We start from the raw sequence: 143,633 nt of genomic DNA on the forward strand, positions 1-143,633 counted from the left end.
GTCTTCCCCACCCACCCCAAAAAGGGGGCACACACAAAGCTTCTGTGTTCAAGAATCAAAGATTTTACAAAAGGCTGTGAAGCCACAAGTCTGGGTCTGTAAAAAACCTACTTCCACAAATGTTACATCGAGCAACTAGCAAAGTGCTTCAGTTTCTTCACCTATAAAATGGCAAAGCAATAAAGGTATGCATGTTGTGGTATTAGAACTCAGAGATGACTGGAGGAACTAATTACAGCAGTGCCTGGAACCATACCTATTATGATGTGTTTAACTTGGGTCCATTAACACAAGCCATGACACCTTTTCTTACCCAGTATTGTCCATTTAACCACAAAGCTTTGTGTCACGTACGTTCTCTCCTCATAGCTAAAAGCTCACTAGTGGGATATGAAGATGGCTGTTAAGTTAATGCCATACATGACCAGGATGGATCCCTGACCACCTTCCTCCTGCTTCTTCAGCTGGCAAACAAGCAGCAGAGCATCTCTGGATCCATAAAGTTGTTACTTACTTCAATATGGCAGAACTTCTAAAAAGCTACTGAAAAAGTCTTTTTTTAGTCCTGCTATGCAGTTCAGACTGGCCTCAAATTCAGAATCCTCTCATTACACATGTGAGCTGCTATGCTCACCTTCAGGGGTCCCTGCTAACATTTACATCATTACTAACATCAACAGCCTACTGTACCTATCACATAACTTCAGATAAACACTCCACAAAGAAAAATAAATAAATAACAGGCTAACAAATGGGGGAAGGTCAAGATCCAGTTTGAAACAGTATTTTATTTCAGCATACTTAGGAATATTATCTACATATCTTTAAGCAGAAAGCCCCTTTATCTTCTTAGATTATTTTTCTTTATATTGTCTTTAGTGAGGGAAAAAAACAATATTTTGGTGTAGAAATGATACTGATTATTAAAAAATTGTGAAGGCTATATTTTTACTATCTGTGGAACTCCAAAGTCTAAAAGCACAGGACACAATTTTCAGAAGAGCAATTTCACCTATTTATGCTAATATTTTCACATTAGAATATAATTGGGTCATGTGTAGTCAGAGTACAAAAGAAACAGATCTTCAGTAAAGCACTCACACCATGGAAACTGTATGAAAGGAGAGCACACTTGGACTAAGAACCGTGCAAAGTTCCAATTTAAGATTATGTGATGAATTTGTTAAGGGCTTTAAACGCATGCTCTGTTCAAATACAGCTTTTTCTTACATGTAACAAGATGCATCTGTGCCCGCTGTATGCAGCAGTTAAACCTGCACAGACATACGATTTCAGATATATGCTATTTGAAATATGCACTTTGTGGGTTTATCATTTTCTTTATCCTGCGGCAGGAGAGAAAACAAGGCATTAAATACATCGAGATATTTAAGAGCTAAAAGGGACAAATGAACCTTTTACCAAATATAAACAACTTAGACTCTTCCAAGTACAAAGATGTATACTTCACATAAACTCTTAACATTGCAATTGTTTCTCAATTTCATAAGCATAGCTAAAACCAAAGGAAATCCTTCCTTCAAATGACTGTGGACAGAGGTCACAAGGGTAAGTTTAATATTTAAACAAGCAACCCCATGGCCAAGTAAGATACCAGCATTTGAGGTATGACCCTACAATTACTGTATATATTATATATGAAACTAAACTAGCAATGAATCTGCTTCCACAATTATGCTGTGAGTGACAGAAGTGATGATGGTACTGAAAACACTACCTGTAGCTCAAGAAGATTCAGAGGGTGACAAGCAGACAGGGCATTTTCTAATAGGAAAGGTCATTTCTGACAAAAACAGAAAGCACTCTTTTTCTCTATGTGGGAATGCTACAGAACATTTATTTGAAACAATGGACAACAGCAGAGCTATGTAATCTAGGGGAAGCTGTAACACTTAAAAAAAAAAAAAAAAAAAAAAACGACACCAAAGCAGTTTTAAAGATTTAAATGCAGCCTACACAGGTCAAACAAAACCTGGGACTGCTGCTGCTCTGCCCAATACTTTAGTCCTACCAAGGTCAGATCCAAATACTGGTGGTCCCAAGAGATTTACTGAAATAGATCATTTTGAAATAAAACATTAAAAAAAAAAAAACACAAATCAAGATACTTCAGGAACCGTATGTCCAACTCAATCAACTTAATGTGTTTTATTTGCTTCCCACTAACAAATCTTTATTTCATTCATGAAATCATTAAGTCATCCACTCACCTCCCTGCCCAGTAATTCAAAAGGAAAAGCCCAAGTTAGTAAAGAAAAATGGAGGAATTGACTCCCCTAAGTTTTTACAAAATATGTTAAAGGTTGAAAAATGTTTTAAGTTTGTAATTCCTAGTAAGAAAACATTATCTGAATGAACACGCTAATGGCAAACCACTGTAAAATGCCTCAGCCGCATTTGATGTAGAGGGTAGGGATTATCTTCGAAGCGCCCCAGCTCTCCCGGTGAGGTCAGAGGTACACTGGTTTGTATTATTGCAACATCCAGGAAGTGAGCTAAGCTGTTCTTCATTCAGCAAGGGCTTTGACATTACGATTGGCCTCCAAACTTGGCTGACAATTTACTGATGAGATTCATAACCTTCGGGTTGCTCTGATATTTTGACATATTTGATGGGTTCTGGGCCACATCCTGGAAAGCCACCATGACTTCTGGATCCTGACGGAAAAAAGAGGAGAGGTTTGAATTTTTAGCTTCATCTGGGTTTTACAACTTATTTTTTAAAAGTGGCCAATGGATGAACTTTAGGATTTAGAATACTAAATACTCTACTGACAAATCACTGTAAAATGCTTCAGCCAATCTGACACACCAGGGTAGGATTGCCTTTGAAGCACCCCAGCTCATCAAGTTTAATTCTGTAACATGAACTAAAGATAATAAAAAAGAAAGCACATAGAACATGGATACAAAGTTCAAACTACTATTTCCTAAAATGAATCGTTAAAAACTTGACCTTTAAGCTGGAACTCAACAGTAAGGAGCACACAGCTCACAACCAATAGCTTCTAACTCCAACTCCAGGGCACCCTGAAGCATATATTGGCACCTGCACATATCTCATATATGTAAATGCAAGCACAAGCACATATACAACAATAAAATAGGGGCCAGAGAGATGGTTGTGCCTGCAAAGGAGGAGGCTTAGGTTCCCAGCATACACAAAAAGCTTCAATTCCAGTCTCGGGAAATCTGATACCTTCTAATCTCCAAGGGTGCTGCATGCATGTCATGCAAATGAATGTTCATACACATAAACTAAAACGAAATAAATCTTTAAAAAATTAATCTCAATTTAGAAAGAAAATGCCACACTGCAAAATTAGCTAGTTGATAACTAAGAGAAAAAAAAATAGTGAAGTGTGCTGACCTCATACCAAAGTAGAAAAGAAATGCTTTGATGGTGTTTGTTCTTCCAAATCTTACCTGCATGGCTGCAAGAACCTCTGGATCACTGAGGATTTCGTTGAGTCCAGGCATCCCTGCCATCCCTGCCATTCCTGGCATGGCCCCTCCCATTCCAGGCATTCCTCCAGGAAAATTACCAGGCATTCCCCCAGGAAAACCACCTGTAAGAATAAACGAAATAATGATGGACACCAGCAAGTGTCTATTGACCCTCTCCAATACTCAAGTGCACACGCAAAAACAAAGGACACCACTGTCGTCATTCCTGAACACAGCAGCCATGAAGCTTTAACTTCTAAGTTTTCCTAAAAAAATTAAAGCTATAAATCAGATTTCACTACACACTGGATTTGTTTTTATTACTTGTGCTCAACAAATTAACCTTGCCTTAAAAATAAAGGATCACTCAGTGTGGCAGCGCAGGGAGCACAGCGCACCCTTTAGTCCCAGCACTCAGGAGGCAGGGGCAGGCTAGTATCTGTGTGTTCAAGGCCAGCCTGGTCTACAGAGTGAGTTCCAGTACAGTCATGGCTACACAGAGAAACCCTGTCTCAAAAAAGAAACAATAAATAAATAATCAATCAATCAATCAACATATGCTGTCCTCCCAACCATCAATACCAGGTGTGTCAATCACGGTTTTTTCCTTTTTGGGAGGAGAGAGGGATGAGGTGTTTGATTCAGGGTTGCTGGCCTCTGCATCCACAATGCTAGAATCACAGGTGCTCATCACCATGCTGGCTCAGCCACCTCTGGATTTCTCATTCTTGAGTATTATTTGTCTGTCTGTTTCAATTTAAAGTTAATTTCTATCAACCTAGGTTTGTTTTATTTAAAAATGTTGTGACATGTACCTGAAGCAGTTATTCCTCAAGCCTTACCTAAAATAGGGATGTCAAAAATGTATTGATTTCTTTCTCTCTTCAGTTTGTTCCGGTAGCCTTGCAGAGCCACAGCTGGCTCAGAACTGGCTTAGAAACTCTTGAGTTTCCTGCATCTATCTCCTAAAGTCTGTGTCCTACTCAGGGCTTCTATTGCTGTGATGAAACTCCACAACCAAAAGCAAGCTGAGAGGAGACAGTATTTGGCTTACATTTCCATACCACTGTTCATCATCAAACGAAGTCAGGACAGGAACTCAAGGCAGGAACTTGGAGGCAGAAGCTGATACATGGGCCATGGAAGAGTGTTCCTCATGGCTCAGCCTGCTTTCTTACAGGACCCAGGACCACCAGCCCAGAGATGGGATCACCCACAGAGGGCTGGGCCCTCCCCATCAGTCACTAATTTAAAAATGCTCTGTATCACAATCTTTTGGAGGCATTTTCTCAATTGAGGTTCCCTCCTTTCAGATGACTGTAGCTTATGTCAAGTTGACATAAAACTAGACAGAACAGTCTAAGGTGACAGGTATGACTGGTGTGCTTCACCGGGCCTGGTGAGTCTATGTATTTGAGTCCCATTCTAAACAATTAAAAGCTCTAAAAAGAATAGTATATAACTATTTAAAACAAAAACAAACAAAAAAACTTGGGGTTTTTGTTCTGTTTAGCTGAAATCTTACCTATGTAGCCCAGACTAGTCTGAAATTCATGGCAGTTCTCTTAATCTCTAAGGTAGGATTAAAGGTATTTATCACTACATTTAGCAGAATTTGCACATTTAGTAAGCATTCCTAGAGATTGTTTCTAGAGTGACTATCTAGGAAAAGAAAATGACTTCATTCATTCTAAGCACACTATTAGATTATAAACCCACATTATTTTGTACATGTTGTAAGTAAATGAATGTGTGGGTATGCATGCCTGTACATGGACACCAGAGGAGGGCATTAGATCCCTCAAAACTGGAGTCCTGGATATGTGGGCCTGGCTTGCTATCTCAGTGCATGAGCCAGGATTGCTAGATTAGATAACAAAATGCACAGAGAGGAGCTCTGTCTAGCATTAGTTCACAGTACTGAAGCTGCCTCAGGGACAAAGGGAACTGACAACCACATTTATATTTTAAGGTAGAACTAAGCTATGAGCTAGAATTTTTCTCTCTTAAAGTTGATGAACACGTAACATTTTCTAGCCTTGGTCTAAATGGTTCTACCCAATGGCATATACATACTAACAGGTGCCCAAATTCTCCTTAAGAGAAACTACCACAAAGTAGAAGACAGCCAAAAAAAAAAAACAAAACAAAACAAAACAAAACACAAAACCCGGAACCTGTCTTTTAGAAGTACATTTCCAGATAAGCTTCACAGTGCCTCATTCAGGCAGCAAAACTTATTCTCTCAGTGTCTCTGCATCCTCACCTATCTGAACATCAGATGTGAACCCTCAAAAGCTTTGTTTTACTAATAATTTCTCATTATAAAACATTTTCCAGAATGAAAAGATGGCTCAACAGTTAAACTTCGAAAAGACCAGAGTTCAGTTCCCAGTATCCAATTTGCAAGGCTCAGAACTGCCTGTTAAATATTAACTCCAGTTCTCCTCTCAGACTGGACTCAAATATTTTTATGCACAGTAATAACCTGACTTTTAAAATATTTTTGCAGTATTTTGCCTGCATGTATGTCTATATGTGACATCCATTCCTGATGCCTGTGAAGGCCAGAAGATGACAATGGATTCCACTGGAACTAGGATTACAGCCAGCTGTAAGCTACTATGTGGGTGCTGGGACTGAACCCTGGTCTTCTGGAAGAGCAGCCCATGCTCTTAACCACTGAGCCACCACTCCAGCTCTATGTATGATTTTAGCCAGTATCCTCATGAATATAAACATTATCACATGTAACAGGACATAATCTTATCTTGGCAAATTAGACACAGATTACATTATAATAAATTGTTTGAATTATAATACTCAGCCCTCAAAAACTATTTATTTTTCTTAAAGTTGTAACTCAAACTATGTACAGGAGAAACAATGCTGTTTGAGAATGAACTTTATTCTCTGGAGTTCTAAGAACTCTCTCTTCCCCATATGCAGACACAGCCCAGTTCCCAAAACGAGATATATCTTAAATTATTTATCCCACTGACAGGTTTTCCTTTAAAAAAAAATACCTGGAAAAGAGCCATACTGAGATCCGGATTGTCTTCTGGCTTCTTCTTCCTTGAAAACAAAATGAAAACAAATTATATAACAGAAGAAGAAAAACAACAGCAGCAGCAACAAAAAGAAAGTTTTCTTCCCATACCTAACCTGTCCAAGGAAATCAAAAAGTAAGCGAGAAGACAGTAAGAATGGTAAGGATCAAGATGAATTCACTTCCCATCAAAATCGATTTCCAATTTTAACAGGACATTACTTTTACTAATGATTTCTAGCAGTCTTATTACTCTGGGAAGTTAAAGCACAAATGCAACTTACAGTGTTCGTATGCTTTTACTTATACAAGCTATAAATCCTCATTTGTTTTGAAACTTCAAAATGAAAGGGTAAGACACTGGGTTTGCAAGGTGTGGTGGCACAAAGCTCTGATCCCAGCTCTGGGGAGGGTGGCAGATACATCTCTGAGTTCGAGGCCAGCCTGCTTTACATAGTGAGTTCTAGAACAGCCAGGGCTACACAGAACAACCCTGTCTCAAAAAAAAAAAAAAAATTGTTTTAAAAGAAAAAAAAAAAATGAAAGGGCATACTTAAATTACTTCTTAGGTTCATCTCCTCTACATTCTCCCAGCAAAATGTAAAACAGCACAGAAGGAGGCTTCCTGCGCTGGTTTTAAGAATAAAGGCCGACTAGAACTTTCTCTCATACTGTTAGAAACACTCTTGGAGGTGGACTGTGTCCCAGTACACAGCACTGACATAGTGTGTGTGAGGCCCCAGTTCAATCCCCAGGACACATATGCATATTTTTTAAACGGTAATAAGACACACACACACACACACACACACACATATATATATAAATAAAATGATGCTTATTAAATGACCTCCAAATTATGACTTACTATTTAATTATGTAGCTGTATGTCCTTTCTTTCAACAAAGGTTGGAAACAAATAGGTTACAATGTGTAGGTTTCCTCCAGAATTGAAACAATCCAACCTGCACTAAAACTCTTTCAAGAAAGCAAACAACTCAAAATAGCTTTAGGAAGTCCCTGAAACTGACCAAATTAGCTTGGTCCCCTCCCTAAGAGCTAAGCTGCAAACAATGAGACCAGTAGAGCTGCCTAGAAAAGGCAGGAAACAGCTAAACTGCCTGGAAAAGGTCACTGGAAAGGTCACTCTAACTGCTAAGCTGCCTGTAGGCAGTGGAGAGAGCTCCAGGCTCCCAGCTTTGTGAGCTGTACATAATCCATGCTGGGTGGGCTTTGGTGATGCAGCTGCCTGCGTCATTCCTGCTCCTATAAATAATCCCTCACCCCTATTCCTGTAAACAACCCTGATAAAACTCATGGCTCACCAAGATGGATTTTGTATTGTACTGTCAATCTGGGGAGAGTAAATGTGTATCGTGTCTCCCCAGGAGAAGTCTTGTCATACAACACCAATATATAAGATACATGGGGACAAAACCAGGAAAAACAAGGAGACTATTAAGAATCCTGGAACAAACTATCAGGAATCGCTACATTTCTATAATACTAGGGTATAATTAAAAACAGGTAGAATTTTTCCCTTAAGACTATGTAACCAATTTTGGAGTTTTGCTTTGCTTTGGTTTTTGTTTTTGTTTTAACTTTTTAATATAAGGTAAAAGTCCTCCCACTTCAGCCTCCTGAATGTAGGGATTACAGACGTATCCACAATGCACAGCTAGAACTTTTTCAATAGTCATGAATTTGCTGTTGGGAAGAAGAATCCTACAGGGATTCTAATACACAACACAGTACTATCGCTGTAATAAGTCTGGCCAGAGTCTGGGCGTGGATGGAGGAGGAGTCTGCACTGCTAGGGAAGCAGTCTATAAATTACACTCTTAGCCCAAATTCGCAAATTTTAAATGAACAAACATTTAAATTAGTGAAATATAAGCTCATGTAAGATGAAAAGCAAAAAGAACAAAATAAAAGTTAAAAGAAATAAATAAAAATAAAATAAAAGTAAATAAAACAAAAGACTCCCCTGCAGCCATCAGGCAAAGAAAAACACCCTCAAGTTGATTCTACAGGAATTTACCCTTTGGGCTCTCTCATGCTCTTCTCGAGCCTTCTTCACCCTTTCTATCCGTTCTTTTATCTCTCGCTCTTCACGTTTTCGCTCATACTTTCTCCGATGTTCAGCAATTTTTTGAGCCTGAAAAAAAAAGCAAAGGAAGTAAGTTTACCTGCAATGTTTGATAAAGTAAACTGAAGTTTTGTTAAGAATTACTTCATGAGGCCAGGCAGTGGTGGCGCACGCCTTTAATCCCAATATTTAGGAGGCAGAGGCAGGTGGATCTCTGAGTTGGAGGCCACCCTGGTCTTACAAAGTTCCAGGACAGCCAGGGCTAAACGGAGAAACCCTGTCTTGAAAAAGAAAAGAAAGAAAGAAAAGAAAAAAAGAAAAAAAAAGAATTACTTCATGGCCTTCATGGTGGTGAATGCCTTTGATCCTAGCACTCAAGCAGCAGAGACAGGCAGATCTTGAATTCAAGGCCAGCCTGGTCTACAAAATGAGTTCCAGGACAGCCAGGGCTACACAGAGAAATCCCACTTCAAACAAACAAACAACGACTTGTTTAATATATATCTCTAAGAAATGGCAGATTCATCTTAACAGAAAAATAAAAACCAAACTCATGGAAACTGGAGAGAGAGACTAACTACTCTAATTTGAGAAGCTATAGGTAACTGACAGCTGATGGTAGAATGGTGGTTTTAGGCACCGTGTAAAGACTGTCTCTGTATTATACAAACGCTAATTTCTGAATCAGCAGACATCTGATTACAGACCAGATTTTGGTATTGCTAAGCATCATCGGTCTCTGTTTCATAAACACTTCCTCTCTTACCTTCGGATTGGTAAAATAAAAAGCTGATGGCCTACAGTAAAGGCAGGAAGGAGAAGGTGGGGCTTCCAGGAAGAGATAGGAACTCTGGGAAAGAAGAGTGGGAGGACTGATGAAGGAAAAAGCAGGCAGGTACTAAAGAGGAGAGGTAACTAATGAGCTAGGTGGCAGAAGGCAGAATTCAGAATAAAATAAATGGCTTAAGTTACGAGCTAGTTGAGAACAAGCCTAGCTAATTAGGCCTAGATATTCATAGTAAGTCTCCCTGTCATTATTGGGTAGCTGGCATTCTCTTTAGTTGTGTAGTCACTGGGAAGGTGCCCACGCACGCTCCTGTAAATATCCCCATCCACACTCCTGTAAAGAAACCCTAATGAAACTCAATGGGTCAAAAAAAAAAAAAGGTAATGGGAAGTAAGAATGGATAAAATACATTCTGTACATGTAAATGAAAACCATGATTTCATGTAAACATAAGCTAATGAACTCATTAAAAAAGACCTAACATAAAGCCAGCTTCAAGAGCAATGTCAAATATATTAGAATATGAAACAAGAAGAGTCCAGGACTTGCAGTTTAAGCAAAATCTTCTAATCTCAAACAGATGACAAAGCTCAAGGATAAGTAAATGAAAAGTTTTAGTACAATTTACTACATATGGATTCACAAGTCACAGATTAGTTCAGCAGAAAAACTATCATCAGAGATATCTGACACAGGAAGGCAGATACTCCATGCACGCACCACGTGCCATAGTCTGCCTTGACCTAGAGTTTCTTCCTCTATTAAACGGGGGAAGAGGTGGTGCTGGGGAGAGACGGATCAATGGTTACTAGCACTCACTGCTCTTACAAAAGACCTGGGTTTGTCTTTTAGGACCCACACAACAGCTTATAATTACCTTTAGGTCCAGTTCTAGATGATCAAATATCCCTTGTGGGCATCACAGGAACATGGTACTCAGACACACATACAACCAAAATGCCCATATACATAAATACTTTTTTAAAAGAATGGTAGCCGGGTGGTGGTGGCGCAAGTCTTTAATCCCAGCACTTGGGAGGCAGAGGCAGTCGAATTTCTGAGTTCCAGGTCAGCTTGGTCTACAGAGTGAGTTCCAGGACAGCCAGGGCTACACAGAGAAACCCTTGTCTCGAAACAAGCAAACAAACAAAAATGGTGACAAGGCCAGAAACATTTAGTTTTGTGTTAAGTATATGATTAACACACACAAGGCCCTGAGTTTGACACCCCCCCCCCACCAAAACCACCCAAACGGGCGAGGGGGAGGCAGGAAGAAAAGTCTTTTCAAATTGCTTTTGGAGGTGAACAGTTGATATTCAAGTGTTACTTTAGTGTCTGTACAAATATTTCTAAGAACTTTATAATCTAAACTATGTTCAACTACTAGTTTGCTAAGATTTCTGGGGCTTTAAAAAAAAAGGGGGGGCAGTGAGAGGGTTCAAAGTTAAAGTAATTGCTAAAAAATATTGATGACTTGAGTTCAATCACCAAAACCCAATTCAAGAGAAAAATGACTCCAACTTTTACACACACCATTATACATACATATATTCAGAAACATAATATATAAAAGAAAAAAGCTCTATTAATCAAATTAAGTCTGATAAGTTACACCTAATAAAACCTGTGTTAAAACATTTAACGATAAAGTCACTGATATGCTAGTTATATCTTTTTCTTCCATCTCTCATTCATTTGAATGGGGACTGAACTGAGAACTTTGTAAATATTACATAAGCACTCCCAAGCTGAGCTATATATACCCCCAGTCCATATTTCTAAAGTTTAAAAAAGAAAAAAAAAAAAAGCTAATAACACATTCTTTTAATCCCAACAATTGGGAGGCAGAGGCAGGTGATCTCTGAGTTTGAGGCCAGCCTGACCTACAATCTAAATTCCAGGTCAGCCAGGACTACACAGTGAGACTCTGTCCCAGGATAAAACAAATAAAAACCCCATATATAAAGGTTCTATAGTTTTTAGATTAAACATTTTCATTTAAAAAAAAACAAAACCAGTGGGGGTGTACACCTTTAGTCTCAATACTGGGGAGGCAGAGGCAGGTGATTTCTGAGTTCAAGGTCAGCCTGATCTACAGAGTGAGTTCCAGGACAGCCAGGGCTACAGAGAGAAATACTGTCTCAAAAAATAAAAATAAACTGAAATTAAACTCAGAAAGGCCATATCTTTGTACACACCATACCTATTACATAAGGTCAGAGTAGATATGAAATATAGCCCTTCCCTTCTTCCCTCTTCTTTTCTTTTTGAAGACAGGTCTCTTTATAACCCGAACTCAGGTCGACCTGCTTCTGCTTCCCAAGTGCTGGAATTAAAGGTCTGTGTGCACGCCACCTTTCTGACTCTCTGTATAAGCCCACTGACGACTTGGAGAAGTCATAAAATCTGCTCTCTAACACAGCATCCAACTGGAAACATGACAAACTAGCGACGCTTCCTCATCGGTCTCGGCAAGCACAAGGCCAGGGTCTTAGGTCACGAGCGACATACCCGAGGTTGGACTTCTCTCAGCATTGCACTGGCATCCTCGTCATAATCCAGTTTACAGGCAAGGGCAAGGTCATGAGCTGCTTCCTCCCAGTGACCCAAGAGTCTGAAATAGATGCAAACGCTCACAAAATGTATAGTACCAGGAAAGTTCTCAGATATTATTAACTATAAATTTTTATCAACCAATTCAACAACTATGTAAGAGTCAGGCCATGGTGGTACACGCCTTTGATCCCAGACCATGAAAGGCAAAGACAGGCAGATGTTAAGAGGCTAGCCTGGACTACAGAGCAAATTCCAGGACAGCTGAAGCTACATAGAGAAACTCTAACTAAAAATGACTAACAAAATAAAAAAATTTAAAATAAACCTGTGCTACAGTGATCACTAACTTTCTAAAAACTTGAAGAAACTGGAATTCTCACAATGAAAATTCTAAGCCTGTTCTACCACTATTCTTAATTGAGAGTACTGATGTATTTAGAAGAAGGTCAAGCAGTTATTTTCTTTTCTAAAGATTTATTTATTATATATAAGTACACTGTAGCTGTCTTCAAACGCACCACAAGAGGGAATCAGATCTCATTACAGATGGTTGTGAGCCACCATGTGGTTGCTGGGATTTGAACTCAGGACCTTCGGAAGAGCAGTCAGTGCTCTTACCCGCTGAGCCATCTCGCCAGCCCAAGCAGTTATTTTCTAACATGAAAGATACTTCATAATAATTTCTATGTAGGACTGAAGGAAAAGCCATGGAACATGGGCCTGCTTTACTGAGAAAACAAAACGTAACAAAATCTAGTACTCAGAACTAACAGACTGGGGGGTGGGGGGAGTATAAGCGTTTAATTCCAGCCCTCACAGACAGAGGAAGGCAAAGGTGAGTTCGAGGCCAGCCTGGTCTACAAAGTGAGTTCCAGGACAGCCAGGGCTACACAGAGAAACCCTGTCTCGGAAACCCTCTCCCACCCCCCACCCAAAACAAAAGAAAAAACACAGGATGGAGAACGCACACATCAGGGCAAGGAGTCCTGTCCCCACCCAGAGTGAGTGTGATAACCATGGCAACACAAATCCTAAACCTAAAATGAGCAAAATGAGACCATCACACTTACACAACATACACAAAAAGTGAAATTATATTTCTAATATTTTGTTTTAGCCAAACACTTTAAATGGGATATAGTCTCAGGGACAATCCTGACAGCAAGAAAACTTTCACAGTTTACTTGGCGAGTATGCTGTACTAACTGAAACACTATCACTTAAATGTTATGTTTACAAAATTAAATAGGTATACAGATTTAAAAAAACAAACTTTTTTTAATTGAAAATCTCAGCATACTCAATTTATAAATTGTTCCTTCAAATCATGAATTTATACATGAATTTATTGTTTCTCGGTTATGTTTGCTAATGTGAAAGTAAAGACAATAACAGAAGCAGTAAGTTTACCCAACCAAACACATTTTAGTGTCCACAAAATGAACTATGGTTTCTTAGAAAAATAGCTTATTTGAAATCTGTAATCAGAAAGCAAAATGCCATTTTGAGGACTACTGACTGATTTCAAAGCAACAGCAATGTATGAGCTTTCCCTATACCACACAGCAACACATTTGATTTGACTCCTTTCCCTTTCCGACATGCCTTCATAAAAATCTCTACTGTGAGTCACTCACCTACTACAGTTTTGTAACAACACCCATTCTTATTTCCACTCAAACTTCACCACATCAACTTCTCCATCCAACTCAGCCACTGGATCTCACTCAGACAAACATCAAACAGTAAGTTCCAAACTATAAATGATTGTTAGACTAGCTGAAATTGATTCTTTATCCAGATTTTCTTTGTTTTTTAAGGTCAGGCATGTTCTTTTTTTTTTTTAAACATTTTTTTTAAAAGATGTATTTATTTATTATATGTAAGTACACTGTTGCTGTCTTCAGACACTCCAGAAGAGGGAGTCAGATCTCATTACGGATGGTTGTGAGCCACCATGTGGTTGCTGGGATTTGAACTCAGGACCTTCGGAAGAGCAGTCAGTGCTCTTAACCACTGAGCCATCTCTCCAGCCCTTTATCCAGATTTTTTAAACGTCCCAGTAATGAATAAAGAATAATGAATAAAGACATTTCAGACTAGGGTATTCAATATCTCTTTTTGTGTTCTTGCAGGTAAAGGAAACCAGGCTGCCTTGTATGTGCCTGTGTGACTCAATAATGTTGAGTGATTTTACGTGGAAGGAGTGAAATCTTTTTTTTTTTTTGGTTTTCGAGACAGGGTTTCTCTGTGTAGCCCTGGCTGTCCTGGAACTCACTCTGTAGACCAGGCTGACCTCGAACTCAGAAATCCGACTGCCTCTGCCTCCCAAGTGCTGGGATTAAAGGCGTGAGCCATCACTGCCCAGCTTCTCATTCCTTTTCTTAATTCTTCATTCTGAACACATTACTTTGAAATAAAAGCACTAAGCCTTGAAAATTGCTTAAACGTGACTTCTTTGTGCCTGTGTGTGTATGTCTCAAGAACAATTTCTCAGGCTCAGTCAACTTCTGCTTCTGGATGCTGCCCTACAATTCACCATGTGTGCATGCTAGGCTGCCAGCAGGGAATCCTAGAGACTCACTGACCTGTTTCTAGCCTCCATAGCACCACGCCCAGCATTTGGGGATTGGGGCAATATATCTGTAGCCCTGGTTGTCCTGAGCTCTCTAGATTCCATGCTGGTCTCAAACTCACAGAGATCCACCTGCCTCTGCCTGTCTAGTGCTGCTGGGATTAAAGGTGTGTGCCATCACTACCTGACCACACCCACCTTTTTAGCTCATGGGTTCTACCGGTCAAACTCAGCTCTCTAAGCAGTATTTATTTGCTCATTTACCTGTGTGCTTTCCCTCGCCATTTGTATGGCTGAGCGGAATCAGGGTTTATTTCAATGGCTCTGTCACAGTCTCGGATGGCAGCATTTGGCTTCTGTAGTTTGACAAAGACACTTAAAAAAAAAAGGTATTATTAAGAGAAACTTCATTTTAAACAATAAAACGTTTGAGATTTCTACAAAATTGAGTTAAGAAGTCTATGAAAGGACTTTGTGCTCCAGTGTTCTTACCTGGCTCTCTTGGCGTACAGAATAGCCAAGCGAGGATTTAGCTTGATGGCGTCTGTGAACAAGTCAATGGCTTTCTGGAGCTCACCTGAAGTGAAAATAAAATTACCAAGAAAATGTCCAGAAGACAAAGATGTTAATAAAATAGTCTGACTTCTTATCTAATTAAGAATTATACATCATTTCTCAGTCTACTCTTCTAAAAAGAGAACAGGCTAGTATACAGATTGGAGATGTGAAAGAAAATGTCCAGAAGACAAAGATGTTAATAAAATAGTCTGACTTCTTATCTAATTAAGAATTATACATCATTTCTCAGTCTACTCTTCTAAAAAGAGAACAGGCTAGTATACAGATTGGAGATGTGGCTCAGTAACAGTGCCTTCCACCAAGCATGTTTAGTAGCCAGCACTTTAACATTTTAAAATAAGAGGCTAGAGAGACACCTTGATGGTTAAGAGCAATAATTGTTATTCCAGAAGTCCCAAGTCCAACTTCCAGCAACCATATAATGGGCTTACAACCACCAATCTATAACCCAAGTTCCAGGAGATCTGATGCCTTCTTCTCACCTCCATGGCACTAGGCATACAACGAGTGCAAACGTTGGCAAAACACCCATACACATAAAAAAATTTTAAAATACTTATAAGAAAAAAAGACAAAGCAAGGTGATGCACATCTGTAACTCCAGCATCCAAGCAGCAGAAATCAGAGAACTGAAAATTAGAGGCAAGCCTAGGCTACATACACAATTAGTCCCAGCAAATCTGGACAGAGAGTGAACTTCTGAAAGCTGTCCACTGACCCAATGACCTCTACATATGCACTGCGCACGTGTACCCTACCATCAAGCAAAAAGTAAATAAGCAAGAGCTGCATCAATGGCTAGGAATCTTCTTACTCTTGCAGAAGACCCAGGTTCGGTTTCCAGAACCCACAAGGTGACTTACAACCATTTGTAACTTCAGTTCCAGGGGATCCGATGTTCTGTTCTGACCTCCAAGGATGATACATGCATGCAGGCAAAAACACTCACACACTGAAAAAGTTTATCTTTTAAAAATCTAAAGCATAGCTGCCTGGGGAGTAGGGGCACATGGTGTTAATCCTAGCACTTGATAGACAGGGGCAGATGCATCTCTAAGTTTAAGGCCAGCCTGGTCTCGTCTACAGAGCAAGTTCCAAGACAACCAGACCTACATAGACAAACCCTGCCTTGGGAAACTTATAAACAAACAAACAAATGCAGATTGAATTTATGGGACTCAGTCTTGAACTAAGCTTAAAGAGGATAGAGTGTTGAGACTAATTTCACAGGATATGAAAACTAGTTTTCTCTTTCTGAGAAATACTGTTTAAATGAACAAAAAAGACATTTAAGCCATTAAATTAACCTTTATTCACAGTTATCATTATTTATATGTCTGTGTGTTTATATAAATGTATGTGAACATGTTGGCAAATGCCCACAAAGGCCAGAGGATGGCATTTGATCCCTTAGAGCTGGACTTACGGGCTTCTGCATGCCATCCAACATGGGAGTTAGGATCTTATTTCCAGGCCTTGTAACAGAGTGGGTAGCAATCAGTCTTAATCACTGAGCCATCACTCCAGCCCCACATTCTTAGCTTTTATACAAGGAATCCCATTCATTTATTCTTATTTGTATATGCAACATGTGGGGATCAGGACAACGTTAAGAAGTTATCTCCTTCCATCCTACGAGTCCCAGGGATTGAACTCAGTTTGTCAGGTTTGGTAGCAAGCACTGTTACCTGCTAAGCAATCTAGTTGGCCCAAAAGTTTTTTAAAAACAAAAAAATAAAACTAGTCCTTTTAAGAGACATTAAACAAAAACAACAAAAAGGTTCATTGCATGTCCCAGTTAAATTTTCAAGGGGAAGACAGCTATAGAATTTTAAAATAAATGTCAAATTTTGTTTTTACCAATGAATGTAAGCTTTCAACAGAATTTAAAAAAAAAAGTCTTATTAATAATCCCAACATTTGAAAAGTTCAGAGCCAGCCTGGTCTACATAATGAGTTCTAGGATAGACAGGACCTCATAAGAAAACGGTTTCAAAAGTCCCCAAAAAAGCCTTATTAATGCTACTACATAAATATGTTACACAAGTAATTATTTCTGGTAACAAATATATACAATGTTCAAAACCAAAATTTTACCCTCAGTACCAGGATTCAAACTTAGGGCTTTGCATTAATTCCACACAAATGCTCCAACACCCAGATAGTTAATTCCCACTCCATATCCAAATCTATTCTCAACAAACTACACAACTAATATTAGGGAGGTTGTTCATTTTATTTCTGAGGAGGCGGGGCACAATAACAGAGGTCAAGGAACAACTTGAGTGAGTGGGGTTTTTTCTACTTTGTGGATTCAGGTCATTAGGACTAGTGGCAACCCTATGGCCCATACCCATTCTCACTCACTGGCTGCTAGTAAAGGGTTAATGAAGTAGCTGTATGTGTGTGTGTGTGTGTGCTTACACATATACATATACACACACACACATTACAATACTGCTAGCATGTGTAACTTCAACACATACATATATACATATATATATAACTTACACACATACATATGATATACACACACACACATTACAAGACTGCTGGCATGTATAACTTCAAACAGGCAAACAGTCACTTAAGTAGCAGGACAATTAATATGAAAAAGGACTAAGACAGTGGCTGTGAAATGACTTTGAATTTAAGGTGTAATTGATGAACAACTTTACGGGAAGCTGTAAAGCACAAGTAAAAAACAGTCTAAGGCAGTGAAAATACTACTAGAATTAAAAAAAAAAAAAAAAAGTTTCCAGGGCAACCTGGCAAGATGATAAAAGCAGTTTGCTTAACACCTGAAAGAGAGAACCAACTACACAAAGCTTGCCTAGGCATTCATGTAAAGATGTGGGCTCAATTACAGTCGTTCACCTTAACCACCCTAAGACTATGAACTCTATCCCGCACGTGGAGGGAACAAGATAATAACAAGGCTGTGTATGGTAGGACACACCATATACACTATTACAATCCCAGTAATGAAGAAACTGAGAGGCAACAGGATCACAACTGGAGGCTTGCCTAAACTAAGTTTTGTCTCTGAAAGACAAAAACTAAGTCTAAAATATAGATATTTATAGAGTCTGACCACAATAGGTAGGGACATCATGATTAATCTTCAAATGTTATCTAAAATACTGGGCGTTAAAGAAAACAGTAGTAACCAGAGTTCTTGGGCATGAAGGGAAGGTAGTACATGACTTTAATACCAGCACTTAGGAGTCAGAGGAAGGTGGATCTCTGTAAGTTCTAGGCCAGCATGGTCTACATAGTGAGTTCCAGGACAACTAGAACTACATAGTAAGACCCTGTCTCAAAAAAAAAAAAAAGGTCATTTTAATAAAGGCCAAAAAAGCAATCAAACCTTCAAAACATGAAGGCAACTATAGAATACAAAGAATAAGCAGGCAACAAGGACCCACCTCCACCCCCAACACACAAAAGGTACAATGAGCTAGGGGAGGTGCCAAAGCCTAAAACCCTCAGCATTATGGGGCCTCCAGGGGAAGATCTTGAGTTCAAAGCCAGCCTTGGCTTCATACTAGAAGTTCTAAGCCAGCTTTACTACATACAGAGACTACAACTTTCCACCCCCACCCTCAAAAAGTTAAGTAGCCCATACGGAACAACACTGCCAAACACACCCTCAAATAAAACTAGTCATCTTCTAAATCAAGTGCAAGTGTGCATCAGCATATGACATATCAGCTATGAGTGACAGTCATCCAAGTTACGAAGCAGTCTACACCAAATGTTATACATAATAGTCACAAAAGTCCTAAGTTTAGGATCACCTGTTCTAATTGTAATTAACATGTTTTAAAAAATTACATTCTTAGGGGCTTAATGGTTGGCTCAGTGGTTATAAGTACTTGTTGCTTTTCTTAAAAACAACAACAACGGGGGCTGGAGAGATGGCTCAGTGGTTAAGAGCATTGACTGCTCTTCTGAAGGTCCTGAGTTCAATTCCCAGCAACCACATGGTGGCTCACAACCACCCAAAATGAGATCATGAGATCTGGTGCCCGCTTCTGGAGTGTCTGAAAAACAGCAACAGTGTACTTACATATAATAAATAAATCTTAAAAAAAAAAGAAAAGAGCACTGACTGCTCTTCCAGAGGTCCTGAGTTCAATTCCCAGCAACCACGTGATGGCTCACAACCATCTGTAATAGGATCTGATGCCCTCTTCTGGTGTGTCTGAAGATAGCTACAGTGTACTTGTCATATATATAAAATAAATAAAATCTTTTAGAAAAACAACAACAACAACAAAAACACCCAAGTTTCATTCTCAGCACCCACACAGCAGCACCTTAATTCACCTGTAACTCCAGTTCCAGGCAATCAGACACACTCTCTCTGGCTTCTACAGGCACCAGGCACACACATGGTACATATACAACATACATGTAGACACAACACTCAAACATAAAAAATTTAATTGAATTTTTGGCAAGGGTGGGAGGCAGCATGCCAAGGAACAGATGGGGGTCAGAGGACAACTGGTAGAAGTTGGTTTTTGCCTTTCACCATGGGAGATCAAACTCAGGCCAACTAGGCTTGGTATGAGTCCTTTTATGTGCTAAGTTATCTTTCTGCCACCAACAGCAAGTTTTGAAGGCCTAAGATGTAGGGACTCTATTCCCATTCTAACAAGTGTTTGGCCTACAAACACCACTTATCAAAGCATCAATATGTCAAAAGTTAAGGATTACCAGGATATTTCTTTAAAAAAACAAAACAAAACTCCTTTCATCTTTTTAAGGGTGCTTCCAAGCAGAGAAAGATCATGACAGATGCAGGAAGAGGCCGAGTCAGACTTGTTCATGCTAAGGCAACATCACTGAAGCCATGAGGGATCCTAACATCTTCAGTGTGGTTAAGATAACAAACTCAATCCCGTCATGTTTCACTGCTAACAGTCACTGCAGTAGGGACAAAAATACAGTACAGAGAATGCTACTCACCATCATTTAGGGCTTCAATGGCAGCCCCCTTCTTCTCATTTGCTTCATCCATCATCTCCTCGGTTATCTAACAGGAAACGAAAGGTTAGCTCAGAAGTAGTGAAGAGATAAAAAGTAATACGGACTGTCTTAGAGGTGACAGTCACTATCCATATCTCATGCACTTACCTCGCTAGGAGTGAAAACCTACATAGAATGGCTTTGCTTCCTTCTAAGAATCTTTCCCCGTTCATGGGAACTACCCATAAAAATTAAATCTAGTCTCTTCATAAAAAGTAAACTAATGCCTTTCATATTTCAATCAAAGAAGATTGAGGTCTTATTCCTTTATTCCCACAAAAATCTTGTGAAATCCTACTTAAAAGCACAAACAGAAAGACCAATGCTGACAGCACAAAGATTAGCAAGAATATGTTAAACATTCTATCTGAAGTCAAATGTTTGGCAGTAACTTTAACCACATCCCTTTTATTAACACCTCTACTGTGTGAAATAATACCTGCAAGTGCTGATTAAAAAAATGATCTCTGAGCCAGGCGTGGTGGTGCACGCCTTTAATCCCAGCACTCGGGAGGCAGAGGCAGGCGGGATTTCTGAGTTCGAGGCCAGCCTGGTCTACAGAGTGAGTTCCAGGACAGCCAGGGCTACACAGAGAAACCCTGTCTCGAAAAAAAGAAAAGAAATGAAAAGAAAAGAAAAGAAAAGAAAAGGGAAAAGGAAAAGAAAAAGAAAAAGATCTCTGCCAAATATTAAAAGCACACCTTTAATCCCAGTACTCAGAAGGCAGAAGCAGGAGAATCTTTGAGTTCAAGGCCAACGTAGTCTACATGATGAGTTCTAGGACTAATAGAGCTATAGATAACACAGTAAGACCCTGTATTGGTGGCAGTGGTAGAGCAGAGGGAGAGACAGAAATTAATTGCTACATCTAAGAACAGAAAGAAAAGCTAGTTATCTCTATTATCTAACTAGAAAATTCAAAGAACTGACAAGTTACTAAATCTGTAAAACAAGAATTCGAAAACACTAAGCATTCCTGTTAGGGTAGCACACGCTACATTCATACCAGTATTTAGGAGGTAGAGGTAGAGGCAGAGGCAAAAGGATTGTTCATCATTCTAAGTACAGCCTGGTTTACTGAGTAAGACCCATATGATACAAAGACAACAAGCCAAGTCAGTTCTGGCACACCACAAAAAACTGCATGAAACAGAAAGAGCCTATAACACAATTTCTAAGACCACACAAGACTTCCACAAACATAAAAAGGCTTCCAAGAGGGGGCTGGTGAGATGGCTCAGTGGGTAAGAGCACCCGACTGCTCTTCCGAAGGTCTGGAGTTCAAATCCCAGCAACCACATGGTGGCTCACAACCATCTGTAACAAGATCTGACACCTTCTTCTGGAGTGTCTGAAGACAGCTACAGTGTACTTACATGTAATAAATAAAAAAAAAAAAAAAAAGGCTTCCAAGAAAATTTTATGTCACATATATAAAAATGGCTATGTATGTACAGGACTGGACACACAAATCAAAGAAAATGTGTTATTTGCCTCTGAGTGTGGCATATTTCACTTACTAGGATTTTCAAGTGGACCTATTTTCCAGTAAACAATACAATTTCATGCTTCTTTTTAGTTTAGCAGAAATCCACTGTGTACATACACACTATTTCTTTTATCTGCACGATGGTTTGGACGAGCGTGGCTCCTATAGGCTCGTTTCTTTGCATGCCTAGACTAAGTTTACAGACCGGGAAGAATTAGGAGGGATGTCTACGTTGGAGTTGATGCATCCCTGTTGGAGGCGTGTTGCTGGGGTGGCCTTTGAAATTTCAAAGCCCATGTCAGGTCCAGGGCCTCTCTCTGCTTGCTCCCTTGGCTCAGAATATAAAGCAATCAGCTTGAGCTACAGGAGCCTGTCCCTGCCATGAGAGTAATGAACTAACCCTCTAAAACTAGAAGCTACACCCCAACTAAATGCTTTCTCTTCTAAGAGTTGCCTTGGTCATGGTGTCTCTTCACATCAATAGAACATTCTATTCATCTGCTGCAGGCAACTTGTCAAGTTGTCCCTAAGTTGTCTATTGTGAACAGTGCTGCAATAGACAAGGCTATCCAAGTGTGCCTGTTAAATGCTACTTACATGTCTGTATTCAAGAGGGGAATGGAGAAGGGAGTCAAAAAACATGATATATGTCAATCTGCTTTTATTAGGAAATAAATGAAAAAGGACAAATTCTCTGACTTGATTAGTACACAGTATACAACTAAGCTGGGAGTTGGTGGCCCACGCCTTTAATCCCAGCAGAGAGAGGCAGATGGATCTTTGTGAGTTCCAGGCCAACCCGGTCTACAGACTGAGTTCCAGGCCAGCCAGGGCTACAGAGAGAAACCCTGTCTCAGAAAACAAAAACCAAAAATCAAAACCAAAAACAACAACAAAAAAACAAAACAAACAAACAGTAAATGAAGGTTACAGTTCAGGGTAGCCAAGTATTCAATCTACATTCACCTTTGTAGCAGAGGCCAGGCCTGATATCCTGGTATCTTGTTTTTGAAGATAATGCAGAACACCACCCACAAAGGATACACTCAGAGGAAGACAATATAGATGGGTTAACAAGACACGACTTCAAAGGAACTTCAAACTTGAAAAGTCTACAACTGGCAAGACCATAGGAAGCAAAACCTCAATCCCCTTCACCCGGGGACAGTTAAGTAGAGGAGGAGAAGGGAAAGCACTCCTGAAAATCCACACTGGGCTGGGGATGTCTCAGCAGCCAAAGGTGCTGCCTAGCCAGACAGGAGTGATCTTCAGGACACGGGTTCTGGAAAAGGGCTCGCACAAGTCTGACCTCCAAGTACACACATACAAAATAAAATAAATATTAAAAAGAACGTTTTAAAAAGAAAAAACAAAACAAAACAAAACCATAAAGCCATTGCTCTCTTGAATTCCCTATTCACAATGTCAACAAAAGCTATCCTGAGACTTAGCTGACAGCCTCAACTTAGAGCTTTGCTGAAGCAAATACATTCCTTCTGGGAACAACACACCATCTACTAAGACCTTGAAAACTGTCCACAGGAAAAATTCCAAAAAACTTGTGGTCAAAATACTACACAGAAGCAAGGCACAGCATGCACTTTTCAATCCTAACACACCAGGAGGCTTTCCTGAGTTTGGATCCACCATGGATCAAAAAGGAAGACCTTACTGCACAAAAATAAATCTTAAAATTAATATATGTATTAAGACATAACCGAGGAATTCTGAAAGATAATCAACATGAAAGTGTGGCAGCTCACAACTCTCTGTAATTTTGGTTCCGGGGAATCCAGCGCCTTCACAGAGATATACATGTAAGCAAAACACCAATGCAAATAAATAAATCATTAAAAAGCTTTTTTCATTAAAAAAAAAAAAGCTATTTGAGGGGGCTGGAGAGATTGGTCGGAGGTTAAGAGCACTGGCTGCTCTCTCAGAGGTCCTGAATTCAATTCCCAGCAACTGCATGGTGGCTCACAGCCACCTGTAATAAGATTTGGTGCCCTCTTCTGGTATGCAGGCACACCTGCAACCAGAATACTACATACACAACACACACACAAAATAAATCTTTTAAAAAAAATTATTGGGCCGGGCGTGGTGGCACACCCCTTTAATCCCAGCACTCGGGAGGCAGAGGCAGGCGGATTTCTGAGTTCAAGGCCAGCCTGGTCTACAGAGTGAGTTCCAGGACAGCCAGGGTTACACAGAGAAACCCTGTCTCGAAAAACCAAAAAAAAAAAAAAAATTAAAAGGCATTTTAAAAAGCCTAAAATTACATGCTATATTCATGAATAGCCTCAATAATAGGTATTCTTATTCTTCCCCCAATTTTACTTAAATTTAATTGCAACTCTCATCAAATCTCCCTACCCCATCCCTTTCTCGCCCCCAAACTGTGAGGGAGATGGAAAGGGAGGGGAAAAGAGACTGGAGACTGTGAATGAGAAAAACTATGCTGGGACACTGACAATCTAATTCTAAAATTTATTTGAAAAACAGAACATCAAGAACAGCTAAAATATTCATCGTTTTATAGGTCCTTGTCCTGGCAGATGACAAACAAGACTTAATATACATTTTCATAAGTAAATGTGGTATTAGTACAAAGAAAGCAATCAAGACACACAGAACAAGAGAGTCCCCAGAGGGTCAAACACGGTAACCAGTATGTCAGCATTGATGGAACAAAACTTCAATAAAGGTTCTGTTGAGTAAATTAATAAAAGGCAAGTAAAGCTTTGGAATCAGACATGGTGGTACACGCCATAACACCAGCACCTGGGAGCCTGAAGCTATAGGATGACCTTGTTTGAGGACAGTGTGGACTACATGAGACACACACAATCAGAAGGAAGGGGCTCAGATATAGGTGGTCTGAGTACAACTAAGCCCTAGATTTCATCCCATAAAATTGGGCATAGTGGCAAGACCTATATTTGCAGCATTTGAAGAGCTAAGGCAAAAAATTTCAAGTCAGCCTGAGCTAAGGAGACCCTATCATAAAAAAAGGTGGAGAAAGGGTAGAGACATAAAAAAGGAAGACAACTTAAGAAAAAATTGAGAAAAGGTCTGAACAGGATTGTGCAAAAGCCCACTGATAACCAAGAGATCATAATATAGTCAGCTATATTAGAAGTCAGGAAAAATAGGAGCCCCAAATACAAACTCCCTTACACAAGACCACCAAAGCTGCTGAAGGTCCAAGACTTAAGCTGTAACCATTAACACTGCTGTGTATAAACAGCCACTGTGAGACTTTTTAAGACACACTGTGATCCTCTGGAAGGCCACTACTCATTGCTAATTCACACTGTACTCTACACTTCCTTCCCAAGTACCAGCTTTCACCTCTTTGAGGAGAGGTTCCTTGTGACAAAAACATTTGGAAAATAATGTGCCACAATTCTAAGCCGGGGGTACAGTGGCACATGCCTTTAATCTCAGCATTTGGAAAGCAAAGGCAGGCGGATCTCTGAGTTCAAGAACAGTCTTGAAAAAAAGACAAAATCATCTCAAAAAAAAAAAAAAAAGAACAATTCTAATTGTAGGTATCTATTTTAGAGAAATAATTTTACAGGTTAGTCAAAATGAAGTAAATTGATAGAACAAGTAAAACAAAATACAAGACGTCAGAGATAATAGTTAAAAACAACATGGGAATTTTTGAATCTTTTAGTGAAATTATAAAGTATGTCATCAGTCAAAGGAAGATTTATCATACACATCTTGGGAGTTATATTATAAAATAATCCAACCCCGGGGAACTTCACTTTTCCTAAAATGTCACTTACTTACCTCTGCATTTTCATCTCCCATTTCCTGAGGGGCATCAGTGTCTGGTTCAATTACACCTTCATTGTCAATTTCTGCAAAAGGTGAAAACCATGAGATTGAAACCTAAATTACGAGTGTGGTACAGTTAACAGCCACTGGCTTGAAACTGTAAAATGAGATGAACTGATTTGTGTGGAGCTCAGGGCTAAGTACTATCCAATAGGATGAAGGTTAAAGGTATATCCCTTCCTCAAAATGAACTACTTGCTAGTAGAACTATAAGCTAGTTTCACCTAAACCCTGATACATTATTAACTACTTCCCTGCTAGAAATAACTACTACTAGCTATTACTAGGTAAGCTGGAGAGATGGCAACTCCAGTACCAGGGGATCTGGCTTCTGAAAGTACCACATACATGTATGTGTTGTATAGGTACACGTGCACATACCTGTACACATCCAATACAAATTTAAAAAACAAAACTACTACTTAAAACTGTTGGTCTGAGCCAGGCATGGTGGTGCACGCCTTTAATCCCAGCACTTGGGAGGCAGAGGCAGGCAGATTTCTGAGTTCGAGGCAGCCTGGTCTACAGAGTGAGTTCCAGGACAGCCAGGGCTATACAGAGAAACCCTGTCTCAAAAAACCAAACCAAACCAAACCAAAACAAAACAAAACAAAAAAACCCAAAAAAACTGTTGGTCAAAAATCAGATAGCTATTGTAGTGATAATGATGGTTATATGCACATTTTACATAAAACACACCATTGAATTTGGTCAGTCTCCAAAATTTACTCGGGAAAGATTTGGGGGTCAGAGAGATGACTCAGTGGGTAGAGTGCTTGCTCCAAAGCCTGAACTTGAGTTCCTGCCCTAAAACTGTACAAGGTAGGAGAAAACTAACTCCCAGGAGTTGTCCTTTTGACTTCTACAAAACCTTCCCCATAAACTTCTCTAATAATTTTTCCAGATATACCACAACAGTAAAAATTTTAGAGATTAAATGTAACTGACAAAATACTATTTCACTTTAATATAATTTACTTTAAAAACCAAGTGAGGACAATTTCTATAAAACACAGGCATACCATTGATACAGGAAAAAGTCTGTAGTTCAGTATTATAACCAAACCAGTAAATTAAAACCAGCCACCTGGCATTCAGGAGGCTGAGGCAAGAGGACTGCCTCAAATTCAAGGCTACCTGTGCCACAGTTCCAGACCATCCTAGGCTACAAACTGAGACACCATATCAAATCAAGCTGCTAAACAAAAATCCCAACCACACAGGACTGAGTCACCAAGAGTACCTACTGCACACTATAGTACCACGCGCTCACCTAGATCGCTCTCCTCGCTTGATAGCTCCTCTGTCTTTATGTTTTCCTCTGTCGTCTTGTCTCTTTTTTCTTCCTGGCAGAAGAAAATTAGTGTTGTCAGTACTTAAACATGTAATACATTTTATGTGTTTGTGTCTGTACATACAACATAAACACACAATGTCTACCTTACTTGAATACACTAAATTTCAGCTATTAATTGTAGCATGAAATATAAAAAACGAGGCACTATCTCACGTTATCGCCAGCTACTCTCTGACCCCAGCGGTCTTGCCACCTCGTGGGTTTACAAGAAGTACACCCCAAAAGACCATAGAAAATCTAAAGAGTGGGGCTGGCATGGTAGCAACCCGTTGATGGGAACTTAGTGAGCTGGGTAGAGAGATTTCAGAACTCTGGGTCAGAGTCTGCCAAGATATAAACAAGGCCCGCCGGTGCCTTGCCGTGCCTTTTTTTTTTTTTTTTTTACTTTTCCCACTAGTTACTACCCTTCTTTTACTTCTCATTTCTAATAATAGTTCTGGCACCATACAAACCTATAAGAATTTAAACTGTCAGAGTGTTCTTTTATTTTAAAGCAAATACAATTTCTATACTACACACTACAGAACATTCTTCATAGGCATTGTACCCTATGACCCTCCATGATCTCACATCTTGGCTGTGCATGGAAATTCCTGCCTAGAATAGAGGCACTGAGGACCAGGGGCTCATGCGGTCAGATTATCTTGCATCAGACCGTTTCAGAAAACTAACACACAAATAGGAAAATAATATTTCATGCAAAATAAGTCAGACTACTCCTGACTTATGTTTAAGAAAACCGTCAAGACAGTACCTAGGAGTCTGAGGTCAGTCTGGGCAACAACATGAGACTTATATGGAAGGGTGAACTTTTTCAGATTGTGAGAGGTTTTTTTTGGTTTTGGTGGATTTTTTGTTTGTTATTGTTTTCTCTTGAGTTAAGCTCTCACTATGTAGAGTCAGCTGGCCTTGACCTCAGAAATCTGTCTGGCCCTGCCTCCAGTGGTAGGATTAAAGGCAAGTGCCACTACAATCAGTATGGCGAGTTTTAATGCCAAATGTCCTGAACACTTCCGTTTTCAAGGGTTGCTCAGTGTAAAGAAAGCATGGAATTGTAGCACACAAAGCAATTACAAAGAGCACATAATGAAGAGCAAACTTTCTTCCCACCCTTTAGAACCTCGCAGTGTCTCATCTATTCTGATACATTATGGGTAAAATAAATTGGCACTGCCTTCTCTAGTTAACTAGGCTATGTATCTTAGAAAAAGTATCTACTCATCCAACTGTTAGGGAATCAGATGTAGCTACATCTTAGGTTCCTTCCCCTGTTCAATCTTAAAAAAAACACAGTCAGGCCAGGGGTGGTAGGCATATGCATTTAATCTCAGCGATCAGTAGATCTCTTGATTTAAGAGCCAACCTGGTCTACAAATATTCCAGGTCAGCCAGGGCTACATATAAGACCCTGTCTTTAAAAAAACAAGGCAAGATAACTCACAGGTAAAGAGGCATTTGCCACCAAATCTTAGGACCTAAATTCAATCCCTGGGACTCATGTAGTCAAAGGAGAGAACCAATGTTTGCAAATTGTCCCTGTGACCTCCACACAGACATTGTGGCACATTCACTACCATCACTCTCCTACCGTCTCACAAACTTAAAAAGTACAATTTCAAGCCAGGGGTAGTGGCAAAAGCCTTTAGTCCCAGTACTTGGGAGACAGAGAGAGGCAGCTCTCCGTGAGTTCGAGGCCAGTCTGGTCTTGCAGATGAAGTTCTAGGACAGCCAGAGTTATACAGAGAAACCCTGTCTTGAAAAAACAAACACCAACACCCCACCCCCCAAAAAGGCAAAATTTCTCATAAAAAAATAAATGCCGGGCTGGTGAGATGGCTCAGTGGGTAAGAGCACCCGACTGCTCTTCCAAAGGTCCGGAGTTCAAATCTCAGCAACCACATGGCGGCTCACAACCATCCATAACAAGATCTGATGCCCTCTTCTGGAGTGTCTGAAGACAGCTACAGTGTACTTACATATAATAAATAAATAAATAAATCTTAAAAAAAAAGAAGAGTTTAAAAAAAAAAATAAATAAATGCCTACGTTTCCACCTTAATTCTAAAATATTTGTTAAGTCCTTAGCAAATATGCAAATTGTTGATATGTTAGCATATACTTTTAGAATGCACCCCCATAGTCTCACATATTTGAATGGTTAGGCACCAGGGAACGGCACTATTTGAAAGGATTAAGAGTGTGGCCTTGATGGAGGAGCTGTGTCACTGGGAGTGTAGTCGGCTTTGAGGCTTCAAAAGCCCAATCCAAGCCCAATGTCTCTGTCTACACATCAGGATGTAGTTCTCGGCTACTGTTTGTGCCTGCCACCATGCTTCCTCCCACAGTAATAATAATGGACTAAACCTCTGAAATTAAAAGTAAGCCCTCAATTAAATGCTCTAAAAATTGCCTAGGTAATGGTGCCCCTTCACAGCAACAGGACAGTGACTAATAGTCTCTGCATGTAACCCACACAGGTCTCAAAAATACAGTATCTTATCTTAAACAAACAAAAGAAATCTGAACTTACCTTGGTGTTTTCTTCTGACTTAGCTTTATGAGTAGCAGGTGGTACTTTCCCCCCCATGCTTAAAATAAGAAAAGAGATAGTTGTTTAGAATAGTCACTATAGGTTCACTAAAAAGCAATGAACCTAGAAAGGCTAAATGTTTCCAATAACCTTTCAAAGCTTAGACGAGTATAATCTCAATTAATATGAATGCTTTGTTATGAGTAAGTTTTTTGTCAACTTCAAATTGTTTTTTAGCACACTAGTTAATAAAACCTTTATAAGCCTAATAAATTGCCTCTTTTAAGCCTAATAAACTTGTATTAAAAGGCAAAACAAAAGGCAGAGAAACCAATAAATAACAAAATGATAAATCATTCTCTAAGACATTAGCTTAGAAAATTGGGGGGTAGGACTTATCTGAAAGGCAGAATTTGGGGTTGACATTTAACAAGAGTATGTCAGAGCCTCGTGGTAAAGTAATTCTCTAGCAGGCAGAAGCCACTGAAGTCTTTGCAAAACCCTGCTTCCCAAGTAATCCAAGACAACATGAAAATAGCAAAACTTAAAGGGGAGAAGCCTACAAAAAGAATAAACTTACATGCCTATAGCAGAACATGTAAGTGGCTGATGGATAAAAACAAACCAGCAAAAACAAATGATTTAAAGAAAAGTGTCAGCAGGGCAGTGGTGGCGCACGCCTTTGATCCCAGCACTCGGGAGCAGAGGCAGGCAGATTTCTGAGTTCGAGGCCAGCTTGGTCTACAGAGTGAGTTCCAGGACAACCAGGGCTACACAGAGAAACCCTGTCTCAAAAAAAAAACAAAACAAAAAAAAGTCAACCTTTCATTCTGTTGTTATTTGTGAATTGAAAGTGCAAAAAGTGCCAGCACTTCCTCCCACCCAGCAGGCCATGCTTCTGTCAGCCAGCACTTCCTCCACCCAGCAGGCCATGCTTCTGTCAGCCAGCACTTCCTCCCACCCAGCAGGCCATGCTTCTTTTATGACTAGAGCTCTACTACCCACTTGCCATTGGCAGAATCTGGATGGAGGGTGTACATCTAAGTTGAATTTAGATGGGCATCAGTTTCCAAGTTCTTTTCACCAATTTATGCTACCTATCACAGTGTAGTTATTCCATCCTAGACTTCCAGCCTTCCTGGGTTATATGACATGTCATTGTATTAAGTCCCTTTTCATAGAATCTTAGGCATCGAAAGAGCGGCTTTTGGAATGTTCAACTAACTCTCATCTAGGTTTTCATCACATTGTCTTATTCCCTGGTCTGTCCATGAGCCTGTGTCAGTCACATGTGTTGTAAATGTCTTCTCATCTGTGGCATGACTAAACATTCTTCAATAAACCCAAAGTGAAACAGAAGTTCAAACGCAAAGTAGCAAGTAGAAAAAAACAAAAAACGAAACGTCTTTTGCCTTTGTGGAGATTCTGGGTGGTGGATTGCTTTTAGGGGCTGGAAAATGATTCAGCAGTTAAGAGCTTTCACTGTCCTGACAAGGGCTCTGGCTCAGCTCTCAGCACAGACATAGAAGTTCACAACTGTCTGTAACTAGAGAAAAAGATGTATTTTTATTTTGTGTGTTTGTCTATATGTACATATATATGTATTTGTGTGTTTATATATACATACGTACATGTGTATATATACATATATGTGTACACACACACACACACACCAAGTGAATGCCTAATACCCCTGGAAGCCAGAAGAGGGTGTCAGATCCCTAGGGACTAGAATGACACAAGGTTTTGACCACCACCAAGGATGTTGGAAATCATACCTAGGTACTTTGGAAAGCAGCCAACCTCTCAAGCCCCTCATTTTACTTAAGACAGTCTGACTAAAAAGCCTAAGATGACCTTCAAGTTTTGATCTTCCTACATCCTCTAAAATTACAAGTGTGCATGTCACCAATTCAACCAAATTTGAAGTTTCTTAAAGATCATTCATACGAGAAAAACTGTGCAGTTTACTTGTTCTACTTACACACACGCTTTCCATTACAACATATTAATAGATAATGGTTCCGACACGACAAAAGATTGTGTCATGCAAAATGTCTTAGTAAGTGTTCAGTAAAGAACACAAAATTTCTACACTTAGGAAAAAAGGGAGGGGACAAGAGATGGTTCAGCAGTTAAGAACACTGGCTGCTCTTTCAGGTCAAGGGTTCGTCCCAGCACCCACAGGGCAGCTCAGCACTGTCTGTAACTCCAGCTCCAGAAGTTGTGACATCTTCACAGACACACATGCAGGCAAAACACCAATGCACATTTTAAAAAAAAGGTTGTTTTGTTTTTTTTTTTTTTTTTTTTTAAAAAGAAAGAAAGAAAAGAAACACCTTTCAAAGGTGTGCAGTAAGCAAACACTGGCTCGTAAGTTAAAGTTTAATGAAGGGCTTCTTAAGCTGTGTTTTTCCCAAGTTTCAAACTACAGAGTCAGCAACGTCGGGTGACATCCAAACACAGTTACAACAGTTTAGCTCTGTGAAGTGACAGCCCTGCCAAGAAATGTCATTCTAAGAAAAGCTCAAGACAAATTCAAATAGAAGGAATTGCTAAAATAACTGGCTTGTAATACTAAAATCACCAAAATCATGAAAGCCAAGGTAAAACTGACAACTTTTAGAAGGAAAATGAGAGCTGGCAACAGAAGACAAACTGTAATTCTAAGGGCTGGACTGTATTAACTCATTGGTGCCTAACTTGGACGGCCGCATTGTAGAGACTGTCCTTACTAATAGGAAACACACACTCAATGGGATGGATTGAGCATGTTGGCAGCCTATTACCAGTAACCAATTTTGGACCAAAAATTGTTCCAAAATAAAATAATTAAATATAGAAAACTATTTTCATGAGCTCTAACTCATGTCTCTCACATTCTGATTTGTAGTTCAGTACTCCCAAGTCCAAACCAACGTAGATTATTTTGACCTAAGTTTTCTCTCAATGTTTCAAAAAAAGAAGCTAAGCTTCATTCATAATTCTCTTGAGAGTTAAAACCTCAATCTTTTTTTGCTATTGTTATTTAGGCACGTGTACAAACACTGGGGTGTTATAGTCTAAATTCTGTACTGAGGGTAGAAATGCATTCTACTCACTTCAGATAGTTCCTAAAAGCCATGTTCCATCAACTACTGCAAAATCTGTTTGTTGAAAAGGACAGTTTATCTAGATTCACATTTGCTACTGTGAATTCAGATCTGGTTCTATTTCTTAATTTTTTTGGAGGGTGCCAGGGTTTCCCTAGCCTCGGCCGGTCCTATCGCTACTTCCATCACTGTGCTATCTTTATTTGGATCTAAATTGAAACTATCACTTTTGGGTGGGCGTGTGGCATAACTGGTAGAGTACTTGCCTATTATGCTCTACGATCAGTCCCCCAGCACTGAAAACTTTCATTTTTATATATGTGGTCATTTTAATAGCTTTCTCCTCTGCATCTTGTCAGAAGAGATGCAGGTTGAGCTGCATATAGAGACTTCTAGATCTAGGAATACTCACGTTATTAACATTCCTAGAGTTGAAACCTTGAGTTCTCCTTTTTTTTTAATAGTCACACTGTCCACCCAAGGTTAAAATATTGAAAACAGTTTGCTCTAAATGTTGCCATTGTTCATAGACTAACTTTATATTTGATCTATCTTTTAAAATTGCACAAAGAGCCAAAGATGGTGTCATATACCTTTAATCCTACCACCCGAGATGTGGAGACAAGACATATCTCTGAGGTGAGGCCAGCCTGGTCTATGGAGCAAGTTCCAGGCCAGCCAAGGCTACAAAGTAAGACCCTATCTAAAGAGAAAAAAGGCATACAGCTAGTTTATATTAATATCTTACTTTAAGTTTTGAAGACTCTTAAGCATTCCAAGATTCTTCACCTCACACTGAAGTATGCCACACCAAAACACTGCAGACACAATACTTGGATTAGCCATGAGAATCAACACAAGATACTATGCCTAACAAGAATTCTACTAAATGTAATCTGGAATTCACTACATAGGCACATTTCTCCAGGATAAATGTTAACATTCTTAAGAATGACTTTTAACTCTTCCTTTGGTATGTCTATTACATACCAGAAAATTTTTTGTCGTTGTTTTGGCTTTTTGGAATAGGGTTTCTCTGTGTAGACCAGAGGCTGACCTCAGAGATCCTCCTGCCTCTATCACACAAGTGCTGGGATTAAAGGAGGCATGTGCCACTGACACTCACGTTCATTTAACAAGATATGAGTGGTTGAAAGAACACAAATATCCTAAGTTTTTGGGTTAGCAGGCTGTTCATTAGGAAAAGCCACTAAAAGCTAGTCCTCAACTCCTAGTCCTAACAAATATCTAATGGCAACTTATGCATCTTTTGTTTTTGAGAAAGCAAAGGCTTCAAAACATAGGATTATTAAAGGGTATGTACCAGAACTCAAAGCCATATTATACAAGCATACCTAGGGTTCTCCTCCATTGTTTTAATAGTTACTATAGTTATTTTGTAAGTTCTTAACATGAGTAAAAGTCCTACAACAGCTATAAAAGTGAGAAAGGAAAAGAAAAAAAAAAGCTCAACAGGCTTTGAAGAATGCCAGCACACATCACTGACTTCTTTTATTCCTGAGAATATGCTTGTTAAAATATTTTGCATTTTTAGTAATCACCAGGTCCATTTACCCCAAAGAAAACTACCCCACCAGCTTTTGCTCATGTCTTAAGGAGTGCCTATCCACACTCTTGAAACACAGCTTTAATGTGTGGGGTTTTGTTTTATTCTTTATTCTGGAGGGGAGGGACCAGTTTTTAATTGGGTCCTGCTATGTTTGGCCAGGCTGGTCTGAAACTCCTAGAATCATGGCTGCTGCAGCCTCAACCTCCAGAGTAACTAGGAACTCAGGCACATGTTGACCCACTTTTCCTCCTTAACAATCCCAGCTAGCAGGCTGCTTTCCTGGGCAGGGAAGGGTATGCTGGAACCAACGCTAAGCCTCCCCCTTAAACCCCCTTAGGGTTTTTTCTTTTTGGTTTTTCAAGACAGGGTTTCTCTGTGTGGCTTTGACTGTTTTTGAACTCCCTGGCCTTAAACCCAGAGATCCTCCTGCCTCTGCCAACAAAGTCCTGAGATTAAAAGCATTGTGACACTACCACTACCACCTGACTAGAAGTACTTTCCCAAAAAAATCCCTTCCTAGGCAACATTTGTGGCCCTCCTTTTAACCCCGAGGAGTCTCCTCCAATATGTAAACTGTTAAACTATTAAAACATAATTATAAAAACAAACTTTGTATCATTTCTCTGTGCCCTGAAACAGTATTTAGGCAGCTGTACTGACATGAGACGGACCTCTTCCCTCACAATCAGCCTTAGACTTGAGAAAGCAGCATTAGCTTTGCCATCTGATGCGATTTAAATACTGTGAGAGTTAAGGAGATTACATCTCATCAACTAAGAGTATCTGCTGTTCTTCAGAGACCCCAAGTTCATTTCCCAGCACCTATATGATGGTTCACAACTGTCTGTGACAACAGTTCCAAAGGATCAGATTCCCCACCCTGGCTTATTAAAGTGCAAGCAAATACACGAAATAAATACATCTTAAAAAAAATTAAACATATAAAAGGGTCCTTTCTAGGTGAAGAGTATCAGGGGTTGAGCTTCATTAAAGTTAAGCCACTTCCTCTTAGTCCACCTTTCCCTGAGAAGACTGTATTCTAAACCACCCAAAACGTTACATACTGGGGCTGTTGAGATAACTAAGTGATTAAGAATAATTGTTGCTCCTCCAGGAGACCCAGGGTACAATTCTCAGCACCCACAGTAATAGCTTGCAACCACCAGTTCCAAGGAACTGAATACTCTTTTCTTACAACCCTGGGCATCAGGCATACATATACATGCAAAACACCCACTACACATAAACTAGCTTGAAAAATAAAATAGCTGGTGTGTTGGCAAATGTCTTTAATCCCAATAGTTGACAGAGACAGGGGCAATCTCTGTGAACCTGAGGCCAGTCAGGGCTACATAGCAAGTTCTCAACCAGCAAAAAAAAAAAAAAAAAAAAAAAAAATTTAAAAAAAAAAAAACAAACTTACACATTATTTATTAGCTCCTTCCCTTAATCTATCTGGACTTGCAATCACCTGGCCAGAAAACAACCTCTCAGAAAGGCTGATTTACCAGAAGATATGCAAAAAGCTTGGAATAATTATCTTTAAAGAAGTAAAGTGCTTATACAGTCCCTGAGTCCTTCACTCCACACAGTTGCTTTCAGACCTTCATGGCTCAGCCTGCTTGTTTTTTCTAAGTTCTAATTGAAAAATATATAAAACTTTACTTTTCCCCATCTCTTTTTTTTTTATATTAACCAAAGACCCTAAACATGCACTTTCTCTGAAGACCGACCCTCCCCCATTTCTACAAGTGCTGGTGAGCTTCCATTGCTGACCCTAATTCAGAAAGCATGACTTAACATCCTCCCTCCCCTTGGCAGCTGTAGAGATTTAGTTTGTTTGTACTGTTGCGTTTTTCACCCTCAAATTCTAATGGTGCCTAAGCTTTCTTCTAATTCTGTCTTTAAAATCTTTTATCAACGAGACTAAAACAACAAAAAGGAGAAACCAATTCCCCAGTAATACTGTTTCCCAGCAGCTGGCACAACAATCATAGTACGCAGGCGAAATACTCTCCAGTTAGTCCTGCAAGCACACTGGTCTTTGAAGGAAAAAAAAAAATTCCTAAAGTAGCTGAAGTGACAGCGCTACAACTAACGTGGGTATAAATAATTCCCAACAAAATTCCATGCAATTAAAATCGTTGTAAGGCCAAGTACAGATAACTGAAGTTATAGAATAAATAAGTTACCACTATTAATATTTTAAACGACACATGGGTCAATGCGACTTAAACAAGACGCCAGGTTCAAGAAAAACAATCCCTTAGTAAAAGCTTTGTCTTCGTTCGCGCATTATTTCCACTGCTCAAATATTCACAACCCAAACACACCCCCATAAAGACTTAACTGCGGGGGGTGGGGGGGAACCAACTCTAACCTCTGCTTTTCCACCCCTAAGTTGCCCAACGCTCCAGATCCCTCCGAGAACCTCTCGAAGCCACTAAGAGCCACGAAGGGGCCTAGAACCGCTCCCCTCCTCCCTACGCCAGCTCGGGGCCCACTCCCCAACCCCCAACTTTCCGTCCCCAACGGTCCACGGGGCCCAGGGCTCTCACCTCTCCACCCACTCCCTCAGGAAGCGCATTTCCTCGGTGTGCAGGACGCTCGGGTCCTGCCTACACATCTTCACGAAGGCCCGAAGCTCGCTCACTTTGCGGGGATCCATGGTGGGAGGCTGGAAGCTGAAGGCGGTGGGCGGCTGCGGAGGCACGATGCCAGGCCCGGGAGCGGCTCAACGTGACCAAGTGGAAGGGGGCGGCTGCCGCGAGGCAGAACAGACTAGAACCTCCCCGGCCGCTGGCTCCTCCCCCCCAACGGCCTCGTGACCCCGGGCCTTCGCTCGCTCATTCCCACTCCTACCTCTGGACCTGTGCTCCGCCTAGAACCTTCTAGAAGTGTAGCTGCCCGTGACAATGCCTGCTTCGATCGGCGAACAGTCTCACTCGGATTCTTTCCTCTGACCTAATTCCCCGGGATGGATGAAGGACCTTGTGTCTGTGCGCTTTCAAGCGGGACATAGGGAGACATTTGGAATAAGATATTTCTTCTGTGAAGATGGGCATTAAGCAGAACGAGACGCCGCATGGAGGAGGGGGGAAAATAAATAAATGCCCGTGGGGCCGGCGCGCCCAAAACCTAGCCGAGTGACGTCACTGCTCTGCGCCGCCCCGGGAAGAAAGCCCGCGAGCCGCGCCTGCCGGAAGGGGCCGAGCAGTTGACTGGTTTCCTGGCGACGCGGCTGTGCTAGTGGCTTTCCCCAGAGTTTGTACTTTTCCTGACCAGTGGTTACAGGCCATGCCGTCTCTGCTCTCAACCCCCAAGCTGGCTCCCGTTCTAGCAAGGCTCCGCGGCCTCTCAGGTTAGAGTCTTTCCTGCCGGCGTCCCCTTCAGGTTCTTCCTTTGGAGAAAGCCTAAAGCAGCCCAAAGAGCTACAAGTTGATGATCCGTGGTTCTTCACCAATCGGCACCTGATCCCCCCTCACCACCCACGGATTTTTCTTTTGATCGATTGCTCTGGGAAAGAGTGGGCTTTAGGTTCTGTTATTCTGGGAAAGCTGGAGTGACTGAAGAGGAGGGAACTCCAAGGGATTGTCTTCAAAGTTACTCGAATTCTAAATTGGTAGCTTTTATCATCACACTTGACTAAATTGTTTAATGTCAAGTAGCGTGTGTGTGTGTGTTAGGTCAGGGTAAATCTTTCGCCTTTTCATAGGTTTCATCGGAGAGCTAGCTCAAAAGATAGAGCCGGGCTGTGGTGGCGCACGCCTTTAATCCCAGCACTTGGGAGGCAGAGGCAGGCGGATTTCTGAGTTCGAGGCCAGCCTGATCCAAATACAGAGTGAGTTCCAGGACAGCCAGGACTATACAGAGAAACCCTGTCTCGAAAAGAGAGAGAGAGAGAGAGAGAGAGAGAGAAAGAGAGAGAAGAAACACGTCTAGAAACAAATGCTTTGTGCAATTCAGTTTGTAAAGAACTAAGCGAGGGACGTGCCTAAGTCTTACATAAACAGTCAAGGTGATAGAGCACGGAGAATGTGAACCCTCCGTGTACAATATGGTGAGCAATTAACCTAACATAAAATTTTATACTGGAGAGTGAGTCACCTACTTTGTAAGGAGACCTAATGTTGGATTATACTTCAGACGAGGTGTGCAAAATCTGAACCAGAAAATAGGGTATTTGACATTAAAATTGATCTTGATATTTGCATGTGATACTTGGATTCGCTATTTAAAACTGCACCATTGCACGGAGCCTATTCTGTAATCCTGGTAGTTAAGATGTGCCTTTAACGGAAATGAATGAAAATGTGGCAGGCCACAGACTGTGACTAGACTAGAACCAGCTTTTTGTTTCGGATCGTTGACTTTCTTGTAGCTTCGTGTAAATCCTGACTTGATCCAGCTTTAGGACTAAAACACATTAAAAAAATCTAGTAAATATATTATAGTTTGTTTCTGAGGAAAAGTAAGTTCAGCATCTTGTTATATTACCACTAAATGGTTTGCGGTTTTTTTAGCTTCAATGAAGGAGTGACATTGAATCTTTACCACTGAGGGACTGAGGGACTGAAACACAGTTAAGCCAGATGTTTGTTATGTGATTGTGTCCAGTCTTTTATACCAATTCTTTGTCTTAATTCTGCTCGGTAGAATCCTTTTGCAACTTCTCATTTCATGAGCCGGAAAGTGCAGTTTCACCCAGGAACTTTTTGAGTTAGCTATTGAGGGTGCATCTCTACTTCACCCCAGTTGCTTACAGTCAAAGGGGAGGCAGACAAGCCACCAATGACATTACAGCTGAGTGGTTATAGTCTCAATCCAGCTGATAAGAGAACACAGCAAAGAAGAGAGGAATGCATTTTTTTTTAATTTTTTTTACATTTTAGTTATTGTTATCCTTGGAGTTTAGGTTTTGAGTCTCATAAATAGGACTTGAAATATGTGGTTTTTGGTTACTCCTTTCTTTAAAAAATATATACTTTTTTTTTTATTGAGACTTCCATACAATGTAGTTTAATCATTCACTCCTCTCAGAACTTACCTAGCCAACTACATGTAGTTGCCTTTCTTTAGAAAGCCTCTAGAGCAGTGGTTCTCAACCTTCCTAACCTGCAGCCCCTTAATACAGCTCATGCTGTGGTGACCCCAGCCATAAAATTACTTTCTTTTCTACTTCATAACTGTAATTTTGTTACTATTGTGAATTGTAATATAAATAGCCAGTGTACAGGATTTAAAGATCCTGGCCTGCTGTGAAAGGGTTGTTCAACCCCCACTGGGGGGGGGGGGTGTTGTGACCCACAGGTTGACAGGTGCTGCTCTAACTACCATAAGAAATCAGGTATGGTGGTGAACACTTTTAAAGCCCAACACTAGGGAGGTGTCTTAGTCAGGGTTTGTATTCCTGCACAAAACATCGAGAAGCAAGTTTGGGAGGAAAGGGTTTATTCAGCTTACATTTCCACATTGCTGTTTATCACCAAAGGAAGTCAGGACAGGAACTCACACAGGGCAGAAACTTGGAGGCAGGAGCTGATGCAGAGGCCATGGAAGGGTATTGCTTACTGGCTTGCTTCCCCTGGCTTGTTCAGCTTGCTTTCTTATAGAACCCAGGACCACCAGCCCAGGGTTGGCACCACCCACAATGGACCCAGCTTGATCACTAATTGAGAAAATGCCTTACAGCTGGATCTCATGGAGGTATTTCAAGGGAGTCTCTGTGGTAACTCCAACTTGTGTCAAGTTGGCACACAAAACCAGCCAGTGTGGAGGCAAGTGGATCTCTGAATTTGAGCCCAACAGGTGTACATAATGAGTTCCAGGATAGCCAGAGCTACATAATTGAGACTGTGTCTCAAAAAGAAAAAAAGAGAGAGAAACTTTCTCACCTGAGGAAGGCATGCAAACCTGAAGTGTGAGTAGGTGCAGGAGGCAGGATCTTTTTGTGCTTTGAAGTTTTTGGGTTTTGGTGGTTGTGTTTGGTTAGTTGATTGTAGGTGATGGGGATTGAACCTGGAGTTGTCACGAAGTTTAGCACTGATTTATACACCCCCACCTCTGCAAAGACAGGGAGATCTCTGGTGAGTTCCAGGACAGCCAAGACTGTCATACAGAGAAACCCTGTCTCTAAAAAAAAGTTGTATTTTCGGGCTGGAGAGATGGCTCAGCGGTTAAGAGCACTCTGGCTGCTCTTCCAGAGGTCCTGAGTTCAATTCCCAGCAACCACATGGTGGCTCACAACCATCTGTAATGGGGTCCGATGCCCTCTTCTGGTGTGTCTGAAGATAGAGACTGTACTCACATGCATAAAGTAAATAAATAAATCTAAAAAAAAAAAAGTTGTATTTTCAAATTAAGGCATTTAAGATGCATATTAAATCTGACATAGGAGCTGGGCGTGGTGGTGCACGCCTTTAATCCCAGCACTTGGGAGGCAGAGGCAGTCGAATTTCTGGGTTCGAGGCCAGCCTGGTCTACAGAGTGAGTTCCAGGGCAGCCAGGACTACACAGAAACTCTGTCTCCAAAAAAATTAAAAAAATAAAAAAATCTGACATAGGAAAGGAAATTAACTTCCTTCAACAAAATTTGGGCACCAAATTTGAACACTAGAAAGTTTCTCTCCTTATGATAGGCAGATAAAAAGGTAAAAATTACTGTGATGTAGCATGCTGAATATGCTAATGAAATAAAGGTTCCATGTTGTGGCAAAGGAGAATGTAATAAACAGAGATAGAGGAAATCAGGTACACCTTTAGAAGTTCGATTTTAAGGCTTGAGGGTCTAACAAATATTGTAAGAGTTGTCCTGACAACAGGTGTCATCAGAACCACAGAACACGAAGAACAGTGGTGGGACTAAACATTTCCATTTGAGAGGGATGGGGGACTTTTTTTAAAAAAAAATTATGATCATGAGCATTTTATGGTATTATACCAAAATGATTATTTGGTTAGATGCATAAAATGCAATCCACACACTCACGATTAGACTTAAATTCTCAATGAGAAAGAGGATGTATTTAACAGTGATTGGCAAAATGTACTTGTCCATTGAGCTCTCTTTCCTGTGGTAAGCCTTCAGACTGGTATTCCTGAACATAATTTGGAAAAGCTGGGCTTTGGTTCTGTGAAAAGAAACAATGTGAGATTCAGGGATAAGGGGAGTAAGGAAAGAAAAAGAAAAAAACACACACACACACACACAAACGAGGTTTTTCTTCTAGACAGTGAAAGGGGTTTTTATTTTGTTCTTTTAAGTTTAAGCTATTGGGAAAAACAATTAAATCTGAACTTTCAGTTAAAGGTGGATAACTGGCCAGATATGATCGCACACTCCTTAGTTCCAGCACTTAGGCACTAGAGGCAGTAAGATCGCAGGTCATGTTCATCCTTGGCTAACATCCTTGGCTAGCCTGGGTTATATGAAATCCAACTCAAAGAAGAATGGAAAGATGAATTGGGGGACATTAAATTCTTACTGTTTATGAGATGTTGGGGTTTGATACTGGAAGGAGTTTTGTTTTCAACTTTAATCCTGCATGGAGACAGGTAAACCTTACTAAATGACACATTTTATGTAAATATTATTTAAAATACCTTAAGCTTTTATGAGTTTATTTTCTGAAAATAACTTTGGATACTGAGTATTCCCAGTTTCTCCTAAAGAATAAATGACCTTTCCTCCCTACATATCTACCCACTGAGATAATACAAAACAAAAGCTCACATTTGCTATTTAAAAATGGCACTCTAATTGTTTCTGACTTTCAATTAGTATTTGTTTGGACAAAAGTATCGTTTCAGTGCTGTTGGATGACTTGCTTGCACCTTTTAATATAGTAATTTACAAGAATTTGAGACTGATAGCTTAATGCCTAGAATGATGCCTAGAATTTACAATAATTACTTTTTTAAAATACAAATAAAAAGGTATGACCAGTAGATTGAATGCCAATGTGTAAGCACGAGTCATGCTGCAATTTGTTCTTAGTGTTTAATAAAGTCAAACGCCTCTCATGTAGCATATTCAGGACGTGGTGCTCCTTTCTCTCAGACACTTCTATTCTTCTAATCCCTATGTTCCAAAACCTGCTGGCTTCAAGTCCTGTCACACCCTGTCCACATACCCTAGGGCAGTGTATCCTACTGCCACCACCTTGGACCTAATGAATATAATCTCCTAAATGGACTGTGGCAATAGTGTGATTTCCCGCGTCCTAACCTTGCTTGCTTGAGTCTTGGCAACAACAGTAGAGCTCAATAGGTGACTCCTCCTCCTGTCTTAGTCTCTCCCGTTTAACAGTTAACAGGCATGTAGTGATCAGTCAATCCCTGCAGAATCCTTTCAATGTTTGGTTTAATCCATTTGCTCTCCTTAATCTGTGGCACTGATCTCTGTGCTCCCCAGACTCCTCCCATGCAGCCTACATCAGGAATATTGCACCTTGCTAGTTCAAGTGTCTGGATATCTTACCAAATATTCACTTGACCTATCTTTTTAATCAAGCAACTAAAAAACCTAGCAGATCCTGTTTTACTTCATTTAATATGTGCCTCCAGTTGTAGGCTCTGTGGCTTTTGTTTAGTGCTGTGTATGCCTCAAATACCACTTAGTGGTAGCATAAGCATTTTGGAGGACAGAGGGAAGCAGATCTCTGAGTTCTAGGTCAGCCTGGTCTAGAGATCGATTTCTAGGACAGCCAGGGCTACACAGAGAGACCCTGTCCTCACCCCCTACCATTCCAAAACACCTAATACTGCTCAGCAAGTAGTAGGCCCTCAAATGGTAATGTTAAGTGAATGGAAGGATGAATGAAAGGGTGAGAATCAGTGTATAATGAACATATTTAGTTTAAACCATTTGTTTGGTATCTAATGTATTTGTGACTCACTGTATTTTCTCCCAACACGATCCTTAAATAAAATATCTATGCTATTTTACAATAATGCATTTTTAGATCCTGTACACAGATAAGATGAAACAAAAAAGTTCCAAAGAGAGTGACCAGTGCCCTGCAGCACATGATATAACCAGGTTGTTCCAAGGAATCTTGGCTAATACTGGCTTTTTAAAAAAACTGTGGTATAATATATACTAAATTTAGTTTACCTACATACTAAATTTAGTTTATCATATTAGACCTTTTTTTTTAATGTGTAGTTCAATGGCATTAGTATATTCACATTGTTGAGAACTGGGTTTCCAGAAAATGTCTTTGTTTTGTAGGTCTGAAGCTCTTTGCCCATAAACAACCTCTTTTCTACTCCTGTCTCTCACTTTGGACTGCTTTAGATACCATGTCAACATTAATTATTCAGTATTTGTCTATGAATGACTGGCTTAATCCACTTAGCATCTTAAGATTTTAGTAATCCAAGTATTCTAAAAGCTCATCCATGTTGAAGCAAATGACAAGATTTTTCAGTTACAGCTGCCTTCTTCAAATAGCTGAGGCACAGAGGCAGACTGTATGGCAGGTTTTGTTGGGTTTTTTTTTTTTTGAGACTGAATATTTGTGTGTGTGTGTGTGTACACATGTGCACACAGCTATGGCTATTCATCAATTTTTGTTAATATATTGGTCTCTTGATTGTTTGGTTTGCTTCTACCTCTTAGATATTAAGAACAGAACTGCTGGTGAACATCTGTGCAAATGTCTGGCTCCTTCAAACTTAAAATACTCGTTATAGTCTGAACCTGTGTTTCTTAATAGATCTATCTTCTAATGCTATGTATATTTCCAAGAAATTTATTTTAGTATTAATTCAAGGTTTAAATAAGTCATAAACTCCACTGGGGGTGGTGGGGATTCTGTGCTCAAACTGCTCAGAAAGAAAACATTAAAAAAAAAAAAAAAACCTTTGCTGTTTTCCATAGTTTTAAAATCAGTTACCACAAATTCATCTTTTTCTAACATAACTTATCTATACACTGCTAACCAAATATCCACAATATTGTTAAAAGTGTTTTAAAAAAATAAAAAAGCCAGTCATGGTAGTGTACACCTTCAATCCCAGCAACAGAGAGGCAGAGATAAGCAGATCTTTGTGAGTTTAAGGGAAAGCCTTGTCTCCTTAGCAAGACCCACCCCAGCTAGGGCTACAAAGTTGAAACCATATTTCAAAAGCAAGACAAAGAAACAAAAAACCCCACCTACTCTTACATAGTATTAAACAAATATCATCTAAAAACTCTGTCATTAACCAAAACACAGGAAAGTGGTGTTCAAATGTTGTATGATCATAATGAGTCTAGACAGTCAATTAGTGATTCCTTTTGTTGGACTTCTTCTTCTTCTGCCCCTCTTTGTGCTTCTTCTTTTTCCTCCTACCACCTTCTTTAAATCCTGCTGAGAAAATGGAAGGTTCCTTCTTGTTGGTGACCCAAGATGTTCCTTGTTCATTGTTGTCCACCAGAGTATATTGAGTTGTATTTGAGGAGCTGTAGGAATTTGGTGAGTAATTGTTGAACGACTGTCTTCTCCAGTTACATTTGTCTGTAAAATGCTCTTCATTTGCCACACTATTTACAAGAAAGGATATCAACTCACTGTCATCTTCAGCTTCTCTTTCTTGACGGTTCTCAAAAGCTTTCTTTGTATTAATATTTCTTCCATTAATAACTTTGCCTGAAGGTGTAATGGGTATATAGTTGCCCATTCCAGAATCATCAAGTGCCAGGGAAGAGAATGACGTAAGGCCCTCATGCCCCAATGAAACATAAGATGAATACCCTGTGTCGTAAGAGGAGAGCCCGGAAAGCGCTGGGTGGTCATAGGCGCGGGAGACGTGGGACCCTGCGCCTCTGCCTCTGCTTCCACTGGGGCTTCTTGAACTGTTTAAAAGGCCCTCGAGGGAGTCCTCAAAGAGGTGGAATGAAAACGGATCCCTTTCACCAAAAATTTCCTTAAAGACATCGTCTGCCTTCCGGAATGTGAAGCGGTACTCACGCTCATCGTCGAGATGGCTTGCACCTCTGCCGTCTAATCCTTCCTTGCCGTATTTGTCATAAATGTCCCGTTTCTCAACATTTGATAACACTTCATATGCCTCGGCGACTTCTTTGAATTTTCGCTCCGCTTCCTCTTTATTTTCTGGATTTTTATCAGGATGCCATTTAAGTGCTACTTTACGATAAGCTCTTTTAATGTCTTCTGGTGACGCATATCTCTGCACTCCTAGAACTTCATAATAGTCCACCATAGCTTGACAGTTTTAAAAACAAACACCCTTGATCGTGAGCACTGTGTTTTCGTTGCAACTCAGGCTCTGTTGCTGGTGGCAGTGGCAGAAGTGACTGCAAATAGGCATATTTTTACATTGAAGGTAATGTTAGTACTGTGGGTGAGCCACTGCTAAAAGACTTGAGGGTTCAGATTGTGTGGCAAGCAGAGGAACAAGCATATGTCAGAGCTGCATTATGGTGTCATACTGGGCTAGAGCTAGGGATTGGATCTTCTAAATGCAACTTCTCCCAAGTCATTCTGTGCGATCTATAGCTAATGGCCACAACAGTTTTTTTTATCTAATCTGACCTCCAGATTACTGAGCCTTAGTTACTGCATAGTTCTATGGTTTTGTTTGGCTGGTTGGTTGGTTGGCTTGGGTTTTTTCACTATGAAGCCCCAGCTGTCCTGGAACTTGCTTTGTAAACCAGGATGCCCTCAAACTCAGAGATCTGCCAGCCTCTGCCTCCTGGGTGCTAGAATTAAAGGTGTGCACCACTATTACCTGGCTTCTATGTTTTTATTTAGAAAAATTGAAACTTAGGAAGCTTTGCTGGGGGGCTGGAAGGATGGCTCAGAGCTTAAGAGCGCTGGCTGGTCTTCTAGAAGTCCTGAGTTCAATTCCCAGCCACCTCATAACCATCAATAATGAGATCGGATGCCCTCTTCTGACCTGCTGCCATATTTTGCAGGCAGAATGCTGTATATAATAAATAAATAAACCCTTTTTTAAATGGGGTGGGGGGCTGGAGAGATGGCTCAGTGGTTAAAAGCACTGACTGCTCTTCTAGAGGTCCTGAGTTCAATTCCCAGCAACCACATCATGGCTCACAACCATCTGTAATGGGATCCAATGCCCTCTTCTAGATTTGTCTGAAGACAGCTACAGTGTATTCATAGAAAATAAACAAACAAATAAATAAATCTTTAAAAAAGAAAAGAAAGAAAGAAGATATCCTTATTTTTCATAGTAAGAACAATGATGGAAGATCCACCAGATGGATAGACTGTTGTATAAGAGGCACCATGGGCTATGGTCTAAGGACTTCCTTGAGGTGCTGATGAGATGGCTCAGCGGTTAAGAGCACTGACTGCTCTTCCAAAGGTCCTGAGTTCAAATCCCAGCAACCACATGGTGGCTCACAACCATCTGTAACAAAAATCTGATGCCCTCTTCTGGAGTGTCTGAAGACAGCTACAGTGTGTACACATATAATAAATAAATAAACCTTTAAAAAAAATAGACTTCCTCAAGTCAGTAGCCTACTATTCAAGCTTTCTGCTGGCAGCCATTAGAAATGATACTTCAATTGTAATGGAATAAAAGGTAGTTCATGCCTGTAATCCCAACATGGAAGGCCAAGATAGGAGCATTATGGAGGGTTCCAGGCCAGCCTAGACTACAGAGGAAGACCCTGTCTCAAACCCTAATAAGGAGAGTATAAGAAATGCATAAAATATTAGTGCTATGCTCTGGTGACCCATGCCTTTAATGTCAGCAATGGGAGTAGGGGGCGGCGCAGGTGGATATCTGTGAGTTTGAGGATAGCCTGCTCTACAGAGTGAGTTCCAGGACAACTAGGACTACATAGAGACCTTGTCTTTAAAAAAAAAAAAAAAAATCAACAACAACAAAAATGCCCATAATAACTTGAGAAAATGTAGTACCAAATCATTACCTTTATGTTCTCAAAAACAAGTGAAAAGAGGGTGGTGCACAGGACAGAGGGTTACTTCTTATTGGTTACTAGAAACTTGTGGGGAGATGGCCTTCGAGTTAAGACCAGACAGAGTTGTTAGTCAGCAGACAGAGTAGTTGTTTCTGGAATGATTAAGCTCATGTCCTGAGGCTGTCAATGTCTGCCACAACCTTCTGCTGAATAGCTACACTGGCTTGGTGGTCTGTTTTCCTTTTCACTGGGCTAATGACTGCAATATAGAAAATCAGTTGTATTTGGAAAAGTAGAATAAAAAGTAAAGCAGAAGCAATTAAGATGAAGACTGATGCAGGAGAGGTGGCTAGTAGTACCAAGGGCCAGTTTCAGTTCCCAGTTGTTGGCTCCCAACCATCAGTAACTACAGTTCCAGGGTATCCAGTGTCTGCTGGCCTCCAGCAACAGTAGTTACACACATACACACACACTTTTTTTTCTTCTTTTTCAGTTTTCATTTTCTCAAGACAGGGTTTCTTTGTGTAGCCTGGCTGTCCTGGAAGTAGCTCTGTAGACCAGGTTGGCCCTGAACTTAGAGATTTTTCCTGTCTCTGCCTCCCAAATTCTGAGATTAAAGGCATGAGCCATCATGGCTAATAAAAAAATAGATCTTTTAAAAAAAAAAAAAGCCGGGCATGGTGGCGCATGCCTTTAATCCCAGCACTGGGAGGCAGAGGCAGGCGGATTTCTGAGTTCGAGGCCAGCCTGGTCTACAGAGTGAGTTCCAGGACAGCCAGAGCTACAGAGAAACCCTGTCTTGAAAAACCAAAAAAAGAAAAAAAAAAGTTTACTTTCCGGTAAATTATCCATAAATTAAAAAGATTAATTGTTCTATTTTTATCATTTTGTTTTCCCAGAAAATCCCCTTTGTCCCTCCCTGTTCATACCTGTTTGTTTTCTGTCACATGTCAATTAAATTATTTCCAATGAGATAGTAAATGTAGCATGTGGTTTAGGCTCTTTTCCAGGTCTGAACAAATTTTGCTTAGTGTTTGGTTTGGTTTTGAGAGACTGGAGGGACTGTGAAACACTTAAAGCTCAACATGAGTTCTACCCAGTATATGTGCTGCCATACACTAAAGGGATAAATGTAGCTATTGCTTATATCCTGAGTCACACTCCCTGGTGTGTTTATTTTTACTTTGTTATATAATTGGCACAGCTTTCCATGAAAATAAATATTTTGTGTTCATAACAAAACGGGGTTCCAAGAGAGAACTTGTAGAAACCTGTTACTTGTGAATGAAAACTTAATATTTCAACTTGAGCTTGATTTCAAATTCTCTTCTTTCCACTTTACTCTCGTTTCTCGGGCCAGAACTTGAGAGTGTAGGTTCTAGACATTGCAAAATGTAGGACAGTCTGTGATCCAGAGAAAAGTTAGAAAATTTGGGGGTGGGAGCTAATCTCCTAAGAAGCCCTCAAATTTTGGAAAAACATAGTATAATAAAGTATAGAAGTAAGCCAGACATAGTGGTCCATGCTTTTAATCCCAGCACTAGGACACACACACTCACACATGTATATATATGTGGCTGAGCTCACTGAGACAATCTCTGCCAGCCTGGATTACATTGCAAGTTATAGAGCGGTGAGGACTATAATGAAACCATACCAAAAACAAACAACAAAAAAAAACAAACAAACAAAAAATCCAAGCAAACAAACAAAAAACTTACCTAATTAGGTCATATAAATTTAAATAAATTGGCCCACAGAATAGTCGGCCAAATAATTTGTAAGCATCAAGTATAGTTAGTGTGCTTCTTCCTGTTGTAGAACGGGAAAGTACAGCTGTGAATAGTACTTGAGACAGGTATTGCTCACCAGGAAAGAAGTAAGATGCGTCTGATAAATTCATTTCTTTCTATACTTCAGTACTGGACTTTGATATGCTAAGAAAATGTTTCACCCCTGACCCAATACTCCCAACTCTTAAGTAGAGTCCATCTGTTCTTCGGTGCCAGGGACTGCCCCGGGGATTTAATCTTGGAAGTTCTCTATAATAAAGGTTTTGGGGGTTTTTTATTTTTGTTGGTGGTGGCAGAGGTGGGGTTTTTGTTTGTTTGTGTGTGTTTGTTTGTTTGTTTGTTTGGGGTGGGTTCTGAGACAGGATTTCTCTGTGTAGCCCAGGCTGTGCTGAAACTCACTCTGTAGACCATGCTGGCCTTAAACTCAGAGATCTGCTTGCCTCTGCCGCCTGAGTGCTGGGATTAAAGGCAAGTGCCATCACTGTCTGGCTAGTAAAGTTTAATTTTTTTTAAATCTTAAAAATTAGTCAACACCTGCTCTCTTTTTCTACCTGGGCCTGATTTAAGAGCAAACATAAACTTGTAGTAAGTACAGCCAGTTATCAATTGATGCCTTGAAAGCTTAGCAAGTCATTGCGTTGGTCCCCAAGGCTGCCACAACAAATACCATAATGATACCACACACTTGGCAGAATCCAAAATCAGGAGTGTGTAAGTCTGCACATCTGGGTGTGGTGGTGTGTGTGTGACTGTAATCCTAACATAGACTCGGAAGTTGAGAACCCTTGAAACTTGCTGGTAGCCAGTCTAGCCAGATTGGTGAATTCCAGGGTTAGCAAGTCTCTGTCTGAAAATGCAGTGAAATGCAACTGAAGTAGAGACACTTGTTGTAAACCTCTAGCTCCCATGCATGCGTGCACACTTGCATGCACATACGTACTCACAAACTCTCAAACACCACACACAACTCCTATCAAATACGTGCCATCAAGAATGCTTCATAGGCCCTAAAGAAATCTTCATCTTGACCTGACTTACGATACTCTACTTTTGAACTGAATATACGTCGAAGACTTTACAATCAGTACTTATTGTGTCAGGATTAAATGAGATCTGCATTGAATCTGGATGGACGAATAAGTCCAAAGATTTTTAATTTAATCCTAAATTTGAATCTCATTTTGTCCAATGCTATATGACCTTAAACAAATTGTTTCTCAATCTCTGGTCCTGATAACTCATTTATTTGGGGGTTTTTGAGACAGGGTCTCACTGTGTAGCCATGGCTGTCATAGACCTCACTATGTAGACCAGTCAGGCCTTGAACTTACAGAGATCCACTAAGCCATACAAGACTTTTTAAGTCTGCTAGCAGAGTAACCTAGTGTTGCACTGTATGTTCTCACGTGTTCTCTCTGCCTCCTGCTGCTTCCCTACATTCAAGAACACAAGTGCCTGCCTCTAGGTATGAATTTTTTCAACCTACTTAGGGTTTAACCTTCCCTCTAACCCACCACCCACCAGAGGTAGTGGAAAGAAAGGTAATTAGAATACAGAGGAAGTGGACCTGTTTAGAAATAGTTCTTTGGGGTGATTCCAGTCTTCATTGTTCTCAGTTCAGTCCACTAGCAGACACTTCACAGGAATCAGCAAGGGCAGTTCAATCCAGAAGAAATGGTGAGGCTCACCAATCACCCAAGTTAACAGAACAGGCAAGGAGCTGCAGGAACCTCACTAGAAGTTCTTTGGCGAGTTTCTCTCTATGAAGTCACCACAAGCAAAGCTCAGCAATGCAATATAAGGCAAACCAATACATGCCTGTTGTCAACAAAGACCAGCAAGGTGGAGCAAGGCAAACCATGCTCTCCTTCCCACTGTCTGTGGGATCATATTTATATTCTTTCCAAACATCACACATTCACCTGTGTGCCCCAACAAAAACATCATTTGACATAACTGACTTTCCAGAGAAACCAGAGGTTTTCACTCTAGGTGCCTGCTACAGTGCTGTGCATTGGGCTTCCTTTCACGTCTCTCCTCAAGGGGAAGAAACTCGGGGGGTTCCTGTTCAGGACAGTCTGATCACATCTTCCTCAGTCCCACATTAATGCCTCTATGAATGACCTCGCCCAGCTTGTAACAGTTGCTGTGTATATGAATCCATCATTTTATTATGTAGTACTGTGATGTTCTGTTTTGTCTCCGTTCCACCGTACTTCATTTTGTCTACTAGGGCAAACAATCTTACTCTTGCATCTTGCTTAGCATGTGTCCCAGTGATATCCTCAATAACATTTTATTAAATTAATGCTAGCCATACTCATTATATGTCAACTATGATTGAGCATTTTCTCATACATTATTTTATCAGACTATAACATTGCAAAATTAAATGAGATAGCAGGTACTTGTTTCCCTATAGCTAAAATAGTCTCAATAAAAATATTAACTCTAGTTTTCCAAATTGTAGAACACAGGCTCAGGCTACTCTTGAGCTCCTTTCTGATCCTACTTTGTTTTTCTTTGTTCCTCATCCTCCTCATAGCTCCTTATTCATAACTGTATTGTGTGTTTGTGTCCACTGTACTGTAGTAAACTAAGATCTGTTAGGGTAAAGACCTTATTTCTGTTTCTTAGGGTCTAATACAAGCTCTGGCACAGAGAAAGACCCACATACATATTGGAGGGAGGAGGAAAAAAATGCTAGTGCATATTTTGTAAGGATCCAAACTGCTTGGAATAGATAAAAGTATGCATGCTATGAAGATGATCATATCCACTGTTCCATTTCATCCTTTGGTTTTTCCTCAGGATGCATGTCATGTTTACAGCGAAGGTACTCCCTCCAGCCTGCGCCGGTAAAGAAGATTCCAAACCGGTACTTAGGCCAGCCCAGCCCGGTTACACATCCACACCTCCTCAGACCAGGTAAGGTCTTTGATGGTAGCAACCATCTGTCTAGTTAAGATACTCTGTCTAGAATATTGCTATGCATTAAAGTTTTTCTCACTAGCCGTGTGTCATGATTACACACTAATAATACTATTACTTTGACTGAGGAGTTGAAGTTTTTGTTGAATTAAGTTTAAATGTATCCATGAAACTACCAGTACTTTACTGACATCGTTTAAAATAATAATAATAATAATAATAATAATAATGCAATAAACTGTGATTCAGAATAGCCTGTAAAACGTTGGTTTATTTTTTAATTCCGACTCAATTCTTTTTTTTTATAGATTTATTTATTTATTATATGTAAGTACACTGTAGCTATCTTCAGACATCCCAGAAGAGGGCGTCAGATCTCATTACGGATGGGGCTGCTGAGATGGCTCAGTGGGTAAGACTGCTCTTCCGAAGGTCCGGAGTTCAAATCCCAGCAACCACATGGTGGCTCCCAACCATCCGTAACGAAATCTGATGCCCTCTTCTGGAGTGTCTGAGGACAGCTACAGTGTACTTACATATAATAAATAAATCTTTTTTAAAAAAAAAAGTTTGTTTTTCAGGAATTTTTTTTTGGTATGGGAGTTGCCTTCATATATATCTATGTACCGCATATGTGCCTACTGCCCTTGGAGGCCATTATGTCCTCTGGAACTGGAATTAGAGATGGTTGTGAGCTGCCATATTGGTCCTGGGGACTGAACTTGGGTCCTCTAAAAAAGCAGCCAGGACTTTTAACCACTGAACCATCTCTAGCCTCATATTTCACTATTTTTTACAGAAAAATTCTAATTCATAGTTTCTAGAGCTATTTTCTGTAGATCCTTTGTGTCTATTTAAAATGTTAAGTGTTTATTTGAAAATTTTAAAGACTTCACTGTAGGTTGAGCAGGATTTCCAGATGTTTATTGCTATGAGAAGTGACCTGCTCCAGCTGACTAAAAGTCATGCGAAGGACTGGAAAGATCTCTTCCCCCCCCCAACCCCCCCAGAGCTACTGCTAGAACATGTGGCATCACAGTCGCTCAGGTGAAGACTTAGTTATTTTGTTTTATGTTTAGGAAGACAGTGATGCAGTTATGAATAGCATCTCAAAGATGGGATAGCAGAGTAAAACAGAAAAAGCTTTAGAGACAAAGCTAGGGTTTTGAGGAAAATTACTTATTCCTTCCACCACGAAAGATGAAAGTGTATTTCTGTAAGTTGCTACAAAAGCACAGTATTAATAATGTAAATTCCCTTTAGAAATATGTTATTCTTTCACTGTTTCCACTCAGTGAATGATACCACTGTGTCTCTCAGTGAGGACTTCCTTTGGCTGATTCTCCATCAGGCTGGAATTCCTGCTGGGCAGTCTGCTGACACTCAGGAAATGCAGCTCACCACTGAAACACACAAGAAATCAGAGTTTTTCAAAGCTGTAAGGTAAGCATAATAGTAGTCCAGTTGATACTACTTTTTTTTTAACCCTATCAACCTACTTGTAGTTTTTGTTTAAAGGAAGAAGAAAGGTTGAATTGATACCTAAATTTTACCAGCTTTGAAATAATTGATTTCTTGTGGTGAAATACTTTGTGGTAAGCTGCATTTGCCAGGCCTTGACCATCACAAGCATATAAAGATGAATGACTTCATGTCTAAATCACTGTTTTCTATATTCTGTATATGATCTTTATTTTTGCCTTGGTCGCAGATCTGAATATCGCTCTGCGAACAGTATTAAAAGCAACTTGAAATAAAACATCAATATTTAGTCTTGGTGCTGAGCACATAGAACATGGAAGTTCCCTTGAAAAGGAGAAAAATAGTACTTGGAGTCAGCTTTTGTGAGTGAAGATGCACACTTTTCATACCCTCTCCTCCTCCTAGTCACAAAGGTAGTGGGTTTGGTTTTGGTTTTGGTTTGTTTTTTCACAGTAATATGAGCTCTGTGCTTGGAAGGATGTGGCCACTGTTCAGTATGGTGCCAGTACCTGGTCAAAGTATTATGTTAGGAACAAAGATCAGTGGTATAGGTGCGTGCATGTATGCATGCATACATTACATACATACATACATACATACGTAAAATATTTTCACAGAAGTCATCAATGTCTTAAAGTTTAAAGAGACTGTGTGCCATGCCACTGAGCATGCAGACTTTACAGGGATATGGTATTTAAGCATGAATCCTGCACACTTATCCATAAACAGACATATATACGTTCTTTTAATCTGTTTTAGCCAGTAGTGATGACACATGCCTTAATCCTAGCACTTGAGAATCAGAGGGAGAAGGATATCTTGTGAGTCTGAGGTGACCCTGTGCTTCGAGCCGGCCAGCAGCTCTCGAGGAACGGGTACGGCTGAAGAGCTGAAAGAAAGGAACTAGACAGACGGGAAAAAGAACGGAGCTAAGACAATCGGGTTCTGATCAAAGCTCAATTTTACTAATTCGTGCACCGAGTTATGAAGGAGGGGGATGGGGCTAATTCCCGCCAAGTAATCCTGGAGTCCAGTTGCAGGGTGACCACGTGTATGGCTCCAGAACAGCAAGGCGGCAGGCTCCAGCAGTGGGCGTGGCTGACCGATAGAGCGGCAGGCTCCAGCAGTGGGCGTGGCTGACCGATAGAGCGGCAGGCTCCACCCCATGCAAACAGTGAAACCTGAGCAAACAGGTTTCAGGCTGAGGGGGTGGGGGAGGTTACAACCCTGGTCTATATAACGAGGTCCAGCACGGCCAGAGCTATATTGTGAGAGCCTGTGAGAACTACAGAGCTGAAGTCAACTTAAGGTGTAAAATGTGTCAGTTGTAACTTTGCTCAAAAAAAAAAAAAAACCTCACATTTAGCATTTGACATAGTTACAGGAAAGCCTACAATTTACAACTTTGGCAAAATATGTCAATCTTTTTCCTGTTAAAGGAGTCCTACCGTGAGACAAATAGTACCAAATGTAGAAAAGCATACTTAGTTACTTATAATTCCACACTCAGAAAAGTACTGTTGAGTTATAGAGTCACACTCCCAAGATGTCTCCCCTTAAATGTTTCTAAGTCACTTACAAACTCATCTTTATATAATTTAGGTAAGTTCTCCCTTAAAAAAGAAGTGGTTTTTTTGTTTGTTGGTTGATTTGAGACAGGGTTTCTTTGTGTAGCCCTGGCTGTTCTGGAACTCACTCTGTAGACCAGGCTGGCCTCAGACTTACAGAGATCCACCTGCTTCTGCCTCCCAAGTGCTGGGATTAAAGGTGTGCGCCACCATTGCCTGGCTTAAAAGTTAATTGTTGGGCTGGCGAGGTGGCTCAGTTGTTAAGAGCACTGACTGCTCTTCCAGAGGTCCTGAGTTCAAATCCCAGCAACCACATGGTGGCTCACAACCATCTATAATGGGATCTGACGCCCTCTTCTAGTGTGTCTGAAGATAGCTACAGTGTACTCATATATATATAATAAATAAATAAATCTTTAAAAAATTAATTGTTCAAGATTTGACTTTAATATCTGAAGTGTTGGGCTGCAGAGATGGCTCAGCGATAAAGAGCACTATTTACTCTTCTAGACAACCTGCATTTGATTCTCAGCACCCACATGGTGGCTCATAACCTTGTAACTCAAGTCCCAGGGGATCTGATGCCCACTTGTGTGTCAAAACCATTGGGTGAACTTTATCAAGGAAAATGTACATGTCATGACCCCATAGACTGACTCAGCAAATTTCAGCAAGTCCGGAGATCATTAAGGCTGGGAAGGGAAGGGGAAGGGAGGGGAGGAAAGGGAAAGGGAAAGGGAAAGGAAAGGAAAGGAAGCGAAGCGGGAGTGAGAAAGAGAAATAAATAATGGTGTTTGCTTTTGACACATTCCTTTATGTAGCCCTCTCTGACCTGGAACTCATTAGTGACTTCCTTACTTCACCTCCCCAAGTGCCAGGATTAGCATCATGCCCACCTCAACCTGTTTAGTTTTATTTTACATTATGTGCATGAATGCTTTGCGTGTGTGTGTGTGTGTGTGTGTGTGTGTGTGTGTGTGTTCACATGCCTGATGTCTGTAGATGTCAGAAGAGGGCATCGGCTCTCAGATCCCCTAGAATTGGAGTTTTTCTAGAAAGCGGACCCAGAACTTCATAAAGACTGCATGTGTTCTCCACTGAGCAGTAGGCTTCACCTCAGAATCCTAAACATAGGCTGTCTGCTGTATATGCTCTTTTATAGCTTTTTACCTATATGTCTAATTCATGTTGACTATCCGTTTTGGTTCACCTTTATATTATAACTATCACCTGGAATTCTGTGCACTGCCAACTAGAGCTGAATTATAAAAATTTTCTATTTGATTTCATTTTTTTATCATTTATTTGTTTATTTTGTTTGTTTTGTTGTTTACTTGTGTGGTTCTAAAACTGGAGTTACATATGGTTATAAGCTGCCATATATGTACTAGGAATCAATTACCTGGGCCCTCTGAAGGAGCAACAAATGCTCTCAATTGCTGAGTCAATTCTCCAGCGCTATACATCAATCTTATGGAGGCATTTTCTCAATTGAAGTCCTCTCTTTCCAGATGACTGTGACTTGTGGTAAGGTGCAGGGAGGGGTGCGGGGGGAACTTGACCAGCAGACCCCTGAGTGGTCACTTCTGACTTATTGCTGTTTGATGAGAAAACCGAAGACCTGAGACTTGTATGCACATAGTTACTTGGGCGTGAGTAGTAATTATCCACATCATTTATCCTCTTCCAAAGTCCTACCAGCCATTGCATTACCATGATGACAACCTCTCAAATGTAGTATTTTTTGGTTTGGGTTGGGTAGATTTTTACATAGGCCAAAATAGCTTTGAACTCGCTCTATAGCATAACGATAACCTTGCTCTCCAAATCCTGCTACCTCTAAGTTCTGGAAATAGGGAACCACACATGCCTTACTCTGCTGTCATTTTTGAATTTGAGACAGGTGTTCATTGTGTGGCCCAGGTTGACCTCAAAAGGTTTCTCCTTTTTCAACCTTCTAGCTGTTGGTATCACTTGTATGCTATACCATACAACTAACAATTGTAAATTCTTAATTTTGGGTAATAATTATAGCTTGTACTACTTTGTGAAGTGCATATTATTTATTATTTGGTTTGTTTGTTTTTGTTTTTTTGGTTTTTCACAGGGTTTCTCTGTGTAGCCCTGGCTGTCCTGGAACTCACTTTGTAGACCAGGCTGGCCTCGAACTCAGAAATCTGCCTGCCTCTGCCTCCCAAGTGCTGGGATTAAAGGCCTGCACCACCACCGCCTGGCTTGGTTTTTTGGTTTTTTTTTTTTAAGATTAATTTATTTTATATATATATATGAGTACACTGTAGCTATCTTCAGGCACACCAGAAGAAAGCATCAGATTCCATAAAGATGGTTGTGAGCCACCATGTGGTTGCTGGGAATTGAACTCAGAACCTCTGGAAGAGCACCCAGTGCTCTTAACCACTCCCCAGCCTCTATTTTTTGTTTTCTAAATGAGGAAACTGAGGCTCTTCCCAAGTCACTGAGTGGTTTGCTAAACTAAAGTTCCAGCACACCAAAATTTGCCTCTTCTTTTTTTTCCTTTCATGGTGGTACTGAGGAATTGGCTAGGGGCATCATGCATGCTAATACTAGCCGAGTGCTCTACCAGTGAGCTATATCCCCAGCCTATATTAACCATGCATTAGTACATAACACTTAAGGCAAATAATAATCTAGTAATACTTTCCGTTTCTCTTGCTACATAAAAAGAAATACAGTTGAGTTGAGGGTGTTGAGTTTTTTGTTTTGTTTTAATGTATTTTTGTTGTTGCTGTTTTGGGCATGGTATACTGTGGTATAACAGTGTACCTTAGCTCATGTTTAAAAACATCCTATGCTGAACTCTATCCGCAGCCCTGAAAGATGTCTCCCTTAGTAAAAGTTCAGAGGGCAATGTATGTTTTTAGTCAGACAGAATATATGTCCAGTGAGTTTTACAAATCTACAATTAAGTATGTTCTGGCAAAGAAAGTCACGAGGGTAACCTAGAGCTTGATCAATATATAAAACATTATATTATCTTTTAAAATTTGTATTCAGGAGGATCAGAAGTTCAAGGTCCTCAGGTACACAGTAAGTTTGAAGCCAACCTGGCTGTTTGAGGTTTGTTTAAAAAATAAAAAGGGGCAGGGGGAAGAGGGGAGATAGCTCAATGGATAAGTATTTGCTGCACAACCGAAGGCCCTAAGTTTGAATACCCAGAACACATGTAACCAGCTAGAGACAGTACTGCACTTGTGTTGCCACAGCTCATGGGCCAGTAAGCACAGCAGCAGCAAGCAGGAGACCCTGTCTCAAACAAGGAGGCAGGTAAAGACAGAAACCCAGAGGACTCTCACCTCCACATATGCAGTGTAGCACACACACACACACATTCAGTACTCTAGACAGGTCCCTCATGCCCTGCTGTGATGATCCCCCACCTCCATAGGAAACATCCCTCTGGTTTCAAGATCGAAATGCCTGTGCATGTCGCCTACCCTATTGTATCTTATAATTGTATCTTATGTGCCCTTTCAGTCTCTTGTCTTGCTCAGTACATGCAAATGAAGTCTACTTGAGTATTATTTCATTTTTCAGAAACCAATGTCTCATATTACAAAGGAAACAAAATAATTTCTCCTTCCTGTCTGTGAATTAGTTCATGAACTACTTTGTATACAGTAAAAACTACCTAATATTAATCAATTCTTTTTGGAATAGACAACCTTAAATATCACTCTAGTTAGTTTGGGGAAATAATTAAACTACATACCTAGAGTACAGCAAAACTCTGCATCTTTCCAGTCATTTTCAGTCTTTATTGTTCTTTTCTCTTTGGGTTTTCTGCTTGGCTAACAAAACATGAAGAACATTCTTCTTGCTCTCTTCACAGGCCCAGCCCTAATGTCTTGAAGGAACTTCCTTCTTGGCTGCAGTCTTAGAATTGATTGTGAGACTTCTAGTCTTGTGATTGGTTCAGCAAAGTTGTTAAAAGGGCCTCTCTGTCTTTAATTGATTCTACAAGATCAAATGCCAACTTTAATCCTTAATCATTTACAATTTCACAAAGTGCCAGACTGCCTACTCAGACAGAACAATTTTATCAAAGAAGTCCAGGCCAGATGAACTGTGGGTTCTGTGATCAAAGGGCTTTGCAGCTGCCAGGCTTACTAATCAAATACCAAGTTCATTCCTTTGCATGCTTCCCCTTTCCCCACCAGATGAAAAAAAAAGGGACCTTTCCTATGTACGCTTTCTCTTCTGATTTATTACTTTGCTGCTTTGACATTTTGGAAGTTTGAAAGCATTTGGCTAATGATTATTCCAAACTGTTGATAGTTACTAGACTTGGAAAAATATAGCCAATATTTTAAAAACTTGAAAACAGTCATTCTCATGAAACTTGATTTCATAAACAAATGCTTTAAGTGAGGCTGGGGCTATAGCTCACTTGCTTAGCGTGCCTGGAGCCTGGAAACTGAGTGTGGTGATACATGCTTGTAATCCCAGCTCTTAGAGACGAAGGCAGCAGACTTAGGAGCTAAATTATAACCAGTCTCTGCTTTTATGGAAGTAGATCGGCAGGCCAGCCCATTCTCAGAGCTCCCTGCTGCAGTGCGCTGTCGCTCTGCTCCTCAAACGTGCACATGCACCCACACACATTTGCTGTTTAGATAACTAGGAAATTTCCAATGTGGAGTAACAATGGCAAGCTTAACATGAATAGTTACTAAAGAGTTAAGCTGTGCTTTGGCTCTAGTACAAAGTTCAGATTTCTGCCCAATCCTTCTAGGAGACCTGGGAGGCTCCATCTCGAAAGGAAAAAAAGTGGGGATAGGTTCTTTGTTAATCCGGCTGAAGGAAAGTAAAGACCAAATTCTTTGGTCAAATTAAGCAAGCTTTATTTTTCGTCAGACAGGACTTTAGGGAGTGTTGAGAAAAACAGCATTGAACACAGGAAGAAGTGGGGCTTATAAGTGGGGCTCAAAAACTGCAAGGCTGGGAGTTTCCAAGGCTTTAGCTGTGAAGGAACTTAGCAAAACAGTTCAAAATTACTTGGCAAAACATCTATTCAGGGCAGAGGTTAGGATACAGGGTGTGGAACATGCCAAATTCCAGAAAATTCGTCAAGACATAGTCAAACCCAAGTTTCACAGAAAATAATAATGAAATCATTTGAACTTTGTATCGGGATGGCGTTTGATCATCAATAAAAATGAATGGAATTTTTATTGTACATATTTTTAACTTAAAAAGGTTTTGTTATTGTTGTTTTGTTGTCTGAGACAGGGTCTTACTATGACACTCAACTACGTAGACCAGGCTAGCCTTGAACCACAGTTTTATGTGCGTCTGTCTCCCGAGTGCTGCATCAAAGACATGCATCCCCATGCCTGGCCTAAGCATACTTTATTAATAGGATGCATACTGCAGGATTTTCTGTGCTTAGTTCTACACAAGAAAGTAAAGTTAAAGTTAGACAGTTCCAAAGTAAAGCACAAACAATTGGGTTACGTATACTGAGCATAGTTACAGAGAGAAGTCCCAAGGTCCTCCTCTGATTAGAAGAATCACTCTGGGAGCTACGACAAAGGCAGGGAGGAAAACAGTGGTACACAGGACATAAAGCTACCAGGAATCAAATACAGCGATGTTTATCACAGCAGTGCGTGTGTGTACGCGCACACACACACACACACATGCGCACACACGCACACACGCATACACAGAGTCCGGGTTGCTTTAGTACTCTCCGCCCTATTAGAGTCGGATCTCAGTAGACCTGGGGCTGATCAGTCCAGCTGGACTGGATGGCCAGCAAGTCTCCAGGGTCTTCTATCTTCCTTTCCAACTTGCTCATCTTTACATGGACACTGAGGAGCCAAAGTCAGGTCCTCATGCTTGAGACACCTCCCTGGCCCCAGTGTCTTTCTTTTATTTTTATTTTTTCTGATACAATCTCACACTGGGCTGGACTGGCCTAGAACTCATAAAGATCAGATCTTCTGCCTCTGCCTACCAAGTCCTGATAAAGGTATGCACCACTATGCCTAGCTCAAAGCTTCCCTTTTTTGCTTTATTTTTCTCTCTATGAAATTAATTATCAAAGCATAGACTCCTTAGAATTCAAGTAGTACAAGAACAGGTTAAACAGAGATTTTATATTCTAATCTCACTCCCAGTAGAGTGCTGTAAAGAGAAGTTTGCTTCTTTTCTATAGTTATGCTCTATTCCTTTTCACACAGCACTGATCCATAGTTATCTTTGTGTAGTTACACCTGGAGATTGGCCCCTCCTGGGAGAATTAATAGTGCCATAGTCATTGTATAGATTAAATGAACTGTTACAGGGTGGTTAGTGTTGTACATTTAGTGGGCACTCAGGAAACATCAGGTTTCATATTATTGGAAAGTTGCCACAGATAGCAGAACTCAGCCCATGAACACAGATTGGAAGTCTGCAGTGTGAATTTCGCAGGATGTACTGCGGATCCAAAGAGTATACAAGAATCTCTAAAGACACAGAGCCTCTTGCAGTGTGCTTTTAGCCATGTTCACAAGCAGTAGAAGTCTGCGTAATAGATCACCAGGGAGGACAGAAAAGAAGTATGAATAGAAACATACAGGAACCTAACAAGCCCACACCTCTCTGAAGTAGCAGATTCCAGTTCCCTAGAGGTGGAAATGTCGATAGTACAGGTCACTTTCCTCTGTCCTTGGTGTGCCATTGGTCAAAGTGCTCTTGAACATGGAATATTTTTCTTTCTCAGGAGAGGCTATTGGCAACAGCAAGTGAAAGCTGAAGGGGTATGCTTTGGCAAATTACTCTCTCTTCATTTTTTTTTAAGATTTATTTATTTATTATATGTAAGTACACTGTAGCTGTCCTCAGATACTCCAGAAGAGGGCATCAGATTTCATTTTGGATGGTTGTGAACCACCATGTGGTTGCTGGGATTTGAACTCGGGACCTTCGGAAGAGCAGTCGGTGCTCTTAACCACTGAGCCATCTCGCCAGCCCCTCTTTCTTCATTTTTAAGTTTTTATTTTTTAGTTGTGTGAATATGTGTCCATGAGTCCATATTTGGATGCCAGAGGCATTGGAGCCCCGTGAGCTAGAGTTATAGGCAGTTGGAGCCATCTGTCATGGGGAGCTAGAAACCTAACTTAAGTCTTCTACAAGAGCATGTCCACTCTTGACCACTGAGCCATCCCACTATTCAATCCCTAAGTGATTGCTTCATTGGTTCTTTTGCTTTGTGATATAGAATGGAAATAGGCAATTTCTATTTGGTAAAGCTTCACCCAGGCATAAACACACAACCCTTTCCAACAGCTTTTAGTTGAGTTAAGGGAGACAGACAGAGATGGAAATCTAGCCCTTTGAACTTTTATGTCTGAAGTTTGTATGTACCCATATGCAGGTTAGAGAAGAGAAAGAGTTCATAGCTTTCAAGAGATCCCCTTGGGTGTTATCCTTAAGAACCATATGTATGGGGCTCAGTATTTTAGAGCATATTTTGCTACTTCAGAGGATCTGGATGGAGGCTTAGAACCATCTATAACTGTAGTTCCAGAAGATCTGGTGTCCTCTGGCCTCTTTGGCACCAGACCGGACATAAGTGTACATACAAACATGCAAAAAAGAAAAAAGAGAAAAAACTCACTCATACAAAAGAAAGAAACTAAGCCTGGCAGTGGTGGCACAACCCTTGTAATCCCAGCACTCAGTGAGTCTCTTGAGTTCGAGGCCACTCTGCTCTACAGAGGGAGTTTCCAGACAGCCGGGACTACACTGAGAAACCGTGTCTCAAAGTAAAATAAAATAAATGATAAAAATCTAAGAAGGGAAAAGGGTCAAGCCTTGAAACCCAACAGTCTCTGGGAGCAGCCTGGTAGGAGAGGCCTGATCCTGCAGATCATGCTGTGTCATGTAAATGTCCACCCTCCCACAGTGAGTTCATGAATGGATAGTGAATGTAAGTCCAAATGAAAAGGGGAGAAAAGGGAAGCTACAGGCTGTATTTGATTTTCACAACAGCCTCAACAAATGGATAGTATTACTGTGACTTTTAGTGAATATGCCTGGCTTACCATAAATATAAGATAAAGGGTGACAGCTCTTGCTAAAAAGATATAAAGTGCCTTAGGAATTCAGAAATATTCTTTGGTTGGTTTGTTTGGGTTTTGGTTTGGTTTGTTTGGTTGGTTGGTTTGGTTTTTGAGACAGGGTTTCAAAATAGAAGCCCTGGAACTCACTTTGTAGACCAGATTGACCTCAAATTTAGAGATCCACCAGCCTCTGCCTCCTGAGTACTGGGATTAAAGGTGGTCACCACTGCCACCTGGCTGAGATTATTTTTATTAAGAGATCTTGAAATTGGAGAAAATTTTTTACCAATTGTATAACAAAACCTATAGACCATAAGGAAACATTTACCAAGTCTACCTTGGTAATATGTTGAACAGACAGAAATCTATGTCCTTGTGGAAGTTGCATTCATTTTATAGGGAAGTCATATAGAAATAATGTATCAAGATGTATTTAATATATTGAAATTTCAGGGAAACTTTGACTATATGCCTAACAGTTCATACCACATAATCATGCTCTATAAGAGGCTGAAGAGGGGGCTGGAGAGATAACTCGGCAGTTAAGAGCACTGACTGCTCTTCCAGAGGTCGTGAGTTCAATTCTCAACAATCACATGGTGGCTCTCAACCATCTGTAATGGGATCTGATGCGACTGAAGACAGCTACAAAAAATAAATAAATAATAATAATAATAATAATAAATAATTTTATAATTTATTTATAAAAGAGAAAGAAAAAAAAGAGACTGAAGAGAAAGTTCAGCAGCTAAGAGCACTGCCTACCGGGGCCTAGCAAACACAGAAGTGGATGCTCACAGTCAGTTATTGGATGGATCACAGGGCCCCCAATGGAGGAGCTAGAGAAAGTACCCAAGGAGTTAAAGGGATCTGCAACCCTATAGGTGGAACAACAATATGAACTAACCAGTACCCCAGAGCTCTTGACTCTAGCTGCATATGTATCAAAAGATGGCCTACTCGGCCATCACTGGAAAGAAAGGCTCATTGGACTTGCAAACTTTATATGCCCCAGTATAGGGGAACGCCAGGGCCAAAAAGTGGGAGTGGGTGGGTAGGGGAGTGGGGGGGAGTGTATTGGGGACTTTTTGGATAGCATTGGAAATGTAAATGAGGAAAATACCTAATTTAAAAAAAAAAAAAAAAAAAAGAGCACTGCCTATTTAGTTCCCACCAGGTAAACCATCCAGGTTTAGTTCCCACCATGACCTGGCGGTACACAATCATCTGTAATTACAGTTTCAGGGGACCCAACAGCTGCTAGCCTCTGAGAGCCCCAGCACACACATGGTACACAGACATTCATGCAAGCAAACACCCATACAGGAAAAATAAATTAAATAGTTTTAAAATATTACTTGATTAGATGATGAAAGGAGGAACCTAAGATCTAAATCTTATAAGGTCATAACCACAATTTTTCCAATGTAATCACATTTGACTACAATAGTGCAGTGAAATAAGAACCTGGATTATCTTAATTCCTTGTGTATATGTCTCCATCTAATAGTAGTGACTTTAGTTACTCAGCAATAGAGCCATTCAGAGCATCAATTGACCTTTTTCTTTTCTTGTCATTTCTAGGGGAGGTGACACCAGGGCTATCTCAGGTGGAATATGCACTTCGAAGACATAAACTTATGGCTCTGGTCCACAAAGAAGCACAAGGGCACAGTGGAACAGACCACACAGTGGTGGTACTCTCTAACCCTACGTACTATATGAGCAACGACATCCCCTACACATTCCATCAAGACAACAACTTCCTGTATCTCTGTGGATTCCAAGAGCCTGATAGCATTCTGGTCCTTCAGAGCTTCTCTGGGAAGCAGTTACCATCCCATAAGGCCATGCTTTTTGTGCCTCGGAGAGATCCTGGCCGAGAATTGTGGGATGGCCCTCGATCTGGCACAGATGGAGCAATAGCCTTAACCGGAGTGGATGAAGCCTACCCGCTGGAAGAATTTCAACACCTGCTACCAAAACTGAGAGGTAATGCCAAGAAAGCCAAACCACAGGTCGGATCTAGCCGTCCTTGTCCTGCAGTAGTTAATTTCTAGAATAATTTTCCTACAGCATTTCTTTGGGCATCATGAAGAGAAACAAAACTATTGCTAAATGTGGTGCTGCATGTTGTGTCCCAGCACTCAGGGAGACTGTGGCATGAATATCTGTAAACCTTGACGATCAGGCTGGGCTAGATGAAGAGACACGTCTTGGGGCTGTGGCTGAGGGAATCCACATAAATTTTGAGCTCAAAAGCATTTTCTTTCTGGCCTTTCAATTTCTTACATAAGTTGCTGCCTTTGTTGTCTTTGTTGTCAAAATTAACCTGAGGCTGGAGAGGTAACTCAGTGGTTAAGATCACTGGTGGGTCGTCCAGGGGAACCAGGTGTGGTTTCCACCCAAAGATAAAAGCTAGGCTTGGCATGCCGGTAGTCAACAAAGATGTCCTCATGGTGGCTCACAACTGTCCTAACTCCAGTCCCTGGGTATCTAACACCCTCTCCTGGCCTCTGCAGGCACAAACATGGTACACATATACATAGTACAGTCAAAATACTCCTACACTTAAAAAATTTATTTAACCATTTATAGTTAAATTCTCACAATACATGTGTTTCTTAAAAGGGCTTTTCTTATTCACTGTCTTTTCACACACACACACCATTTCTTTAAAGTTTGGTTTTTTTGTTGTTTGGTTTGGTTTGGTTTCTCAAGGCAGGGTTTCTCTGTGTAGCCCTGGCTGTCCTGGAACTCACTCTGTAGACCAGGCTGGCCTTGAACTCAAGAATCCCCCTGCCTCTGCCTACCAAGTGCTGGGATTAAAAGCATGCACCACCACTGCCCAGCTAAAGTTTGTTTTTAAGAGGTGTGTGTGTGTGTGTGTGTGTGTGTGTGTGTGTGTGTGTGTGTGTGAGAGAGAGAGAGAGAGAGAGAGAGAGAGATAAGGAGAGATAAGGAGGAGACAGATATGCCACAGCAAGTGTGGATGTTAGAGGGCAACTTTATGGAGTCAGTTCTTTTCTTCCGCTATTGCATGGTTCCTGAGGACTAGCTAAAGTTACCAGCCAAGCACCCTCAGTATTCTTTTTTTCTTGGGATTTTTGCTAGCTCGCTTGTTTTGAGACAGTTTCACTGAAGCTCTAGCTGGCTTGGAATTCACAGAGAGTGCTTTCCTCTGCTTCCCGTGTGCTGACATAAAAGGCACGCCAAGCCCAGCTTATATCTACTTTTTTTCTTTCCAAGACAGGGTTCTATATAGCCCCAGCTGTTCTGAAACTACCCCCCCCCCCCCCGGCCTCTGGGATTAAAGGTGCTATCCAAGTGCAACTATGCCTGGCTAATCCATTATTCTAAATGTTAGTAGTTTGATAGGTAAAAGTACTAGATACTGGAAAGTATTAGTGAATCTAATATAATTATTTACATTTTTTTTTTAAAAAAAACCTTCATTGGAGTTGTATCTCATAGCATATCATTTGCTGGCACGTACCAGGCCTCAGGTTCCCACCCCAGCACTGACATACAAGACCAACCCAATAGGTGTTAAGCTTTCCTACACTGAATATAAGTAATTGGTTAATTTTTCTTTCTCTTTTTTTTTGGGGGGCGGGGATTGAGACAGGGTTTCTCTGTGTAGCCCTGGGTGTCCTGGAACTTACTCTGTAGACCAGGCTAGCCTCAAACTCAGAAATCCGCCTGCCTCTGCCTCTGTGCCACCACTCCCTGGCAGATTATTTAATTTTAAAAAAATTAAGGCATACACTATTATAATTATTTCCCATGTATTATACATTTAATAACATTTTTAAATCTTTTTTTTAAAGATTTATTTATTTTATTTATATGAGAACACTGTAGCTGTCTTCAGTCACAACATTAGAGGGCTCCCATTAAAGATGGTTGTGAGCCACCATGTGGTTGCTGGGAATTGAATTTAGGACCGCTGGAAGAGCAGTCAGTACTCTTAACTGCCGAGTCATCTCTCCAGCCCTGACATTATTATTTTAAATATATTTGACCTGTAGCATCATAATGCATCCCCAGTCAAGTTTCCTCAATTCTTCTTAATCATACACTTTTTGATCATACAACCCTACAGATTTAGTGAAGAAAGTCATTCTTGGTCCACTGTTAGCAAAAAGATGGCTTATATTGAAGCTGCTGGGTGGTGGACATCATTTTCATTAGGAGCCCTTAGAGCAGTGCCTCTCAACCTGTGGGTCCTGACCGCTTTGCTGGTTGCACATCGCATATCCTGCATATCAGATGCTTACGTAATGATTTATAACTAGCAAAACTGCTTATGAAGTAGCTATGAAAATAATTTTATAGTTGAGATGAACATTAGGAAGTGAGACCTGCTACCTTGAGCACAGCCTTGGGGACACATGGACCTCCGTTTTAGATCTCACAGCAAAACAGATAGATGACAGTGAGTAACTGCTGCAACTGGAAGCACTGTGCTAGCTCGTCTCCAGACCATTTTATACAAGTGATTGAGAAGAACACTCTCATTTTTATGCCCAGTAATTCAGAAGGGCAGAAATCAGCCTGTGGAGGTAAAAAACAACTGTTGTGTTTATTCTTTAAAAGTTAAAAAAAAAATTCTAGCTATAATAAAGCTTTAGGCCCATCTGTCATTTTCGTGAGAACACTGACATTTTGTGGTAGAAAGCTGTCTGTATTCCAGAGTGTCACGTCACATTCAGAGGTTGACTTTCCAATCATGTCAGACCCATCAGATGCTTCTGTCTTGAGAAAGTGCCACTGAAACCTTTAGATTCTATACAACTGGTTTTTTAGTTTTGTCTTGCCTAATTTATTTCTTTTTATTATGCTGTTTGTTTGTGTTTCATTTTCGAAGGAATCAGGGCCTCTGTGCTAGGCAAGTGCTCCACCACTGAGCTAGTCCCTATTCCAGTGCATTCTACCATTAAAGTAGGCCTTCAGCCTCTGTTGCTTTTAAACTTATTTTTGGCTTCCCATTTTAAGCTGAGACGAACATGGTTTGGTATGACTGGATGAAGCCTTCTCATGCACAACTTCACTCTGACTACATGCAGCCTCTAACTGAAGCCAAAGCCAGGAGCAAGAACAAGGTTCGGAGTGTCCAGCAGCTGATACAGCGCCTAAGGCTGGTTAAGTCTCCTTCAGAGATTAAGAGAATGCAGATTGCTGGGAAGCTGACGTCAGAGGTATGGCTGCTATTGAAAATATTTCTCTGTCAGATCATAAAACTCAAGCTCTTCATGTTCAGAGGCCGAGGCCCCTGCCCCTGCCTCTGCCCCTGCCTCCCGGGTGCTATGGGATTAAGGCATACACCAGCACTGCTCAGCTTATTTCCTCTGTTTCTGACTACACTTACTTATGGACATATATACCATGGTTGCATATGAGGAGATCAGAGGACAACTAGTGAGAGTCCGATTTCTCTTTCCACCATGTGGATTGTGGGGATCAAACTCAGGTCCTTAGTTTTAGTGGCAAGCAACTTTATCCACTGAGCTATCCCACTGGCCTTGCTGTCTGTATTTAACCTGTACAGAAGGATGATGACACATTTGTCAGCCTCAGCAACAGTCTCCAAAGAGTAGTAGTATTTCTTTGAGAATAGCATATAACACAGATGTGCAAGCTGTGAGTATATCCAGAGGATATGGCAAAGGAAAAACTTTCAAGGCAAAGGGGAAGATTGCAAAACATTTTGAAGCAATAATACTTGTCCAAAGAATGAAGAACAAGGCTGGTGCCAATCTGAGGTTAGATAGACAAGTTTTACAGGAATATTTTTGCATAAAGTTACAGTGACCTTTTGAAAGTTTGTGGCTCTGGTATCTTTTCTGATAGATACTATCAGGCAATCGTGCATGAGACCCTTAATTTTTATTATTGTGTGTACATGCTGCAGTGTACTTGTGGGGGTCATAAAAACAATTTATGACATTCATTCTCTCCTCCTCTGCATGAGGGATTGCATGGCGTGCACCCTACAGTCATCTCACTGGTCTTTGTCTTACTTTTCAGTTAGAATTGAATTGAACAACTTCATTCGATTCTGGTGACTTTAACAGAGTACATAGTGAAACGGTTGTTACAGTCAAATATATCATCAATTTTAACCCATATTTTCCCACTGATATCATCATACAGAAAAAAAAATAGGACTCTGCTACCAGGGCAGTTTTTATTAACACTTTGTGTTCTAGTGAGACCCAGTGCAAGATGTCAGATCAGCACAGTGCTGATTTCTCTTTCATTGATATCATAACCTTGATTGCTATGTCAAGAGATCAGACAAGCCATAGCCTTGTTGCTTCCAGTCTCCTTGACTTCCTTGAAGGAGGGTTTCTTTTGTGAGTTTCAGCAACCCTCTGAACTGCCATGGAGGTTTCTCAAGAACAGTTAGGTATATGGAGGGGCCCCTGCCTTCCTGCCTTCCCTTCCCACTCTTTCTTTTTCATACAAACGACTGTCATTGATTACAACAGTAAATGCCAAGAAAGAACATGTTTACCCTCACTCCTGGGGCAGCATACCCAAACACATCACGATTGGGTAGGGATCGTTGTCCAATTATTCATGGTCCACTTCTGCTTATTACACCACTTGCATATCTGCTGACAGTGACCCAAGCAAGCAGTCACCCAGGTGCTAAGGACCCTTACTTTTTAGGGCCCTTACTACTTTCTTTATCAGCTACAAAGGCAACTGTGTTTTAGCTCAGTGGTCACATTGTTCTTCCCTTGAGATCTTCCCTCTTCTGAACTCCAGGCTTGGTCAGGAGGCAGAGGAACAGGAAAGTACAGTGAAGCAGGAAAAGCAGGCTTAGGATTAGAGGATGAATAATCTGGGTGGGCTTTGGCCTGCAGATAAGGACTCTGGTTTTCTGATCTCTTTGCCTGGGGAAATTTAGGGCAAGGTACAGTGTTCTGAACTGCAGACGGTTGGTAAGAAGACTCAAATTGGGGGTGTCTTGTTATTTCATTGTCTTGTATGAGGAAGGATAAAGCACTGGTTTGTTTGCATGGTAAAGGAGTGCTCATAGGCAAGGTGGTTGCTGTATCTAAGATGTCTACCTACTAGCATAACCCTGGGAAGAGCAGTGCCTCACAGACAGCCACAGATGCCAGAGCATTACAAAAACTAAGAAAAAATACTTTTAAGACATCAGTTGTGCTAAATCTAGGTCCTCTCTCACTGAACTGTGGCAATATAGAGAAAATATTTATTCTTTAAATATTCCCTGAAAAGATGATTGCTAGGAATTGAACCCAAGACCTCATGAATTTGCTAAGCACATCTACCATTGAGCTGTACCTCCACTACCCTATACATTCTTGAGATGATTCTGTAAATATGTTTGGAAATATAAATTGCTTTTGTTATTATTGTTGTTGGGATTTTTGTTAGTAGTATATTTTATTTTTTGAGACAAAGTTTCTCTGTGTAGCCCTGGCTGTCCTGGAATAACTAGTTTGGCCTCAAACTCAGAAATCAGCCTGCCTCTGCCTCCCAAGTGCTGTGTTTAAAAGCATGTGCTGGCACCACCTAGAAGGTATATAAATTGTTATTGGCTCTTCCTGATGAATCATAATGAGAAAAATGTATTAGGCAAGAGTTCTACAGAATGCCAGTCACCATCAACTTGTTCTCTCTGTTAGATACTCTGCACTTTACCAGGTACTGCAGAGGCTCTTGGATATTTTGTTTTGGGGCCTCGTATATTGTACTCTTAGTCTCCTGAATTGTAAGCCTTCCACATTGGTATAGGCAGTGAGTTCTGACTGCTGTGTGAGTATTAAGTTGTTTCATATTTACTGGTTGGCTTAGTTAGTCCCAGTGAGTACTGGAAGAAGGGAGAGTCTGTAAGTTTTGCATTTTTTTTTTAAATAGAGGAATGGATTTCATATGTTATATGAAATATCACCCACATATTATGAAAAAAATATACCACTATTCGTTTCAATCTTTTTTTTAAATATTTATTTATTTATTATATATAATTACACTGTAGCTCTCTTCAGACATTCCAGAAGAGGGCATCAGATTTCATTACGGATGGTTATGAGCCACCATGTGGTTGCTGGGATTTGAACTCAGGACCTTTGGAAGAGCAGTCGGCACTCTTAACCGCTGAGCCATCTCACCAGCCCTCGTTTCAATCTTTAACCTAACTTTAATTTATATTCCTTTCACAGCAGTATGTCCACATTCTGACTGAGTTTTGTCATTCCTAAGAGACAGCCTAGATAGTATTGTGTTCCTGTGCATTCTAGACCTAAAGAGCTCGCTCTCTACCACCAGGCCTTTTGTACACATGCGTTTTGTAAGAGGTCTTGACTTCTTTGCCAGTGTTTGAGTCAAGAAGTCCTAGACTTTGAAGTTTTCTTCTTCCATTTCTACATTAATGTTCAGAGCCAGTGTTTTAGCATCTGATGATAAATACTAATTAAGTCTTTCTCTTTGTAAATTCCTTTAAGTTCAGATAATATTGAGTGTATCGGCCTTGGGATTTTTGTAACCTGAAGAGTTTGATGAGAGACAAATGACAGGTGTCCTATACCTTCCTATGAACATCAAGTTTTGTATCATTGTTTTTTATAGGATTATTAATATTTTTTAATTATTATTATACATAAGTACACTGTAGCTGTCTTCAGATGCACCAGAAGAGGGTGTCAGATCTTATTATGGGTGGTTGTGAGCCACCATGTGGTTGCTGGGATTTGAACTCAGGACCTTCGGAAGAGCAGTCGGTGCTCTTAACCACTGAGCCATCTCTCCAGACCTTTTGTATCATTGTTAATTAACTGTATAAAAGCTGAATTGGTTTAGAACTATAATTATTGTCCTTATTGTTTCCGGTTTGCATGTGTGCATATGTTTGAGGGGTGTGTGTATGTTGTGTGTGTGTGTGTGTGTGTGTGTGTGTGTGTGATATGCAGATACTTAAGTATTTTAAGTGTATAGTTCAGTGGTTTGAGATCATCACCCAGATTTATCATCTCAAGTAAAAACTCTGTACCCAATGGGCAACTTCCCCTTTCCTCCCACACTGAGACTCTTTTTTTTTGTTTTGTTTTGTTTTGTTTTGTTTTGTTTTGTTGGGTTTTTTTTGTTTTTCGAGACAGGGTTTCTCTGTATAGCCCTGGCTGTCCTGGACCTCACTTTGTAGACCAGACTGGCCTCGAACTCAGAAATCCACCTGCCTCTGCCTCCCAAGTGCTGGAATTAAAGGCATGCGCCACCACGCCCAGCCCTTTTTCTAATTTTTATGAGATTGATTTATCTTTGTTGTTGCTACATGCACTTTTGATGTCATATCAGGAAGAAAAATCATTGGTCAAGTCACTTAATAAACACTTGCTAAGATTTTGTACTTTTTATTTATTATATGTGAGTACACTGTAGCTATCTTCAGACATTCCAGAAGAGGGCATCAAATCTCATTACTCATGGTTGTGAGCCACCATGTGGTTGCTGGGAATTGAACTCAGGACCTCTGGAAGAGCAGTCAGTGCTCTTAACCACTGAGCCATCTCGCCAGCCCTGGATTTTGTACTTTTAAATAATATGTTTAAGTTAGTGTTCCATTTTAAGTATATTTTTGTATATGGGAAGGATCTACCTAAATTTTTGCATGTCTCTTTGTTGGTTTTGTATCTTCTGTAAATTATTGAACTTAAGTTTGTGAAAGGGTCTCAGTAAATAGAGTGTGCTAACTTGAAGCTTTCCAAGTGTTGGGATTACAGATAAGTACTACCATGCCTGCTGATAGAGAAGATCTTAATCTTTTTTTACATCTTTCTGAGGTCCTACAGCCTACTCATGTAATCTACCAGAGGTGCCTTTTCAGTCATCCCTACGTGAGAGACATGCTGTTGTCCTATAATATCAAATAGGCAAGCATCCATGCATTCCTGCATCTTCAGTACGCATTGGTTTGACCAAGAAGGGGCAAGATTATTTCATTTCAAGGCATTAGAGGGTTTGCTCATTTGTTTTCATGCTTGATTTTTTTTTTTTTTTTTTTGAGGTAGAGTTTCACGGTATAGAACAGGCTAGCCCTGAACTCAAAATCCTACTCAGACTTCCAAATGCTGGTCTTAAAATGTATGCACCACCATTCTTGGTTTTATCTGTGGGTATATATGGTAGAATACTCTCTTAATTAATTTTGATAAATACAGCACTTCTTTGTGAATAGGGTGAACACACTTTTAGCCTGATCAGGCCATTACTGGTTAAAGCAAAGGATCTCTCTCATTGCAGAGCATGTTGATACAAGCCTTTACATCCTGCAGTTGGGGGGCAAAGGCAAGCAGATAGCTGTGAGTTCAAAGCTGGCCTGATCTGTACACCAGGTCCCAGGCCATCTAGAGCTACTTTGTGGGATGATGTCTACACAGAGAGAAAGAAATGTCACTCCGTTATAACTAAAACTCCCAGGAAACACTTTTTACAGTGGCTTATAGGGGTGTTGTACACAGTGATCTAGAAAGTGGCTCATTTCCTTCACTGATCTCTCACCCTGTGTCAGCATCAGCTTGTCACTTAGACACTTAGTAATTTCAGTTGTAGTCTCACAGTTCCTCAGATATTATTGTGGCCCAAGTTATTTTGCTTAGCACTCCACCCGTTGACCAAAGAGAGAAGCTCATTTGTAGACATCCTTAGCCTGATTTGTGCCATTGCCGAAGGTGGCAATCACACCCCTGAATATTTAGCAGATCTGTTATCAATCTTCATTCCTTTCCACTCTACTTTCCCAGCTCCTTATGGTTTTCAGATACACTGATTTCAGGGTATCTGCTAATTCAACCCAATCATGGTCTGGTTCACTGCGGGAAAAACTTTTGTTTGTTTGTTTGTTTGAGACAGGATTTCTCTGTGCGGCCCTGGCATGTGCCACACACCCAGCTATGAAAGGTGCTTCTAACTTGAACTCCATCCTTTTGAATGTTTGAGTGACAGATAAAATGACACTGCATTCATTTTCCCTCCCTCTCTTTGCAGGCTTTCATAGAGACCATGTTTGCCAGTAAAGCTCCGATAGATGAAGCCTTTCTTTACGCGAAGGTGAGCTTCAAGGTCCCCATAGGGGCAAACGTAGAGCAAATTTACTGGCTTAAGAGTACATACATTGGCTTGCAGGCAGGCACAGAAATGACAGCATATCCTTCTCAAATGTTAATTTAACTTATTGTACATGTAAAGTGTGTAGTGTTACATTGAAGAGAAGTGCAGAGCAGAGCCAGTGAAAAAAGACCTAACCCTGTGAAAGGAGACCAACGCTGAGTGCATGTACGAGGTAGAGTCAGTGAGTCAGCCTTCAGAGAGTTCCAAAGGTGGCAGAGTTTAGTTTCCTTTTCCATCTGCCCAGAGCATTTCGGTTGATGAGACTATTTGCAAGACTGAAATTAGCCATTTAGAAATATTGTTTAAAAAATAAGCCATATTTTGTTGTTTAGCTGATTAACAATAGCCTTATATGTGTTTTTGGACTCAGCCTTCTTTACAGATTTTTCTCTGTCATCTTCTGGGCTTTCTTTGAAAACTATGTGAAGTTTAAATTACAGGAGATTAAATAATAAGGTTGAGGGTGGGGGCTGGAGGGATATCTCAGCAGTTAAGAGCACTGACTGCTCTTCCAGAAGTCTTGAGTTCAATTCCCAGCAACCACATGATGGCACACAAACATCTGTAATAGGATCAGATGTCCTCTTCTGGTGTGTCTGAAGACAGCTACAATGTTCTCACATAAAATAAATCTTTAAAAAAAGGGAGGGGTGGCTGGAGAGATGGCTCAGTGGTTAAGAGCACTGACTGACTGCTCTTCTGAAGGTCCTGAGTTCAAATCCCAGCAACCACATGGTGGCTCACAGTCATCTGTAATGAGATCTGACACCGTCTTCTGGAGTGTCTGAGCACAGCTACAGTGTACTTACATATAATAAATAAATAAATCTTTGAAAAAAAAAAAAGGTTGAAGTCAGATGTATTGGTGGATGTCAAATTGCAGCCTTTATGGAGTATGTATACATGGTGATCAGGAGCTCAGTGTCATCCTTAGGTCAGCCTATAGTGTAAGTTTCAGGTTAGCCTGGGCTACACTAGCTCCTGTCTCAAAATATACATACATGTAGTAAAGTTGGATAACAGGATTGATATACGCAGGTATATATAGACTAGAATAGAGTACAGCAGGAAAGAGTCAAAGAAATGTGGGGGTTGATGCTGTAGACCATTTGGTTAGGTATGGCTAGGGTTCCAGTCATGACTTACAGTACCCACAACTATAGTGCTTGAAGACAGCCTGGGCTGGGAAGGCCCACAGAAATTGTGAGTCATACTTTGTTGTCTTCACAGTTTGAATTTGAGTGCCGTGCTCGAGGTGCCGACATCTTAGCCTACCCACCTGTGGTTGCAGGCGGTAATCGCTCCAACACTTTGCACTATGTGAAGAATAATCAACTCATCAAGGTAATCACCAGAATTCCCACCCCTGCGTTCTGCTCCTGGAGAGGCCTGGTCCCCAGTAGAGAGCTCCACACCTCTCCCTTAGCAAATGGAGTGCCACACGCCTTCAATCCCAGCACTCGGGATTTCTAAGTTCGAGGCCAGCCTGGTCTACAGAGTGAGTTCCAGGACAGCCAGGGCTATACAGAGAAACCCTGTCTCAAAAAAAAAAAAAAAACTTTATTACTTTTAAAATGGTTTTATAGATATTATTTCATTGGTCCTTGGAGTAGCCCTATTAGGTAATAACAGTTTCTAGCAGGCATGCTTACTGGATGAAAAAGATAAGTGCTAAACATGAGCAAGCCACAGTACACAAGCAGGGTCTGAGTGCACCTGGGTGGAGCCAGGACATTCATGTCCAGAATGCAGTGTGTGAGCTTGCCTGTGGAGACATTTGAGCTGATATTTTCCTTTGTGGGCTTATGCAGCCTACTAATTCAGAATCAAATTTTTCCATGTATTTGTTCATCGTGGTGGTGATCATGTTTTTGTCTTTTTTTGTTGTTTGGTTGGTGAGAATGGTGGTGGTGGTGGTACTTTAGAGATGAGTCTGATGTAGTCCTGACTGGTCCTAAACCCACTATGTATGCAAGAATGACCCTGAACCTTCCTGTGTGCCTCTCCCTCTGTAGTGCTAGGATTACGGATTACAGGAGGATTCCATCACACCCAGTTCTGTTCAGTACTGGAAATGGAACCCAAGGCTTTGTGCATCCTAGGCAAGTACTCTACAAACCACATTCCAGTCCATACCTTAGTTTTTCTTTTCTTTTTATCACTAATATATACTTACATAATTTGATTTTGTTTACTTTTGAACTTTATATACCTCGGAATGTTTGGGAGTAGGATTGTGGTATTGGCTCCATAGCCTAGGCTAGCCGAAGCTGTCCTCAGACTTGGAGCAATCCACCTGCCTCAGTTTCTTAAGCGATTGCACTACAGCATGCACCACATGCCTGGCTTGAAACCAGTTACCTTTTGGACAGCATTGTAAACTATTTACCTTTTGTACAACAGTCCTAGTGACACAACTGCAATTTTAGTTTCAGTGATGTAGAGCAAGCCATGGTCTAAAGGGTTAAATATTTTTTTGTAAAGACTCCTAAGATGTGGTGTGTCTTTTCACTCTTGTCCTGTCACAAGTGTACAGTGGATTAACCTAGAAACTCTGTTTTCATGATAGTCATAGCTTGAATGCCAAGGCCATTATAGGGCTAGCCAGCTTTCCTACTCCTGTTTCAACCTTCTGAGAGTGGCTGGGACTACAGGCATGTGCAGTGTTTGGGGTTTTCTGTTGTTTGCAGTGCTAGGGATGAGACTTGCTACCACTGCACAAGCATAACTGTTACTTGTAAGTGGCTTTAATACTATGAACTTTTTGCTTGACTTCTTTTTGTGATAATAGACATTTACATGTTATTTCCAAATTCACAATGCTATATGCAGTGTTTCTTGGAAAATAATGGCTTTGTCCTGGCATATATGATAATGCTTATCCAAGTGACACATAATAACCAGGCGTGGTGGTGCACGCCTTTAATCCCAGCACTCAGGAGGCAGAGACAGGCGGATTTCTGAGTTTGAGGCCAGCCTGGTCTACAGAGTGAGTTCCAGACAGCCAGGGCTACACAGGGAAACCCTGTCTCAAAAACAAACAAACAAACAAACAAAACAAAACAAAACAAAAAAAAACAAAAGAGAGAGAGAGAGAGAAAGACACATAAAATACCAAAAACTTACAAAGTGATTACATCAATTAAATTTATTTTCTTGAGATAACTTTATACATTTTTCCTACCACTTGATATATTTTACCTAAGTCATAGTCATGTCTAAATCTTCATAATCATAGTTAATACATCTTTTCTCAAAAATAGATTTCACTGGACAGTTTTTATTTTGTTTTGTTTTTTCAAGACAGAGTTTCTCTGTGTACCCCTGGCTTTCCTGGAACTTGCTTTGTAGACCAGGCTGGCCTCGAACTCACAGAGACCTACCTGCCTCTGCTGAGACTAAAGGGGTATGCCACCACGCTCTGGCCACAGTTTCTTTAAGAAATAAACAGACCCGCTGAGTTTGACATTTTATAAAATGTTTATACATAGCTAAGTTAACATTTATCAGGGAGTTTATCCATCTATTGACGTTTCTATTCTTTAAAGTTATCATTTCTTAGAAATACCATCATTTTTATGCCAGAGTTTGTTTTATTTACATGTGAAAAAGTATGCCCTGTTTCTTAAGTGTATGACTAGATCAGGACAAGTACAAAGTTTTCTTCTTTCCCACATGAATTACAGCAGCAAACAAGAGATGCTAAAATTGCCAAGCAGTGGTGGTGCACACCTTTAATCCCAGCACTTGGGAGGCAGAGGCAGGTGGATTTCTGAGTTGGAGACCAGCCTGGTCTACAGAGTGAGTTCCAGGACAGCTAGGGCTACACAGAGAAACCCTGTCTCGAAAAACCAAAAAAATAAAAAATAAAAGAGACAGAGAGAGAGAGATATGCTAAAATTGAGAGGCTAAGAGTAGTGAATCTGTGTTAGTTCCTAGCCAACCTTGTCTACATGGCAAGTTCCAGACTAGCCAGAGCTCTACACTGAGACCCTGAGAAAAAGAGGCTAAGAATAATTGTGTTTAAGTAAGGAGGTGGATACTAACTAACATACATAGTTCTAATATTTGTAGAAATAATAACACTGGTGTTAAAGACATGTCCCAGCAGTTAAGAGCACTTCCTAATCTTTTTTTTTTTTTTAATGGGGTGGGTGGTATGGTGTGTATTTGTGTCTGCATGTATGTGTAGTGAGATTTATCTTATGTACCTGGCCTTTTAAAGGATCCTCAGTTGCTAGTCAACTGGCCCTTTAAGAATTCTTAGCTGTTAGAACTGCTAGCACATCACCCTCCCCACTCTTTCTCTGCCTCAGCTGGCTCTTTTTTTTTTTTTTTTTTTAAGATTTTATTTATTACATGTAAATACACTGTAGCTATCTTCAGACACCAGAAGAGGGAATCAGGTCTTGTTTCAGATGGTTGTGAGCCACCATCTGGTTGCTGGGAATTGAACTCAGGACCTCTAGAAGAGCAGTCAGTGTTCTTAACCACTGAGCCATCTCTCCAGCCCCCTCAGCTGGATTTTTAAATAAACTATGCTGTTCCCAGAACAGCAACCAACTCTGTAGGTGATAGGGTCAAATAGTTCTAATAGCTAAGAATTCCTAAAGAGCCAGTTAACTAGCAACTGATGATTCCTTAAAGAGCCTGGGGTACAAGATAAATCACACTATATGTATGTGTATATGTACTGTGTGCCTGCCCCCCACCCCAGTGCCCCGAAGCCAGAAGAGGGCATCAGATCCCCTGGAACTGGAGTTGCAGATGGTTGTGAGCCACCATGTAAATGCTGGTAATCAAACCTGGATCTTCAGCAATAGCATGCAGTACTCTTAATCATTGAGCTGTCTCTCCAGGCCCTAAATGATGTCTTTTTTGAGAAAAGGAATTTCAGATTAGTCTTCCCTAAAATATTGGGGTTTGTTTGTTTTAATAAAATAATGAAGAGTGGTACCACCCATCCTTAAACCTAGCACTCAAGAAGCAGAGGCAAGTGGGTCTCTCTGAGTTCAAGATCAGCCTATCCTACATAACAAGTTCCAGGCAAACCAAAACTATACAGTAAGATTATCTCCAAATACAAATAATAAACTAGGAGGAGTTTGCATGGTGTTATTTTTATTGTGTATATGAAATGTGTGTGTGTAGACAGGTACATGTGTGGAGGTCAGAGAAAAACTTTGTGCAGTCAGTCGTCTCCTTCCAACTTTCTGTGGATTCCAGGGAACTTTTGATTCTCAGGCTTGTACAGCAAGCATCCTCACTCCCTGAACCATCCCTCTGACCCCAGACTGTGTATGTGTGTGCACGCATGGGTGAGTGCATACCTGGTGGATGTGAGACTGTTTTGCCTGCATGGACCCATCAGATCCTCTGGAACTGGATATAAGGATGGTTACAAAGCACCTTGTGGGTTCTGGGACCCAAACCCAGATCCTCTGCAAGAAGGAGTGCTCAAGTGCTTGTAACTACCAGCCAGCCATCTCTCTGGTGCCCCAAAGACAATTGCTACCTCCTCCCCTGTCTGTCTTTGTTCCAGGATGGTGAGATGGTTCTTCTTGATGGAGGCTGTGAATCATCCTGCTATGTGAGTGACATCACCAGGACATGGCCTGTCAATGGCAGGTAGGGAGTCTACACAGTAACATGCCCTATGGCATCTTGGGATTTGAGTTGTTGTATGGATGTATCTGGAACAAATGGCTTTTATAAGTCAAGTCTCCTGTCTTTACAAAGCTCTTTTACTGTTTTTGTTTGTTTTGTTTAGGGGGGTTAGCAATTTTGTTCATTTCATAGCATAGTAAGGCACATAGAAAGACTTAACACATGAACCATATTCACTTTGTTTTGGTATATGTAATTGTGGTTTTCTTGGTTTTTGTTTGTTTGTTTAAGTTTTTTTTTTACATCTTCACCTTTAAGGTTTTCTTTGTTTTGTTTTTTTGTTTTTATACATATGAGTACACTGTAGCTGTCTTCAGACACCCCAGAAGAGGGCATCAGATCCCATTACAGATGTTTTTGAGCCACCAACCGTGTGGTTGCTGGGAATTGAACTCAGAATGTCCAGAAGAGAAGTCAATGTTCTTAACCACTGAGCCACCTCTGCAGCCCCAAGTTGTGGTTCTCTTTGTTGCTTCTCTTTGTTGCTTTTTTTTCCTTCTAATTCCAAACTTTATTTAAGATGTAATAGAATATCTTTATTGGGTTAACATATCACAGATAATAATTATAAAATTTCAATAAAATATTAAAAACAAATCTAATATACTTGAGAGTATCCACTATAGGCAAAAACTCTTTTTTTTTCCTTACACTCCAGATTTTATCCCCCCTCCCCACCTACCCCCTGACTGTTCCACATCCCATGCATCCTCCCAACCCCCCTCTTTCCACAAGGATGTTCCCACCCACCACCCACCGAACCAGACCTCTAAACTCCCTGGAGCCTCCAGTCTCTTGAGGGTTAGGTGCATCTTCTCTGACTGAACCCAGACCCAGCAGTCCTCTGCTGTATGTGTGTTGGGGGCCTCATATCAGCTGGTGTATGCTGCCTGGTTGGTGGTCCACTGTTTGAGAGATCTCGGGGATCCAGGTTAATTGAGACTGCTGGTCCTCCTACAGGGTCGCCCTCCTCAGCTTTCCCCTAATTCAACCACAGGGGTCAGCAGCTTCTGTCCAGTGGTTGGGTGCAAATATCTGCATCCGACTCTTTCAGCTGCTTCTTGGGTCTTCCAGAGTGCAGTCATGATAAGTCCCTTTTTTTTTCTTAAAGATTTATTTATTTATTTTATTTATTTATTTATATGAGCACACCATTTCTCCTCAGACACACCAGAAGAGGGGATCAGACCCCATTACCGGTGGTTGTGAGCCACCATGTAATGAATGGAACTCAGGACCTCTGGAAGAACAGTCAGTGCTCTTAACCACTGAATCATCTCTCCAGCCCTGATAAGTCCCTTTTTGTGAGTGCTCCAGAGTCTTAGTAATAGTGTCAGACCTCACCTTGAGCTGGATTCCACTTTGGACCTTCTTTTCCTCAGGATCCTCTCATTTCCATCCCTGCAGTTCTTTCAGACAGGAACAATTATGGGTCAGAGGTGTGACTGTGGGATGGCAACCCCCTCCCTCACTTGATACCCTATCTTCCTGCGGGCATTTCATCTAAGGTCCCTCCCTTTGAGTCCTAAGAGTCTCTCACCAAATCTCTGGTGCATTCTGGAGTGTCCCCTCAACCTCCTACCTCCCAAGGTTGCCTGTTTCCATTTTTTCTGCTGGTCTCAGGGATTTCAGTCCTTTTCCTCACCCAATACCAGATCAGGTTCCCCTCTCCCCCGACCCCCACTCCCGTCCACTTTTCCCCCCAGGTCCCTCCCTCCCCTACTTGTGATTGCTTTCCACTCCCTCCCTAGTGGGACTGAGGCTTCCTTATGTAGGCCCTTCAGCTTGTTGACCTTTTTGAGTTCTGTGGACTGCATCTTGGGTATTCTGTACTTTTGGGAGGGGGGCTAATATCCACTTATCAGTGAGTATATGCCATGCATGTCCTTTTGATCTGAGTTTTAGGGAGTGAAGAGATGGTTCAGTGGTTAAGAGCACTTGTTGCTCTTCCAGAGGACCTGAGTTCAGTCCTCAGCATTTACATGGTGGCTCCCAATCATCCAACGCCCTCTTCTGATCTCTGCAGGGACCGGGCAAGCATGTGGCTCCCATACATTCAGACAAGACATTCAGACACATAAAATTAAAACAGGCATTTTTTTAACATATGTATTTTTGATTTATGTTTATGGGTATTTTGCTTGCATGTATTGGCACCACATGTGTATAGCCCACAGAAGCCATAAAAGAGCATTTGATCTCCTTAAACTGGAGTTATAGGCTGTTGTGAGCCATCATGTGAGCAGTGAGAATCAAACTGAGGTCCTCTGGAAAAGCAGCCAGTGCTCTCAACCACTGAGACACCTCTCCTCCTCTTCTTCCTCTTCTTCTTCCTCCTCCTCTCCCTCCTCCTCCTCGTCTTCCTCCTTTTCTTCTTCTTCTCTTTCCCCTCCTCCTCCTCCTCTTCTTTGTTTGTTTTTGTTTTTCGAGACAGGGTTTCTCTGTATAGCCCTGGCTGGCCTCGAACACAGAAATCTGCCTGCCTCTGTCTCCCAAGTGCTGGAATTAAAGGCATGTGCTACCACTACCCAATGTAAATCAAATGAAATGGGTAAATTTAGTGATGTTGGGGTTTTCAGTCTGAGGCTATTTTCTTCTTTTTTTAAATTTAGTTTTAAATGTGTGTGTGTGTGTGTGTGTGTGTGTATAGAGAGAGAGAGAGGGAGGGGGGGAACCCTGTCTTGAAAAACCAAAAAAAAAGAAAAGAAAGAAAGAAAAAAACAATGAACCAGGCTAGTTTTCAGTTTTGATATAGTTTAAAAAACAAACAAATAAATAAAAACTGAAAGAGTAGCATTAATATGAGTCCTGGAGAGATGGCTCAGCGGTTAAGAGCACTGACTGTTCTTCTGAAGGTCCTGAGTTCAAATCCCAGCAACCACATGGTGGCTCACAACCATCTGGTAATGAGATCTGACACCCTCTTCTGGTGCAGCTGAAGTCAGCTACAGTGTACTTATGTATAATAATAAATAAATAAATCTTTAAAAAAAAGAGTAGCATTAATACAAACAAAATAAACATCAAGACAAGTGTTGTCAGAAGTAAATCAGAATATTGACTCACTACCTCACAGGCTCAGTGCTTGCTACAGTTTTTCTAATTTAATTCCACTGTAGTCAGAGAGCATACAACACTTCAGCCTTTTGAAGTCCATTGAGACTAGTTTACAGCCGGGGAAAATGTTCACGTGTTTAAAGGAATACATAGCCTGAAGGTACTCAGCACATCACTTTACAGGAAGATCTCACGACCTACGAACACTTGTCCTATAAATTAACAAGACTGTAAAAAACTGACTGCGTGTGATTGCTCATTTCTCTTTAGTCTTTCCAGCTTTCCTGTGTGTGCAGCTGTCTTAGGAATCCGTGCACTCATAGCCACTGTCATCATCGCTGTCATTACCATCAGTGTTCTGCTTCAACTCCAACAACACTAGTCCTGATGTTTATTTTGTTTGTATTAATGTCAAGTTTCTACACCTGATCTTAGCCAAAAGGTCAAGACGCTATATGTCATTTTAGCTTCTTTATGACTGATGTTCTCACAGTAATAACTTTCTCCATCTTTTTATTTTCATAAGCTTAAGGGTTTTTATTTAAAATGTTTTTTGTGCCAGGTGGCTGTGGTACAGGCCTTTAATCCCAGCACTCCAGAGCAGAGGTAGGTAGATCTCTGAATTTGAGGCCAGCCCAGTCTACACAATGAGTTCCAGGACCTAAATCTGTTTTTCAAGACAGGGTTTCTCTGTGTAGCCTTGACTTTTCTAGAACTCACTTTGTAGACCAGGCTGCCTTGAACTCAGAGATCTATCTACCTCTGCCTCTGGCCTGCAGCAATTAAAGCCATGAGCCATCATGCCCAGTGACAAAATATATTTTCAAATCTCCAAATAGAGCTAGAGAGATGTCTCAGAGATTAAGAGTTCTTGCTTTTTCTTCCAGAGGACCCCTGTTGTGCAGTTGAGAAGCTGAAGACTTTAACTTGATAAAGAGTTAACGCCCAGGGGCTTAATGATGGCTCTGCAGTTACTGCACTTTTTTTTTTTAAAAGATTTATTTATTTATTATATGTAAGTACACTGTAGCTGTCTTCAGACACTCCAGAAGAGGGCGTCAGATCATGTTACAGATGGTTGTGAGCCACCATGTGGTTGCTGGGATTTGAACTTCGGACCTTCAGAAGAGCAGTCGGGTGCTCTTACCCACTGAGCCATTTCACCAGCCCGCACTTTTTTTTATTAGATATTTTTCTTCATTTACATTTCATGCTATCCTGAAAGTCCCCTATATCCTCCCACCACCCTGCTCCCCTGCTTTCACAGTTACTGCACATAATACTGTGTCATATGACTGCCTTTTGGATCTCAGCAATCACAATAGACTATATATTGTTTTTAAAGAGTTCAAGGCCAGCCTGGGCTACATTCTGAGGTTCTAATTTTAAAATGATCAGAACCAGCCAGTCGTGGTGGTGCATGCCTTTAATCCCAGCACCCGGGAGGCAGAGGCAGGTGGATTTCTGAGTTTGAAGCCAGCCTGGTCTACAGAGTGAGTTCCAGGACAGCCAGGGCTACACAGAGAAACCCTGTCTCAAAAAACCAAAAAAATAAAACAAAATAAAACAAAAAACAAAAAAAAAGACAAAGTAGCAAAAAGGCATCAGCAAAGTAAATTACAGTGTGTCTGGGATGGACTAGTAATGGAGATACTCTGTGTAATAATGGACATACTCTGTGTAGTAATGGACATATTCTGTGTAGTAATGGAGACACTCTGTGTAGTAATGGAGATACTCTGTAGTAATGGAGACACTCTGTGTAGTAATGGAGACACTCTGTGTAGTAATGGACATATTCTGTGTAGTAATGGAGACACTCTGTGTAGTAATGGAGATACTCTGTAGTAATGGAGACACTCTATGTAGTAATGGAGACACTCTGTGTAGTAATGGAGACACTGTAGTAATGGAGACACTCTGTAGTAATGGAGACACTCTATGTAGTAATGGAGATACTCTGTGTAGTAATGGAGACACTGTGTAGTAATGGAGATACTCTGTAGTAATGGAGACACTCTATGTAGTAATGGAGACACTCTGTGTAGTAATGGAGACACTCTGTGTAGTAATGGAGACGCTCTGTGTAGTAATGGAGATACTCTGTAGTAATGGAGACACTCTATGTAGTAATGGAGACACTCTGTGTAGTAATGGAGACACTCTGTGTAGTAATGGAGACACTCTGTGTAGTAATGGAGACACTCTGTGTAGTAATGGAGATACTCTGTAGTAATGGAGACACTCTATGTAGTAATGGAGATACTTTGTGTAGTAATGGAGACACTCTGTGTCGTAATGGAGATACTCTGTGTGGATAATAGGGAAATAAAGCTGAAGGGAAATGTGTGACTTTTCTTTCAGGCAGGATCTCACTAAGTAACCCAAGCTATTGCAAACATGCCATGTAGCCCAGGACAGCCTTAAAGATACAGTCCTGCCTCAGCCTACTGAGTGTTGGGATTACTGGGTCCTATACCACTATGCCCAGCTGAGAAGTTCATAAACCTTAAATGTTTAACCTGGAAAGGTAAATGGTAAGTACTTGCCTAGTATACACAAGGCTTTGGGTTTAAACTGCAGCACTAGGAAGAAATAAAAAGTAAAAAGGGATGGGGGAATGATTAAGTCAGTAATGTCTAAACTTCCACCTTAAGAAACTACTGAAGGTCCAGCAAGATGGCTGGCTGGTAAAACGCTGCGGCCAGGCCTGACTACTGGATACATAGCTCACTTTCCTTGGTTTTCCTGTGCTTAGATTCACCGCCCCTCAGGCAGAGCTCTATGAAGCTGTTCTGGAAATCCAAAGAGCTTGTTTGACTCTGTGTTCCCCTGGGACGAGCTTGGAGAACATCTACAGCATGATGCTGACGCTGATAGGACAGAAGCTTAAGGATCTGGGCATCACAAAGACCAGCAAGGAAAGCGCCTTCAAGGTACCTCCCTCCTCACGCCAGTCCTTCAGAAGGGCCAGCAACATGCTGCTCAGTTTTTGCCCTGCTTGGAAAAGCTAATTCTTTGTAAAGTGGATTTAGCTTTAACATGGATTGGATTAAAACAAAGGGAGTCAGTACTTCTTTTTGCCAGAAGATGGCAGCACATTCTGAGTCATTGCCTGCTAGAGAGCCAGTGCAGTACTCAGACACAAGATGAAGTCTATACAGGCAGAGAGTGGGAAGAACACAAACAAGGAGAGAGGGTTAACTCCTAATCCTTTGCTGGGGTTCTGGAGGTCAGAAGGGAGGCTGTTTATTGGCTCAGTTACACTATTGAAACTTTACAAAACGCCCAGTTTTGTCTACACCTAAATGTATGACATCCATTATAGTTGCAGACCCTGAGCCACACAAGCATTAGGCAGCCTCCATTTCCAAATTTACACTTCCAGGACTCCTATTACCAAAGAAAAGAAGTTATAAATTCCCTGAACCAAGCCAACAAATTTTTAATTAACAGAACTATCCATACCAGTAAACACAGAGTCCTGCCTACTCTACAACTTGACATGGGTAGAGTAGGCTACCCAGGAGAGATGTATGTCTTTTTTATTGCATTTATGGTGGGGACAAGTTCTTGTGTAACCCAGGCTTGCCTTGAACTCAGCAGCTGAGGATGGCTCTGGATTCTTGATCCTCCTATCTCCACAGACCAAGAGTTAGGATTCTAAGTGTGGGTTCATATTTTGTGTCTTCCTTTTTAAGACATATAAATTGTAAGGATAATAGAACATTGCTGTTCTTCCTTTCCCAAAAAAAGGCAATCTCCCCACCCCTTTGCTGGGGATCAAATAGAGGATGTGTGGTAGGCAAATCCACTGGAATTCCTTAGCCTGTGCATAATGCATTTGACAGTGGTCTATACAGTATACTATACTGTGCATAATACATTTGACAGTGAGGTGGAAAGCAGTATCGTAAGTGTGGATTGAGGAAGTAACAGTTTGCCAGACATGGACATGGTTAGGTGGGTAAAGTGCTTTCTAACACAAGCATGAGGACCTGACTTCAGATCCCTAGCATCCACATAAAAAGGTAGGTGTAGACGGGCGGTGGTGGCACACGCCTTTAATCCCAGCACTCAGAAGGCCGAGGCAGGCGAATTTCTGAGTTTGAGGACAGCCTGGTCTACAGAGTGAGTTCCAGGACAGTCAGGGCTACACAGAGAAACCCTGTTTGGGGGTGGGGGGGAAAGTAGGTGTATAGGCTAGATAGATGGCCCAGAGTTTGAGTTTGGGAGCACTGGCTGTTCTTCCAGAGGACTCGGGTTCCAGCACACACATAGAGGCTCAAAACCATCTGTAGCTACAGTTCCAAGGGATCTGATACCATCTTCAGGCCTCTTAGGTCATGAGATAGATACAAAGTACACATAGATACACAAAAAGACTGAGCACAGCAGCCTGTTCCCAAAGTCTCAGCTCTGGGAGCTAGAGACCAAAGGAACCTCTGGGGACTTGCTCACCACCTAATTAGCCAGCCATTGAGCTTCAAGCTCACCAAGAAGTCTTAAAAAAACACAGCTTGGAGGGGTGGGGAGCAGATGACAAGATAGTTCCATGTAGGGCTGGTGAGATGGCTCAGTGGTTAAGAGGGCCAACTGCTCTTCCGAAGGTCCCGAGTTCAAATCCCAGCAACCACATGGTGGCTCACAACCATCCGTAACGAAATCTGATGCCCTCTTCTGGAGTATCTGAGGACAGCTACAGTGTATTTACATATAATAAATAAATAAATCTTTAAAAAAAAAAAAAGATAGTTACATGTATAAAGTCACATGCCACCAAGTCTGATGACCTGAGTTCAGTCCCAAGAACCTACTTGGCAGGAGAAAGCAGGTTGTACTCCTAACTCCACACACACGTTAGGCATGTGCATCCACACAAGAGCACCAGCAACCAACCAACCAGTCAATCAAGAGTCAAGGGAAGGTGGGTGTGGTGTTGCATGCCTTTAATCCTAGCACTTGGGAGGCAGAGGCAGGCAGATTTCTGAGTTCGAGGACAGCCAGGGCTACACAGAGAAACCCTGTCTCGAAAAACCAAAAAAAAAAAAAGTCAAGGGAAGCTGTAGAGGAAGACATCCACTATCGACTCCTGCCTCCATAGGCACACACATGCACGCCACACACCACACACCACACCCTGCCTCCACAGGCACACACATGCACGCCACACACCACACACCTCAAAGAGTTGCAGTTTGTCAGGTCCCTTAAGGATAGGTTAAACATAAATCATAGAAACTGACAGTTAGCATCACATGTCACTGATTTATGCATGCCAGTTTTCCCTTAAGAGCTCATTCATTGTCCTGATGATACTGTGGTAATTATCTTTTCCAGGCTGCTCGAAAATACTGCCCTCATCATGTTGGCCATTACCTCGGGATGGATGTCCATGACACTCCAGACATGCCTCGGTCACTCCCTCTGCAGCCTGGAATGGTGATCACAGTTGAACCAGGTAAGGGATGGGTTAATCCCAAAGTATACATTGCTTATTTTTATTTACGTAACATAAAATGTTTAGGTTTGTCTAGAGCTTTCTTATTTAACATCACAGTTTGTTTAATTTGACTCCTCCGATAAACAACAGATGGCAAATACTTTCTGTAAGTCGATATTAAGAAATAAATCTTTTTTAATCCTACCTTTGCCAGAGCCAACTCATAATAGTCTCATAGTTAGTAGTGGTGGGTTGCAACATCCTGCTACCTATAGTGAGCTATCCTCCCACAGACAGTTACCTGGTTCGAGGAAGTGCCTGCCTAGTAGGCAGAGTGGAGAAGTGAAGTGTGGCCTCAGTGGTTAGCAGGGCTGACGATTAAAGATGAGGCTGCTGGCATCATGAGATCGAAGCCCAAAGTCTGAATTAGGTGTGTTAGGGCTGAGAAATGCCTCTTCCTGTCCCGTGAAGAAGCAGTCAGTCATGTTGCTCTGTGGCAGTGGAGGCTGCTCCAGTTAGTAATGGCCACTACAGTTGCCAGGCTTTTTATTGAAGAGCATCTGGGGATGGTTTCAGGTTCTTTTGTTTGGTTGGCTGGTTGGTTGGTTGGTTGGTTGGTTGGTTGGTTGGTTGGCTGGCTGGTTGGTTATTTGGTTGGTTGGTTTTGTTTTTTCCAGACAGGATCTCTCTGTGTTGCTTTGGCTTTTCTAGAACTCACTCTGTAGACCAGGCTGCCTTGAACTCAGATCTGCCTGCCTCTGCCTCCAGAGTACTAGGATGCTACCATAGCAGCTACTTTGGAGGTTCTTTACTGTGCAAAGTCCTGACGTCTGTTTGACTTGAGATTTAGGAAGAGTGTCTGGAAACTAGGCATAGTGGTGCATGCCTGTAATCCCAGCACAAAAGAAGATTCAAAGCCAGCCTCAGCTACGTGAGACTGTTAGAAAAAGTTCCTGGAATATCTAGACTTTTCTAAATGTACATTAATCTTTTTTTAATCTTTATTTTATGTGTATGGGTGTTCAGCCTTGATGAATGTCTGTGCACTACATGTGTGCAGTGTCTGTGGAAGCCAGAGGAAGATGTTGGATCCTATAGAACTGGAGTTACAGGCAGTTGTGTGTGGTTGCTGGGAATTGAACCCAGTCCTCTGGAAGAGCAGTCAGCTCTTAACTGCTCAGCCTTCTCTCCAGCCCCTTAATGTCTTTTATATACATTTAGACCTTTTTTTTTAATAGCTTATTTGAGGGAAAAGAACTTTATAGTGACAGTTTCTGTAGCTTTGGCTAATACCTCAATATTATGAATATGCTGTAATACATTGTCTTTTTTCTAATTCATTTTTGGGGTTTTCTTGAGTTGGGGCTTAACTGTTTATTGTAAACATATTACAATAAACATATTATCTAGCCTACACTGATACTCCCTCCTTAGTCTTCTAAGGAAATGCCATCATAGCTGACTTCATACTTTATTTTAGCTAAATAACTGTTCTAATAGAATTTTTAGGCAAGGAAAGACATTTATATAATCTTCTGGTTCCTTTATATATAATATATTTGTAAATTAATGGCTTCCCTGAACCACTAGACTATGACAGAATCAGGTTGGTATTATAGTTGAATGCAGCCTGTAGTCCACTAAACAAAATGGCTACAGCAGTAGTAATCCTAGCTGATGAAAGCCATCTGACCGAGCTTCCTGTACACAGCTCTACAGTGTGCGGTAGTTTATCTGGTTCTCAGAGCTCTGAGGTACATGCAGTGAAGAACTGTCAGGCACAGATGAGGAAGTTGAAACAGGTGAACTTGCTTCTGATCCACTGGTTACTGTCACTGATCACAGTCCCCTCTGTTCTCAGGCATTTATATCCCAGAGGACGACAGAGATGCCCCAGAGAAGTTCCGAGGGCTCGGAGTTCGGATTGAGGATGATGTAGTGGTGACTCAGGACTCACCTCTTATCCTTTCTGCAGATTGTCCCAAAGAGATGAATGACATTGAACAGATCTGCAGCAGGACCTCGTGACCACCACTGTGGCATCCCTGCTATGCAGGTAGTCAGTGTCTCTGGGGATTAGACACAGCTTCCCTGGGAACTGCACAGCCAGTGAGCGAGGGCATCTTCATGTTAAATGGATGTAAATCTGGAACCGTGGATTGTGGAATAATCTGTTACTACAACTTTAGTGACATTAATTCTGAGACGTTAATGATCCAGAAAGTTTAACATGTGAATGTAAAGTAAGGGCTTGGTTATGTGTCCCTGCATTCCAGTTAACACATTTCAACAGAAAACTCTCTTCATCCCTTTCTGCACTTCTTCTGAGATCCACTTAAGATGCTTGTGTGAGGCCCACATGTTTTACTTCTCACCAAAGTTTCAGCCTATGCTAATGGCTACCTGTCGGCGTTTGAGGTGGCCAATACTTACTTGCCATGGCCTCTGCCTCCTGGTCCAGGTTCTGCACACGCACACCCACTGGAATCTCTCAGGCCTCAGGAAACACAGGGGTCCTGCTGTGTTTCCATTCAGCCAGAATACAGCAACAGTCAGCCAACAAGAGTCTTGGATCTTTCTTGCCATTTGATTGCACAGAACATGGAAAGTGTCTAGGTTCTTCTTGGAAAGAAAATGAAAGAGAAAGGAAAGTATCTATGTGTCTCCACAGATCCAGCTCTGTTTTCTTCCATTTAAAGGAGTTTTTTTTTTTTTTCAAATGTCCACCTTCCTCTCTTTCACAAGTTATTTTCTCAGACAAAATGTCACTATGTTCCTCAGGTCCTTCATAGTTGCTGTGCTTTGTGACAGGATCTTATGTAGCCCAGGCTGGCCTCAAACTCAATATACAGTTATTGCTGGCCTCAAAATATTGATCTTCCTGCACTGCGCCCAGCTCACTTTTATGGGGGGGGGGTTATGCGCAGGTGTGTATGGTTGGTCGGTTGGTTGGTTGGTTGGTTGGTTTTTAGCAAGGTTTCTCTGTGTAGCTCTGACTATCCTGGAACTCGATCTGTTGGCCAGGTTCACCTTGAACTCAGAGATCTGCCTCCTTCTGCCTCCCTAAATGTTGGGATTAAAAGCATTATCTACCACCACTCAGTTCTTTATAGGTTCTTAATGAATTGATCCATGTAGCTACTTGCAGCCATGTATTGTCAAAATCAATGCATACTGCTGCTTCTCCTTGTCTTCGTCTCCCCCACTCCCCGTGGTGACTCCCCTGGCCTCAATCCTTGGGGCCAGTGAAACTGCCTGACTCAGCTTCCCAGTAAACCTCCTTTTAATTTAAAAAACAAAAGCATGACAAACTCAGAATGGGCATAGTGACTAGTGCCTGTAATTCAGCGTTCTGAATGCAGTGTCAGGAATATGGTCATAGGGTCAAGGCCCAGAGCAGCCTGGTCTGCAGAGCAAGTCACAGCCACTCATGGCTATGTGATGACCCTGTCTAAAAATTAAAACAAAATAAAAGGTTCTGCAGTCTTGTGTTAGATAACAATAAAATTAAATATATGGGATGCATTCAGTAGTTATGAATACCCTATGGTCCACCTCTTACTCTAACGCTAGGGGATGACATGGCAAGGCAGTGGCAGAGTCATGTTTCTTTCCCTAAACACAGCATCTGGTTCAGTTGTACAACCCAGATTGCAAGGTGAGCAAGTCAGGGCTGGATGAATACAAATGGTTAATTAAGAGCTTGTGTGAGGGGCTGAAGAGATGGCTCAGAGGTTAAGAACACTGACTAGAGGTCCTGAGTTCAGTTCCCAGCAACCACATGGTGGCTCACAACCATCTGTAATAGAATCTGATGCCCTCTTGTGGTGTGTCTAAAGACAGCTGCAATGTACTCATTATACATCAAATAAATAAATAAATCCTTTAAAAAAAAAAAAAAAGCTTGTGTGAACTGGGCATAGTCCCTTAGCACTTGAAGCAGGCAGATCTCTGAGTTCAAAGTCAGCCTGATCTACAGATCAAATTCCAGAACAGCTACACAGAAAAACCCTGTCTCAAAAATAAAATACGCTTATGTGACAGAGGGAAGCCCTAAGAGCTAGTGTGTAAACTTCTTTTAAATCTGAGTATGTGTAGTCCCATGGTAAACAAAACCTGCTAACTGCTACAACATAAATCCAAGGGTTTTGTGGGATCTGCCCCTACTTTCCATATTTCTGTTAGGGAAGTGCAAGCTAGAAGATTAGCAAACAGTCTCTGCAGTGCAGGTAGCTGACACATCTTAAGAAATTTCACAGTACACCTAGAAACCAGCAGGGGACAAAGGTAGTGTGAGAACTAAACATTAGGACACAAATGGCCCTCTGACTACTCATCCTCAAGGCCTTATCAGTCTCTCCTGAGGGCTGTAACAGTGGCGGCTGCCCGCCCAGTCTGTCCTTTCTGCCCGTTGTCCGTCTTCTGGGTCTCAGACCTAACCTACTTTTAAAGAAGGAAGAATAAATCCATTACCATGGCTTCTCACCCACCTGGCTCTGTGCCCAAACAGCCTTCGCTTGGAGTGACTTTCCTTTCTTTCTGTAAGACAACGTCGTCTGCAGTTCTCACCTTTGTAGCTGAAAGCCTGGGCCGCTTTTATGTATAGCAGAGTTAGAGAGGAAACTGACTTCTGCTTACATTACAGTCAAGTTCTGCAGATGTAACTGGTGGTTAGGGTGGCTTTGATGGAGTTGTGGTGAATTTGGTCTATGGTCCAACCTGCTACCCATTGAGTCCCAGATTAAGCCAAGCATTTCAGTTGGACTGTTAGAACCATCCAGAAAACAGTGGAGATGGCTCAGCTGCCTCAGATGTGTGGCCAGGCTGGTCTTGCTGGGATTCCAGGTGCACCAGCACATACAGTAAGACTCACTGAGCGGGTGAGTAACTTACTCACAGGGCAACTTACTACACATCGTGTTTCTAGAGTTAGTGTTTTGTGCATGTGTGCCCCAGTCTTTCCTCTTAAAAGGGCTTTTTACCTGTCAGCTTGCCATTTAGTGTGCTTGTTGGTTTGGTTTGGTTTGGTTTGGTTTGGTTTGGTTTGGTTTGGTTTGGTTTTTGAGACAGGGTCTCTCCTGGAACTCATTATATAGACTAGGCTAATACCATACTGAAAGAGATCCACCTGCCTCTGCCTCCCAAGTGCTGAAGTTAAAAGCGTGCACCACCACCACAACCAGCAACTTTTTTTTTTATGATGCTGTAATTGAATACAGGAATGCTTTAGACATGCTAAATAAGCTCTGCACCTCTGAATGAACTACATCCTCAGCTCAATTCTCTTTCCTAGATTGGAGAGAGATGGCTGCATCATTAATGTAAGCATTTAAGTGAAGGGTACCCTATCTGGTACCCAGTGTCACATGGTTTTATGTGATTAGTTCAGAATCTGGTATATGTCTCCTGTAACAAAGGGACTGCACCCAGGCATTGTAGCTCACACCTAAAACCATGGCACTTACAAGACTGAAGCAGGAGGATTGTTATGAGTTATAAGACTAGTCTGGGCTACAGATTAAGACCCTGATTCAAAAATGAAAATAATAATAACATAGAGAAAGTTTTTTATAACAGTGTTCCAGTAATCCCTGCCAACTCCACAGTTGAAGCTGAGTTGGAAGCGGCTGTCATCACTGACTAGAAGATAAGAGATGAAAGCACCACTTACCAAGCCAGGAGGTGACAGCACACACCTTCAATCCCAGCGCTCGCTCATAGGGCACACCTCTGAGTTTAAGCTCTACAGCCTGATCTACATAGCAAGTACCAGGACAGCCTAGAAAGACTCTGCTTCAAAACACCAAAAGAAAGAAAGAAATTGAAGTAGATACCCAGGCTAATGGTGTCATAAAGAACCCTGTACAGCCAGGCGGTGGTGGCGCATGCCTTAAATCCCAACACTTGGGAGGCAGAGGCAGGCGGATTTCTGAGCTTGAGGCAGCCTGGTCTACACAGTGAGTTCCAGGACAGCCAGGGCTACACAGAGAAACCCTATCTTGAAAACAAAAAAAAAATTCCTAAAGTGGCATCCATCTAAGCCCCAAGTTGAGCAGATTATGTAAGTTTTAGACCTTGGCAGATCTTCTTTAAACTGAAGTGTTTTCAGACGTTCCTGGTGGTGAGAAGGTGGTGATGTCATCGTGTATGTTCGCAACACTGCAGCAGAATCCACATGGGGAGGGGGCTTCTGTAGCCACTGAGGAGCTTTGACTATCAGTATTGTATGGGTCTGGGGTCACCCCTGGACTTCAGGCCCTACAGGGCATGCGCCCACCAGAACCCAGAAACTACAGTCTTGTTCGACATTTCTTAACGCTTTGTATGACTTTTGTGCAATTATATAAGTTCTGTTTGGACAAAATGCTGTTACCTTCTATGGCCCCATTCAATGAAAATGGATCTCTCATTCCCAAGTAAGAGGAATACATTTGTTATTGTTGTTTTTAAAATATACTATAAAACAATACCGAGTGGTCTGGCGTGTCTGTCTTATTTTAGCCTTGTGGTTTAGATAAACATTGTCAGCATAGGCGCATGTATTTGAACTCCATCTCCAGCTAATGGTGCTGTTTGGGAGGGTATGGAGCCTTTAGGAAGTAGAACCTTGCTGGAAGAAGTGTGTCCTGGCAGTGGGCTGTGAGGGTTATAGCCCCAACCCACTCTGTTCCCTCCCTGCTTCCTGTGTGTAGACAAGCATGATCAGCTAGCAGCTTCCTGCTTCCCTGCCTTCTCCACCATTTGGACTCTTGTCTGGAAATGTTAGCCAAAATTAACTTTTCCATAAGTTGCTTTCAGTCATAATATTTCACCACAGCAATAAAAACCGACTTAAGGCAGTGACGTTTATAGATTGCTATGTAAGACCATTCTGCTTTACAAAGTTAGCTGCTATACAGCAGGGTGGCAGTAAGTCCAGTAAGGTCACAGCCTGAAGGGTATGATCCAGGCTGCTCAAAGATTGGCTATTGGGCTGGAGAGGTGGCTCAGAGAGGTGGCTCACAACCATCTGTAATGGGATCCGATGCCCTCTTCTGGTGTGTCTCAAGACAGCTACAGTGTACTTATATACATAAAGTAAATAAATATTTTAAACAAAACTTTTAAAAAAAAAAAGATTGGCTACAAAACTGACCTATAGGGCTCCTAGCAGTCCTTGTCACCACATAGCTGCAAACCCACCTAGGGGAAAACTGAGGCAGGAGGATCAGTAGTTTTGAGTTCCAGGCTGAATGGACTACATAACAAGATCCTGACTTTGGAAGAGAGTCAAGAGCCTTATAAGCCTAAACCCTCTTGACTTAAAGGCAGCTGCCCCAACAACTTAGAGGACGTGGGATCAATTTGCAAAATTGTGAATATTTGGGAGGTGGCTCACAGGATCCCTACAGCACATAGGATAGCCAGCAGTCACGTGTGCCTCCAGCTCCCGGGGAACCTGACACCTCTGGCCTCCATGGGCACACAGACACATAATTTAAACAAAAAATAAAAAAATAAAAAATAAACACACGGGAGGCAGAGACAGGAGCATCTCTGTGAGTTTGAGGCCAGCATAGAGAGACCCTGTTTCAAAAAAAAAAAAAGAAAACAAAATTAAATCAGACACATTCTAGAGTCTCAATAACACTTTTATTCTTCATGTCTGACACTTTTCTCTCTCAGACATTTGAACCATGGATCTCATGCTAGCCGTAGACTTCCCTGCCTCAGCTTTCCAAATGCTGTGCCTGCACCTTGGCACCATGTCCGTGTCCAGGAAAAGATGTGTGTGTGGCACAGTGGAGTAAGCTTAAAGAGGGTTACATACATAGGACTTGTAGAAAGAATACATTATGTAACTTAGAATAGGAAAGTATGAACAAAAGTTTTCCTTTTTTTTTTTTTTTTTGGTTTTTTCGAGACAGGGTTTCTCTGTGTAGCTCTGGCTGTCCTGGAGCTCACTCTGTAGACCAGGCTGGCCTCGAACTCAGAAATCCGCCTGCCTCTGCCTCCCGAGTGCTGGGACTAAAGGCGTGCGCCACCACGCCCGGCTAAAAGTTTTCCTTTTTTTTTTTTTTTTTTTTTTTTAGATTTTTGAGACAGCTAGAACTACACATTACACATAGAAATTCTCTCTTAAAAAAATAGGTCCAAAAAAAAAAAGGCCGGAGGTGGTGGCAGATGCCTTTGGAGGCAGAGGCAGGCGGATTTCTGAGTTCGAGGCCAGCCTGGTCTACAGAGTGAGTTCCAGGACAGCCAGGGATACACAGAGAAACCCTGTCTTGGGGGGAAAAAAAAAGGTTTTAAGGCTTATTTTTAATGATGGTTCTTAAAACACTTCAACCTCTTTTATAGCCTACCACCTACCAGAGGTAGTAAAAAAGAAAGTACACAGGGAAGTGGACCTGTTCAGAAAAGTTTTTGGGGGGGCTGGTGAGATGGCTCAGAGGTTAAGAGCACTGACTGCCCTTCTGAAGGTCCTAAGTTCAAATCCCCAGCAACCACATGGTGGCTCACAACCACCTGTAATGAGACTTGATGCCCTCTTCTGGGGTGTCTGAAGACAGCTACAGTGTACTTCCATATAATAAATAAATAAATCTTAAAAAAGGAAGAAAGAAAAGAAAGGAAGAAAGAAAAGAAAGGAAGAAAGGAAGGAAGAAAGAAAGAAAGAAAGAAAGAAAGAAAGGAAAAAGTTTTTTGAAGCAAGTCCCATCTGTGTTGTCTGGAAATTGGCAGTTCAGTTCACAAGCCAGCAGTGGCAGCTTCATCCACTTCACTAATACACTAACAATCCAGTTTGGTAGAGTCAGGATAGCAAACAAATCAGCAGCCATGGTACTACTTAGTGGAGACAGCCAGGCCCCAGTCTCTGCAGGTATCAGGAGGGACCAGGAGGAACATCAGAAGTTCTAGGCTGTGTCTCTCTCAGTGAAGCGAAGATCAGTGAAGTCTCTAGACCCACAAGCATTGCACACCTATAAACAAGCCAAGCTCAGCCTCCAACACTGTACATTGAGTTCTATTTATATCCCTCCAAACATCACGTGTCCTTCATGGGTGAGTCTTGTCTCAGGACGTGCATCTGTCTCAGCTGACATCAAACTGCCAATCAGCCCAAGTCCAAAGAGGCAACAAGAAACTGCAGCACACCCTAGAAGTTTTTTGGTGTGTTTCTCTCTGTGGAATCTCAACAAATGTAGCTCAACTATGCAATGTAAGGCAGACCAATACATGCCTGTCATTATCAAAGAATTCTTCATCACGTGTCCTTTCATGTGCTTGCTTTCGCAGAACATCCTTTCACTTGTGTCTGCTTCAGGGAAACATTCCTTCACGTTTGTCCCAGCAAAACACCATCCAGGGGCTGGAGAGATGGCTCAGTGGCTAAGAGCACTGACTGATCTTCCAAAGGTCCCCAGTTCAAATCCCAGCAACCACATAGTGGCTCACAACCATCTGTAATGAGATCTGACACCCTCTTCTGGTGTGTCTGAAGACAACTACAGTGTACTTACATATTAAAAAAAAAAAAAATCCAAATAACTTTCCAAAGAACCCTTAAGTTTCTAGTTCACAGGTCTTCTATTGTTTTGTTTTGTGGTGTTTGTTTGTTTGTTTGTTTGGGTTTTTTTTTTTTGGTTTTGGTTTTGTTTTGTTTTGTTTTGTTTTCCGAGACAGGGTTTCTCTGTATAGCCCTGTCTGTCCTGGAACTCACTTTGTAGACCAGGCTGGCCTGGAACTCAGAAATCCACCTGCCTCTGCCTCCCAAGTGTTGGGATTAAAGGCCTGTGCCACCACTGCCCAGCCTTCTATTGTTTTTAAGAATTTTTTTTTTAGGCTGACCGAGCCAGCTCAGTCAGTCAACAGGTTCTCCAGCGCAGGGGTGGATGAGGACTAAAAGGAAAAAAGACAATTAGGCAACATTGTAATGAAAGACTCCGAGAGGAGCCCCTGCTCAGGCCTCGGGACAATAGCGGACACCCAAGAACTCACAAGAGACCAAGCTTGATGCAAAACACATGAGGCTTTATTCAGGGAAAGCCAGAGCTCTGGGGACGACTCATATCCCACGCAGGAGTAGAGGAGTCGACCTCGAGGGGAAAGAGGTCCCAGTTTTTATAGGCCCTCAGGGGGGAAAGGAGAAGGGGGAGAGTAGGGGATTTCCAGATCTAAACAATGTCTATTCTCAAGAAATGGGTATGGGAGGGGTACAAGGAAAGAGTCTGGTGCAGGTGTAACAACTCTGGATTGGCCCAGCTGTGGTTGCTGGGGAGAGTTTCCGACTCTTCCCCAGCAACCAATATCACAAAACACCTGGCAATGGGCTTCATCAGTGGGCACACACATGCATGTGTGTACGCACGCACACACACAATTTGAAAATAAAAATTATTTTTTAAAATTCTGTTTCCCATCTCTTTTTTTAAATATTTTTCTTTAAGATTTATTTATTTATTTTATTTATATGAGTACGCTGTAGCTGTCTTCAGACACACCAGAAGAAGGCATCTGATCCCGTTACAGATGGTTGTGAGCCACCATGTGATTGCTGGGAATTGAACTCAGAACCCCTGGAAGAGCAGTCGGTGCTCTTAACCTCTGAGCCATCTCTCCAGCCCCCATGTGCATGCTTTTTAAAAAATATGTATTTGGGTGTTTTGCCCGAATATATGTCTGTGTACCACCTGTATGGCCAGTACCTGTGGAGGCCAGAAGAGGGCGTAAGTGCCCCTAGAACTGGAGTTAGACAGTTACAAGCCGCCATGTGAGGGAGGGCAGAGACTAGAACCCTAGTATCTGGAAGAGCAGCCAGTGTTACTGCCTGCAGCGTCATCTTTCCGGGCTGAATTAATGGAGTGTAACTCACCTCCCGTTATGCACATTTGTCTTCCTCCTCTCACTGATCTTCCAGCTAATCCCCTTTCTACTTCCATTTTTGTTTGTTTTTGGGGGGCTGGGGGGTAGGGTTGTCTCTGTGTGTGTGTGTGTGTGTGTGTGTGTGTGTGTGTGTGTGTTTGTGTGTACTAATAAGATTGAAAGGGCTACTTAACAGAAACATGGGTGCGGGGTCATTTACAGAAACATGGACAACCAGTGGCAAGATCACAGAAGAGATGTTTCCCGTATCCAGCTACCACTAACTCCCTATAGATCCTTGGGGAGCCCGCATGAAGGAATGTCGAATGCCTTGTGTAGGTAATGAGAGCTCCTAAGCCTTCACGGGTGTCATAGCCTTGTCCTACCTGGAAGACAGCGTTCTGCAACACTCCGCCCTTTCACCTGGCTCTTATGCGCTCTTCACTTCCTTCACCCAGTCTTCCCTGAGCCTTAGAGGATGTGATATCCCATCCCGTTTAGGGATGACCATTCAACAGTCACGTATTCTCTTCACATTAACCAGTTACAAGCCCCAACATTAACCATCACCTACTGTGGAAAAGGAGCTTCTCTGACCGAAGCTGACCGCAGTGCTCGTCTCCAAGCAAAAACATAGTTAGAAGGCAACTTGACGGATCCGTGATCTCTGTTTTAGTAGAACAGAAGTAGTGTCCCTACTAGGGTTAACAGCCTCGCCAGCCACAGTCTTTTGACCTGGTTTGCAGTATCTGATATGAATTGCCTCCTGTGGAACAGGCCTCAAATCCAACTGAAAACAAGAATGGTTGGTTACCACTGTCACAGTCATACCACCGTTGCATCGGTGGGTGTATCTTGCCTGACCGGTTGAGTGTGAGGATATCCTGGTCTATATAGAGAGTAGGGCTGTATAGTGAGACCCTGAAAATAATCTTTATGATCATCCCAACCCCATGCTAGTGTTATCAAAGCAAAGGACTTGCTGATTAACACTTTCCCTTCTTACAGTTCCTTTATTTATTTATTTACTTACTTAATGGTGGTTTTTTATTTTTGTTTGTTTGTTTGCTTTGGTTTTTTGAGATAGGCTTTCTCTGTGTAGCCCTGGCTGTCCTGGAACTCACTCTGTAGACCAGGCTGGCCTCGAACTCAGAAATCCGCCTGCCTCTGCCTCCCAAGTGCTGGGATTAATATTATTATTTATTTTATGTCCATGAGTACACTGTAGCTGTCTCAGAGACACCAGAAGAGGGCATCGGATCCCATTACAGATGGTTGTGAGCCACCATGTGGTTGCTGGAAATTGAACTCAGGACCTCTGGAAAGAGCAGTCAGTGCTCTTAACCGCTGAGACATTTCTCCAGCCCCTCCTCTTACACTTCTATAATCCAGTCTTTGCAAAGTTTACAAACTTAACATTTAAAGCTGGGCGTGATGGTGCATGCCTATAATCCCATTATTAGTTAGGCTGAGACAGGAAAGTGGTGACTTCCAAACCAGCATGGGCTACATAGCAAGAACCAGTCTTCTTTAATCCCAGCACTTAGGAGACAGAAGCAGACAGATCTCTTGTGAGCTAGCCTGGATGGCATAGCAAGTTCCAGGACAGCCAGGGCTACATGCAGTACCAATACCAAGGCACTTGGGCACTGACAGGCCGCATGAAGCATGGTCCCATGAGTGAGTATGCCTCTGGCCTAGTTAATATATAGAAGAGGACAAAACTCTGGGCAAGGACCTGAAAGTAATAATCCAATAATCCAATAAACCTAAAAGTAAAAATAATAATCAACAGGCTGGCTCCTGACAAGGACCTTTGTGGTTCAGACGACAGAGATTGAAAAGGATGAGATTTAAAGATCCTTTTGGTTTGGGTAAGTTTTTGGAAGAGGTCAAATGGGATGACAGTGCGGCACTCAGTCCCTAGCACTGCAGACCTAGAGGCACCCGCCTGTGGTTGTAGCGCAGGGAAGGTGGAAGATGGACTAGAAGTCCAAGGTCCATGTTAGCTCCATAAGAAGAGTTCCAGTTTGGCCTTCAATACCTGAGACTCAGAAACAACTAATAAAAGTCAGAGAGCCTGGTAGCTCTGAAAGACCTCAGGCTGCTCGTCACACCAGCACTGAATCATCAGACCTTGCAGACACCTTTTGTAAAAAATCTCCTGTAGTATAAAAGGTAAACAATCCGGTTGCCAGGGTTTCAAGGCAGCCTAGTTTTGTTAAAAGCTGTATTGTAGGAAAGCCTACCATGCTTGGACCATTCTGAGTGCCCCTGAGCCCCATCCCTGGAAGAGGAGAAGGAGGCCAGAAGAGGGCACTGGGTTCCCTTAAACGGAATTCCGGATAGTTGTAAGCCATCACATGGGTGCTGAGAACCAAACCTGGGTTATCTGCAAAAGCAGCGAGTGAATGCTCTTAACCACTGAGCCATCTGTCCAGCCTCACCTGGTTTCATGTTTTACACCTGTTTGTTGCAGTGCTGGAGATGCAATGCAGAGCCTTGTGTACACTACAACTGAGTTATATCGCTAGAGTTTTGATAGTGTATTTTTAATGTGTGTTTGCTGTATTTAGATCTACAAATACAATCGTGTTAAGGTTGCTTATGGTATTCAGCACAGTAACAACGTGTGCAGGTTTGGAAACTAGGAGAAGTAAGTTCATAATATAGCCTAGGTGTGTAACAGGCTACCTCATCTAGGTTTGCGTAAGTACTTTATAGAATGTTCACACAATAACAAAATTGCCCAATGCCTTTATTCAAATGTACATGTATTACTGCCTCCTCCCCTCAATCTCACCATCTTGTTTTCTGTAGCATGTATTGCCACCTGAGACACCTTGATATAGTTGTTGATCTGTGTTTATTTCCTTACTGAGTTGACTTCACTGTGGCTTTCCTGTTTAAAGCAGAACCCAGTGTAGCTGAGCATGGTGGTTCTCCTCCCTCTATCCCTAGCACTTGGGAGGTAGAGGCAACAGAATTGCTCAGATTTCAAGGCCAGCCTGGGCTACAGAGTGAGGCCCTATCTCAATAATAATAATAATAATAATAATAATAATAAACCAAAAATTAAAAGACGAAGTAACATACTCAGGATAGTTGTTGACGAATGGATAAATATGTCCTCAGTATCTTAATTAACTATGGGTTTCTAGCATCCCTTAGGGGGTCTGTAGACACATAGACCAATGACAGATTTAGTGTGGGAGGTAGAACTTGGGCAGACACACACACACCTTGCAGGGCTCTCACAAGTCTCTGTGCAAGTTAAAACTGTGGTGGTATTCAGGATGTATTGCCCTGCTTAGCAAGTGCATCAATGACACACCGCATTACACACCAGCAAGTATTTCTTTTAACAGAACATTTCAGGACAGGCAGTGGTGGCGCATGCCTTTAATCCCAGCACTTGGGAAGCAGAAGCAGGCAGATTTCTGAGTTCGAAGCCGGCCTAGGTCCAGTCCTGAGTTCCAGGACAGCCAGGGCTACACAGAGAAAAACCCTTTCTGGGGGGGGGGAGGGGCACATTTCCGGTAAAACCCTTTTTGTTGTACTGTTGAGGGAACTAGAACACACAGGAAATTCAAGGGTGATGTATTCTAGTCATAACTCCGCAAATTTAGGAGACAAAACAGCGGAGGGCTGGACTAATCATGGAAGCTTACAAAACGTATGTGTTCTGTAGCTCGATGGTAATGACCGGTAAGAAAATCAGAATGCCTCACCAGAACTCAAGTTCAGCCACTACAAATGTACTAATTTAATCGTAGCACAGTAGCAAAACTCGATAGGAAATGAGGAGAAAGGAGGACCATTTAGAACTGGCTGGTTATGGGATTTACTATGGCATCCCCATCACCTTTCCTGTGAGAAGATAAAGGCAAAGTTGCAGAATGCCTGCTCTGTTTGCTCCTGGGCCTCTTCTCTCCCTATCAAATAATTTCCCAATCTGAAATTGATAACGCAGACGGTGACCAGGCCTTGGTAAGCCGGGCCACAGGCCTCCAGAGAGACACCGCCTGGCTCCGAAGCCGACCACGGTCAGCAGAAGGCCGGTTTGGAGTTTCGGGTTTCCAAAGACCAGCCCATGCCCTTTGCAACCACGGACTCGGGGGCAGCTCTGTGGATCTGGACCAGGGCTTAAGTCCTGGGGCAGAAGAAGGAAGCAGCCGCCGCCCCAAATGAAGGAGTCAGACCACAGGGCTTCCCAGAATGCGAGAAGCATCGAGACCTCACGGACGTTCCCACCGGTTGGCTCCCTTCTCTCGGCCCCGCCCGGCCCCGCCCGGCCCCGCCTCAATCACTCCAGCCTCCTCCCCAGCTGAGAGAGATGGGGAGGAGGGGGGCGGGAAACCTCCGCCTGCGCCTTTAAGGGGCGTGACCGCAGGCTCCGCCCCTTCTCCACGCTCGCGCCAATGAGGGGAGGGGTGCGGGAGGAGGCGCCTGGTGTGCGGGGCAGGCGGCGGAAAGTGAGCCGGTGCGCAGGCGCAGTGGTCACACGACAGACTGTGTGTTTCCAAAATGGCGGCGGCGATGGATGTGGATACCCCCAGCGGCACCAACAGCGGCGCGGGCAAGAAGCGCTTTGAAGTTAAAAAGGTTGGGCTCGCCAGCGCCTTCCTCAAGGAAGCTAGGGAGGCGCGGATATGGCTGGCAGGCCCGAGGAAGAGCTAGGCGCGGGGGAAAGGGCTTCATTTCAGGGCGTTCCTGGGACCGGGCACCAAGAACGGAAGCCGGGGGGCGGGCCTAGGGTTGATCGGCATGCTGGTGGCCCAGTGTCTGGGGCCCTATTAGTCTTGCTGGGGAAGCTGTGGGGCCAATCGCAGAGCTGCTTACTGAAATACGCGAGGTTGACTTCGATGCGGGAGCCAAGCGCTTGAGCTGTCACTGAAGTGACTGAGAGGTGGGGGAAGGACAGGGTGGGGTGGGTGGGATGCAGACTCGTGAAGAGACTGCGGCGGGTGGAGGATGGGGCCGTGCGGAGAACCCCGGGAACGTGAGATGACAGCGCAGAGGGGCTCTGCCGGTGTTCTTGCTCCGCCCCTTCCTGGATCCTAGAATCTATTGACTCCGAGGGACCTGGCGTGGGCCCTCGATTGTATGGCGGCCTCCATTGGCCTCTAAACCCACAGTCAAGTGTAAAGCTTGGTTCTAACGAGATGGCTACTAGTTGTCACATAGCATCTGCCACTCCAGTGGTTCTCTGATGTCCCTGTACACTTCTAACACAAAATGATAATTTAAAAGCCTGGTGGGCTTTGTTTTAAAAGCAAGCCCAGAACTTGTGCCATTTAAGAAGGTGGAGTACTAATTGCTAATGACCTGAGAACAGAAAAACAAAAATATGAAACGTCCTTTTGTATGCCGTTCCCCTTCATAGTTTGCTAGTCCTTTAAAAGTGTTGATTCCTACCTAAGATTACACAGATCTGTTAAAAATGAAGATCTTGAAGAGGGCAAGGTGTTTTCTTTTTATGGATTATTTTTGGAACGTGTCGCTGAGAATATCCCTCACCCCACCCCCTTTTTGTGTCATCTCATTGTGGCCACTGCTGCTCAGTTACAGCCTGCAGCCATTATGAAAAATAAAAATGTAATGTAGAATTTACTAAACTCTTATGCTTGAATTTGGAAAGTCAAACCAAAGTAGTCCTTGAAAAGGGTGCCTTGTCTAACATAAGAAGTCTTAGGTCGACTTACTGGAGCTAACAAAGTAATTGTTTGGATATATGAACGTTGAGAACATCAGTTTACTTGGTAAGAGGAAAAGAAAATCGCAGTGGATTCTACTTTGCTTGCAGTGCTCTTTTAAGGTTTAAGTGATGACCTCGTTCTGTGTACTGAAACTGGGTAGGTAACTTGCTATCCAGCTTATCCTGTGATTATCCACTTAGTGGTCCATTTATTATCTTAGTTCAGTCTGTTCACTTCCTTGCCTCTGAGTCCAAAACTTTGTGGAGAGCCCGTGCTTATGCAGATTTTGAGTTCTTCCACAGCTGTCAGGGAAAGCTGTACAGAAAATAGTACTAATATTCTCACGTTGGTTTGGCTAGCTAAATTATTTTACATTATATATAAAAAATTGAAGATACCCATGTTCATATACTTCATCTTTCAAGGAATGGGGAAGTGTACAGGTGGTCTGCTGTTGTCCTCTGATATAGTCCAAATAGTATAATCCAAAAACATCCTTTCTTTGGTAGGCCCTGTGGCTGGGGCGTTGGTAACTGAAGCTGCAAGCTGAAGTCCTAATGAGCTGTTAGATTACAAGGAAAATGCATTGTTTCCCCTCTTCTCCTTGCAGTGGAATGCAGTGGCCCTCTGGGCCTGGGACATTGTGGTTGATAACTGTGCCATCTGCAGGAACCACATTATGGATCTTTGTAAGTAACTCGGGGCAGATGGGAAGAAGTTGAGAAGGTTACAGAAATGGTGGTCATCCTGGTGTGCCCAATTGTCTTCTTTACCAGTGAATACAAAGCAGGCTCAGAACCCTTAGGCACTTGTGTATCTCATCCATTGGTGTGTTTGAAGTAGATTGTTTTGTGGTTGTTTGTGGAGACAGAGTTTTTTGTGTAGCCCTAGCTCTACTAGAACTCACTTTGTAGTAGACCAGGCTGGCCTTGAACTAGAGATCCACCTGCCTCTGCCTCCTGAATTAAATTGTTTCTTTTCTTTTCTTTTTTTTTTTTTTTTTTTTTTTTTTTGTGGGGTTTTTTTTTTTTTTTTGTGGGTTTTTTTTTTTTCTTTCTTTCTTTTTTTTCCCCCCAGACAGGGTTTCTCTGTGTAGCCCTGGCTGTCCTGGAACTCACTTTGTAGACCAGGCTGGCCTTGGACTCAGAAATCCACCTGCCTCTGCTTCCCAAGCGCTGGGATTAGAGGCGTGCACCACCACCGGTTAAGTTGTTTCTTAAAACAATGTCTTGGAGGCGTACCTTGCTCTCAGAATGAATTATTCATTGTAAATCAGGCAAGATCCCATTTAAAATGGGGTGTAGATAGAGTTGCCTTTTATTTCCTTCTTAGACAGCCATAAAGGCAAAAATAGTGGAAGAAAATGACCTTTGAAGGTAGATATAGTGGTATATGCCTGGAATCCCAGCATTTGAAAGGCAGTGGCAGGAGTATTGTTACAAATTACAGGCCCATCAGGGCTAAGATTTGAACTACAGTACTCTTACCTAAGCTAGTTTTTGTTGAACAAGATTACAATCACAGATTGGAGAGATGGTTCAGGAGTTAAGAACATTGGCTGCCCTTCCAGAGGACCCCGGTTCATTTCCCAGCAACCACATGCAGGCTCACCTTGCATAGACTATCACTTCAGTCCCAAGGGATTTAGTGTCATCTGCTGACTTTCAAGGTCACCAGACACACTCCAGTGTAGGCAAAACACCATACATAGTAAATGAATGAAGTCAATAAGTTAAAAGTAAATTTGCAGCCAGCACTATGTATTCTAAAGTGTTACATTTTCAGGTTTGAACAGCTTAGTGTCCATGGATGTGCGTGCGTGCATGCCTGTTATAAATGTGTGTATCCCCCCACTCCACATGTACTCATGCACCCATGGGCTCTCAGCAGGTCTCTCAGATACTCCCAGGTCTTAACTGTAGTATCCCTTTATGTCATTTAATCATGGCTCTCAGTTATATCCATGTTAGTTACTGCCCTGACATTTTGTCTAGTACATAATAAAATTGCACTCACTATTTGCTAGACGAATAACAAAACCAAATAGTGGAACAGTCTGATCACTGCAACTCGGAAAGCATGAATTGGGGCTTGTGTGAGAAAGCACTTTGTGACATTTGCTGGTAGTCTATGGTGCCTCAGAGTTTCTTTGAACTTTGACCTTTTCATTGTACTACAGTGAGAACAGAGTAGCAGCTGCCATGTTTAGTATAGATGGGGGAGGGGCATCACTGAAACACAGGAGGGGGTGCTGCGGGGGGGGGGGGGGGTGTCTCTGTCCCTTGTGCACCCAGAGAACATCTTTCTTCCTTGGGGCTTTCATTTGAAAATAGTGGAAGACATCACGATGCTCATGGTCCTTCTTACTCCCCTTCCTTAACACCATGTATCTCAAAAAAACAAAACAAAACAAAAAAAACCAGCTGGGCGTCGTGGCGCACACCTTTAATCCCAGCACTCGGGAGGCAGAGGCAGGCAGATTTCTGAGTTCGAGGCCAGCCTGGTCTACAAAGTGAGTTCTAGGACAGCCAGGGCTATGTGTGAGGAGCGGGTGTGGCGGCAGTCCCAAAGGCGCTAGGGACTGCAGCTAAGTATGACTTGCACCTGACTTCCTCATATAAGCCACAAACATCTTGAGAGCTGCGCAGGTGTACCAGGATACCGGTGAATCCATTTTGATGGAGATATGCCCCTGCTGCCCTGATTAGCTGAAGCTGCGTACCTGGTGAGGTGGCGTGGCCTGCTGTGCGTGGATGGGAACTGAGAGTATAAAAGAGTGAGAGGCCCAGGGTTCGGGGGAGATATAAACAAGGGAGATATAAACAAGGGAGATATAAACAAGAAGAAACAGGACTGAATAAACGTGTGCAGAAGGATCCTGTTGCAGCTTCGTTCTTCCTGGCCAGTTGGGCGCGCGCAACAACTCTGCACATCTTGAAAATTGAAAACTGCCGGGCGTGGTGGCGCACGCCTTTAATCCCAGCACTTGGGAGGCAGAGACAGGCGGATTTCTGAGTTCGAGGCCAGCCTGGTCTACAAAGTGAGTTCCAGGACAGCCAAGACCATACAGAGAAACCCTGTCTCGAAAAACCAAAAACCAAACAAACAAACAAACAAGCAAAAAAAAAAAAAAAACATTAAAAAAAAAATTAAAAAAAAAATTAAAAAAAGAAAATTGAAAACTATTAGGGGGAGCAAATGAGTACCCCTAGCTAACCTCAGACTCACAGAGATTATCCTGCCTCTGCCTCAATGCTGGGATTACAGGTTTTACCCACCACACAGCCATCTTCATCTTTCCCATCTACTTGAAACAGCTAATGGCCAATTAACCGCTTGAGGATGTGGCTGGCCAGGTTGGAAGCTGCTGCCCCAGGTCAGTGACATTCTTACCCTTGTTCCCACAGGTATCGAATGTCAGGCCAACCAGGCGTCAGCTACTTCCGAAGAGTGTACGGTTGCATGGGGAGTCTGCAACGTAAGGAACCATCTTTACCTATGAGTGGCTCTGCATGCATTGCTGCTTTGCCATCTTGAGAATTATTAGGGGAAACGACGAGCTGCCCCCTTTCTCCCCAGAGGTTACAGACAGTAAAGCAGATTCACATCCTCTCAGTAGTTACCTTTAGCTGGGTAAACAGTAGTCATTAAAAGAAAGATTAGTTTGTCTTAATTACTGAGTTGACCTTTCCTTAAGCAATGTGTGCAGTATTCAGCCACCCTCAGGGGTTGTCTTCAAAGCCTAAAACAGTCTTGAGAGTATCTGTGCCTTCTCAACAGACCATTTAAGGCCTTGTCTGTGGGAAGAGATTTGGTAAATGAGTTGAATATTAAGTTCTCAGTTCTCTGTGTGTTTTAAGTTAGATTTTGGTGCATGTTTGGTTTGTGTTTATGTGTGTGTGTTCCTGCCAGAAATATTTAGCACAGCTCTTTTGGACTAAATGTATATAGCATTACAGGGTGTGACAGCTATGGAGATGAGACAACAAATATATTATTTCTAGCATGTTAAAGATCCATCTATAGAGCTGTAGTAGCCTTAGTTACATGAGCTAAAATTACCCTGACCAGTCAGGGCCAGGATGCACAGCTTCCATCTTGACACAAGGAATCAGGTTCTGGAGTCAACCATCATCTGTTGCTGTCTTACTTGCTAGTAAGAACATCTAACATCTCTAATCCCGAGTTCTCTCAGGTAAAAGATGGCTAATAAAGTGTAAACAGAATAAATGATTTAACTCTTAAAGAGTGTTTAGAGGCCCAGTGGGATGGCTCAGTGGATGAAGGGCCTTGCTGCCAAGCCTTAGGTCCTGAGCTTGGTAAAAGAAGGGAAACTGGCTGTCTTCCTAACTGACACACATCTACATACCTACAATGAATAGATGTTTTAGAAGTACCTACAGTAGCTCCCACAACATAGCAAATATTTGATAGGAAAGCTAAATGAATAAAGTGAGTAACTAAGTGGGGGAGAGAAGCTGAATGAGCTGCAGAGATGGCTCAGCAGTTAAGAGCACGGACTGTTCTTCCAGAAGACCTGGGTTCAAGTCCCATCACCCACATGGCAGCTCACAACTATCTGTAACTCCAAGATCTGACACCCTCACACAGACATACATGCAGGCAAAATGCCAATGCACATAAAATAAAAATAATCATTTAAAAGAAAAAAAGAAAGCTAAATGAGGGGTCAACAGTTACAGGCATACACTGCTCTTCCAAAGGACCCACCTCCAGTTCCCAGAAGCCACATTAGCACAACGAGCCGCTCACAACCACCCATGATCCAAATTCTGTGGCCCTTCCTAGTGCCCAGTGCTTTCCTCGTGGCCTTGTGGCTGTCTTCCTGCCCACTCTTCTCCATCAGACCCTTCTGTGTGAAGGGAAGGGGGTGAGCCTGCTGAGGTTCTTCATGGGCAAGGGCGCTTCCTGTCAGCCAAGCCTGACAAGCAGAGCTCAGTCTCTGGGTGCCCCTCTGTAGGAGGAGAGACCACGTTCCACAGGGTTCCTCTGGTCTCCACAAGTACCCTGTGAGTGCCCTGCATACTTGTGCCCACAAACATAAACAAAGAAATGCAACTTAAAATTTATTTATTTATTTATTTAGACACTCATTTGTAGCTTTACCTGGCCTGGAACTTACAGAGATCTGCCTTTATCTGCCTCCAGGTCCTAGGATTAAAGACATGTGCCACTACTGGCTTTTATCTAAATTTAAGAATTTTTTAACCAAGTATGGTAATGTATGCCTAATCCCAGCTTTCTGGATGCAGAAATGGGCGGATTCCCAAGTTCAAGGCCACCCTGGTCTACAGAGCAAGTTCCAGGTTAGCCAGAGCTACACAAAGAAACCCTGTCTTGAAAAAAAAATTTTTTTTTTCTTTTTTAATGAAAAGTGTAGATGATAAATTTATAGCTTGCCATAAAGGAGAACCTGGCGTGCTGTGCCAGAGCCTTTATACTAGGCTAGGGTGCTAATTTTGAGTGTTGTATGAACCAGCTCTGTGAATTAGACAAGTCATTTGTCTGGGGTTCCATTTCCTGTCTGTAAAGTGCAGATAGTAATATCTGGCCCCCTTGCCGGGGTTGCAGTGGACTTGCATGAGGTAATAAGGGTCAACATCTCCTATATACTCTCTATATACTTGGGCGCTCTAAATGTGCCTGTGTAAATTTATCATCTGCTAAATACACCCTTTCCTACATTGTAAATTAAGAAGAAGAAAGATGGAGTCCACCTGCACCGAAACCTCATTCACAGGCACCTTGCCCTTGTGCACGAGCTCCTCTGAGGCTATCCCCAGGTTCTATAGGATGCTTGGTAGGGAGATGAGCACCAGAGAAGTGTCTCAGCTTCTGCCTTTTGGAAGTCCAGAGGGGTTTGTTGCCTTGTTTCTTAAAAGCAGGGTCTGTCGTCTGAAGGGACAGAATGTTGTAGAAAGTTGTTGAAAAAGGACAGTGGCCTTTTCTCACCCTTCAGGACCTCCTTTCTCAGGGCAGTAGAAGCATCATTTTAATAGCCCAATGGCACCAGGACCCACATTCCCTTAAAGAGGCAGGGCCTCACTATCAGAATGTAGTCCTGTGCTCCCCGAGTCAGTTCTTAGCAGTAAAGGCATGTTACATGTTCTTGTTGGAAATACCCTTGCCCATCAGGGTTCCAAGATGTCATGTGGCATGCTGCCCTCTCTCTCACCCAAGGCTGCTCTCTGACCTGTTGTCGTTCCACTGCACAGTCCATGATTGATGTCGACAGTAGGTGGCTGCAGTTTTGTGTAACGCCTTTCTTCTCTTTCAGCATGCTTTTCATTTCCACTGCATCTCTCGATGGCTCAAAACGAGGCAGGTGTGTCCGTTGGACAACAGAGAGTGGGAGTTCCAGAAGTAGGTGTTTCTACTCTGTTTGGGGTTCTAAGTCTGGGTTTTCTGGTTAGTGTCGTTCTCCTGCTTACCTCAAGCAGTAGTGGGACATCACCCTCAACCCCCTTGGTATCTTTTCTCTTTGCTTTTTTTTTTTGAGACAAAATCTCTCTGTAAGTAACTCTGGCTGTCTTGGAACTTGATCTGTAAACTAGACTGGCCTCAAGAGATCTGCCTGCCTCTGCCTCCCAGGTACTGGGGCTAAAACCCAGTCCCACCGTACCTAATTTTTAAAAAGGTAGACAGGGATTAGCTAGCATTTCACAGGCTGAGTTTTTTCAACCTGCTCAGTCTATCAAAGTGAAAAATATGGGAGTCAGAAATGATTGGTCGGGCTGGTGAGATGGCTCAGTGAGTAAGAGCACCCGACTGCTCTTCCAAAGGTCCAGAGTTCAAATCCCAGCAACCACATGGTGGCTCACAACCATCTGTAACAAGATCTGACTCCCTCTTCTGGAGTGTCTGAAGACAGCTACAGTGTACTTACATATATTAATAAAATAAATCTTTAAAAAAAAAAAAAAGAAAGAAAGAAATGATTGGTCAAGCATTTCCAGGACTAGAGGGTGTAACTCAGTGGTATAATACTTGCCTGGCCTGTGGAAAGGCCTGAAGTCAGTCCTAGTAGCACCAAAATAAATCGATGAGTGCCCAGCCCTGGAAAGTTCCATGGTGTTTGGGGTATCATAGTATAGGGGTGACTGCCTTAGGACTTTGGGGTTCCTTCTCCCTCTGCCTTCCCAGAGCAGTGGTCACAGATAGTACCCACCAAAACCACTCTTACTCTTCCCTTAGGATAGGAAACTGACTGTGACCCTCCTGCTTTAGCCTTCCAAGCCAGGTCAGGTGCCTCAAGTGCCAAATCCTTTTGGCTTAGCACAGCTGACTGATTGTGATATCAAATTTACAGCTAATAGATTACATTTTTATTAAGCAAAGTGTAATAATGTATGCCTTTGATCTTACAACTGAGTTTGAGGTCAGCCTGGTCTACAGAGTAAGTTCCAGGATAGCTGGGATACACAGAGAAACCCTGTCTAGAACTCAAAAATTATGTGTTTAACAGGTTTTATGGTTTTACTCTCCAGCGTTCTAATGAGGTGACTTGTTCTGTCTTTCAGGTATGGGCATTAGGAAAGACTTTCCCGCAAGGCGTACCCATCTGTTACTCGTCTAGTGACTTCCTGTTAATTATACATTAGATAGAACCATGGTCCTTTTTCGTTCCTTTGTTTTTGGAGTTTGGTGTTCCCGCAGCCATATTGTATTTTGTGTCAAATAAAGCCTTTAAGTTGGAGGTGGTTGCTGTTTCATGTATGTGGAGAGTGATCTGAGAAGGAGCCAGAAAGCCAGAAAGGCAGCCTCAAGAAGTGCTCTGTTCTTAAGGAGAACACACTTGGCCCATGGGTTCATCTTCACAAGGTCACGAGGAACCTGTCAGAGTCGGGAGTGCGGGTAACTGGCACCTGGAAACCCCTCCAGCTCTGTCTTCCTTCTGAGATAGCACCAGGCAGGAATGAGGAAGAACATGGCAGCCTTGGACCAGCCAGGTCTGCTCTGAGTTTTCATCTCATGATGGAGTCTAAGAACGAGTGACTGGCATCAAGTGGGCACAGGAAGGCTTTGTAAACTCTAAACACTACAGGGTTAGCAGTGACTGTGAATGACATGCAGCAATCTCTAGAACAAAAGTTGACCCAAAAAATCGTACTGTGTAATCTTGGCTGGCAATAAAGTCATCATAAAGTTCACCTGAAAACTGATGTTTGGACAGTTTGCATATATGCCTGTAATCCCAGGTACTTGGAAATTAGGTAAAGATCCTTTGAGTCCAGGAGACCTTGTTTCTAAAACAGAAATTCTAGTTTGGGGTCTAGGGGGCGCTGTAGCTCAGCTGTAAGGCCCCGTGTTCAATTGCTGGCATAAATTTCAAAAAAAGAAAAAGGTAGAAATTGAATTAGCAAGAGCTTAAGTTTTCTTTAAACATGCTGGCCAGGGCCAGGCAGTGGTGGTGCATGCCTTTAATCCCAACACTTGGGAGCCAGAGGCAGGCAGATTTCTGAGTTTGAGGCCAGCCTACAGAGTGAGTTTCAGGACAACCAGGGCTATATAAAGAAACCCTGTTGCCAAAAAAACAAAAACATGCCGGCCAGGGAAGGAGCGGCCATCCTGATGCTGGTTCAGTGGCTGTATTCTACCGAGACACCGTTTCTGTTGCTGTGGTTTTCATGTAGTTAACAGATCCTACAAAGGTCTTGAAATCCTTCAGGGGAGTTTTCCTTTCTCCGGTGCCACTACTTCAACTGTCTTCTGTTGTCAAGCAGAAAAAGATTGCAAAAATGTGAAACAATGCTGTCATTCTTGTTTTCAAAGTTAATTTTAATAAAAATATTTATGTTAATGGCTCCTTTGTGTCATTTTCACCATTGCATTTCTGCCCTTTAGAAAATACTTTTGTTCTTTTCATGGGGGATGTTGCAGGTATTTTGGATGAGTGTGCATGTGGAAGTGGCTGCCGGCTCTTCCTTCAGTCTCCACGGTTTTCATTCAAGGCCTCTTCACCGAACATGGAGCTTGGTTAGTTAGTTTTAGTTAGTTAGTTGCCTCGGATCCTCCTGGTTCCGCCTCCCACCCCTACACCTGACTATGTGCTTGCTAGAGATGAAACTGGTTTGGAAGGGATGTTTTACTGACCACCATCTCCCAGTTTTAGCTTCCTCAGTTGGATAGGGTTATGGTGTCTTTACTGTAGAATTCTGTCCTCTGAGCAAAGTGGCCACCGGTCCCCTCAGGTCACATGGGTGGGAAAGGGCCAATGAGTATCCAGCCATGCCTGCCAGCCAATCCTATGCAAGTCACTAACTGCTTATGGCCTCTGCATGTCGGAGCTTCTCCACAGGATGCCTAATTGAAAGCTGGAAGCAGGCATCCTTGCTGGGTGGAGAAATTCCAGTCTGGATGCTTTGGGGGTCACCCACACTTCTGCCAGTAAACCCTAGTTCATCAGTAAGCCCCAGTCATGAGCTCACCAGTTCCCCAGACTGAATCTGGGTGAAACTGCACTTTGATCTGTCATTAGGACCTTGAGAGTGTTGGGGTAGATGTTTGTGTTTCCCCAGGAGAGAGTTCTCCCAACAAAAATAACTAAGTTTGGACTCTCAGTTTTTAGGATCTTACTGTTTGATTATGTGAGGTTTTTGTTGTTACTTGTTCTTTAGTCTTACTATGTAGCCTAGACTGACATGGAACTTACAATGTAGCCCTTGCTGGCCTCAAACTCAAGGCAGATTTATTTTTTACTTTTAGTATCCTAGAAGGGATAATGGATACTAGGAGCTGTGAAAACCTCTAGTAAGAAATAAGGACTGCCACCTTCACCATAGATCTATACGATACCTTTCCAGTTGGCATCCAGGCTGCATAAATAGTTTCCTGGGTAAACATGTTGGTTGCTATTCCCCAATTCTCCAATATTTGGAGCATGTTCCTGTCTCAACACCTGGGCTGGAGAGATGACCAAACAAATTACAATATATATATATTTAAATCCCAGTCCTTGGGATTAAGAGGCAGGAAAATCTGGAGTTGAGATCATTTTTTGCTACATACTAAGTTAAGGCTGAGCTACATGTGACACTGTCTTAAAAACAAGAAATTTGAGGTTGGAGAGATGGCTCAGCAGTTAAGAGCACTGGTTCCTCTTCCAAAGGTCCATCTATAATGTGATTCAGAGATCTCTTCTGGTGTGCCTGAACACAGGTACTCATATATAAATTCATTTTTTTTAAAGATTTATTTTTTATATGAGTGCACTATAGCTGTCTTGAGACACACCAGAAGAGGGCATCAGATCCCATGACATGGTTGTGAGCCACCATGTGGTTGCTGGGAATTGAACTCAGGACCTCTGGAAGAGCAGTCCGTGCTCTTAACCATTGAGCCATCTCTTCAGACCCCTAAATAATCCCTAAATAAATCATTTTAAAAAAAAATTTTTTTTTGAAGACAGGGTTTCTCTGTATAGCCCTGGCTGTCCTGGAACTCACTTTGTAGACCAGGCTGGCCTAGACTCAGAAGTCCACCTGCCTCTGCCTCCCAAGTGCTGGGATTAAAGGCATGAGCCACCACCACCCGGCTTAAAATTAAAAAAAAAAGAAAGAAAGAAAGAAAGAAAGAAAGAAAGAAAGAAAGAAAGAAAACATCTACAGACTTCTTATTTGGTCAACCATGGAGACCTAGACCTAAATTAAAGTCCCTGGCCACAGGTCATAGTCTACTAGGGGACTTGCTACAAAGATGAACAGGTAAATAGCTGAATATACTGATTCTGTAGAGATACACAGGGCCTGGGTCTGAACTTGATCTCAAGGTACCCAGCCTTTCCTGCCTCCTGACAGTGGTGCCTGGACACTCTGCTGCATCTGCCTTCTGCCAGGAGGGCAGGCATTCTTGTGCATTTCCTTACTTGGCCTGGGAGACCTGGTCTTTCTATGTAGCCACAGCAGTGTCCTGGATCACCTGGGCCTCTCCATCTCTCTAATGCTGGAATTACAGGCACCATCCAACACCCTTGGCTCCTGCCCTTTGGTGATTTTAAACTACCTGTAGGCTAGGCAAGCACTCTGCCACTGAGTTCATATCCCCAGTAAGCCCACGCACCCCTTTAATGCTGAGACAGCGCCTCAGGTTACTGAGTGCTGGGCTCATGTAGCCTGTACCATCCATCATAGCCAGCTGCCCAGCCTTTCAGCAGTCAGGAGGCAGAGGCAGGTGGATCTCTGTGAAGCCAAGGCCAACCTGGTCTACTTGATGACTCTCAAAACTACAAATAAATCAACAAAATAACAGGGACTGAAGAGATGTCTTGGTAGTTAAGAGTGCAAATACATTCACAGGACACAGGTTTGATGGCCAGCACCCACACAATGGCTCACAATCATTATCTATCTCCAGTTCCAGGGGATCTGTCTGAAGCCCTCTGCTGGTTTCCATGGACACATGTGATGCACATATATACCACAAGCCAAACATAATAATGATGGTGATGATGATAAACAACATTCAACTCAACAAAACTAAAAAAAAAGAAAAGAAAAGAAAAGAAAAAGAAAGAAAGAAAAAAAAAGAGAAAGAAAAAAAAGTGAGCTGATTATAATCTCAGCACTCTGGAGCCAGAGGCAGGAGGCGCAGAAGTTGAAGATTTCATTTGCAAAAAGTTTGATGAAAATATGAAAATTATACTATATGAGATTTGTCCTAAAAAAAATGAAAGAAAGAAAAAGGAAGGGAGGGAGGGGAAAAAATCAAAATTGCAAGATGGCTGAGCTTACGGTAAGGACCCCTCCCAGCACCACCCTAGACAACCTGAGCTGGGTGTTCATACGGATCTGCTAGTTGTCCTTTGACCTCCTCAGGTGTGTCGTAGGCACAGTGCTCCCCCTCAATAAAACGGCAATTTAGAAAAACTAAAACAATTTTTAATTAAGATAAAAAAAATAATAAACCTAAGTATCGATGAGGGACTGAGATCAAGCGACCTCCCTAGGGTCACACAATCCTCCACGGTAGGCCTGGACTTTAGACCGAGTTTTATCTACTTCCAAGATGGCTCATTTTCGCCAGCTGTGGTAGCAAGAGCGAATCCCAGAGGACGGCTGCGGTCAAGCCCTCTACAAACAGTTACAAGCTACACAAAGGTCAGGCCTCCTTATTAATCAAGAGCTTGGCCAAGCCTCCAACCACCCCAGTTTAACGAAGCGCCTTATTATTGTTGACTTGGACACTCAACTCTGACCTTCCCTATATTAAGAACCAGAGCTCTGAAAAACAAAGCAGAGATAGAACAAGCTGAAAACAAACGGGTAGGCGGTCATGGTCCTCACGGCTTCGCTCGACAGCTTCTCCCCTAAGGAAACGGAAAGGGAATGTCTGGCTACAGCCGAACTGAAGTCTAATCTGGATTGTAGATGATGTCGCTTCAAGAGGTAAAGCGCGAGGTGAGGAGGAATCAGAACACCAAAGACGTGGGGAGGGGAGGGGCTTGGTGTCAGTGGTGGGACTGCACCTGAGCCTATCAGCTTTGGAGTCAGGCAGACACTGGCTCAAACACTGCATACACCTGTAACCACAGCCATTGGGAGGTGGGGGCAGGAGGATTGCAGTTCAAGTTCACCCTCAGCTGCATAGTAATTTGAGACTAAATTGAGCTACATCAGACCAGACTCTGAAAACATTAAAAAAATGGGAGAAAACAACACTGGATGGAGTTGCCTAAAAGCAGTGGCTGCTGCCAGACTGCGGCGGCAGATGCCTTTAATCCCAGCACTCCAGAGGCAGAGGCAGGAGAGGCCAGCCTGGTCTGCAGATCAAGTTCTCGGACAGTCAGGGCTACACAGAAACCCTGTCTTGGGAAAAACAATAACAACAAAAGCAATGGCTATTCTTGCCAAAACCTAGGTTTGATTCCTAGCACATGCGCAGTGTGGCTCATAAGCTGCCTGCCTGCAACCCCAGTTCTAGGGAAACACTTAAGTTTCAGGCAGGAGATTTTCTTTCTTCCTTTCTTTCTTTCTTTCTTTCTTTCTTTTTTTCTTTTTTTTTTTTTTTTTTTTTTTTTTTTTTGGTATTTTCGAGACAGGGTTTCTCTGTGTAGCCCTGGCTGTCCTGGAACTCACTACATAAACCAGGCTGGCTTTGAACTAGAGATCAGCCTGCCTGTGCCTCCAGATCTTTGTTTTTTATTTTAAAAATTACATATATGTATTATGCGTATGCCTGTGTGCGTGTGTCCTTGTGCAAATGCCATGGTGTACATGCAGATGACAGAGGACAACATAGAGGACTGAATTCTCTTCCTCTGCTATATCTGGTCCGATGGATGGAACTCAGGTCTCCATCCCTAGTTCCAGGTCACAGAGAAAGTGTCCTTCGTTCCACCTTAAAAGTCTGGACAGGCGAACTTTACACTTGATCAAGAGTGCGTTATCAAGAGGTAGAAGAGAAAAAACAAGGCATCAAGAAAAGGACACCTGTGTGTGGGAACAGGACCAAAGAGGTGTGAGAGGTCATGGAGTCACGTGAGGAATCCTGGGAATCAGAATCCGGAGACAGCATCAGAGTGCAGTGTTTATTGCTTGCACAGCGCCTACGCTTATGTAAGTGTTCAAGCCAATCCCAAGCCCTAAATCCAGGGCCAATAGCATCTCTCGCCACACCATCACCAAGCCCCAATGAAAGCCCTGCCCTATAAAGTTACTCAGAAAAGCAGAAGGGGGAGGGGCGAGGCATGGTCACCTGTTAGGACTTCAGGGAAGATGTGGCAGCAGCGGCTCCCCTGGCCTTGGTTTCTTTTTGCTATCTCACGTGTGTTCCGGGAGCCATCTAAGATCGAATGCCGTGCACTGGTCGCGGAAGCCTGTAGCGCCTCGCTCAACATCCCACGTTTTTCTTCATAAGGTTGCTTTCCATATCCTCCACACCTGTGTCTCTTCCCAATTGGATAATCTGTAAAGAACTGGCACACAGGAAGTGGGAAGGGGCAACCGTTCTGGACATCCAATTCCTAGAATAAACCAATAAGTCTTTTGTCGGCTTTATTGGACCGGGAAGATTAAAACAATTTCAGTTACATACAAGTCTTACAAAGTAGAAGAGATAAAAAAATATTAATCCCTTGCCCTAAACATGAACTTTATAGGTTTTGAGTTTTAGAGGATTTAGTTTGTTTAGTTAGTTTTGGTTTCTGTTTTTTTGTTTTGTTTTGTTTTGTTTCTTCTTTCCAGACTAGGTTTCTCTGTGTAGTCCTAGCTTTCCTGGAACTCCTTCTGTGGATCACACTGGCTTCAAACTCACAGAGATACACCCTGCCTCTGCCTCTGCCTTCTGGTATTCAAGGCAAGTGCCAGCACTGCCCGGCTGAATTTTATAGCATTTGATAGGAAAGACTCATACTTGGTATTTCTTACAATGGCAAGCGCCTTTACCACAGAGCCAGCTCACTAGCCCCGACTCATACTTTTTTTATTTTTTCCAATTCTGTTTTCTCCAGTGCAGAAATATTTTTATCAATTAATTATTTTTAATTTAATTAATAATATATTTTTATCAATTCACACTACTTTGTTCATTGCTCTGGGTTTTTTGTTTGTTTTTTCTCTGCACAATGAGACCGATGGGGTCTCACTATCTGGAGGCAGGCTTTGCATGAACTCTGAGCAGCCAGACCACAGGCACTCACCAAGCACCTTGCCAAGATGAGCTGGCCTAGAATTCAAGGGCAGTTTCTCGGTCTGAGAATCAAAAAATAAGTTCCCCAACTAGGTGTAGCATGATAAACCTGTAAACCTAGCATGTAAAAGGTAGGATCAGGGGTCAGGAGTTCAAGGTCATCCTGGGTTACTAGAGACCTTGTCTCAGGAAGAAAAATAATGTTCCATGACCTGGGACACTGCGCCTGATGTAGCATGCTCTCTGGTGCCTTCCCTAGTTCTCTAGTGACAGGTCCATATGGCCCCTGCTCCTCATTTCTGGAAACCCTTTTTATTTGATCCCATTTCACATCTTCAGAAATTTCTTTTCTTTTCTTTTCTTTTTTGTTTTTTTTGTTTGTTTGTTTTTTTGTTTTTGTTTTGTTTTTGAGACAGCAGGATTTTTTTTCTTGACTGTTACTCTCCCTCAAGCTCAATTCAGGTCCAGCCTCTCCCACTGACCACAGTGTTCAACCAAATAAATGATAATATGCACCCAGTTCCTGGTTTCCAAAACCCATCAGGGTAAGGTGTCAGGCGTTGCTGGGCGATGATGGGGTGTATACCTTTAATCCTACCATTCAAGAGGCAGAGGCAGAGGCAGGCAGCTCTCTGATTTCAAGGCCAGCCTGGTCTACAGAGTGAGGTCCAAGACAGCTAGGGCTACACAGAGAAACCCTGTCTGGAAAAACAAATACCCCCCCCCCAAAAAAATGAAGGAGGAGAAGGAGAAAGAAAAAGAGGAAGAAGGAGGAGAGGAGGAGGAAGGAAGAGAAGAAGAAACAGAGGCAAGAGAGAGAGAGAGAGAGATCCCTAAGAAACCTGGGACAAGAATTCTCCCAGTCCTTCTCAGCCCACTCCCTACCCTAACCCTCTCCAGCCTAGAGGTTGGGCTTCCATGGCCCTTACCTTCTGCGTCCTTATGTAGGCCATTTGTCCATGTGCTTTCTTGGTTCCAATGTGCTATCTTGGCCTCTTGGTTCACTCCTCTCGTGTCCTCTTGCTGCCTGTCTTAGTTAAGGTTTTTTTTTTTTTGTTTTTTGTTTTTTTTGTTTTTTTTGTTTTTTTTTTTATTTATTTATTATATGTGAGTACACTGTAGCTGTCTTCAGATGCACCAGAAGAGGGCATCAGATCTCTGTTACAGGTGGTTGTGAGCCACCATGTGGTTGCTGGGATTTGAACTTCGGACCTTTGGAAGAGCAGTCGGGTGCTCTTACCCCTGAGCCATCTCACCAGCCCTTGTTTTTTTTTTTTTAAAGATTTATCTACTTATTTTATGAGTACACTGTCACTCTCTTCAGACACACCAGAAGAGGACATCAGATCCCATTACAGATGGTTGTGAGCCACTACGTGATTGCTGGGAATTAAACTCGGGACCTCTGGAAGAGCAGTCAGTGCTCTTAACCTCTGAGCCATCTCTCTAGCTTATTAGTTAAGGTTTTATTGCTGTGAAGAGACTCATGACCCAGGCAACTCTTATAAAGAAAAACATTTAATTACAGCTGGTTGACAGTTTCAGAGGTTCAGTTCATTATCATCATGGCGGGACGCATGGCAGTATCCAGGCAGACGTGGTACTGGAGATGAGAGAGTTCCATGTCTTGATCCATAAGCAGCCAGAAGGGGACTTTCTTCCCACAGGCAGCCAGGAGAGACCACGGTTTCCACTGGGCGGAGCTTGAGCATAGGCACCCTCCAACACAGTAGTGGACTCTGAGGGTGGGCGCCTATGTTCAAGCCACACCTCCAACAAGACCACACCTCCTAACAGTGCCACTGCCCATGGGCCAAGCATTCTCAAACCACCACACTGCCCTCTCTCCTCTTCCTGCCCTCTCTCATTCTCCTCCAGCCCCTCTGCTCTCATGGCCCAGTGTAGTCTGGACCCTTCCAGGTGCCTCTGGCTGCACTCTCCCTCACATCTTCAATAAAACCCTTCTCCACAATCATAGCTTGCATCGGCCATGTCTTCATTTTCATTTAAAAGGGATATAGGTGTCTAAACATGTCAGAGGCAAGGGAGAATTTGTCTTGTTTGAGACAGGGTCTCCTGTAGCTCAGGCTGACTTTAAGTTACTTTGTAGTCCAGGCTGACTTTGAACTCCTGAGCCTCGTGCTTTCAAACGCTGGGATCCCATGTGGGTACCATGTGCTGGGCTTCATCTGTGATAGACAAGCACTCTACCAACTGAGCTACATTCCCCTACCATTTTGGTTTTGGTTTGGTTTTGGTTTTTGGTTTTGGTTTTTTCGAGACAGGGTTTCTCTGTGTAGCCCTGGCTGTCCTAGAACTCACTCTGTAGACCAGGCTGGCCTCAAACTCAGAAATTCGCCTGCCTCTGCCTCCCAAGTGCTGGGATTAAAGGTGTGTGCCACCACTGCCCATGCGCCACCACACCCAGCTCATTCCGCCACCTTTTATTTATTTATTTATTTATTTATTTTCCTTCAGTAACAGCTGAAAAGCAGAAAAATGCTTTAAGAAAACAATGTCAGCCAGGCATGTTAGCTCAGGCTTTTAACCCTAGAACCCAGAGGTTGAGGCAGTTCTCTATGAATTATAGGCCAGCCTGGTCTACATAGTGAGTTCCAGGATATCCTGAGCTACATAATTGAGAGATTCTGTCTTGAAAAAAAAAATTAACCTCAGCACTCAGGAGGCAGAGGTAGGCAGTTCTCTGAGTTCAAGGCCAGCCTGGTCTACAGAGTGAGTTCCAGGACATCCAGGGCTACACAGAGAATCTCTGTCTCAAAAAGTCAAAAAAAGAGAAAAGGAAGGAAGGAAGCAAGGTGGGCAGGCAGGCAGACAGGCAGGCACATATCCAGCACAGCGCAGAGAAACACGCTGCCTGCCTCACTAGGAGCATGCACAGGTTCACTGGCACGCCTCTCTACTCCCAGCGCCACACCTGAACACAGAAGATAAACTGCCGCAGGGAGACTTGGAATTACCAGAGCAGGAACACATAAATTCAGCTTTTGACTTTCAGAATGAACTCTTGAGACCCATAAGGGGAGAAAACATAAATAAAACAAGCCGGAAGCAGATCTGTTTATTCAACAACCATTTGTGAAGCTCCCTCATAGGAGCTGGGAGCAGTTAAAAGGGTGGGACTCAATCTGTGTGGTGAAGGTGGTGCTTGGCCTAGTCCACCACGAAACCAGTTCCGGAAGAGTAGTGGGGAGCAGAGGGGAGCAGAGGGGAGCAGGGGGAGCCAGAGGGAGAGCATGGGGGAGCAGAGGGGAGCAGGGGGGAGCAGAGGAAAACAGGGGGAGTAGGGGGAGTAGGGGGGAGGCAGGGGGAGCAGGGCTGGGTCAGGCAGGACCTTCAGAACAGGCCTGTTCCTGGAGAAGATGACATTAGAACAGAGCTTTGAAAGCGGGCATGGCCTTTTGGACCCAGGTCAGATGTTGGGGATAGAAGTGACATAGACAAGGGCTACAGTGAAACCTGTGAGCTGTGCTGGGCTCTGGGCAGGCAGCGATTGCACAATACACTTGGCACATAGCATTGGGTTGGTTCAAAATGGTAAAGAAAAAAAGAGGTGACGTTTTAAATGAGCCAAGTGTTTCTTCTTCTTTTTTTTTTTTTTTATTGGTTTTTCGAGACAGGGTTTCTCTGTGTAGCCCTGGCTGTCCTGGAACTCATTCTGTAGACCAGTCTGGCCTCGAACTCAGAAATCCGCCTGCCTCTGCCTCCCGAGTGCTGGGATTAAAGGCATGCGCCACCACGCCCAGCTAAGCCAAGTGTTTCTTTTCTTGAACTTAAAGTACTCTCCGATGACACCCTCAGCCCGAGAGTCTCTGCCATAGTCCCTAACTCTACACAGCTGCAGCCTCCTGCTTGCCATGGCTCCCTCCTCTGCCGCTGGCACAGAGGCCTGCTTGCTACCCTGGTTTCTTCCTGTCACTGCCCTGCATTAGGTTGATTTGGTGCTTAGCACAGTGTCTGTGTCCCTCCCCCACCCCACCCCCCCACCCCCGTCCCCCCGTCCCCAGTGAACTTGACATACACAGGCTCATCACAATTGGATGCAAGCACCCAAAGATGAGCTTGGTGCTTATCTGTGGCTTTGTTATCTTTGCCAAGTGCTAGGCTGTTGTGGACAGTCTTTGTCACCTCTTAGAGAGCCGTATTGATGTCCATTACGCTTCCAGCTGCAATGGCTGCACCATGGGCGTGGGTTACAGGTGAGGCTGTCCTGGACTTGCTTCATAGACCAGGTTGACCTTGAACTTACACAGATCCAGCTGCCACTGCCTCTGCCTCCCAACTGCTGGGGTTAAATAAAGGTGGGCACCACCACACCTGACTGAGGCTGAATCTTGCGTGCACCAGAGCCTCTGCCTCCAAGAACTCAGCTGTAGCAGGGGAGAAAAAGCCAAGGGTGACTTCTTAGTGTTTGTCCTAAGTGACAGGGGGATGATGGAGCAATGCATTTGGAGACTGGCAGAGTGGAGTTTCAACACCTATCTGCAGATGTCCTCCATGTATGGTTAGAGCCCTGTGGGCTTGGGGGTACTGCAGGTGAAATATTCTAAGCATGGGGCTATGGAGTGGCTGTCCATGAAAAAAAGTGTTCCTAGAGCCCCAAGGGGACCGAAGCCCATCCCACTCCACGCTGCCCCAAGCCTCCATTTTACAGATTACACTCACCATTTACTTGCCTAGCCCTGTAGACTCTGATCATCCTTTAATCTGCCCTAGTCTCTCGCCCTCCTAGTATGTCATGTGCTCCTACTACCATGTTCCGAATGCCCAAAGCCTTTCATTAACAGAGTCAAATCCCTGAATGAAGAGGAAACTTAAGGGTTCTATGGGAAGTCGGTTGGATGGTGTATTGCTGGGGCAAGCAAGTGAAGGAACATGGAGCAGAAGTGAACACAGGTGTGAAAGGCTAAGGCAGACTCATGAAGGAATATTTCACTGAAGCAGACACAGGAGAGATGCTCTGCTAAAGCAAGCACGTGAATGGACACGTGATGAAGGACTCTCTGATAATGACACCCATGTATTGGTCTGCCTTACATTGCTTTGTCATTGAGCTTCATTTGTCAGGATGTCATAGAGAGAAATGCACCAAAAAAACTTCTGGTGGGCCAGGTGTGGTGGCGCAAGCCTTTAATCCCAGCACTCGGGAGGCAGAGGCAGGCAGATTTCTGAGTTCGAGGACAGCCAGGGCTACACAGAGAAACCCTGTCTTGAAAAACAAAATTAAAAAAAAAAAAGAAAAAGAAAAAGAAAAGAAAGAGAAAGAAGAAAACACAGAAAGGAAAAAAAAAAGGTGCACTCATGTGTACACACACATGCTCGAGTGTATACACACACACACACACACACACACACGGCTACCACCACCAGAAAAACTCAGGAGGAACTCAGAGTGGCTTTACCAACTCAGTCAGGCTCTTTCCCAGGCAGCTCCTGTGGCTGAAGCTGGCAGCAAGTGGCCTGGTCCTTGGAGGGCAGCCTGTGCCTGTCTGAGCACTGCCCACACACCAGAAGGGGGTGTGAAGGCTGAGAGGCAGAAGTTGGATTCTTAGACACTCACTTGCTCCCACTCCCGCACCAGGCCTGCCTGTCCCTAGCTGGGCTCTAAGACTGGAATGTGGGGGACCAGCCCTTCATCTGACAGCAACACATGGGAAATAGTTAAAGTGTGGAAGGAGGGGATTAATTCTTGGTGTGGGGGCCGAAAGAACCTCTGGAAGTTCCCTGAGGCCTCCTTGATCCAGGAGAACAGGAGTCAGAAGCCTGCCTGGGGTGAGCTGACTGCAGGAGACCTGAGCCAGTTCCTGGAATCATCAAAGATCTGATCTGTGAATGAGGACTCTGTGTGCCTTTCAAGATACCAGTGCTTCTTTTTGGTTTTTTGTTTGTTTTTAGATTTATTTATTTTATGTATGTGAGTATATTGTCGCTGTCTTCAGACACACCAGAAGAGGGCATCAGATCCCATTACAAATGGTTGTGAGCCACCATGCGATTTCTGGGAATTGAACTCAAGACGTCTGGAAGAGTAGTCAGTGCTCTTAACCGCTGAGCCATCTCTCCAGCCCTAGAACCATGCTTCTTGTCATCATATGAGGGCCTCTGGTGACAGTCTGCCTGCCCATCACTAGCTGGCTGACATCCTGCAGCCCTGAAGTTCATTCAGACCATCCAAATGTTTATTTATTTATTTATTTATTTGGTATGGTTTTCTTCTAAGTGCCAGTGTGACAGTCAGGCAGTGAGCAGCACCCCAAGACCCACACAGGCACCCCCAATAAGACAGAAGGAAGATCTTCACTTACCTGGAGTGTTCATTGTAAGGAGGATAACATGTACTAAAGGGACCTATCCAGGACAAGTTGGAGATGTGTCCCCCCCCTCTGAGGTTCTTGACACCCTTATTTCCCTAGCAATATTTATCAGCTAGAAAGATGAACACCAGGTCAACTCAAGCTCCAGTCAGACAGTCTCTTCTGGTCTCTGCAGGCATCTGCACACAAATACCCAGTCATACGCGTATACATAAAAATGAATTGCAGAGTTGAGCAGTGGTGGTGCATTCCAGAGGCAGGCAGAGGCAGAGGCGGAGGCGGAGGCGGAGGCAGAGGCAGAGGCAGACAGGCTGATCTCTGAGTGGAAGGCCAACCTAGTCTACAGAGCAAGTTCCAGGACAGCCAGAGTTACAGAGAGAAATCAAAAATTAATTAATAGAAATAAATTTTTTTGTTTGTTTTTTGTTTTTTTCCGAGACAGGGTTTCTCTGTACAGCCCTGGCTGTCCTGGAACTCACTTTGTAGACCAGGCTGGCCTAGAACTCAGAAATCCGCCTGCCTCTGCCTCCCAAGTGCTGGGATTAAAGGTGTGTGCCACCACCGCCAGGCAACAAAAATCATCTTACTGTGACAGAGAAAGAACAGGAAGCACTAGACAGACAGACATGTATGTAACATGTATGTAACGTGTGACACCTGGGTGTATAGAAAGGGAGGGAGGGCTCCCCAGATTCAGAAGGCCAGGAGAGATGCTGAAGTCCAAAGCTTGGCTCTGGGCCTACAGGAGAGATGGAGGGATGTGGCCGGGGGGTGTTGCATGGGTCACCTATGACAACAGAGGCACGAGGACACAGGCAGGTGTGGAGTGTGAAGAGAGTAGCTGGGGCTACAGTTGCTGTTGATTAAACACAGCTGGCAGGTTGGGACGAGGCTTTTAGGGTCAGGGTTGGGGCTAAAGAGATGACTTAGTGGTTGAGAGCACATTTTGTTTTGTGCAGGACTGCAAGTTAGCTCCCAGCACACAAATTAAGTGACTTACAACCACCTGAAACTCTGGCTTCAAAGGGATTTCATACCATTGGCTAACACAGACACCTGCACACAGGTGCACATAGAAAACAGATTAATAAGCAGAGTGCTTGCTAGGCATGGGGGCACAGGCCTTTGATACCAGCACTGCAGAGGCAGAGGCAGGAGGATCTCTGTGAGTTCAAGTCCACCCTGATCTACACTGTAAGTTCTAGGCTACCTATGTAGCCCTGTTTCAATGGCCCAACCCACACCCACCCCTCACCCCTGAAAAAAAGAAGAGTTAGTTAGCTAAGAAGAATGTTCCACAAGAAACCTCAGGGTTGGCTGCAGAGGGCAAGGAAAGAGAACCAACCTGACTCAGGGAAAAAAGCGTGGGTGCCCACAAGGAGTCTCATTAGAACGACTAGTGGATGAGATGCCAAAGCTTGTTTTTGCTTTCTGAGAAATTAAGCCAGTATAAAAATATAACTGGATATTTCTCATAAATATTAATATTTCTGTCTGTTTTGCTTTCTTTTTTTTCCCCTCTTACCTATTTGTGTATTTGTTGAGAGGCTCCCTTTTTTAAATTCTCTATGGCCCAGATTAGCCACAAACTTGATATTCTCCTGCCTCCGGCTTTCAAGAACTGAGATTGCAAGCCTGCTTTGTGACAGAGTTTCTCTGTGTAACCCTGGCTGTCCTGGAACTCACCTTGTAGACCAGGCTGTAGATCCACCTGCCTCTGCCTTCTGAGTGAGTGCTGGGACTAAAGACATGAGCCACCACTGTCTGGCTTATAACTAAGTTTTCAGGGATGGTCAAGCTGTTGTCTTCACAGCACAAACCCTTTCACCTTTCCTCCTCAGGATATAAAAATTCTCTGTGAAGACCTGGCTACTCTGGATTGATAGGCTCACATGGAGGGATTGGGCCATGCTGAGGGTTGGGCCGCTCAACACAAACCCACAACTTGCCTGGTTTCCTGTGGATACTGTAAGAATCAGCATTCAGGGGCTGGAGAGATGGCTCAACTGGTTTTGTCTTGGCCAGCCATGAGAGTGAATGGCAGGTCATGTGTTTCTCAGTGAGGGGAGCATGGGGATCTTTTGTACACTTGAGAGCCAGCTGTGTTGAGTTGGAGAGAGGGCTCAGCGGTTAAGGGCACTGACTGCTCTTCCAAAGGTCCTGAGTTCAAATCCCAGCAACCACAGGGTGGCTCACAACCATCTGTACAGCTACAGTGCACTCATATACATAAAAATAAATAAATAAATCTTTTAAAGAGAGAGAAAGAGAGAGAGAGAGCCAACTATATTTGTTTCCTTTTCTCAGGACTTTGTCCTGGTCCGTGGCTGCTTTTCTGCAGGAATATCGGGGTTTCAGGGTTTGAAAGGTTTAGAATCAGGTTCCAATTAAGGGTACAACATTCCAGAGTGATAAAAAAAAATTCTCTTTTTTTATTTCTTCTGATTTTTTTGTTTTCTTTTTCTTGCTTTCTGTTTGTTTGTTTGTTTTATAGTCAAGTTGTTGTTTTTGTTTGTTTGTTTGTTTGTTTGTTTTGTAGTCAAGTTTTAAGAGTCAAGGTAGAATCCTAGCCCAGGATGGCCTCCAACTCAGGCTAACATCCTGTCTCAGCCTCCTAGTGCTGGAGTTACAGGCATGAGCGATCCTATTCAGCTCTAATAAGTTTTCTTTTTCTTTTTTTGTTTCTTGTTTGTTTGTTTGTTGTTTGTTTCGTTTTTTAAAATAATTTTTAAAGATTTATTTATTATTATATATAAGTACACTGTAGCTGTCTTCAGATGCACCAGAAGAGGGTGTCAGACCTCATTACAGATGGTTGTGAGCCACCATGTGGTTGCTGGGATTTGAACTCAGGACCTTCAGAAGAGCAGTCGGTGCTCTTAACCACTGAGCCATCTCTCCAGCCCCTGTTGTTTGTTTTTTCAAAACAGAATTTCTTTATGTAGCCCTGACTATCTTGGAACTAGCTTTGTAGACCACCAGGCTAGCCTCAACAGAGATCTTTAGTGACATTTTTGAGACATTTGGAATTTTGGTTTTAAAAAAAAAAAAAAAAACAGAAATATTATAAGAATGTGCCTTTGTTTGATTCCCAGATGTAGGGAGGTAGGACTGCTTTAGGCTGTCTGCAACAGATGACTGTAATTTGCCTCCTGTCTAGCAGAGGCATGGTTTTGCCACCTACAGATAGTTTCTGTGGTTGTGTGATGTTTGGAATTCTGGGAACTTTTCAGAGGGTATGTAAATGCTAGGGTCTCAGGAGGTGACGTTGTTCAGGGGGGTTGGTTGAGGTTTGTTAGTCGATGTGCTCAAAGAAGAAACACGAAAGAAACCAGATTCAAGGATCTCTGTCTCTTTCTCCACTCTATCCTTCTTTCCTCTCTTATCTACTGATAGGAGGTAAAAGGATGGAGGGGATAAATAGTGGAAAAAAGAAGACCCACTAAGTATCGAAGTCCAGCTACAGAGATCTGCCTGCCTCTGCCTTCCTAGTGCTGGGATTAAAGGCGTCCATCACCATCACCACCATCTGGCTGTTAATTTTTTTTTTCTTTTTCTTTTCTCTTCCTTTTCTTCTCTTTCCCCATTATTTATTCTCTTCACATCGTGGTCTCACCCCCATCTCCATCCTCTCCTTCCAGTCTCACCCTTACAAATCCCTCCCCCCCACCCCCTCTTCTCCTCAGAGAAGGGGAAGAGCCCTCCTAGGGTACCACCCTGCGCTGGGACATCCAGTAAGCAGCAGAACTAAGCGTATCATCTCACACTGAGACCCAGCCAGGCTATCCAGTTAGGGAAAGGGGATCCAACAGCAGGCAACAAAGCCAGAAACAGCCCCTACTCCAGTTGCCAGGGCACCCACATGACGACCAAGTTGCTCATCTCTTGCGCGCGCCCCCAACTCGCCAGCAAGAACGACGCTGCTACAGGATCCTTCTGCACACGTTTATTCAGTCCTGTTTCTTCTTGTTTATATCTCTCTTGTTTATATCTCCCTTGTTTATATATCTCCCTTGTTTTTATATCTCCCTTGTTTTTATATCTCCCCACTAATAGTAATCCTCTCTTGAATAATAATCCTCCCTCTAGCCTGGGCCTCTCACTCTTTTATACTTTCAGTTCCCATCCACGCACAGCAGGCCACACCACCTCACCAGGCACGCAGCTTCAGCTAATCAGGGCAGCAGGGGCAAATCTCCACCAAATTGGATTCACCTGTATCCTGGTACACCTGCGCAGCACTCAAGATGTTTGTGTCTTATATGAGGAAGTCAGGTGCAAGTCATATGACTTAGCTGCAGTCCCTGGCTCCTTTAGGACTGCCGCCACACCTGCTCCTAACAATTCCCCCTTTTTTCTTTTTTGGCAGAGAGAATGTCTGTAGATAGCCCCTCGCAGCCATGCCCCTTACCCGTCCTTGGGTGACAAACAGCATTGGTTTGATCCCTGTCTTAGGTTGGTGACATGCCCAGGGAGTCTTATCACTGACTACCTCTCAATTATGCCAAGCCACACCTGGGGAGATTGTGTTTTGCTTGCGGCAGGTGCATCAAAAGGCCAGGATGTTACTTAACCTATGGCCAGATCTTAATTGCTGCAAGCAAGCCTCATGGGTGAAGGTAGAGGTCTGATCCCCAGTGTGCAAGCATAGGGGCCCTACACAAAACCATCCCTTAGGCTCATCACCCAGAGAGGTCTTGGCCAGCTCCCGTGTCGTTTTTCCTGGGGGAAGGGAACTAGGACACTGAACCTTCATGCAATCAGACATGCCTTCCACAGGATGCCAACAGCAAGCTATCCTCTGTGCAGTGCTTAGCCTCGCACCCCACGGCATAACGCAGCATAATTTCTTTTAGAGCGGCAAACCGAATCTGAGGAGATTGTCCCGCCTCCACTGCAGCAAAAGCCTACGCTACCATGGCAAAAGTGCGGGCCGCACACTCTGCACCTAACACATGTGCCAAACACAAAACACACACACACTATAACAAGCATACATCCCAGGGCTCTCATCCCCGCTCATCTTCCCTAAAGCAAGGAATAGATGGCCAGAGGGGCTATCTCTTTAAGGGGAATTCAGGGATCAAAAAGGCATGGAAAAATTTGAATATCATGTCGAGCTGGTATCGGCTTCTGGAATACCGAAAGGATCTCCCATCTCGGCTCCATCGTTTGTGCTTGTGGGATCATCCACCACATCCACAGGGGCAACTGGATCAGGAGCCTCATTCTTGCAGTGTCTCACCAATCTCTCCAGCACCCAAAGAGGTTCCGTCTGGTCCTGTGGAAACACACAAACAGACCCTCTCGCCCACGTCAACACCTGATCCTGTCGATCCCCAGGGGGATGGACACAATACCTCGTGGTGATGAGACCATAACCTCAATCACCTTGTGTCCATCTGGGGAGTCAATACGAGAGTCAAGTTTTCACTGCTGAGGAGGCATAGGGAGGAGGCGCAGAAGCTAATTCGCCTTCCTCCTCCGCCTCGGCTCTTTTGTTTCGTCCTTTCTGTCCACCTGATAACACTGTGTCTCCTTTCTTTTTCCTTTTTCTTTTTAAGCCCTTCTCCTCTTCCGACATACTTTCTTGTTGCTCTGTAAGGATTTTCTGACCTGTCTTGACTGCCTCTACACACAGTTTCAAACAGTAACAGAGTCCATATATCAGAACAAACAAGACCAAAACTATCAGACCTACCCACAAAGGGTCAATGGGAGAAAAAAGCATAACTACACAGCGAGGATCTCTTGATCACTACACTGAGGTTATCATAGTTCCTTAACTTGTCCCAAAACCAGGAACCTTAACTTGTCCCAAAGCCGGGAACCTTTCGTTACCTTGTGCCTGCTTGCTGGCAACTTTATGCTCACCTCTATTTTATCAGAGGTCCTTCCCAAACTCCTGGGTTACTTTGTGCCTACTTCCTGGCAACTTTATGCTCACCTCTATTTTATCCGAGGTCCTTCCCAAACTCCTGGGGTTGCAAGTTTCACTCACCGTGAACTTACCCTGCCGGCAACCACTGACTGCTGAAAGTTCTGAACTCGGCGGGGGAGTTGGTTCCCCGTACGGGCCACCAATTGTCGCGTCCGCTCTCAACCAGCAAGAACGACGCGACCACCAGTCCTTCTAACAGCAGTTTATTCAGTCCTCATCTTTCTTCTTTCTCTTCATCAGTACCGTTCCCCAGCTGAAGAGTTCTGAATCCACGCCGGATCCTTCTCAACAGTCTGTTTCACGGGAACCTTTATTAACCCCTTCTTCCCCGTTATGCAGTTCTGAATCCTCCCTGTAGCAGGGGGTCTTCGCTCTTGCCTGAAGATGTTTCTTGTCCCGGGTTTCTCGTCCCAGGTCTTCTCGTCCCGTCCCGGGTTTCAGCACCACTTCTTGCGCGCGCTCAACAGGCCAGGAAGAACGACGCTGCTACAGGATCCTTCTGCACACGTTTATTCAGTCCTGTTTCTTCTTGTTTATATCTCTCTTGTTTATATCTCCCTTGTTTATATATCTCCCTTGTTTTTATATCTCCCTTGTTTTTATATCTCCCCACTAATAGTAATCCTCTCTTGAATAATAATCCTCCCTCTAGCCTGGGCCTCTCACTCTTTTATACTTTCAGTTCCCATCCACGCACAGCAGGCCACACCACCTCACCAGGCACGCAGCTTCAGCTAATCAGGGCAGCAGGGGCAAATCTCCACCAAATTGGATTCACCTGTATCCTGGTACACCTGCGCAGCACTCAAGATGTTTGTGTCTTATATGAGGAAGTCAGGTGCAAGTCATATGACTTAGCTGCAGTCCCTGGCTCCTTTAGGACTGCCGCCACACCTGCTCCCAAAACCGCTCCATGGGCAGAAATAATCAGAGGACATGTTTTAACTGCGGAAAGCCTGGGCATCTTAAGAAAGATTGCAGAGCTCCAGGTAAACAGGGAGGGACTCTCACTCTTTGCTCTAAGTGTGGCAAGGGTTATCATAGAGCTGACCAGTGTCGCTCTGTGAGGGATATAAAGGGCAGAGTCCTTCCCCCACCTGATAGTCAATCAGCTTATGTGCCAAAAAACGGGTCATCGGGCCCTCGGTCCCAGGGCCCTCAAAGATATGGGAACCGGTTTGTCAGGACCCAGGAAGCAGTCAGAGAGGCGACCCAGGAAGACCCACAAGGGTGGACCTGCGTGCCGCCTCCGACTTCCTATTAATGCCTCAAATGAGTATTCAGCCGGTGCCGGTGGAGCCTATACCATCCTTGCCCCCGGGAACCATGGGCCTTATTCTCGGCCGGGGTTCACTCACCTTGCAGGGCTTAGTAGTCCACCCTGGAGTTATGGATTGTCAACATTCCCCTGAAATACAGGTCCTGTGCTCAAGCCCTAAGGGCGTTTTTTCTATTAGTAAAGGAGATAGGATAGCTCAGCTGCTGCTCCTCCCTGATAATACCAGGGAAAAATCTGCAGGACCTGAGATAAAGAAAATGGGCTCCTCAGGAAATGATTCTGCCTATTTGGTTGTATCTTTAAATGATAGACCTAAGCTCCGCCTTAAGATTAATGGAAAAGAGTTTGAAGGCATCCTTGATACCGGAGCAGATAAAAGTATAATTTCTACACATTGGTGGCCCAAAGCATGGCCCACCACAGAGTCATCTCATTCATTACAGGGCCTAGGTTATCAATCATGTCCCACTATAAGCTCCGTTGCCTTGACGTGGGAATCCTCTGAAGGACAGCAAGGGAAATTCATACCTTATGTGCTCCCACTCCCCGTTAACCTCTGGGGAAGGGATATTATGCAGCATTTGGGCCTTATTTTGTCTAATGAGAATGCCCCATTGAGAGGGTATTCAACTAAAGCAAAAAATATCATGGCAAAGATGGGTTATAAAGAAGGAAAAGGGTTAGGACATCAAGAACAGGGAAGGATAGAGCCTATCTTACCTAATGGAAACCAAGACAGACAGGGTCTGGGTTTTCCATAGCGGCCATTGGGGCAGCACGACCCATACCATGGAAAACAGGGGACCCAGTGTGGGTTCCTCAATGGCACCTATCCTCTGAAAAACTAGAAGCTGTGATTCAACTGGTAGAGGAACAATTAAAATTAGGCCATATTGAACCCTCTACCTCACCTTGGAATACTCCAATTTTTGTAATTAAGAAAAAGTCAGGAAAGTGGAGACTGCTCCATGACCTCAGAGCCATTAATGAGCAAATGAACTTATTTGGCCCAGTACAGAGAGGTCTCATGCTGGTTAATCAACTCATAGATCTTGTCCAGATACAACTAGATGTATTATGACAAATAACTCAGCAGGGTTGTGAACAAAAGTTTCCGGGATTGTGTGTTATTTCCATTCAGTATGTTAAATTTACTAGGGCAGCTAATTTGTCAAAAAGTCTTTTTCAGTATATGTTACAGAATTGGATGGCTGAATTTGAACAGATCCTTCGGGAATTGAGACTTCAGGTCAACTCCACGCGCTTGGACCTGTCCCTGACCAAAGGATTACCAAATTGGATTCACCTGTATCCTGGTACACCTGCGCAGCACTCAAGATGTTTGTGTCTTATATGAGGAAGTCAGGTGCAAGTCATATGACTTAGCTGCAGTCCCTGGCTCCTTTAGGACTGCCGCCACACCTGCTCCTAACACTCATCCACCACAAATATGCTAGGGGCCTAGGTCCAGCCTCGGCATGCTCTTTGGTTGGTGGTCCAGTGTCTAGTCTCCGAGATCCCCAATGGGCCCAGGTTAGCTGTCTCTATTGATCCTCTTGTGGTGTCTTTGAGCCCTCCAGCTTGCCAACTCGATCACCTACTCTTCCACAAGACTACCCAAGCTCTGCCTGATTCTCCGGTGTGGGTCTCTGCAACTGTTTCATCAGCTGCTGGATGAAGCCTCTCAGAAGACAGGCATGCTAGCTTCCTTGGGACATCAAGTCACTGCCAGACCAGGCACATCCTCCAACTGAAGCCAGGCAAGGTGCCCTTGTTAGGAGAACAGGATCCACAGGCAGGAAACAGAATCAGGGACAGCCCTGGCTCCAGCTGCCGGGACCCGCATGAAGTCCAAGCTACACCTCTATCACACACGTGGGGGTGAAGGAAGACAGGGAGTAGCGGGTGGCTAGGTCCAGCGCATGTGTACTACTCGGCTGGTGATTCAGTCTCTGAAAGCCCTCATGAGTCTGGGCCAGTAGCTCTGTTGGTCCTCCTATCTCCCTGTCTCTTCCGGCTCCCTCAGTCCCTCCCCCAACTCCTCCACTTGACTCCCTGAGCTCCATCCAATGTCCGTCTGTGGGTCTCTGCGTCTGCCTTGGTCAATTGTTGCGTGGAGCCTCTCAGAGTACAGCCACACCAGGCTCCTGACTACAAGCAAAACAGGACACCACCAATGGTGTCACTCCCAAGCTGGGCTAGCCATTGGCTGGCCAGTCCCTCAGTCCCTGCTCCATTCCCTTCCCAGCACCTCCTGTGTGGAAGGTTCTGTGAGCGGGCCTGTGTCTTCATCCCTCCTCCTAGAGTTCCATCTGACCAAGGGCGGTAGCTACCTCAGGCTCCACATCCCCCACTGCTAGGAGTCTCAGCTTGAGTTATCTCCACAGACTCCCTGGATCCTCTGCCAGCCCAGGTCTCTGCCACATCCAGACACCACCCACACACACCCCATCTATTCATTCTCCTGACCTTCCCTACGCTGTTCCCCAGTTCCCTCCTTCAATCAACCTCCACTGACCATTCTATTTCCCCTTCTGAATGAGACCCAAGCTTGGGCCCTCCTTCTTATTTAGCTTCTTTGGGTCTATGGATTATAGCTTGGGTATCCTGTGTTTTATAGCTAATAGCCACTTATAAGTAAGTACATATCATGTATGTCCTTTTGGGTCTAGGTTACATCACTTAAGATGATATTTTTTAGCCCATTTATCCTTTATATGAAGGAGGGCTACTGACTTTTTTGAGTTAATTTTGTATCCAGCCACATTGCAGAAGGTGTTTATTAGCTGTAGGAGTTTTCTGGCAGTTTTGGGGTCACTTCTGTATATTATCATATCATCTGAAAATACTGATACTTTGACTTCTTTTTCCCAACTTGTATTGCTTTGATCTCCTTTAGTTGTCTTATTAACCTAGCTAGAACGTCAAGTACTATATTGAAGAAATACAATATAGTATACAGAAAGAATGGACAGCCTTGTCCTGTCCCTGCTTTTAGTAGAATTGCTTTAAGCTTCTCTCCATTTACTTTGATGTTGGCTCTTGCTTGCTGTATATTACCTTTATTGTTTACATACGTACCTTGTATCCCTGATCTCTCCAAGACCTTTAGCACGAAGGGGTGCTGAATTTTTTCAAAGGCTTTTTTAGCAGCTAGTGAGACAATCATGTGGGGGGGGGTTTCCTTTCAGTTTGTTTGTTTGTTTGTTTGTTTGTTTGTTTTAACAGATCTTGCCTGAGTTGATTTGTAAGAACAGCATAGGACACTGGTCATCTGCAAATAGTGTGTGGGGAAGTGTGTCACAGCAGTCCGTCTGTCTTCACACTGGCAGGAACCTTTTCTATGGGGCCTTCACAGGGGCCTGGACACCTTTGGGAGCCTGGGCTGGAGCTGAAGCCTGGGCCTTAGCTGGAGCTTTGGCCCCTGCCTTGGTTTGGACCTTAGGCTTCGGTTGGCAGAGCCTCTGACCCTTGGCCATGTAGCTTCCAATCTGCTTCCCAAGCTTAGGGTGAGCGATGAAAGCCAGCCGCTGGAGTTTGGGACTTTTTGGCATCTTGAGTTTGACGGCCTGAGGCTTCACCAGGGCCTTGATGGCCTCTGCGCGCGCACTCACTGCCTTTGCGTTGTTGGCCTGCATCTTCTTCAGGCCTTTCTTGTTGTGCTTCTTGGCAAAGCGCATGTTTCTCAGGAACTTGGGGTCAACCCCCTTAAGAGATTCGTATCTTTGCGACCCGGGTTTCTTGATGTCATTTCTGTGCCATTTGAGGGACTGGTTGTGTGTGGTGTGGTTCTTGGACTTGGCCGTGTCTGCACGGTAACCCGTGGCTCCCGCAGCGCCTGAGACCGGAAGAGAAAGAGAAAGGCCCGCAGTGCAGCATGGGAAATAGCTCAGTTTGTTGATATGGTGAGTTACATTAATCGATTTTCATATATGGAATCGCCCCTGCATCTCTGAGAGGATGCCTATTTGGTCATGGGGGTGATGTTTTTGATGTGTTCTTGCATTCAGTTTGTGGATATTTTATTGAGTATTTTTGCACCAATGTTCATAAGGGAAATGGGTCTGAAATTCTCTTTCTTTGTTCAGTCTTTGTATGGTTTAGGTATGGGGTGACTGTGGCTTCATAGAATGAGTTTGGCAATGTTCCTTCTGTTCCTATTTTGTGGAATATTTGAGGAGTATTAGTATTAGCTCTTCTTTGAAAGTCTGGTAGAATTCTGTGCTAAAATCATCGGACCCTGGGTGGTGGTGGTGGTGGTTGTTGTTGGGAAACTTTTAATGACTGCTTCTATTTCCTTAGAGGTTGTAGTGGCTATTCCTAGTTGTCAGCTTGACTATATTTGGAATGAACTACAATCCAGAATTGGAAGGATCACCAGTGACCCTAATCTGGAGGCTGGGAAATAGAAGTTTCTGACTTGGATCTTGGTATGGAGATCTTGAAGACAGGGAGATCTCTGAGTTCAAGGTCATCTGGGATTAAAGGTGTGGTGTTACACACCTTTAATCTGGGTTATACCTTCTGCTAGAGACCATATAAGGACATTGGAAGAAGGGAGTTGTGCTCTCGCTCTTTTGCCTGTTTGCCCTGTGGGACTAAGTAACTGCTAGATCCTTGGACTTCCATTCACAGCTGCTACTGAACCATTGTTGGGAATTGTACTGCAGACTATAAGTTCCTTTACTATATAGAGACTATCCATAAATTCTGTGACTCTAGAGAACCCTGACTAATACAGAGGTTATAGGACTATGTAGATTGTTTACCTGATCTTGATTTAACTTTGTTAAGTGGAATCTATCCAGAAAATTGTCCATTTCATTTAGATTTTCCAATTTTGTGGAGTGCAGTGGTATAGAAGTAAGATCTAATGATTCTTTGAATTTCATCAGTGTCTGTTGTTATGTCTCTCCTTTTTTAGTTTTGGCTTTGTCAATTTGGATATTGTCTCTCTGCCTTCTAGTTAGTTTGGCTAAGGGTTTGTCTATCTTGTTGATTTTCTTAAAGAACCAGCTCTTGGTCTAGTTGATTCTTTGTATTGTTCTCTTTGTATCCAATTCATTGATTTCAGCCCTGAGTTTGATTATTTCCTTTCATCTACTCCTTTTGGGTGTGTTTGCTTCTTTTTGTTCTAGAGCTTTCAGGTGTACTTTTAAATTGCTAGTATGAGAATACTCCAATTTCATTGTGATGAACTTTCCTCTTAGCACTGCTTCCATTGTGTCCCATAAGTTTGAGTATGTTGTGCCTTCATTTTCATTGAATTCTAGAAAGTCTTCCATTTCTTATTTTTTCTTTGACACAGTGGTCATTGAGTAGGAAGTTGTTTGGTTTCTATGAGTTTGTAGGTTTTTTTGTTGTTTCTATTGTTGTTAAGTCAAGCTTTAATCCATTGCGATCTGATAAGATGTAAGGGGATATTTCAATTTTCTTGTATCTGGTGAGACTTGCTTTGTGCCAGAGTATATGATTAATTTTGGAGAATGTTCTGTGAGGTGCTGAGAAGAGAGTATACTCTTCCATGTTTGGGTGAAATGTTCTGTAGATATCTGTTAGGTCCATTTGATTCATAATGTCTGTAAGTTTTATTATTTCTCTGCTTAGTTTCTGTTTCAAAGGCCTGTCCATTGGTGAGAGTGGGGTGTTGAAGTCTCCTACTATTAATGTGTGGGCTTTGATATGTTGTTTTAAGCTTTGGTAATGCCTCTGTTACAAATGTGGGTGACCTTGCATTTGGGGCATAGATGTTCAGAATTGAGAATGGATATTTTTTCCTTTGATGAGTATGAGGTATCCTTCTCCATATCTTTTTATTACATTTGGTTGAAAGCCTATTTTATTAGATATTCGAATGGTTGATCCAGATTGTTTCTTGGGTATGTTTGCTTGGAAAACCTTTTCCAGCCCTTTACACTGAGGTAATATCTATCTTTGTTGTTGAGGTATATTTCTTGTTTATAGCAAAATGGTGGATCCTGTTATCCTGTGTCTTTTTATTGATGTTGAGAGAGATATTAATGACTAATGATTGTTAATCCCTGTTGTTTTAATGCTGTTGGTGGTTCTCTTTCTCTCTCTCTCTCTCTCTTTCTGTGTGTGTGTGTGTGTGTGTGATTCTTTGGTTTTACTCATGTGAAATTAATTATGTCTTGTGTTTTCTTGGATGTAGTTACCCTCCTTATGTTGGAGTTTTTATTCTATATCCTCCGGAGGGCTGAATTAGTGGAAAGATATTGTTTAAATTTGGTTTTGTCATAGAATATCTTGTTTTCTCCATCTGTGTGATTGAAAGTAGTCTGGGCTGTCATCTGTGGTCTCTTAAGGTCTGTAAGATCCTTCTGGCTTCTAGAGTCTCTGTTAAGAAGTTAAATGTAGGGCTGGAGAGATGGCTCAGCGGGTAGGGGCACTGACTGCTCTTCCAAAGGTGCTGAATTCAAATCCCAGCAACCACATGGTGGCTCACAACCACCCGTAATGAGATCTGACACCCTCTTCTGGTGTGTCTGAAGTCAGCTACAGTGAATTTATGTATAATAATAAATAAATCTAAAAAAAAAAAGAAGTTAAATGTAATTTTGATAGATCTGCCTTTTCATGTTTGTTACTTAACCTTTTTCCTTTGCAGCTTTTTGGGGTGTTTGTTTGTTTGTTTGTTTGGTTTTGGTTTTGGTTTTGGTTTTGGTTTTGGTTTTGGTTTTGGTTTTTCGAGACAGGGTTTCTCTGTGTAGCCCTGGCTGTCCTGAAACTCACTCTGTAGACCAGGCTGGCCTGGAACTCAGAAATTCACCTGCTTCTGCCTCCCAAGTGCTGGGATTAAAGGTGTGCACCACCATACCTGGCTTCCTTTGCAGCTTTTAATACTCTTTCTTTGTTCTGTATATTTAGTGTTTTAATTATTATGTCGCAGGAGGATTTTCTTTTCTGGTCCAATCTATTTGGTGTTCTGTAAGAGTCTTGTAAGTTTTTAAGCATATCTTTTCTTTTTTTAGGAAAATTTTCTTCTATGATTTTGTTGAAGATATTTTCTGGGCCTTCAAGCTGGAAATCTTCTTATTTTTCTATTCCTATTATTCTTAGGTTTGATCTTTATATGGTATCCCAAATTTCCTGGATGTTTTGTGTTAGAAACTTTTCAGATTTAGCATTTTCTTTGACCAATCTAACAATTTCTTCTGTTGTATTTTCTGTGTCTGAGATTCTTTCTTCTACCTCCTTTTTTTTTTTTTTTTTTCTGTTTTTGTTTTTGTTTTTCGAGACAGGGTTTCTCTGTGTAGCCCTGGCTGTCCAGGAACTCACTCTGTAGACCAGGCTGGCCTGGAACTCAGAAATCCACCTGCCTCTGCCTCCCAAGTGCTGTGATTAAAGGCGTGTGCCATCACTGCCCAGCTCTTCTATCTTTTGTATTCTGTTTGTGTTTTATTTATCGCTTGTATTTTTATTTTCAGGTCTTGAGCAGGTTATTTATTCCCTTTACCATTTGATTGGATTTTCCTGTCTTTCTTTAAGGGATTTATTTATTTCCTCTTTAAAGGCTTCTTCATAAGACTCATAAATCATCTTCATAAGATTTAAGGGCTGGGCAGTGGTGGCGCACACCTTTAATCACAGCACTTGGGAGGCAGAGGCAGGCAGATTTCTGAGTTCCAGGCCAGCCTGGTCTACAGAGTGAGTTCCTGGACAGCCAGGGCTACACAGAGAAACCCTGTCTCGAAAAAGAAAAAAGAAAAGAAAAAGATTAGATTTAAGGTCATTTTCTTATATTTCATGTGTGTTAGGATATCCAGGGCTTACTGTAGTAGGATAGCTGTATTCTGGTGGTGCCATATTGCCCTGGCTTTTGTTGACTGTGTTCTTATGCTAGCACTGGTGTTGGCAGTCTGTCCCTGGTGTTGGCAGACCTAGTAGTTCCTGATGGCAGCAAGCCTCTGAGATTGCAGTTAAAGCTGGTTTATCCCAGGTGATAGCGGCCTCCAGGGATTCAAGCAGAGCTTGTGGTCCCTGATGGCTTCAGGACTCCAGGATTGCGGGCATTGGTGTGGACCAGAAGATGGAGTACCAGGGAGACAGGGCAGAACTCACCACTGGTGGGCTTGATGGCAGGCAGAGGATTGGAGTGTGAGGATCTCACCTTGTTATTTTGGGTGCCAGCAGGTCTCCAGGGATGCAGGCAGAGCTGTGGCCCAGTAAATGGAGTGCCTGATAATTTTTCTTAGCCTAGTACTTTCATGGTTGCATCCCCTACCCCCAAGCCCTCATGTTTTTCAAGACAGGATTTCTTTGTAGTCCTGGCTGTCTTGGAACTAAGACATTTGCCTACCCCTGACTAGGAGTGCTGGAGTCAGAGGCCTGGGCCACCTCTAAGCTCCCTAGTCACATCCTTTTTTGATCTCTTGTCTTTGAACCTTTGGATGCTTATTGTAGGTTGATACAGGGAACAGGCAATGGGTTTGTTTCCAGATGATAACCAACTTCCTCAAAATGAGCATAATCCACCCTACTCAGTGTTATCATTTGTTTGTTTGAGTCTCAGGTATCCAAGATGATCTCAAATTCACTGGGTAGCTCAATATTATGTCAAATGTATGACGGTCTGCCACCACTGCCCAAGTACAGAACTGGTCTTGTGTAGTGCGAGGGTAGGATCCAGAGCCTCAAGCATGCTGAGCCAGCACTCTATGAAATAACCACACCCAGATCCCCTTCTATTATATTTCAAAAGTGGACTAGCAAGGTGGCTGGGTTGCTAAGAACACTCATTCTTACAAAGGACCTAAGTTCATCCCCAGCATCCACATAGCAGCTCACAATCTTCTTAGCTCTATCTCTATAGAACCCAACTTCCTCTTCTGATCTCTGAAGGCACCAATTACACACCTATATGTAGGCAAAGACTTCATACTCCTAAAAATAAATAAATCTATATTGCATATTAACTTTTCTTTTTATATGTGCAAAAGCTTTTGGGTTTTGTAGAATATTATATTTGTACATAGATCCCTTACTGAATTAACCTTTGTGGTGGTTTGAATAGGTATGATGGGCCTAGACTCATGTGTTTGAATGCTTATCCATAAGAAGTGGCCCTATGAGGAGGTATGGCCTTGTTGGAAAAGGTGTGGCCTTGTCAGAGGAAGTGTGTCACTGTGGAGGCAGAGCTTTGAGGTCTTTGATGCTTAAGCTATACCCTGTGTGAAACTCATCCAGTTTCCTTCTGCTGTCTGCAGAAGATGTAGAACTCTCGGCTCCTCCAGCACCATGTGTGCCTGGACTCTGCCCTACTTCCCACCATGGACTAAACCTCGAAAACTGTAAGCCAGCCCCAATTTTAGTTAAACTTCTGAGAATTTGCTATTTCTACTTGTCTATAAATGATAATTATTTTAATTTTATTTATTTACTTTATTTCTTTTTAAATTTTGAGGCAGAATTTCATTATGTGGCCCTAGCTGGCCTGGGACTTGTTGCATAGACCAGGCTGTCGAGAACTCACAGGGGTCTGCCAGCCCCTGCCTCCTGAGTGCAGGATTACACTAGGGCACCACCATACACAGATACATTTGTATTTTTAAAAAACGTATTATTTTTATGTGTATGAGTGTTTTGCCTGTATGTGTGTCAGCACATTGGGTGCCTATCTTGTGTCTAAGGAAGCCAGAAGAGAGTATTAGCTCTGTTAGAACTGGAGTTACAAAAGGTTGTAAGCCACTATGTGGGTGCTCGAAATGGAACCTGGGTTTTCTGGAAGAGTCGACAGTGCTCTTAACCACCAAGCCATCTCTCCACACCCCACCCACAACCTGTCCCGTTTTGTTTTGTTTGTTTGTTGGTCGGTTAGGTTTTTTGTTTTGTTTTATGATTTATTTAATTATTTTATGTATGTGAGTACATTGTTTCTGTCTTCAGACACACCAGAAGAGGGCATCAGATCCCATTACAGATGGTCATGAGCCACTATGTGGTTGCTAGGAATTGAACTCAGAACCTCTGGAAGAGCTCTTAACCATTGGGTCTTCTCTCCAGCCTGTTGGTTTGGTTTTATAAAGCAGAGTTACTTTATTTTAAACCTTTTAAATCAGGGCAATGGTGGTCCACATCTTTAATTGGCAGTGCCCCAGATGCAGAGGCAGGTGGGTCTCTGAGTTCTAAGTCAGCCTAGACTACAGAACAAGTTTCAGGACAGCCAGAGCTACACAGAGAAACCCTGTTTCAGGGGGAAACATTAGTGACTTCAAAGATTTTATTTATTTGTGTGTAAGTGTGAGTACAGGCATATGCTTATAAGCACATGTATGTGATCAGAGGACCTTTCTTTTTTTGTTTGTTTCTTTGTTTGTTTTTCAAGACAGGGTTTCTCTGTATAGCTTTGGCTGTCCTGGAACTTACTTTGTAGACTAAGCTGGCCTCCAAATCAGAAATCTGCCTGCCTTTGCCTCCCCTTTTGTGCTGGGATTAAAGGCGTGCACCACCACGCCCAGCCAGAGGACCTTTCAGAAAGCAATTCTCCCTTCACCTTACTGAGGCTGACTCTCTTGTGTCTGCTGTACTCCAGGCCAGCTGGACAGCAAGACTCCAGCCAATTGTCATAGCTACTCCAGTCTCATCATAGGAGTGCCAAGATTATAGATGCATGCAGTTCTATCCAGCTTTTTAAAAACTATTATTATTAAATCATTCCATTTGTTTTGTTAATTAATTAATTTATTATATGTAAGTACACTGTAGCTGTCTTCAGACACATCAGAAGAGGGCATCAGATCTCATTACAGATGGCTGTGAGTGACCATGTG

At 42.6% G+C, this 143,633-nt stretch overlaps 4 protein-coding genes, 1 long non-coding RNA gene and 1 pseudogene across 7 annotated transcripts; 2 read left to right on the forward strand and 4 right to left on the reverse strand.

Annotated features, from left to right (window-relative positions):
* Positions 1-2,144: 2,144 nt before the first annotated feature.
* St13 (suppression of tumorigenicity 13) lies at positions 2,145-36,795 on the reverse strand. The gene is made up of 12 exons (NM_133726.2): positions 36,586-36,795; positions 29,366-29,423; positions 26,752-26,824; positions 25,431-25,501; positions 20,081-20,147; positions 15,017-15,101; positions 14,789-14,899; positions 11,905-12,007; positions 8,559-8,675; positions 6,495-6,543; positions 3,448-3,590; positions 2,145-2,679 (listed from the first exon to the last, which is right to left on the reverse strand). The coding sequence occupies exons 1-12, from the start codon at positions 36,693-36,695 to the stop codon at positions 2,551-2,553; spliced, it is 1,116 nt and encodes a 371-aa protein (NP_598487.1). The 5' UTR covers positions 36,696-36,795; the 3' UTR covers positions 2,145-2,550.
* Positions 36,796-37,205: 410 nt separating this feature from the next.
* Positions 37,206-94,583, forward strand: Xpnpep3 (X-prolyl aminopeptidase 3, mitochondrial). 3 transcript variants are annotated; one of them, XM_030248610.1, is made up of 11 exons: positions 37,206-37,388; positions 51,533-51,649; positions 52,948-53,095; positions 64,377-64,784; positions 67,791-67,993; positions 73,815-73,877; positions 75,168-75,281; positions 79,480-79,565; positions 85,420-85,597; positions 88,002-88,122; positions 89,966-94,577. In XM_030248610.1, the coding sequence occupies exons 4-11, from the start codon at positions 64,433-64,435 to the stop codon at positions 90,130-90,132; spliced, it is 1,284 nt and encodes a 427-aa protein (XP_030104470.1). In that variant the 5' UTR covers positions 37,206-37,388; positions 51,533-51,649; positions 52,948-53,095; positions 64,377-64,432; the 3' UTR covers positions 90,133-94,577. The 3 variants fall into 3 exon arrangements, with proteins under 3 accessions (XP_030104470.1, NP_001334004.1, NP_796284.1); NM_001347075.1 differs by lacking the exon at positions 52,948-53,095 and having other exon boundaries at positions 37,239-37,388; positions 89,966-94,583; NM_177310.3 differs by lacking the exons at positions 52,948-53,095; positions 85,420-85,597 and having other exon boundaries at positions 37,239-37,388; positions 89,966-94,583.
* Dnajb7 (DnaJ heat shock protein family (Hsp40) member B7) lies at positions 44,189-45,374 on the reverse strand. The gene has a single exon (NM_021317.2). It carries the CDS (start codon positions 45,233-45,235, stop codon positions 44,297-44,299), a length of 939 nt encoding a protein of 312 aa, NP_067292.2. The 5' UTR covers positions 45,236-45,374; the 3' UTR covers positions 44,189-44,296.
* Positions 51,904-58,785, reverse strand: Gm17025 (predicted gene 17025). The gene is made up of 3 exons (NR_166833.1): positions 58,454-58,785; positions 56,105-56,299; positions 51,904-53,055 (listed from the first exon to the last, which is right to left on the reverse strand). It is a non-coding gene; the product is annotated as a predicted gene 17025 (long non-coding RNA).
* Positions 94,584-103,416: 8,833 nt separating the features above from the next.
* On the forward strand, positions 103,417-113,470 carry Rbx1 (ring-box 1). The gene is made up of 5 exons (NM_019712.3): positions 103,417-103,551; positions 105,256-105,334; positions 108,053-108,123; positions 110,944-111,029; positions 112,187-113,470. The coding sequence occupies exons 1-5, from the start codon at positions 103,474-103,476 to the stop codon at positions 112,197-112,199; spliced, it is 327 nt and encodes a 108-aa protein (NP_062686.1). The 5' UTR covers positions 103,417-103,473; the 3' UTR covers positions 112,200-113,470.
* A 22,570-nt stretch (positions 113,471-136,040) lies between these two features.
* Gm5218 overlaps positions 136,041-143,633 on the reverse strand; it is a 13,287-nt pseudogene continuing 5,694 nt past the window's right edge.

This window comes from Mus musculus, chromosome 15 (genome assembly GCF_000001635.26).
Source record: "Mus musculus strain C57BL/6J chromosome 15, GRCm38.p6 C57BL/6J".
In the NCBI taxonomy this organism is placed as follows: Eukaryota; Metazoa; Chordata; class Mammalia; order Rodentia; family Muridae; genus Mus; species Mus musculus.

Coding starts and splice junctions, on each gene's coding strand:
- St13 (NM_133726.2), bottom strand. CDS start 36,695: ATGGATCCCCGCAAAGTGAGCGAGCTTCGGGCCTTCGTGAAGATGTGT. Junction 15,102..20,080: donor CATTGAAGCCCTAAATGATG/GTGAGTAGCATT, acceptor TTTTCACTTCAG/GTGAGCTCCAGAAAGCCATT. Junction 12,008..14,788: donor TGGCGAGGGAAAGCACACAG/GTAAATGAGCAA, acceptor CATCTATTTCAG/ACTCTTGGGTCACTGGGAGG.
- Xpnpep3 (NM_001347075.1), top strand. CDS start 37,325: ATGCCGTCTCTGCTCTCAACCCCCAAGCTGGCTCCCGTTCTAGCAAGG. Junction 64,785..67,790: donor CCTGCTACCAAAACTGAGAG/GTAATGCCAAGA, acceptor TCCCATTTTAAG/CTGAGACGAACATGGTTTGG. Junction 85,598..88,001: donor GCAAGGAAAGCGCCTTCAAG/GTACCTCCCTCC, acceptor TATCTTTTCCAG/GCTGCTCGAAAATACTGCCC.
- Rbx1 (NM_019712.3), top strand. CDS start 103,474: ATGGCGGCGGCGATGGATGTGGATACCCCCAGCGGCACCAACAGCGGC. Junction 105,335..108,052: donor GAACCACATTATGGATCTTT/GTAAGTAACTCG, acceptor TTGTTCCCACAG/GTATCGAATGTCAGGCCAAC. Junction 108,124..110,943: donor TTGCATGGGGAGTCTGCAAC/GTAAGGAACCAT, acceptor CTTCTCTTTCAG/CATGCTTTTCATTTCCACTG.
- Dnajb7 (NM_021317.2), bottom strand. CDS start 45,235: ATGGTGGACTATTATGAAGTTCTAGGAGTGCAGAGATATGCGTCACCA.